Source organism: Chelonia mydas, chromosome 3, assembly GCF_015237465.2.
Source record: "Chelonia mydas isolate rCheMyd1 chromosome 3, rCheMyd1.pri.v2, whole genome shotgun sequence".
In the NCBI taxonomy this organism is placed as follows: domain Eukaryota; kingdom Metazoa; phylum Chordata; order Testudines; family Cheloniidae; genus Chelonia; species Chelonia mydas.
The window spans coordinates 141,286,554-141,430,732 of record NC_057851.1 but is presented as its reverse complement, the minus strand read 5'-3'; the positions used below and the strand labels follow the sequence as shown (position 1 = coordinate 141,430,732).

The 144,179-nt window shown below is 43.0% G+C and overlaps 1 protein-coding gene and 1 long non-coding RNA gene across 5 annotated transcripts; one reads left to right on the top strand and one right to left on the bottom strand.

Annotated features, from left to right (window-relative positions):
* Positions 1 to 30,934: 30,934 nt before the first annotated feature.
* LOC122465146 lies at positions 30,935 to 72,576 on the bottom strand. Of its 2 annotated transcripts, none has more exons than XR_006289750.1 (3): positions 72,456 to 72,576; positions 40,273 to 40,375; positions 30,935 to 33,118 (listed from the first exon to the last, which is right to left on the bottom strand). It is a non-coding gene; the product is annotated as an uncharacterized LOC122465146 (long non-coding RNA). The 2 variants fall into 2 exon arrangements; XR_006289751.1 differs by lacking the exon at positions 30,935 to 33,118 and adding an exon at positions 37,636 to 38,256.
* Positions 72,071 to 143,823, top strand: RMDN2 (regulator of microtubule dynamics 2). Of its 3 annotated transcripts, none has more exons than XM_037895440.2 (11): positions 72,071 to 72,575; positions 74,077 to 74,529; positions 81,033 to 81,228; positions 83,487 to 83,589; positions 85,823 to 85,883; positions 106,029 to 106,104; positions 108,829 to 108,906; positions 114,882 to 114,980; positions 123,522 to 123,575; positions 123,680 to 123,760; positions 142,093 to 143,823. In XM_037895440.2, exons 2-11 carry the CDS (start codon positions 74,087 to 74,089, stop codon positions 142,144 to 142,146), a joined length of 1,245 nt encoding a protein of 414 aa, XP_037751368.1. In that variant the 5' UTR covers positions 72,071 to 72,575; positions 74,077 to 74,086; the 3' UTR covers positions 142,147 to 143,823. The 3 variants fall into 3 exon arrangements, with proteins under 3 accessions (XP_037751368.1, XP_043399359.1, XP_037751369.1); XM_043543424.1 differs by lacking the exon at positions 72,071 to 72,575 and adding an exon at positions 72,648 to 72,882; XM_037895441.2 differs by lacking the exon at positions 72,071 to 72,575 and adding an exon at positions 72,699 to 73,275.
* Positions 143,824 to 144,179: the final 356 nt, after the last annotated feature.

The window sequence follows — 144,179 nt, the reverse complement described above, 5'->3', positions numbered from 1 at the left end:
ATTAGGGGGTAGCTGTGTTAGTCTGTATCCATAAAAACAACAAGGAGTCCGGTGGCACCTTAAAGACTAACAGATTTATTTGGGCATGAAGAAGTTGGTTTTTTACCCACGAAAGCTTATGCCCAAATAAATCTGTTAGTCTTTAAGGTGCCACCGGACTCCTTGTTGTTTTTATGTTTTTATTGTGGAACTAGAGTTTGCACCCACACTGCCAGTCAACCATTCTCCAATATGCAATGATGAACAATCCAGAGTGAAAAAAAATACACCATAGTTCCTAGATCTGGCCATGCATAGAAAACAATTGTACTGTATGCTTGCAGCAGCCAAAATAATCCTCACAAGAGTCTGCAATCACCTTCATTTTTTTGAGTTAGACATCACTGCATTCACACAGTGTTTTTTAATCAGAAACAAAAAGCATCATATAAAGTACTGCTATAATCCCATTCTTGAATGTTGTTAGCAAGCTGAATGTTGAGAAATGCTAATTACCCAGGGGGCAGGGAGGGAAGCAGTTTAATGGAGCTAGCTCATTCTGTAAACAAAGTTGTGTATCTTGGATTCCACAGCAACTGCATTGGAAGCATCCTTTGAACTATGGGAGATAATAAGTGATAAACCATCTCAGTGAGCAAGAAACAATGCTGCAGTTCAAAAATTGTTTATCAAACAAATATAACAACATAAATTGCCACAAGCCAGGATGTTTTTTTTAGCTTTGTCAGTATTTATTATTGGGGTCTCATTGCAGCACTCTGGATCCTGCTCAATTCCCAGTTGGATTATTCAGATTCCTGTTCCAGGGCTCAGTGCAGAAAGAACAATTTCAAGGAGGCCTGTTTGCTCACAGCTTAGCATTATTTGTCCAATTACAATCAGTGAGACTGTTTAATCACCAGTTTAAAGAAAGGACAGGCTAGAGATAACTCAAAAGAGAGGGAGCCCACAATAAACATGTCAAGGTTTTCCCCTGTCTCACAGAAACCTTCTTCTGTTTCCTGATTTAGATTGGAGCAGGGAGAGCAGGGTTTAGTTGGATTTTACTATTTTAATTTCCTCGTATAGTTTCTCTTTTGCCTCAGTTGCTCAGCTGGGAACTCTCTTCCACTTCTCCAGGACTCTCAACAAATTTATCAGGAAGCATCAGGTTTATGGACGTGCTATAAGCCAAATTAAGAACACTGTGCTGCATCAATTGCTTACCGCTCTAGTTTAAATTCCTTGTTCCCTTCTGACTGCAGGTTAACAGACATCATTCCAGACTTTAACTAATACCAGTTTTTTTAAACGCTGGCCTCAAATTGCCGAAAGGGCAGGTTCTATACATTGTATGCAGTCCTGCACCAGCAGTGATGCAGAGCTGCCGTACTCCATGGGAACGGTAATTCCTCTTCTTGTTGCAGGCATGCAAAGGGAATATGTACAAATACACACCCCAGGTTGGTTTCTATTTCACTCGGGATGACACAGTGTGATCTCTCTCTGTTGTCAGTCAGCTCTTATGCACTCCCACTTTGGGGTGGATTGTACAATTTTAAGTACTTATATGGCTCTCACTGCTGTCGTATCTTGACACCTCACAAACTTTAATGTGTTTATCCTTATTTTCCAGATAGGGAATTAAGGCAGAAAGAAACTAAATGACTTACCCAAGCTAACACAGAAAGTCTGTGGTAGAGGAGGGATTTGAATACACGTCTCCCAACACCTAGACTAGTGCCTTAACCACTGAACCATCCTTCCTCTTGTGTGCCCAGGGCTACTAAGAGGGGAGCAGTGCTTGTGTTGTGCTGAGATTGCTATTCTGCCTGATGCTTGTGGGGTGGATTCAAAGGCAAGAGGTTTCTTGTGTTCTCTCCCTACACTTCCATCCCACCCCCCACATACCCATGCAAGGCACAATCTTGCTCTCAGTTAACATGGCATTTCAGTGTGATCCAAGCTGTTCTACGCAGTGACGTGAAAGTCTGACTACTTCACCTCAAACAAGGCAAAACCTATAAGGAATCTAAATATGTTGATAACTGGCTCTACCCAGAATGTTGGCAAACGTCCACCTCCCCGCTCCCCTTAAACAGCTCTGGAAACAAAACATTTTTAGAATTCCCCAAAGAACCTTCTTATGCAAGGGCTAAATTTATTAACAATTTGTGTAGGAGAAATGTTGCCAATCACATGGGTCAGTGGTCAGAAAAGAAAAAGATAGCCGTGCTGTTTTGGCTCAATCTTAGGCACATTTTGTTGTTGGGATATATATTCTCACAGTGAAACTTTCAGGCCACAGGGCTGGCAGGCTTCTCCCCGGCACACGTAAATATATTAACTGTGTAGGCCTTCTCCACTGCCAAGAGTTTCCTTATCCTGCTCTGTAGATGAAAGGAGGAGGAAGCTACAGCTCTGCTTTGTATCTTTCTCTGCAGGCAAATGTCTCCTTTATCACCAAGAAGCACACAAAGATTCAGCTGCGATTTAAGGCTGGGAGTGGTTGTGCTGAAGCTCAAGTCACAGCCCAGCACTGCAGGCAGTCAACAGCTGGCTGCAAACCTCGTGACCGCTGGAGGCAGACAGGCAGTCGTTGAGTGCTGAACAATCCTGAGCAGCTGAGCCTGTGATACTGGCCTGTGAGCCTATATTCAGGTGTTGTCATTTACTTAGAAGTAAAAGAAAAAGCTACTTAAAGCTTACTTAAAAGAAAAAGCTAGCAAGTAGAGTCACAGCCTTTAGGCCTGATCTGGATTTCAAACCCCACAGTTAAAGGGGCCCAAATTTTCAAATGCCACTAGTGACTTTGGATGCCCAACTTGAGACACCCTGGAAGGAGCGTGACTTTCAGAAGGTCGGTGTTCAGCCCTTCCCAAAAATCAGGCAATCTGAGGTGTCTTAAATTTGGGCACCCAAAGTCACTGGCTACTTTTGAAAACATGAGTCAGCATATTTGGTTCAATCCATTATAAAATCAGTGGCATCTGGAACATTTGAATCCAGACACAGGTTTGAATTGCAAACACCCTTACACTTCAGGGAGTCTTAATTCACGTCCATCTTGCATAATAGCTGGGACATCTGGTGCAAATTCAGCTCTAATTCTTCAGCCTTTAGTTTGGTGAGTAGCCATTTGACTTCAGTGGGATACTTGCGTCTGCAAGTTCTATTCAGCATGAGTAAGGATAATAGAATCAGGCCCATTAATGGCAAAATAGTAATCAATAATGTTTTAATTCCTAAGAGTATGAATGTTCAGAAGCTAGTCAGGTGTACGCAGTACCAACAGTGTGCTTCGTCTTGTGCATTATAGAGGGAGACAGCCCAAGCCTGCCCCAAAGAGTTTAAATCTGAGATGACTTACAATGAAAGAAATGCTTTGGAAAAAAGCTTTGCAAGTTTCTCCTTCCTCTGCTGTAGGTTTAGCTTTAGTTAGAACTATTCATTCACATCAGCTTAGCAGAAAAACAGCTTCCCATTTCCACAGCACTAATTTAAAGAATAATATAGAAGAGGGAAAGGATGTACCTGGTTTCAAAACAACTAAATTCTGAAATGGAAATGAACATACAGCTACTATAGCTGCAGCATTAATAACAACTGTCTTTACCTCAACAAGGGGTTTGTTAAGATTTGAAAGCATTTAAAAGAAAGTATTGAAGTGCTGCATTCCCACTTAAGTAAACAAGTATCCTAAGGACTTCAGTGTGATCATTTGATTTTGGAATATTTCATGTCAGTCCATCTTCCCATCAACTGTATATCTCTGCTAGAATGACTAAAACTCCCTTACGTAAGGATGAGCCTCCACCCAAAACCGGTGCAAAAGGCTGTGTACATTCTGGTTTGAGTGTCTTATTTGATTTAGTTTAAAGCTGTTCCTAAGTGACATAAGCTAAACTGAAATCAGCCTGGTTTAAACCAAAATCAGTGTCCACACAGCCTTTTGCATGAGTTCAACTCAACAGGTTTAAAATAACACCTGTTGTTAAACTGGTGCAACTCTGGGTGTAGGCAAGCCTGACCTCTTTTGGCTGAGAGGTTTGTTCTTAAATATGGAATCTGTATTAAAAACAGTGGGTCTGATCCTGCGGTTATTGAAGCCAATGGATTTCAATAGCAGCAAGACTGGGCCCCATCCATACCAAGAAGAAAAGTGTTGGTAGTACTAACTCTTACACATGGCTTAAAAATAAACCTCCTGTAAGCAGCAAGGAAGAGTCTCCGAATAAGGTTTCCTTAATGACCAAGCATCATTTAGTTCCACATGCTCTTCAACACTTTTTCTATTTAATTCTAGTTCTGCACATAAGCTTCAATGGGCACAGGATCAAACCTTTAATGGTTAATCTCTCACTGACGAAGGATCAAGCCCTACCAGAGCTTTATTACTTGAATAGGAAAGAGAATATCCTGAAAGGTGCCCCAGGAAAAGGGAATGGGAAAGTAAGTGTAAATAAAGGACGAGGCTGGGCAGACCCACAAGAAATATTTAACATTCCTTGCTCTCCACAAAGGGCAGGTCAAGGAAAGGGAATGAGTGGTTGGGATGGAGCACATGCCTCAAATATTTTTCAAATACTGTTCAGCACAGTATATCTGGTCACATAAACATCCACAACAAATAGAATGAGTTTGTTCTAGAATGTGGCAAACCTTCTGGGTAATTGTATATATGCAGGATTGGGTGAAACTATGTAGAGAAGCCACAGAAGTTGAATTCACAGCTGTATGTTGAACAGACAGGCACAAACACTGAAAGCTCTATCCTGAGCCCCAGATGTTTTCAAAATTGAGCAGTTGCAGTACATCTTGCAAGAATCCCAGTCAAAACAATATCTATAGCCACGTAATAGGTGCACATATAAACCCCAAAGGGGTTTTCAAGAGTCAGAATTGAAAAATGTCAGAAAACCTTTAATGGCAAATGAAAATGACGGACATACTGAGGCAGATGCTGATCTCCATTACAACACTGTGAAATCCAGAGTATCTCCACAGACGTCAAAATTCTGACCCATTGTACAATTTATAATAAATCAAATCAACAGGCCTGATTTTGATATCACTTATGCTGGTGTAAATCAGAACTAATTCCCCTGAAATCAATGTGGGTTCAGCAGTATAAAACTGATGTGAGAGGAGAATAAAAATTATAATTCTGTTATTGTGAAAGTCAAGACACACAAACATTTTTTAATAGTAGTTTGGCTACGATGTGTTTCCAACAAGCTGAGAAACGCAATTCAGTAGGTGCAAACATGCTTTTGCCATTTAAATGCTTGTGTCACTGTTGCTATTCACCAGCAGGCCTCTCCCATGCATTGGGGAGCCTCTCACTGCTTGCATTGCAATACATGCATATTGGAAACAGCTGCACTTTACTAAGGAAACCACCTTTAAAAAAAAAAAGTAAATTGCACTGTGCAAACAGTGGCATGGGAAAGAGTAGCACAGCAGCATATATCTCAGTGGTTCTCAAACTTTTGCACTGGTGACCCCTTGCATACAGCAAGACTCTGAGTGCGACCCCCCCCCCCATAAATTAAAAAACACTTTTTTATATATTTAACACTATTATAAATGCTGGAGGCAAAGCGGGGTTTGGGGGTGGAGGCTGACAGTTCACGATCTCCATATAATAACCTCATGACTCCCTGAGGGGTCACGACCCCCAGTTTGAGAACTCCTGATATATCTGAAAAAGAAGAGTACTTAACAAGGACAAAGTTAAATCAGAAAAGCTCTGCTCAGGATGCCTTGTATAGATGCTATCAGATAGCATATTCAGGTAGCAATCACATGATTCAGGGTATTCCAACATAGCAGACTCAAAACTCCATGAATTTACATCAATAAATAACCATGTAGTTTTCTCATCTGTTTAGGAGGCAGTGTTTGCTCTTCTGTTCCCATAGAACAACCAGGAAGGTCATGTCAAATAACCCCTGAGTCTCTGGAGCCCTGGATAGGATGCTATGGTCATCCATATAGAGGCCTTGGGGCTGCATGCTGCTCTCCAGTCTACTCTGGCCCCCTTGGCACCATGGCTTCTGCAGACCTGTGCTTCCAGAGGCATCACCACCTAGCCACTTCCCTGGAATCCCCCTGTAGAGTATAAGGAATAGGATGGTATCTGTTCAAATAGTTTGTGAACCCTCTACTGGTGCTCACTGGGTTCTATATTTTAGAAGCCGCCAGAAACCAGAGAGAGCAGCAGTATGTAGCTAGGTAGGCAGGCCTTGCACATTCACGTAGAGTTAGTAAAACGGTTATTTTGGACCCAGCTGCACCCTGGTGGTTTCTTCATATTATTTTTATTGTGTAAAGATCAAAAAAGACACCACATTGCCTATAGAGGAACTCCACATCACAGGAAGTGGGGTGGGGGTGGGGCGGGCTACACTCTAATAGAATTCAGTGTAGCAGACGTGTTAGTCTGTATTCGCAAAAAGAAAAGGAGGACTTGTGGCACCTTAGAGACTAACCAATTTATTTGAGCATAACCTTTCGTGAGCTACAGCTCACTTCATCGGATGCATCCTTTTCTAGTACTCCTTTTCTAATAGAATTAAATCAGTAACTTCCTCCAAGTGTGCTGGGGAGATGATGCTGCAAAACCATCAGCAATTAGCACCTTCTTGTGAATGTTCATTTCTTCTGTTAAGGTGCAGTGCTGTGCTAGATCATCTCAGTGGGAGCACCCACCAGCATTCTCTCTGAAAGGGGCAGAATGCCTCCCAAAGGGCCCCAGCATGCAAAGGGAGCACACACTCTGTTACAAGGGTGTAGAATACCCTTCTTTCTGAGATGGCTCCTGCACTGGAGGGCAGAGCCATGGTTCTATCTCCTTTGGAGCCCCTTGAGCTCCTAGGAAAGTAGGGAAGGGAAGTCTAGCATTTGGACTAGAATTCTTCCCACCTCTTAAGAGAATCATGCAAAAATGAAGGAGGCTACTTAGCCTCCTTCCTTTGCACACCGATGTAGCTGAATCTGACCCTAGCACGGCATTAATGGCCTACTCCTGTTTACCACATTCATCAATGTGCTATCTGAGCACCCTGCAGAAAGGTGATCGCTCTAGTATAGTATGGGTTAGCTGTAGTATCTGTTTTTCCTTTGGTATTGGTGCATAGTTAGCTCCAGCAGATATCTCCTTTTGTGTGCAGTTTAAAGCAGCTTACTCGGTGGAATGGTTGGTGATTTAGGGATAGGTGAACTTCCTGGAGTTCCATGTTTTGTGAACCTTGTGAACTATTTTTGTGGAGATTGCAGGTTTCACAAATCTAGCTGGAGTTCATGAACTTGATCTTCCTGTAACTGAAACCCATGTTTTAGTCAAGGGTGATTCAATATTTAAAATAAATGTTTTCCTTGCTAATGGGAAAGCCTGTTCTATGTATAAGGGATAGAATAACACCCTCCCAAAATCCATGTGGCAAAAGTGTGTGGCCTGTACACTAAATGCACACACACACACACACACACACAAAATCAATTTTATAATTAGAATATTTTTCTTCATCCTTCTCTTTTTTTGTCTCACAGTCTGTCTCCTTTCTCCCTGCTTGATCTCTTATCCTGTTATACATGACTTTTCAATTTATTTTTTTAGTTTCTGTCACCTTTCTGTTCCCTTCCCCCTGCAGTTTCCTTTAAGCAGAAGGTGAACCCTGTAATGTTAGAGTTCAGATCAAATTTCAAATCTACAATCTTTATGGGATCATATGTCCAATCTTGAACGGTTGACGTAAACATGATAATAAATTTAGGCTTAAATCCATCCAGCTCGTAACCTGAATTAGCATCAGCACCTGGTGTACTGAGTACCGGGTATCTCCACAGAGAGGTCAGGGTAAGAGATCCTCTCCACCTCAGGCTGCAGAGTGACTGTGGAGGTGCTCTGCCACTGCAGTCCTAAGTAGCCCCAGTAATCCTAATGTCCTAAGGGTTGATAGGGGATCCGTCAGCAGAGACTGAGTTATACACTGTGCAGGGTGTGCTTAAACATTGAATAGCCTCTGTGCGTCCTGCAGCTCTCTTGCACAATGGAACTTCATTGGTTTCCATTGCCAAGGGCTCTTTCATCTCCCAAGGGTTTTCTACTCTCAAACTAACCTGGAATTCCCATCAACACATCAAGGGCAGTACAAACCTAACATGCACAGTTATCATCTGAAGACAGTTTTGTACCAATTTTGTTTGATAAAGTCACAGAATTATCCATCATCTAAAGGAGATAAATCATTAAAAACATGCTAGGACGTTAGGCAGGAAAATGTAAATTACCAGGTATGACAGAGTCTGCTCCAGATCAAGTTCTTTCCTTTGATCTTTGGAAAGATGGTTATTAACTAGCAGGGTCAATGCTAAGACTTTTGCTGGAAAATATGCACTTCTCAGCCACCCACATAACAAATAGTCACTAATCCATTCTACTTCCCAAGGCAACCTCATGGACAGATGTCTTCAGATGATCTGGGTAACGTAATCAGCATAGGAACAAATTGGCTATAAACAATGATATATATGGTAAGTACAATGGTAATTTTGCAGAACACCATTAGGACCAAATTTTTTAAAACTTGAATAAAATGGGCTAAATTCTGCTAAGTTACCTGGGTGCAAACCCACTGACTTCAACAGGAATTACACCTGCATAAGGTTCCATCCACACTATAGCAGCTACCACACTGGAGGAGGAGGTTACAACATGGCAGACTCCCAAGTTAAACCACTTTTTGATCTTGCAGTGTTGGTAGAACTGAACCATGCTCATTGGGCTCACAGTACAGCCCTGATAAAGTGCAAAGACTCTCTCACTGGAGTCAGCGTGAGTTCCACCCATATAATGGGGGGCAGACTAGGGCTCTAAGGCTGTTCTGAAGTTCAGAACAGGTTGGCCCATCTATATGGCATATGACCTATGTCTGAAACAGTGGAGGACTACCATATTACAACTGGGTCCCACAATACACTTGCTGCTTTAATGCAAACCAGACCAAAATGAGGGGAGAATTTGGGTCTGTCTCTTTTATATCCAGCAGCAAGTTAAATTGGTTAATCTTTCCCTCGACTGTGAGTGACATACATGCATGTCATAGAATTCATTGGTAGCATTTTACTCTCAACATGGGACAATAAGTTTGTTTGCATCATTTTGCCAATGAAAGCAAAAACAGCCTATTTAAAGGGAGACCTTCAAAGCATCAGACTATGAGAAGAAGCCACAGTTCTGCCTACTTTCTGCTCCCCTCCAGAGGTACTATGGGTATGTCCACACTGCAATTAAAAACTCGTGGCTGACGTATGCCAGCTAACTCAGGCTTGCAGAGCTTGGGCTGCTTCATTGCAATGTGGACATCCAGCCTCAGGCTGGAGACCATGCTCTAGGATCCTGTGAGGGTCCCAGAGCTCAGGCTGCAGCCCACACTGGAACATCTACACTGCAGTTAAACAGCCTCTTAGCCCGAGCCCTGCAAGCCCAAGTCAGCTGGCATGGGCCAGCCACGGGTGTCTAAATGCAGTGTAGACATACCGAGAGGGAACAGTCTAACATGCTGGGGGTGAAAGGCAGTGATTGTGCCTGGCCTATATATGAGAAGTACGCAAGGGAAATTTCATCCCTTGCATTTCTCATCTACACGCTCCTTCAAGGAGTGGGAAAAAATCTTGCCCAAAGTAGTCAGGCCTGACATTTAATTTATTCTGTAGTATGGTCTGACTGTTCAGAAAATCACCGTCAAGTCATCTTGCCTAACGAAAGTGATTTGGTTGCAAAGCCATCCAGAGCAAGAAAAAAAACAGTACATTCAAAAAATACATAACTGATATAATGGGAGTGAGACCTGCCTATCTGCTCATGCAAACATATGTCACATGTTAGGCTATCGTTTCCTGGGTGCCTGCTTTTATAGGCATTATCTAGAACTGGAAGCAAATAGCCAGCGGATCTAGATAAAAAATGTGCAATCAATTACACAATGGCTGTCAGTATTATGATAAGAATCAAAGCAACATGCACAGCAGCTGAAAGGCTAGACATCTGTGGCCTGGGATTACTTTGCTGGAACTATAAAGAATGAGGTTACTTACAATCTGCTTTAGGGGGTTCTGGTTTACTACTATAGTATCTCATGCCATTGTTGGAACGTTTGAAAGCAAACATTTTCATGTGTTCTGTCCTTCTGGAAAAGGCTGTAATGAAGACAGTAGGTAAAGCTGGCTCAGAAAGACAGACAACAATAAAACTCCAGTCAGATGTAGGTGAGTCTGCTTAGAATCTATTCTAGTAGGGGGGAATTATGTGATTTTTAGGCCTGATTCAGCAAGCTACTTTAGCATCTGTCTTAACAGTCAGTAGATGAACAGACTTATTGACTTCAGCTGGGCCAATCACATGCTTAAAGTTAGGCACATGCTGAAGTACCTTGCTGAATCAGGGCCTTAATGCTAATGTATCTGCAGCTGCTTACAGTCCTAGCTGAAGCTTGCTATCATTGTAAAGTATAGATTCAGATTTTTCATTCACTTTTATCTACTATCTTTTCCCTTTTGAAACCAAACACTCACTCACGTTCCTTCTGGGTATGACTCAATTCTTTACCTCCCACAGTGAGAAGTACCCATAAAGCTCAGGCGTACTATATTGCACAATATTTTAATGGAGTCTCCATGCTCACAGGGCTGCTTAATGTGGATAGTTTGGAAGGAGGGCTTTTCTCTATATATTTGTGTGTTTGCTGGAAACAGAAGAATAATAGTTTTTAAGTTGATTTTTTGCAGTACATGTCTACCATAAACTGGGCTTGAACTTTAGACAGCAGTTAGGCACACTGTCCCATATGTATTTTACTTTTGATTCCTGTGGTGAGTGTTCAAAGCTTGACACTGGTTAAGCTGTTGGGGGTAAGAGACCATTGCCTACCAGGCTGGCCAGTATTGTCTCACTGTTGCTTCTTATACTGTCCCTTCAATCTGTCTGTATCCATCTGGTGTCTTGTCTTACACTTAAATTGTAAGCTCCTTGGGGCAGGGGCTGTCTCTTTGATCTCTGTTTGTACAGCGCCTAACACAATGGAGTCCTGGTCCATGACTAAGGCTCCTAAGTGCTACAGTATTACAAATAAATTAATGAACACATTATAGTCCCCTCTAAAACTGCTGAGATTTCCCCCTTCCCCACACAGCTGGCACTGTTCACCCTTCCTCTCCCTCTCTAAATGCCTCCTGTGATAGACACCCTGATAAACAGTTTGGTAAAGTGTATGCTTATGCCATGCTGGTTCAGTTGTGCTAGCTAGTGCAGAGGGGGTTGTGCCAGGTTTCCTTTACGCATACGTGCACCATGAGAACACAAGGACTGCATTTATGACTAGTGACTAAAGGATGCAAGGTTGGTAGCGGAAGAGACAGTGTCTTCTAGCACCTTCTGTTGTACACACATGCAGGGTTAGATACTAGCCGGTCATTCAGTGAGACTCTTAACCGCCCCAGATGGCTATATTGCAGCTTAGAAGAAGGAAGGAAAACAGTATACAAATGTGGGGATAGACTCCGTGTGGTGACTGCAGTAGCTCTGCTGGTTGTAATTGCACATGCTACTGCCACTAGACCTTAGACCAAGTTGTAACAGGGACTTTGCTGTATCTTTTTCTGTCTGAACTCGGAGACCTAAAACCAGACACTAATTGTATGTTTTCCAATACAAAGAACAAGTCTAGGGAGGTGATTTAGGACGTATTCCCTCTTATGCAGAGAAAACTGATATTTAGATACACAGATATATCTGCGATGGACTGCGGCTTGTTGGGTTTGTGTGTGTGTGTGCGTATGTAAAAAAAAAAAAAAAAAAAAAAAAGTACAAGCACCACCCTGAACTATTTTAAGTCTTGGCAACCAAACTGATTATTATCTTCTGTCTAAGTTGTAAGCAAATGACTACCCATTCCAGGAATGGGACAAGCTGAAAACAGTAGCAAGTAAAGGAATGGGATAATGAGCAGAATGTTGTACATTTATTTTAAAAGCACAAAACTCACTAACTATTACATATAGTTAAATAAAGGCTTAAAAATAGAGCAAAGTCTTTGACAAAAATGTGAAAACTCAGATGTGTGCATTTTTACCTAAGGAAATCAGTGAAAATGAAAACCCTCTGGCAGAGTTACTGCCCTACCGTTAGGTCTTTGATTCTGTTTTCTAACAGTAAGGTCAAGAGATAGGGATCTATGACTCTGGGTTCTATTCACAGTTCTGCGACTGATTCACTGTAAGCACTGACAAGTCATATAGTCTAAAAACTTCAAGTCTAACGTTAGGCACCTACATTTCTGTTTAGGCATCTAAAGAATTAGCATGCTTTTCAGGGGTAGTCGCAAAAAGAAAAGGAGTACTTGTGGCCCCTTAGAGACTAACAAATTTATTTGAGCATAAGCTTTCATGAGCTACAGCTCACTTCATCAGATGCATTCAGGGGTAGCAAGCACTCCAACTGCAAATTTATTTTCCAACTCCAACTGAAGTTGTTTATGTAGGTGCTTAACTTTATGCACCCAAGTTTGAATATTTTGGCCATAACTTACCTGTGCCTTAGTTTACGCAGGGGTAAAACTTAATTACCTTCATAGAGGTGCTGTGACATGTCATAATTTAATGTCTTTTAAAGCACTTTGAGATCCTTTGAAATGTACTTTACAGGTTGGATGTAAAACGTTATTACCTTGTAATTATACAGTGGTGACAAATTTATTTACCATGTTAGGGATATAACTTGATGATGGTAGTGTGAATTCATTGCTATTGTTTCCACTGAAGTTACTACATAATGGTATTTAGCAACAAGTAGGTAAGTGTCCAATTCTAATTCAATCGTTCTTTTAAAATCTGTGTATGTTCACGGAACTATAACCCCAAATGTTAAAACATTTTTGATAGACTGAAATAATTGTAAAGAGGAGGATTTTTAGGATGCTATTTTACCTCAAAACCACTTAAGAGTAGGCATGGCCTCTTGTAAATCAGAGACTTGGCCCTGAAATGTTTAAAATTGTTGAATACCTAGTGAGCAAGCAAAGACACAAGTGTAACTAAGATAACATTTTAACTTCTGTTTGTATGCTGCTTAATAACTCTTTTGGTTAATTAACATGCAAAAAACAGGGAACTGGACCTCTGAATGGCCTTTGGACAAATGTCATAATCCTTAATGGGGAAACAGTCTTTGGGACTTTAGCAGCCACTTAAATCTGTTCACCAGACCACACTGGGCTGGGAAAGTTTGGCTAAAGGCCCCGTAGTTTGATACATCTTTGAGACAATGAAAACTGCATGAAACTGCCTGCTGGAGCTGGAGCAGGATAGCAATGACAAGTCCTTTTTTTGGTCTCCCCCAATATTCCTCTTTCCTGTCATATGTGATCTGGGCTGTTAGCCGTGGCACCTTCCGAGCTGCCTTAGCTCTTAGTGCCCTCTCTAACACAGCTGATTATGGAGGCCTGTGGTGGCTGGTGAGAGAGATGGATGCTTTCACAACTTCCTCCCACCAAATATACAAATGATGCCCCAGTGGCACTTGATTCCTTGAAGGGATGCTATCCCTTTAAAATGTAAACCCTATTACTAGAGGGTTTGATTTAGTGTCATGAACATGCTGGCTCATTACTTCCCAGTCCAACATCCAGCCTGTAAAGGGCTCCATAATCCCTCCTGTACCGAAATACAACCCTGAGGTCAAGAGGGAGCTAGAGGCTGTAAGGGAAGAGGAACAGCAGATTGGAGGCAGCAGCTTGGGAACTGTCTGTGGAAGGAAGGCTGGGCAGAGGCAGCCCAAGTACTGAGAAGGAAAGTAGCCTGTTAGCAGCAGGGGGCCAGGAGTAGTTGCAAACAAGCATATACCTAGAAGTGGCCTGCAAACTGGAGATCAGGGCGGCCAGGTTCCAATGAAACAGCAAGGGCTGGACAGACAGGCTGCATTCTGCCTGGGAAATCTGCAGGCCAATGTCTGATTGCCTCTGTGTGGAGTGTGGTCTGGAGGGAGGATCCCTGGAACTGTGCCTGAGAAGCCCAACTTGTAGACCCCTCTAATGCACTGCTCTTGGGGCCTGGGTTAGGAAGTGTTGTTTTGTGCATTTACAGTAATCAGTAACACACGTCATGCATTGGAGAATTGCCTGTTGTGTTTCTGGTAGCCCTAATAAAGGATCCTTGTGCTCAAATGGATGAGTGTTTTGGGGACCCCATTGTGGGCTACAGTTTGTAGAGCCTTCTGTTTGGAGCACCCTGCAACACTTGCCTCTGAGCTAGTGGGGGACCCTGCACACTACCAGACAGCAGAAGGGGCTGGTGCATGACACTCAAGGTGTTGCCAATTCTCATGATTTTATCATGATTTGTGCAATATTTGCTGTTTTTCTTAAAGCCTCAGATGCTGGAATCTGGATATTACCAGCTTTCATTTAAAAAAAAAAAAGTTTCTAGCCTTCATTTTTGGGGAGAAAAGCTGGCAATGTGAACCCGAATGCTCCCACACCAAGAGGCAAATAAAGAGAACACAACATTTATTTAAATAACTAACTAACTAACTAACTCATTTTTATGCTAATCCCATGATTGTGGGGGCCTGACTCTTTTTATTTATTTTTTTAAACACTTGGGGTTGGCAGTACTGCACGTGCAGTGACATCCTGCAATGGGGTCGGTTATGCTACATTGGATAGATTTCCCTGCTTCTGTCCCTTTTACTGTGGGGCAGCCTCTGGCTTCACCGTTACTGCTGGAACTGACTGCTTGCCTCCTCTAGGGTTTCATTTGCACTGGCTCCCCCACGGTTCTTGTGGACTGTCCTCTCTCATTTGCTAGCTCCCAGGTACTTAGCATCCATGGCCACTATCACCAGGACTGGCAAGAGGGTTTGAGCGAGGATTTTTTAGGGTAGAGGGGAAAGTAGTGTGCATGAAGACAAAGGGAATAGAGCTAAAAGAGAAAGATTTAGAATAATGGAAAGGGAGAAGCCAAGAGATCAGGGGGAGGGGCGATGATGGAACTTTCAAATGCTTGGTGTGGTTGAAACTACACAAACTTTTTACTGAGACAGTCTTCCCTCTAAGTTCTTGATGCATATTTACAACTTTTTTGTCTGGGAATTATAAACTCATAAACAGGAAATGTATTATAGTAAACAAAGAGCAGGAAAAAGGAAGAGTTAGTAATAAAACAGGAACAAGGTTTGTTAACACAGAGAGAACAAACAATACTTATACACGAGCCCATTAACTTTCAGGATTGGGACTGATACCTAAGGTTACCATGAGATAACATAGGACAGAAAAAGGCAGTTACAGTTTGAGAAAAATAATGTTAAAAATCAATATATTTGGGGTCAGCTGTTGCCTTGCTTTTGGTCCAGGGAAAGAGATTTCCCACCACCACTGCTTCAGTCCCTGTTGAAATGCGAGGCACACTGCAGAGGTCTTACACAGTTTAGTTTCATAAACTTATATATGGTACCAGACAAGGGGCCTACCCCAGCTGAGCAGCTGGTCTTTGGTTTTTCAAGGTGTGTTTTTTTTGTTTGTTTGTTTTTTTTAAATGGCATGGGTGCACACACAAACAGAACCCTGATACATTACCAACATAAAATACTGACAAAGCTAAACTGCACTTGCACTAATGTAGAACAATAATATACCAGCACTCATCTATAACATTTATGTACAAGAACATCCTATTTTCAAAGAACTTTAGCAGGCTAGGGAGGATCCTTTTACATATCCTTTGTTCTTTTTTAGTAGACATACTACGCATTTCAGCCACAAAACCCTCTTTAGAAGACAAACTATTTTCTGTACTGTACCCTCTAGTTAAAAATAAACCTTAGTCTTATTTTAATCGTTGTTCCATGAGCTCAACAGTATTGTAAAACCTTTTTTTTTTTTTTTTTTGGAAAGTCTGAGTCATAAGTGTTGTAGGATTAAGATCCACTTAATAATCAGGGTATTTATGTTATACTTACGGGGCAAATGTGTGCTAATGAAGAATTATTTGAATATGCTTTAAAATGACCGTCTTTCTGCAACTATCACATTCATAATTGAAATGTTAAAAACAAGTTTAGACCAGACTGTGGTTTGTTACAAAACAGCATGTTAAAACTTATGTTGTGTCTCTACTGATTTCTTTCTAAGCAGAATTATAAATGTACTTGATTTGTATCTTCACTCCCTTGGGACTTGGTCCTGCTACTACAGAAGTCTGATCTATCCAGGTGCTTTTATGGCCTCATCACCATGGTATCTGAGTGTTTGTCAATCATTAGCAGATTTCATCCTCACAACTCTTCTGGGAGGTATGAAGCTTTAGCTGCATTTTACACATGGGGAATTGAGGCACTGGGGAGACTTGTCTCAGGTCACAGAGGAAGGGTATGGCTGAGCTGGGACTTCAACCCAGCTGGCCTAGTTCTCCGTCCACTAGGCTATCCTACCAACCTGTTCTTTCCATTGATCCAGTTTTCCCCACTGACTTTAGAGACTGGATCCTATTCCTACTGATCAGTAATGGCCTGATTCTGCCACCCCTTCTTACAGTGAGTAGTATCTTACACCTCAAGCAGCCCCATTCATTCTATCAGGGCTACTTTTGAATAAAGTACTACTAAATGTAAGGATGACAGAACTGGGGACTGAGGCAAATCCATCCCATTCTCTATGGTGCCTCCTGTACTGTGGAAATGGTTCATGGGAGGAGACTGGATGTGGAAACCAGATGGGGATGGTACACAACCTGCATGAGCTTCTTACATGGTACCATGGGGGAGGAGGTGGGGCATTGCTGAGCTGGGGCCAGGGGAATCCACAGCCTGAAGGTGTTCCCCCAGTTCAGTTCATCTGTGTATCTCTCCAACATCCAACTTGACTACTTGGGGACTGGGTTTGGGCCTAAGGGTTATATCCTCCTATCAGCGAGATTTGCATGTACATTCCAAGTCAACTTCTCAGTGCACCAGTAGGAATTCCCAATACTCCACTGCTTTGTCAGGCAGGACTTGTAAGTGTAGCTGACTGGATTTTCTAGACTTGCACCTCCTCTGCAGATGCTCTGAGTTCAACCAAGAGTTATTTCCATAACTGAGGCATTATGGATATAGGAGTATGTGTGATTGATAAAAGTTGCCACATTTCAGCTGTCAAATACAGCTTCATACATTAGTTTCCTTCACCTTAGTACACATAGCTTGTCATCCTATCTGGCATCGCAACATAAACTAGTTAGTGGCATAACAACGTCTGTGATTAAATAACAGGTTCAAACAGGACAGCTCTTGCCATATGATGGATATCATAAAGCAACACCACCTGGAGCACCTTCCAGAAGAAGGCTGCAGTAAATTAGGCATGCCCACCTCAGTTTGCCTTCTTCAGAGTCTCCACTAATTCCATGTAAGGCTTTTTGACTCATTAATACACTCCTCTGGGCCAACTTATTACCAAAACATAGTGCAAAACAGTCCTTAACTAAAGTTCCAGACAGAGTCCCTTTCTCACACTCAGTGTATACAGCCCTTGAAATCTATATCCTCTAGTCCCTTGACATAGCCCATACCACACTCCAGCTTCTCCACAGGTGGGCTCTCCTTTGATCCGCTCCTGTCCTTGTGCTAGGAAAGCCACCAACCCCTTTCAGCTGGAGTGCAACAGCCTGTCTGCTGGGAGTTCATCTTCACCAGCGAAGCATCCATTGTTTCCTCTGTTCCATTAACTTCTTGGCAGGTAGGTCCTTCCACTGTTCTCCTGTCTCCAGCTCTCTAGCCTGGAGACATCAGCAGGTAACTCCTCTGCTGGTCTCCCACCTTCAGTCTTCCCCCAGGAACCACTAACACCTTTCTTCAGGGACCTCCTACAGTCTCCTAGTCTCTGGAAGCTTTCACCTGTCAATTTCTCACTCCCGGGCAGCCTTCATGTGTCTTTTTCCTGACTACTCTTCTGCCATCTCGGTCTCCCTCCCAGTGCCTTCTTTTAAGCCCAGTTGGGGTCAGCTGACCACTCTCATGTGAACTAACCTCTCCCTCTTAAAAGGCCAGTGTCACCCTCTGACAATGGGCCATCTCATTAAACAAAAAACCCAGCCTAATTAGACAATAGCATTCATGTAACAATAGTGCTTTAAGCACTCTAGATCAGTGTTTCTCAATGACCAGTCTGTGGACCAAGGCCAGTCCCTGATATCTTCCTGAGACAGTTTAAGGAAGGCAGCAAGCTGGTCTCTGGTATCAAAAAGGTTGAGAAACCTTCTGGATCACAGGCAACACTTTAAGGCCAGTATTAGAAAAGAGGGCCCACAACTGCATTGTGACATCTCTGTAAAAACAAGTGGAATCGCAACAACAGGACCACATATCACACCTTTCTTATACATAGTAATGCTGTGGTCGTGAGTAGCAATGTCAACCCTGGCACAAGCAGCATGTCTCTGATTCTAGGCATGTAAAATAATACATGCCAACGGACTACTCAGCAATGTACTGGTAAGTAGAACTGCTTGGGAATTTTTTATAATATTTATTTATTTATTTTTAAATCAGAAAATGTCATTTTGTCAAACCCAAAACTATTTGTGGGAAAGGGTCGGCTTAGACTAATCTAATTTGAAAAAAGCTATTACATCTTTTTTTAAATGATCACAATGGCATATTTTGACAATTTCCAAAAGTTTTATTTTTCTAATTTGGAACAACTTTTTGTTTTAAGACTTCATTTATATTGAAAAAGGTTAATTTAAAAAAAAATCAAAACAAAACATTTGGAAATTATTCAAGTGGAATGTTTCGATTGACCCAATCCACAAAAAATTTGGATTACTGGCTCATGAAAAATTTGAACTGTTTGTCCCAATTTGGGACAGGAAAAATATTCAAAAACTTTTGCAGTTTGGAAAAACTGTTTTTTGCCCTTTTCTTCTAGTAAACCACATGGTCCCAAATATGGCTGTTCTTTAAGGTATTGGATATTAGCTCAGGTTCTCAAACACATGGGACAGTTCTTCTGCAGGTGTAAACTGGTGTTGCTCCATCAAAGCCAAAGTTTGAACATTTTTTGCCTAAAGCTCTACAATTATTACATTTAGTAGAAAGTTCACTGAAGTACATTAAGGCTAGAAAAATGGATTTATGCTTTTGGTAACTTAGTATTCCAACTGGCCAAGGACATGTAAAACAGATTCCACCCTGAGGCCCAATTCCCTTCATCAGTATAAGTAAAATTATTTTAATAATCAATTAGTTTTGTAGTTCTCAGCTAAACTATCATTCTGAGGGATAATAGAAGAAAGAATCCCCTAGCAATTGTACCTTTACTAAAGAAGACATGTGCCACTAGATAGACACAGGTGTAGTACACCAACCCATTAAGGCAAATTACACATTCTTTGAAAATGTGAGACCTTTTATTCTTTAGTCCAAACTTTAAAACCAAATGTCAGAAGTACAAGCCAGAGAGTCAAGTAAACCAAAGTCTGCAGAAAAGTTGTTCTGGCAAAATTAGCAAAGAATAATGGGGTGGGGAGGGAGGCATAGCTCAGTGGTTTGAGCAGTTGCCTGCTAAACCCAGGGTTGTGAGTTCAATCCTTGAAGGGGCCATTTAGGGATCTGGGGCAAAAATTGGGGATTGGTCCTGCTTTGAGCAGGGGGTTGGACTAGATGACCTCCTGAGGTCCCTTCCAACCCTGATATTCTACGAATACAGAGCAAAATACAATAGAGATGGGGAGGGTATTCTAAGAAATATGAAGGCATTCACAGTAAAGTTTTACTTTTTTAAAATAGGATTTTTACTAAAAATCACTACATAAACTGAAAACTTATAGCCTGAAAGGGCTCAGTGGACAGGGCTTTTGTTTATTAGGTGGGTCTGTGATGTAAGTCCAGGTGGAGGCTATAATGAAAACAGTTACATGATTTCAATTCAGTTTCTTTGAAGGTTAACCAGCATCCCAGCGCTAGTTGGCAAGACTGGACTCAGTTCCATCTAAAAAGCCCTAGACTCTGGAGAGTATGTAAACTTAACTACAAATCACTTGTGGGAGAGCGGCTCAGTAAATGTAACTTAAAATCTTTTGATGATTATTATAATTTGTAAAATATTATGGCCCAAATTTTCAACAACATGCTTACATCTGTCTTCTATATGGAAAACACTGACTGCGTGTGAATGAGTTCAGGGCTTGCACATCTACATACCAAGTGCACACATAACCCTGATTTGTGGGCAAGCCCTGGGTGTTGTGTACACTCGAGTCAGGGACAATTCTAGACCATTTAAAAGGTAAAACAAATAAAATTGCTCTTCAGAAATCTATTATAGGGCCAGGGATAAGTCATCTGCAAGGATGACTGAGCCGCGTGCAGAGGGGAGTGAATTCCACTACAGACCGGGAAATCAACCCAAACATCCTTTGAGGTTGGTAGCAGAATTTTATCAAAGAGCTGATGAGAGGCTCCAAGACCCCCCGCTCCAGCATGTCAAAGAGGTTATGTCTACAGTACAGCTGGAGAAGTGAATGGCAGCCTGTGTAGATGTATTCACAGTAGCTGTACTCTAGCTAGCTCACTAACAATAGAAGCTGCACAAGTGGGTACGTATCCAGGGGTGCCAGGTGGACTTGTGTAGCTGGTGCTGAAGCCCATGCCACCACGTCCTCTCTTCTGTTTTTTTGGAGAGGTAGCTAGAGTACAGCTAACATGGGCACATCTACGCGAGCTGCAAATCACAACCCTTACTGCAGTGCAAATGCACCCTGAGTTAGCTTGTACCAGAACACAGGATCCAACTGCCCTGCAACCTGGGAAAGTTTAGCTTGGATCCAAACTTCTGGGTGTGAGGTTATTTCAAATAAAGATATAGGGGGAAGGAAGAATTCTTGGCTGTAGGCTGAAAAAGCAAGTAAGACGAATATATCCCTACTCCACAGAAAGGTAATAAAGTTCTGCCTGCAGCTACTCTGTGAAAACCACACAGGGCAGATCCTCAGCTACTGTCAATCACCATAGCTCCATTGGTCAGGCTGAGGGATGAACTTAATAGAAAGAGTGCAGGGCAGTCAGGGGGGGAGGCCCGGGTGAGAGGATGGGTGTGGAAGGCCTCTTCTGGGAGGAGAGGCTGGGTAAGGAAAGGTGAAAAGAGATATAGCTGCAGGAGCTACGGTTACACTGTAGTGGGCCCTGCAACGGGGCAGGACTTGAGGAGAGGAGCCTGTGAATCCGTGTCCTAAGGAAAGGATGGAGAGGCTGAAACCTCAAACCCAACAGGAGTGAGAGACAGCCAGTGGTATTTATGTTTTGGATGCTTCCATTGTTTCAGAGGCAGACTGAAAGCAAGTCCCAGAAAGGGCAGAAGACCTTTGGGAGTTTTCTGTTTGCTTTAGTGCTGGGGGAAGATGTTATTTGGAACCTGAAGAACATCATTAGCACTGGAAGAGGCAAGACTCCAGAGGAATCTGGCTGGAGGGCCAGGACCTTAACAGGAAACCATCAGAAAAAGCCATAATGGGTTGCTCAGGGATAGTAAGTCTGCTAAACTACACTATATTGCCCTCCTGTCATAGGGTAGCTGGTCCTCTGTGGACAGACTAGGCCCAGCTTCCCTGGACCAAAGTAAGTGAATCCAAGGTAGCCAGTTAAAGAGGACTGGGTTACACCTTGGCCTATAAAGGGTTGCTAGGAGGCAGGAACAGTGGGGATTGACTGAGACAACTGGGAGAGGGATAAAATGTGACAGTGGAGTGACAATAACTCCTGCGATGAGTCCCCTGGAGCAAAGGCGACCAGGTGCTCAGGGAGACGGTCCTGAGGTTGCTGTCCCGAAGCAGGAGCAGAGCTGCCCAGAACTGGGAACCTGCCAGAGGCCTCTGAGAGGGGTGGAGCTGACACCTGCAAATAAGGCCTGAGTTAAGACTGTTTTTCTGTTTACTTGCTTTTATTAAGGAAACAAACCTCCTTGGAAGAGACAGGGTGTTGCAGCGCATACTGTGGTGCTGGGGAGAAGCCCAGCCCAGTGACATTCCACATTTCCAATCTCATGCCATTTGAGGTGGCAAAGGCAGACATACCAAGCAGTACATTTCTGTGTTTGGACCTGATGTTTGGACGCTGGTGAATGTTTGTGGTTTTTATCAAACAGTTAAAACTTCTGACAACTGTTGTTTTAGAAAACAATCCAAATATTTCAACCAGTTCTCTAGTTTTGTAGTGATGGGGGCAGCTCGGTAATGGGAGTGCACCAAAGCAGTGTACCAGCTGCTGGTAGTGTGCTAAGTCTACCAGGGCTCCAAGGCAAGTGCTGGCGATGCTTCAGCAGCTAATCATTGTGGCTGCTGCTAACCCTTGCGGGTTCCAGTGACCATGCCGGGTGTGTCTACGCGGGAGCTGGAAGTGTGCTTCCTTGCTTGGTTGACAGACATGGGGTAATACCGCTTGGACTAGCGTGAAAGAACCAGCAGTGCAGCTGGTGCAGTACAGGCAGTGGCTCAGGCTAGCCAGGGGGGTGTGGCTGGGTTTGTCGTCAGGCCAGAAGCCTGTGCAGAGCTAGTACCTGCCTGTCCACCTGAACTGGGAAGCATGCTCACAGCTGCACTGTAGACCCTCAGACACATGGCTAAGGGAAAGGGTTTTTTTCCAGGGATGGCAGGAAAGGGAAAGGTTGCAAATACCTTAGGAACAGAGGTTTAAACAGTTATAGTTCAACGCAAGCAATGGTGGTAAATGTTTAGGCCCTTGGTGGCAGTCCCGTCAAGAGCTAGGGCTCATCAGGCCTAGTGCCTGGCGTTCCCTCTCCAGCCCAATCTCTATTCTATCAAACAAGAACTTGTGGGTTTTCCAAGCCAGACTCAGATAGTGTCTCTTAGTAGGACCCCTCTGCACTGGCTCCCTGCCTACCTGCGGTTGCTCCCGCATCGGTCCACACAGACCTGTACCCAGCTGTGATGTGTGGCAGTCACCCCTGTTCCATACACAGCTCTGCATGTAGTTAGTGGGAATTTTGATCTCTACCTGGCTTCTCTGCAGCTCCTGGCTAGCCATGCAGCCACTGCTTCCAGATGGATTCAGGCCACTTCCGGGAACAGGCCCTTTCCCTGCCCTGGCCAGGAGGAAGCAGATTGCAGCGGGGAGAGGGCTGATGGGAGTTGTAGTCCCCTGCTTAGCAGATCCATTAATTGTTCAAAAATCGGAAAATATAATGGAAGTGTCATTGACATTTCTTTATTTATTGAAATTTAGAATTCTTACAAACCCTTTTTTTTTCTTGGGGTGGGGAGAAGGGAACCCTCCACAACTTGTATCACGGGGTAGCCGTGTTAGTCTGTATCCACAAAAACAACGAGGAGTCTGGTGGCACCTTAAAGACTAACAGATTTATTTGGGCATAAGCTTTCGTGCATAAAAAACACACTTCTTCAGATACAACATTGGAAAATGTTGCCCAGCTGTAATTATATATAAGAATAATGCCCAAAGCCAGTGGACTCTCGCCCTTGTCATGTGACAGAGTTAAAACTTCTTGTAATCCTGTCTTTGGTCATGTGATTGGGCCTAGAAATAAAGAGGTTTTGTTTTACCAGCACTTCTGTGCCACCTTCATTACATTGTGGACCTACTTGAGCTGATGTGATTTTGGACTTTGTTCCTTTTTGACACTACAGAAACTGACCAGAAATCCACTGCTTGCCACAGCTTACTGTTTAATTCAAAAAACAAAACAACAACAACAAAAAACTGTAACTAGAAGAACATACTTCCCTTTATTCAGTCTATTGAAATATAATTTGATAGCCATTAAACAAGCTTCTTGTTTCATAACTGTCCATGTTAGGTAGATGCAGTGTTACTGTAGACATTTTGGCCTTAGGATATGAGAGAGACAAGGTGGGTGAGTTAATATCTTTTATTGGACCAACTTCTATTGGTGAGAGACACAAGCTGGTGTAAGCTCAAAAGCTTGTCTCTCTCACCAACAGAAATTGGTCCAATAAAAGATATTACCTCACCCACCTGGTCTCTAATGTTAGATATAATTGGTTCTGGAATAAATGTGATACATTGTTTTATAAAAATGTATAAGCCTTTCTGTTTTTCCTTGACCTCAGTCTATTTTTAAGGCTATTAGTGTTGAAATGGAAATTAGTCCCTGAATGTATACAAGCTACTATTATAAAGCTTCACTTCTCTTCTCATAGGGCCCTACTTTGGCTCACTACAGACAAACCTATTAAAAATGACCATATCGTCACCTATATTAAAATGAAATTGCTTGGCTGCCAGACCGTTTCTAGAGAGTTTATTGTGCACTTTTCACTCTGTATTAAAAATGTTCCAAATCAGACCATGACATCATCTTGATCTGAATGTTGCCTTACTGTTCAACTTACCCCACTTGCCCATGCTTGCACTAGTTTGAACTCTTCTAGCAGCTTGTTGGTTCAGAGGCATAATTTTTGACTCACTATTTCCTCCCAAGTCTAAAAGGTAGTGTGAGGGAAGGGGGTTATTTGCAAGATTTTGATTCCCCAGAGACCAATTTATTGGCCTGTTTGAAAAGCTGAGGATGTTTTTGTAGCATATAAGCCAAGCTGACCTTGATAAAAACCTTTTGGGGGTGCAACACCAGGTTGTTTTCTGCCTTTGGTTAAACCCGAATATTTGGGACTAACTTAAAATGTTGATTGTTTTATTAAAGTTTTGCAATTCTCTCTTCTCAAGAGGCTTGTGAACACTAGTTTCTTCCTAGGTATAGCCTGTGAGTAACCCACAGGGAATTAGCCACACTTACACTGTATATTTCACCATATGATCCTGTATATTTCTAGCATGAACCCAAACAAAGGAGAAACTGCTGCGGTAACACTGTCAGAAAACATAACTCTAAAAACCAGATGCAGATTCCAGAACCAATGAAATCAATGGTAGAGAGGGAGGAATACATGTGTTTACAACACGTCCCAAGGAAAATATTAACCCCTTGCCAACAACAGCTGTGGGAGCACCAGCAGCATGAGTGCAGAGAGACATAGTCACCTAGTCACAAGGGGCTAAGGCCAGTACCTCAAAGCAAACTAGACGTCTAACTCCCATCCCCAAGATGTTTAAGGACCTAACTCACAATTTCAATAGCAGTTAGGTGCCTAAATACTGTTGAGTATCTGGGCCTAAAAAGTATGAATGTAACAGACAACTTTTTAAATTATTCAAACTATATAAATGCGAACATCTTTGCACTGTATGTGCAAACAGATAACATTTGCTATTTCATTTAATATCATCATAAGAAACAACCTGCTCTGAGTAAAATTGCTTTTTTTCTCTCCAGTAAACAGCACTAGCACTTCGTGTCTGTAGGAAAAATTATGAGACACACTTAGGCCTGAAGGAGGGAAAAGACCATCTCTGAGAGCTATTGCTAACCTAGTGTTTCTTTGTTCTGAAGACTCCATATTCCATAGTGGAGTGTCCAGTGTTATAGCTACAGCCAGGGTCTGTCTCAGATGGTGTTAAGTACTGGCAGTGCAGTGTCATTAATTACTGTTGCATTATAGCCTGCCTAAGCTTTGTTTAAAACTAGCAAATGGGGAAATCACTCCGATCAGGTCCCAAGCAATGTATTAAATAATGATTTGCAGGTGATTACAAATGAGCACTGAGAATCAGAATCATGGTGCCCCATGTATGTAGTTAGGCCTTTGCCATGATATTAGAGCTGAAGCTTGTATTAAGGCATGCCAGCACACCACACACCAGTCACTCTGTAACCAGCACTCACCCTAGCTACTCTTGACCTTCTGGGTCTGGCTCCTTTCCTTCAGTGGACAAACATGCTTTGTGTCACCAGTGCTAAAGAAATCCTCACCATCAGCCCCATCACTCTTTCTAAATAGTGTTCTTCTATTCACTTGTAAGCTTCCCCAATAGGCTATTTACAATCACTGCCTTGGGTCCTCTCTTAACGCTGTCCTGGATTTCCACAACCTACTTTCCACCCGCTCCACAGAAACTACACCCACCAAGGTCACTAATCACTTCATTGTGGTTAAGCCTGTTGGCCAATACTCCTTTGTCATCCTCCTTGATCTTTCTGCAGCCTTAGATCGTTCCCTCCCCATTGCCATTTTCTCCTCCCTTGGCTTTCATGACCCTGTTTTCTTTCAGCATCCACTTTGGCAGTTCCTCCTCTTTTCTGCACCCCTCACTCCCAATCTCTGCAGGAATCCTTCAAATCCTTCAACACTTTCTCTTTTTCCTCTTACTTGACACCTTATTTCCATGTCTTCAGTCTCTTTGCTGATGACTTCCAAATCTGCCTCTTCTCATCTGTCACCTTCTCTCTCTCTCTCTCTCTCTGTGGCCAGGGTGTGATGTGCTCTGGCTATCCACAGCTGGCGGACAGTCCTTTTGGACTTCAGCAGAAATCATAGGGTGAGGGTCTATGTGCCCTTATATAGAAGATCAGACTAAATAATTATAATGGCCCATTCTGGCCTTAAAATTGATGTATCTGGTGTATGTTGGAACAGCCCACAAGGTGTTCTAACCCGTGCCAGGACTAAGCAGATAACCAAGAAGCTGTAACAGGCTCCCTGATTGTCCCCCACCCTTTCCTGCCTGCTGTACTGAAAGAGGTCTGGCACAGCTGAGAATTTTGGCCATTATTTCTAAACCAACACATTACATTTCTTATGCCTCCTACACTGTAATCTCTGAGGCAACGGCTGTCTTTATCTGTCGGCACTAAGATCATCAGTGCTTACAAGTAATAAAAAGTAAATGTTAGCTCAACTCTGGTTCTGCATATCCATGATTACAGATAAAACTTTTTTCGTTTATAAGGTCAGGTTACTATTTAGATTTCAGTTTTTTTCTTCCAGTCTCCAATCATGAATATCATGGAGAGATTAAAATCATACATCAGGCATAACCAAACTCTGCTGTTTCTCCTCCCAATATGTGGAAGAGGATTGCGCACGGATAGATTAATTATATAGAAATATGACAGTTGATCTAAGAAAGCAGAGGCACCGTAGCTCCTGAAGAGAAATTTGTATATAAGGAATAATGTCCCTATTCATTGCAGGAACACTGCTTTGATGACACTAAAAAGACCCTGCAACTTTGAACTATTTTGACTCTGTAATTCAAATTGATCTCATTTGCATCTAAGGGTATGTCTACACTACGAAATTCGGTCGATATTATAGAAGTCAATTTTTAGAAATCGATTTTATACAGTCGATTGCATATGTCCCCACTAAGTGCATTAAGTCGGTGGAATGCGTCCTCGCTACCATGGCTAGCATTGACTTACGGAGTGGTGCACTGTGGGTAGCTATCCCACAGTTCCCGCAGTCTCCACCGCCCATTGGAATTCTGGGTTAAGCTCCCAATGCCTGATGGGGCAAAAACATTGTCGCGTGTGGTTTTGGGTACATGTTGTCAGTGAAAGCAACGGCAGACAATCGTTTCGTGACTTTTTTCCGTGCAGACGCTATACCACGGCAAGCGTGCAGCCCGCTCAACTCAGCTCACCGACACTGCCATTGTTGTGTCCTGGGTGCTGCTGGCAGCAGACTGTGCAGTAGGTCTGCTAACCATCATCATCCACCGCTTCCGCTGCAACTCTTCTCTCCTGCAGCTCAGGGGATCCGTTCTAGTCCTCCTGGGTGCTGCTACCCGTCGTCAGACACCGCTCCGCTGCAACTCTGCTCTCCTGAATCCACCTCGCAGGTCCTCTCATTGTTCTGTATAAATATCTATTCTTGTGGCATCTGTCTTTAGTCACTGCTTCTGCTGCAACTCTGCTCTCCTGCAGACACCATACCATGGCAAGCATGGAGCCCGCTGAGATCATCACGGCAGTTATGAGCATTGTAAACACCTCGCGCATTATCCTGCAGTATGTGCAGAACCAGAACCTGCAAAAACAGGCGAGGAGGCGACAGCAGTGCGGTGATAGTGATGATGACATGGACACAGATGTCTCTCAAAGCACGGGTCCCAGCAATTTGGACATCCTGGTGGCAATGGGGCAGGCTCATGCAATGGATTGCTGATTATGGACCTGGGAAACAAGCACAGACTGGTGGGACTGCATAGTGTTGCGGGTCTGGAATAATTCCCAGTGGCTGCAAAACTTTAGCACATGTAAGGGCACTTTCATGGAACTTTGTGACTTGCTTTCCCCTGCCCTGAAGCGCATGTATACCAAGATGAGAGCAGCCCTCACAGTTGAGAAGCGAGTGGCGATAGCCCCCTGGAAGCTTGCAACGCCAGACAGCTACCGGTCAGTCGGGAATCAATTTGGAGTGGGCAAATCTACATGGGGGCTGCTGCGATTGAAGTAGCCAACACAATCACTGAGCTGCTGCTATCAAGAGTAGTGACTCTGAAAAATGTGCAGGTCATAGTGGATGAATTTGCTGCAATGGGATTCCCTAACTGTGGTGGGGCCATAGACAGAACGCATATCCCTATCTTGGGACCGGACCACCTTGGCAGCAAGGGGTACTTTTCAATGGTGCTGCAAGCACTGGTGGATCACAAGGGACATTTCACCAACATCAGATGGCTGGGAAAGGTACATGACACTTGCATCTTCAGGAACTCTGGTCTGTTTGAAAAGCTGCAGGAAGGGACTTACTTCCCAGACCAGAAAATAACCATTGGGGATACTGAAATGCCAATAGTTATCCTTGGGGACCCAGCCTACCCCTTAATGCCATGGCTCATGAAGCCATACACAGGCACCCTGGACAGTAGTAAGGAGCTGTTCAGCTATAGGCTGAGCAAATGCAGAATGGTGGTAGAATGTGCATTTGGACGTTTAAAAGCACACTGGCACAGTTTACTGACTCGGTTAGACCTCAGCGAAACCAATATTTCCATTGTTATGGCTGTTTGCTCCACAATATCTGTGAGAGTAAGGGGGAAGACATTTATGGCTGGATGGGAGGTTGAGGCAAATGGCCTGGCCGCTGATTATGTGCAGCCAGACACCAGCGTGATTAGAAGAGCACAGCAGGGCATGCTGTACATCAGAGAAGCTTTGAAAACCAGTTTCATGACTGGCCAGGCTATAATGTGACAGTTCTGTTTGTTTCTCCTTGATGAAAACCCACCCCCTTGGTTCACTCTACTTCCCTGTAAGCCAACCACCGCTTGTAGAGGCAATAAAGTCATGGTTTCAAAGTCATGCATTCTTTATTAAATTCATCACACAAATAGGGGGGATAACTGCCAAGGTTGCCCAGGAGGGGCGGGGGAGGAGGGAAGCACTGGGTGGCGTGGTGGATGAGGGGAGGAGGGAAGGACAAGGCCACACTGAACTTCAAAACTTATTGAATGCCAGCCTTCTGTTGCTTGGGCACCTGGGTGAGGAGGCTCTGGAACTTCAGTAGGAGTGCGGGCGGTACACAGGGGCTCCTGCTGCCTTTCCTGCAGCTCCACCAGCTGCCAGAGCATATCAGTTTGATCTCCCAGTAGCCTCAGCATTGCATCCGGCCTCCTCTCATTGTGCTCCCCCCATCTCATCTGTCCTCGCATTCATTTTCTGCTTTCCTGGACTGACATTATTTGCCTCCACGCATTCTGCTGAGCTCTTTCAGTGCGGGAGGACTGTATGAGCTCAGAATATTTCATCACGAGTGTGGTTTTTTTCGCCTTCTTATCTGTGCTAGCCTCTGGGATGGAGAGGCTAGTGGGAGCATTGAAACATTTGCAGCTGCGGGAGGAAAAAAAGGGAGAGTAGTATTTAAAAAGACATTTTAGAGAACAATGGGTAGACTCTTTCACGGTGAACCAAGCTGTTAACATTACATAGCAGATGTGCTTTCAGTACAAGGTTGCTTTTTGCCTCTTAAATTGAGGGTCTGCCGGTCTGGTGTGAGAGATCTCACACACAAAGGGCTGAGCAACAGAATTCAGCTTGCAGGCAGTCATGGTAAGCCACACTCTCTCTGCTTCTTCAACCTTCATAACATGTGGAAATGGTTTCAAACAGCAGTACCCTTCTTTCCCATACCAAGCACCCGTTGGGTTGGCCATTTAAAAAAAAGAGGGGCTGTACTGGCCGTAAATGCATCCCAAGTCTTCAGGGCAAAATCAATCATTTAACACACTTGCTTTTAAACCCTGTATTATATTTACAAATGTACACTCACCAGGGGTGCCTTCTTCAGCTTCATGGTCTGGGAGCCTGCCTTGGAAGGGTATTGGCTCCAGGGTGATAAACAGTTCCTGGCTGTCAGGGAGAATGGTTTCTCCTCTTGCCTGCTGTGTGCTATCCTCATCCTCAAAATCCTCATGCCTGTTGCAGGAGACTCCCCCCCCCCTTGCAGGAGTCCACATACAGGGGTGGGGCAGTGGTAGGGGGGACCCCCTAGAATTGCATGCAGCTCATCATAGAAGCAGCACGTCTGGGGCTTTGACCCAGAGTGGCTGTTTCCCTCTTTGGTAGGCTTGCCTGAGCTCCTTAATTTTCATGTGGCACAGCTGCAGGTCCCTGTTGTAGCCTCTGTCCATCATGCCCTTGGAGATTTTGGCAAATATATTGGCATTTTGTCTTTTGGAATGGAGTTCTGCCTGCACAGATTCTTCTCCCCATACAGTGAAGGATCTGGTACCTCCAGTTCGGTCCATGCTGGAGCTCTTTTGCTATTCTGGGACTGCATGGTCACCTGTGCTCATGAGCTTGCCATGCTGGCCAAACAGAAAATGAAATTCAAAAGTTCCTGGGGCTTTTCCTGTGTACCTGGCTAGTGCATCGGAGTTCAAAGTGCTGTCCAGAGCAGTCACAATGGAGCACTCTGGGATAGCGCCCGGAGGCCAGTACTGTTGAATTGCGTCCACACTACCCAAATTCAACCAGGTGATGTCGATTTCAGCGCTAATCCCCTCGTTGGGGAGGAGTACAGAAATCGATTTTAAGAGCCCTTTAAGTAGACAGAAATGGCTTTGTCATGTGGACGGGTGCAGGGTTAAATTGATCTAACGCTGCTAAATTCGACCTAAACTTGTTGTGTAGACCAGGGCTAAATCAGTTAAGTTGATAAACATGAGTTTAAACAACTAAAATATATAATAAAGCAAATATACCAAGAGAATTCACTTTCCTCTCCAGATAAAAAAAAAAAAAAGACAAGTCTAATGGAAAAAAAAAGGGTTTTTAATAAATGAAGTATAATGTTACTAACAGGCACCCTTTGTTTGTTAAAAACAATGATCAAGCTGCCTGTAGTATTTCAATAGCTACATGGCATTGAGTGAGCATATCTAATTTTGGATGGGCAACCTTACATTGTTAAAAGTATATTCAGGGCTGGATTAAGGCAAGCCAGGATGCAAGGCACACCATACAGCAAGGCCCCTCATGGCCCCCCCCCACCCCATGATCCTGCCCTACACTGGCTCTCTCTTTCCCACGTTAGGTATGGTAGTGATGAAGGCTTGAGCTGGTTGGAAGTTTTCCAGTGGAATGTTTTTCCCCATTAGAAAATGCAGATTCATCCAAAACTGTGGGAATGTGTTGATTTCAACAAAACTTTGGATAGAAACTTGCCTGGTTTCCTGCCACTTCCGCAGCCCACCTCAGCAGCCTTCAGGGCTCCCAAGCTCCTCAGAAGTTTGCCAGGCAGCGTACTAGAGAGCTGGGAGCCCAAGATGATGGGACCAGAAATTTTTGAAATTTCCATTTCAGCTCTCCTGTGAAAGGTTTTTACATAGCTGACCTTTTGTTCCAATTTGGAATGGATGTATTTTTTTAAATGTGAAATTTTCTGCAGGAGAAAAATTCCAGTTCCTGCACAGCGCTCTCACAGATGCATGCGCAAGGGCAGCAGCAAGGGGCATCCTTCTTCATTCCAGGAGCCGCAGGAAGTGTACCCTGCTCTTGGGTCCTCTCTCACCCTTGGAGACAGGCAGAAGTGGGGAGTGCACTACTTACTCCAGCAGCAAGGGATGTCTGCTTAGTTGGGGGACCAGGGCTGCTGTATTTTTAGCCTTCTGGCACACAGTGCTCTGCTGGGCTGGTGTTGATGGACCTCCCCTGACCCCACACTCTGAACAGTGGGTCTTGGAGTTAACAGTCCATTGAGTTACATGGGGCAGTTCACCACATTCAGAGCTGTTATTTCAGGCGGACTGCAGACTGGACACACATAGCTGCATCAGTTATGCTCAGATCATGTTTCAAACTTTTCTTCAGTCTTTAGTGCTAGATGCTTGCATTTTTTTTTTAAATGAAAGCTGAGATTCTGAATTAATCATGACACAAGGAGTTTAGGCCCTATTCCTATATAGTATCTATGCCTCAATCCATCTTTGAATGTATTTATTTTCTTCACAATAAAGACACTGGAATGAATTAGCATGCCAAAGCAGGACAAATGGCAGTTATCTTACAGTAAAGTTTAGTTTTGCCCAAACCCCTGAATCATATAAAATCAGATTCAGCCAAATCCTGAAGTCCTTATTTAGGCCCTGATTCAGCAAACCCCTTAAGCACATGTTTAACCCCCACTGACATAAGTGCTTTGCTGAATTGGGACATCACTTCATACTCAGGAGAAGCTTTTATTCAAGTCAATGGAAATTTTTCCTGGGTGAAAACTGGGTTTCAACTTTTCACCATTGTTTGAAGTTTCAGGAACATTGCACCTGCAAATAAAAAATCATCATCTCTTTTTATCCCATTTAGTTTTTTTCTTTAATCTACCCCTAATTTATTTTACCACTTATGAGTATTTGTACAAGCATAAACTGAGCAGTACAGCCTTGTAAGGCATCTGGTCAAGAGGCAGAATTAAACTTGTCATGATTAAGAGATTTGCCATAAAGGCAAGCAAAGAGCTCATTCCTCTTTCATTGATTCCATTTTAGGTTGTAAACCAAGAAGTGAATATTTTGTTAAAAAACCTGTGTTGTACACAATACCAGAAGGTTAAACATGATTTTTTTTTTTTTTTAAGCAAGTGCAAGCTTTTGGCTACAACCCAGCAGACATTTTTCTTTGTCCATTAAGATCTCCTACACAATGTTCCAGGGGAGGATGAAATTCCTTGGGTCATGTTGTTATAAACATTCGTCACCGCAAACACACTCCTAAAGAAAGAACAGGAGACAAAATGTAAGACAGTGCCATGCTGAATGTGCTCTACCTATGGAGAATCTAAAGTCAGGACCGAACCAATAAAGCCAAAGACCAAATAAGCCACCATGAGGCGATTAGAAAAGATAATTTGCAGATAGTCAAGCTCAGTAAAAGTTAGGAGGAGAGAAATTGAACTCTGTCACTGAAAACTTGGCTTAATGGTGAAATCCTAGCGGATCTTAAACATAAAAAAGAAGCTTACAAGAAGTGGAAGGTTGGACATATGACCAGGGAAGAGTATAAAAATATTGCTCGGGCATGTAGGAAAGATATCAGGAGGGCCAAATCGCACCTGGAGCTGCAGCTAGCAAGAGATGTCAAGAGTAACAAGAAGGGTTTCTTCAGGTATGTTGGCAACAAGAAGAAAGCCAAGGAAAGTGTGGGCCCCTTACTGAATGAGGGAGGCAACCTAGTGACAGAGGATGTGGAAAAAGCTAATGTACTCAATGCTTTTTTTGCCTCTGTTTTCACTAACAAGGTCAGCTCCCAGACTGCTGCGCTGGGCATCACAAAATGGGGAAGAGATGGCCAGCCCTCTGTAGAGATAGAGGTGGTTAGGGACTACTTAGAAAAGCTGGACGTGCACAAGTCCATGGGGCCGGACGAATTGCATCCGAGAGTGCTGAAGGAATTGGCGGCTGTGATTGCAGAGCCCTTGGCCATTATCTTTGAAAACTCGTGGCGAACGGGGGAAGTCCCGGATGACTGGAAAAAGGCTAATGTAGTGCCCATCTTTAAAAAAGGGAAGAAGGAGGATCCTGGGAACTACAGGCCAGTCAGCCTCACCTCAGTCCCTGGAAAAATCATGGAGCAGGTCCTCAAAGAATCAATCCTGAAGCACTTAGAGGAGAGGAAAGTGATCAGGAACAGTCAGCATGGATTCACCAAGGGAAGGTCATGCCTGACTAATCTAATCGCCTTTTATGATGAGATTACTGGTTCTGTGGATGAAGGGAAAGCAGTGGATGTATTGTTTCTTGACTTTAGCAAAGCTTTTGACACGGTCTCCCACAGCATTCTTGTCAGCAAGTTAAGGAAGTATGGGCTGGATGAATGCACTATAAGGTGGGTAGAAAGCTGGCTAGATTGTCGGGCTCAACGGGTAGTGATCAATGGCTCCATGTCTAGTTGGCAGCCGGTGTCAAGTGGAGTGCCCCAGGGGTCGGTCCTGGGGCCGGTTTTGTTCAATATCTTCATAAATGATCTGGAGGATGGTGTGGATTGCACTCTCAGCAAATTTGCGGATGATACTAAACTGGGAGGAGTGGTAGATACGCTGGAGGGGAGGGATAGGATACAGAAGGACCTAGACAAATTGGAGGATTGGGCCAAAAGAAATCTGATGAGGTTCAATAAGGATAAGTGCAGGGTCCTGCACTTAGGACGGAAGAACCCAATGCACCGCTACAGACTAGGGACCGAATGGCTAGGCAGCAGTTCTGCGGAAAAGGACCTAGGGGTGACAGTGGACGAGAAGCTGGATATGAGTCAGCAGTGTGCCCTTGTTGCCAAGAAGGCCAATGGCATTTTGGGATGTATAAGTAGGGGCATAGCGAGCAGATCGAGGGACGTGATCGTTCCCCTCTATTCGACACTGGTGAGGCCTCATCTGGAGTACTGTGTCCAGTTTTGGGCCCCACACTACAAGAAGGATGTGGATAAATTGGAGAGAGTCCAGCGAAGGGCAACAAAAATGATTAGGGGTCTAGAGCACATGACTTATGAGGAGAGGCTGAGGGAGCTGGGATTGTTTAGTCTGCAGAAGAGAAGAATGAGGGGGGATTTGATAGCTGCTTTCAACTACCTGAAAGGGGGTTCCAAAGAGGATGGCTCTAGACTGTTCTCAATGGTAGCAGATGACAGAACGAGGAGTAATGGTCTCAAGTTGCAATGGGGGAGGTTTAGATTGGATATTAGGAAAAACTTTTTCACTAAGAGGGTGGTGAAACACTGGAATGCGTTACCTAGGGAGGTGGTAGAATCTCCTTCCTTACAGGTTTTTAAGGTCAGGCTTGACAAAGCCCTGGCTGGGATGATTTAACGGGGACTTGGTCCTGCTTTGAGCAGGGGGTTGGACTAGATGACCTTCTGGGGTCCCTTCCAACCCTGATATTCTATGATTCTATGATTCTAAAACATAAGACACTGTAATTTTGAGATATCAAAGGGAAGAGTTAGGTGTGTTGACTTTATTTTAAATATCTAAACAAAACAGGCAAAGTACTGACATCTCCCTTGGGAATCTTTTGCTAAAGAGATCTTATCTAGAAGCACTTCCAAAACCAAAGAATTAGCTTAAATTTCCTCCACTTGGGCTGGAGGCTCCCCGCATCTTCATAAGAACTGTGTGGAATCTCCATGTTATCCCATCTCTTCCTATTCCCTCAGCTCCCATTACTTGGTTCTGCCACTGAACAGGCTAAGTCTGAATCACCTTTTATGCCCTGGTTTACACTGAAAAATAAGGTCAACCTAGCTATGTTGCTCAAGGGTATGAAAAAATTACACCTTGCGCACCATAGTTAGGCCAACCTATTGCCTGGTGTAGATGTAGCTATATTGATAGAAAAATTCTTATGTCAACCTAGCTACTGCCTCTCAGAGGGGTGGATTAACTATAGCAATGGAAAAAAACAACAACAAACTTTTGGTTACCATAGGAAGCATTATACCGTGATGCTACTGTAACACAATTACGGCACCATAGCTGTGCAGCTGTAGTGCAGGTAAATCCTCTGTCTTATTTCCCCACCCCACCATCCTCAGTTTTCCTAACTAGCTCAGGTAATTTGGCCTCTGCCCTAATATACAGGGCCTACCCTCAGGAGAACTGGTGCTGTAAACACATTTTTTGGCATTCAACCATTGGCATGTTCCGAGTCAAACTAGAGGAGAGAAATCCATGTACCCTGACACGACCACTGGTCTATAATTCGTGCACCCGAACTCTCCCACATTCCACAGGGATAGATTAAAGGGTTGGCTGATGCTACCTCCACAGACACTGCACCATCAGTTCCCAGCCAATCCTAAATGGGTTGTGTAAGGAGACGAGCCGGTGGTTGGGCAAATGTCCTTCTGCTGCTTTGTCTGCACCTATCTTAGTCCTCACTAAGTTCCTAGCCAGCCAGAGTGCCATACATCCTACAGCAGGGGTCGGCAACCTATGGCACCTGTGCCAAAGATGGCATGCGAGCCCATTTTTAATGGCACACTGCAGCCTGCCGGGGTCCCGGCAGGCAGCAGCGTGCCATTAAAAATCCGGCCCGGCCCCTCTCTTCTCTGCTCCCTGCCCCCTCCTGCGGGGGCAAGGGGCAGAAGCTTGGTCCTGCCGGCTCCCCTGCCTCTTCCCGCAGTGTGCTGGGTTCCTGCCTCTCCTCCTCTCTGTCCCTCCCTTCTTGCCTGCCGATCAGCTGATGGCCCTCGTGAGGGAGGGGGTGGGGGAGGAGCAGAGTCAGCATGCTCGCTGCTTCTGGCAGAGGCAGAGAAGAAGCGGGGGCAGGGCCTTGGGGAAGCGGGGCATATCCCCTCCAGCCCCCTGCCATGAGCACCCCACAACCCCAGCCCACACCCCCAGCCCTGGCCCTCCCCCCCCCCACCCCGAAGGCCACTGCCCTGAGCCCTGCAGCCCCCTCACACACACCCAGCCCTCTGCTTGACTCCTTCACCCCCCCCCAACCCCAGCCCTGACTCTGGCACCCCCACACATACCCATGCCCCCCACACCCTATACTCCTGACACCTACACCTCCCTCACATGCCCCAGGCCTCTGCCCTGACTCTTGCACCCCCCACACCCTGACTCCCACCCTGAACACCAAATGGGAGCTTCTGCACCTCCCCCCCCACAGTCCCACCTGCACCCCTCCCACCAAATGGGAGCTGCCCAGGTAAGTGCTCACACCCAAACCTCCTGCCTTAACCCTGAACCCCTTTCCTCATTCTAGCGCCTGACCAGACCCTACACCCCAACCCCCATCCTGCTCCTTCACCCCCAGCCCTGTGCTCAATGCACTCCCACCCTCAGCTCAGTGCAGAGAGAGAGGAAGAGAATGGCCAGAACCAGGGAGAAGGTAGGTACCCACTGTATGTGGGCAGGGCCAGGACCCCAGCCTGGCAGCGGGCCCGGCAACTGGGATCCCGGCTGGCAGGAGCCAGCAGATGGAACCCCTGAGCAGCAGCGGGCTGAGCCACTCAGCCCACTGCTGGTCTGGGGTTCTGGCTGCCAGCCCCTTGCCAGCTGGGGTCCTGGCCGGAGGCCCTGCTCAGCCCACTGCCAGCCTAGGTGAATGGAACCCCAGACCAGCAGCGGGCTCGCGGCATAAGATCAACATTTTAATTTAATTTTAAATGAAGCTTCTTAAACATTTTAAAAACCTTGTTTATTTTACAATACAACAATAGTTTAGTTATACAATATATAGACAGAGAGAGAAAGACACCTTCTAAAAAACATTAAAATGCATTACCGGCATGTGAAACCTTAAATTAAAGTGAATAAATGAAGACTCGGCACACCACTTCTGAAAGGTTGCCGACCCCTGACCTACAGCATGGTGTTCTGGCTGGTTGGCTTTTAGTCCTATGCCTTGGGCCACCACTACTGATTAATTGACCATTTTCCCCTTATGGGGGAGTCCTATGGAATGGACTAGAGATTAAACCAATAAGGTTCTATAGAAATGTAATAGGATTCTGTCAAACTACTCTGAAAACTTGTAGAATATAATAGAGAATGAAGGCTTTTTATGCAGGGTTTTACCTGTAAAACCAACCTACATAAATCTGTGGAAGGGTGTAAATTTCTATTAAATTCAATAGGATGTTGCAGAAAACATATAGAAAAGTTATCATGTTCTATTAAATCCTATAGGACTTTTTCATAAGGCCCAAAAGTGTGATTTAACTTTTCTACAAGCAGCACTTCCTGGCTGTGACTGGCAAGCAGCTCCTTCTCTGCAAGGATGGATTTTCTCCATCTTCCTTTGTTTTTAATGTTTCTTCAAATATTCAGTTTTGTCTCTTCTCCTGCTTCTCTGTTTCCATTCTTCCCCCATAATATTTTTCTTCAACATTTCCCCTGCGGCTCCTGTATTGTAGTAATTCAGAGAACATGGGTTTGTTCTGAAACTTTGTGTTTCTGGATAAACTCATGTTTAGCATTTGTGCTTTGTTTAGGGGTCTGCTAATAAACAAATCTCAAGATAAGTAAACTAGTTCAGCTCCAAACTCAAAAACAAGAAGAATAAAAAGAAAGGGAACTGTAGCAATGCAATGACTCACCAGAACGGCACCTCCTGCTGGTCATCTGGGAATTAGCTTTTTTTTCTCCTGCTTATGACATGCCCTCTGCAGGCCAGTGCCTCGCCTGCCACTGGCCCAGTGTCCCTCCCAGACCCTGATACCCTTTATCCTGGGGTTCTGCCCCAGCAGTACCCCCACACCCTGGGTCTCCCCTCCCAGGGGAAACCCCAACCCTCTAAACCCACCCTGCTTCAGTGGCTATTGCCAGTCATCAGCTAGCCCCTGCTCACTAGGGCAGACAGCAGTCTGTAATGGCCACTCATTGGCACAGGGGTAGGACCTGCTGCCTTTTCCTACCCTCAGGCTGCCCTTCTGCAGCCCCAGTACCTTTTGGCCTTAAACAAGGCCTGCAGCCTGGGGGTTTACCAGGCTGGAGCTCCCCAGCTCCCTTTGCTCTTCCCCAGCCCTGTTCTGCTTCAGGTACCTTCCTCTCAGGCAGCTAGCCCTTCCCACAGAGCTGGAGAGAGACTTCTCTAGCTCCTGGCCCCCAGCCCTCCTATCAGGGCCAGCTGGGCCCTAATTGAGCTGGCCACAGCTGTGGTCAGCTAGGCAGGTGCTTTCACCCAGCTGTTCTTAATCCCTTTCCCTGCTGCAGCTCTCTCCAGGGTTGCTTTTATCCCCTGTTCTGCAGGAGTGGGGCAGCTGCCCCACTACAGGAACTATTCTGCTCTCTGAAACTAGCAAACGCATCATAGTAACTGTTGCCTTGCTGGTGGAGAGATTTGGATGCACGCTGAAGTATTAATGCACGTCATTCCTTCCTGCACTTGAATCCTGCATCTCTTCTTCCTTCACAGCATCCCTCAGCTTAACTATCCCCTTTCAAGATATATCTACACAGTGAGCTGCAGCGAGTCTCAGAGTCTGGGTTGACAGACTGTGATGGGGTGGCCTAGACCCAGAGGCCTCCTGCTAGAAACCTCAGGGTCCTACCACACTCTGTCCCTGAAAGAAGCAGAAGAAAAGTCCTTCAAGCAGCCTATAGTGGTTGTGGGGAAGCTGCCAAGGAGAGAGGCTGCAGGGAGCAGCCAATCAGGGCCCAGCAGACTCACATAAAAGGAGCTGCAGGGGTAGAGTCAATCAGTGATTGTCTGAATCTGAAGGAATATGGATGGTGTTTCTGTCTGGTTGAAAAAGCAACAGGACAACAGACAGATCAGTTGTTGGCAGGGACTCAGGGAGCAAGAGAGAGCTCCTGGCTAGCTGCTAGAATTGAAGATAGAACAGCTAGGGCCAGAAAGGATGAAGAGTCTCCAGGGAGGAAGCCCTAGGAGCATAGCCCTCATACCAGGGTTGAGGGACTATTTGAACTGGATAAAGACTGCAGACTCACCTGACCAGAACGGGGTGCTCATGAGAGGTGGGTGCTATGCTGTTACACAGACTCAGTTGGGCTTGCAGTGTTGGGCTACTCCCTTCCCCCAGGCTTCAGAGCTGTAGCTCTAGTCTGAGCTTCAGTGTCTGAACAGCTGTTGTTAGCATGGTAGCCTGAGCCCTGTGAGCCTGACGGAGTCTGTCAACCCAGGTTTTGAGACTCACTGCCACAAGTTCTTTAGACGTACCCTCAGATGTCTATTCCATTATGTCTCTGTTCTTTCCTCCTGCCACCCTGTAGTGGAATGCTCAACTGTATTATACTGTTCAGCCACTAGGTTTCTCTGGGTGTAACAGCTTAAATAAGGTAAATTCAGCAGTTCCTGGGACAGCATTAAAGGATCTTACAATGAACACATCTGGTGTGTATCTTGCTCAGTAAGAAGCTCTGTGACCAGCTCATATCTGGTACAGGAACATGACCCACCCAGTTCCTCTCTTCTCCATCATTCTGTCTTTGTTCTCTTCTGTTCCAAACCTCTCTGTTTTCAAACATCTCTTCTCCTTTTTCAATCCTCTTCCTAGAAAAGCTAGTAATAGCCAAATCAAAAAAATAAAAACACTGTAAGTTGTTCAGTTCAGCAACCAAAACTTTATGCAAAATGTCTAAACCTGTTGGGACCAAGATTTTAAAAACTGGCTGTCTAAAGTTAGACTCCTACGTTCATATTAAAGCACCTAAATAAGTGGACTGATTTTCAAAAGTGCTCAGCACCTCACAGTTTCCAGTGAAGTCAATCAGACATTTCTATCAGTGTCTAACTATGGATTCTGAAGTCACATTTTAGGCCTCCCATTCAAACAAACGAAAAAACCCCCAAACCCATCTTAGCTCAGCTCTATAGGCTTTCACTGAGAATCCCACAGAGGCTCTTACGTGAGACTTCCTGTTTATTGACACAAGAACATGTAGTAAGACCTTGTAGCGTTTCAACATTTCCATGTGAAGTCCTAAGTGGTATCATAAAGTACAAAGCAACTGGTGAAAAATTGGGGTTGGGGAAGGGACTACATATTTTTTTAACTTTATAAAAGTTCCTTTCAAGAGATGGAGCAAAAGTTCAGGGCAATTCTTATTTTTATGTAAAATGTGCCTTTCCCTAGTTAATATAATTAATAAACTAGAAGAAAGAAATCCCGGAATGTCATATGCACTGAGAAGTGTTTGTGTTGACATGAATCCTAGGTTCCGACTTCCCCGCTAGCCAGGGGGTGCTCAACCCCCCGTCCCCCAGGTCCTGCCCCCACTCCATCCGAGACCACCCCTGCCCCACCTCTCCCCACCCCTGTTCTGCCCCTGTCCTACCTGTTTCCCTCCTCTTACTGCCCCCTCCCCTGCGGTCGCCCCGTCCCCGCTCCTCCCCCTCCGTCCTGGAGCCTCAGGCACACCGTGAAACAGCTGTTCTTCGTGGTGGGCGGGAGGCGCTGGGAGGGAGGGGCAGGAGTAGATCCATGGGGTTGCGGGTGGGCGAGAGGTGCTGGGGAGTTGGGAGGGGAGCTTGGCTGTTGGTGGGTGCTGAACACCCTCTAATTTTTCTCTGTGGGTGCTCCAGTCCCAGAGCACCCACGGAGTCAGAGCCTATGATACGAATAGTGTGCAAGAGAACAGGGCTGAGATGTGCTAGGATAAATGAGGACCTTACATATGCCTCTGTGATCCAGAAGATGCTGTGCAACTCTGGAAAGGTGCCAAAAAATATTGAAGTCAGTGGGAGTAAAAGGGACTCAGGCCCTCACAGGATCAGGCCTGGGGTCAGTCCAAATGTTGGGGACTGCTTTGTTTTAGCACTGATATTCATGAGGAAGAGGAGGGGTACCTTCAGACTCCAGCGAGAGATGGCTGAATTGGAATTAATTTGCAAACTGGATACAATTAACTTAGGCTTGAATAGAGACTGGGACTGGAGGTGTCATTACACAAAGTAAAACTATTTCCCCATGTTTATTTCCCCCACCCTCCACTGCTCCTCGGACGTTCCTGTTAACTGCTGGAAATGGCCCACCTTGATTATCACTACAAAAGGTTTTCTCCATTCCGCTCTCCTGCTGGTAATAGCTCATCTTAAGTGATCACTCTCCTTACAGTGTGTATGATAACACCCATTGTTTCATGTTCTGTGTGTATATAAATCTCCTCACTGTATTTTCCACTGAATGCATCCGATGAAGTGAGCTGTAGCTCACGAAAGCTTATGCTCAAATAAATTGGTTAGTCTCTAAGGTGCCACTAGTACTCCTTTTCTTTTTGCGAATACAGACTAACACGGCTGCTACTCTGAAACATCCCTTAAATAGTTATGCTTCATCAATTGCTTTACAGAGATCTGCCTGGCAGCAAGTTACATTCTAGCCCCCCCTAGTGGATGATCACAAATATGAGCCTGAGATGACATGAAGGTGATGTAACGAGACCTAACGGATAACCTAGATTTTTTCTAAAGTTAAAACAAACCCTGTTAATATTAGGAGGGCCCTGGGCCACAGGAACTGAGGGTGACCCTTCCTTCTCCTAGAGTCAGCCCAAGAGCAGCCAAATATCAGACATTTTCATATGTGTGGCTGAAGGTGGAAGATGTCATAGCTAGCATTTCCAAATGCTCACCTTTTAACCTGCAGGGGAGTAACATATGGTGCAGCTGCTTTCACAAAGTAATGAAGGCCACCTGCTTGCATTGCAATATCATGCTGGAGATTTTTTTTAAAGGCTTGCTGCTTTATGATGTGATTTTTGTGCCATAATTGTTTCAGTGCTGAATTAGGTACTTCCGATGTCAACTGTGCTTGTCCAGTGCTGTTGGATGTGCCTGTGATCAGCACCTTTTATTTGGACCAAAACCCAGCTACAGAGGTTCCATTCCCTTTCCATATCCCCATTGCCTCACCCAAGGATGTAAAAAAATACTCAGCTGCCTGAACATAAAGTAATGTGAACCACTAAGGTCTGTTGAAGGATGGGTCCAGGAAGGCCATTCACAGGCCAGGGCCAGCTCCGAAAGCAGACTCTTAGTGAGATGACATTCAGCACCTGGTTTTCTGCATCAGAGGAATCAGGAACCCTGGAGAGACCACCCAGAGCTCTTCCTCCTATCAGAAGCAGCTAGGTCATGTAGAGTCAGTGTTACCGGAAGATTTGAAAACAATTGCATTAAGCCAATGATATTGCCTACAAATGTTGCTCTTAATTTAAAACCTTTATTTTTAATTTATATTTAATTTATCTATTCTGGTAATTAAGGTTGTGGCCTGCCCTAAAGGAGGTTCCAGGGAAAGCCATGGCTGGCTAACTTTCTCTTGAAAGGACATGGATACAGCCCTCCGATCAAGAATAGACAGTCAAGCAGTAAATCTTTGAAAACAAAAGTAATATTTATTTAGAAGTGAGTGGTTATAGTAAAAGAGAACAGATAGATAAAATAAGGTTACAATTAAAAAGAGAATGAAGCGGCACAACAAATAAAAACACAACACTACAATAACAATTTCAATTTAACTCTGGCACACAGCTACTCCTTGCTTAATGTCATCATTACGTTTTTGAAATATGCGACTAAGCAAAATATTGTTAAGAGAATCCAATTTCCCCATAAGAATGAATGTAAACAGGGAGGGTTAGGTTCCAGAGAAATTTTTTTTGCCAGACAAAAGACATTATATACATATACAGTATAAGTTTTAAATAACTTTAAACAAACAATTTAATACTGTACTCACCAATGATGATTGTGAAGCTTGGTTGAGGTGGTGAAGTCATAGGGTAGAAGACGGTGGATCGTCTGGCTGCTCCTCTTGCTGAACTTTCCCAACTTGAAAAAACACATCTAGAGATTGTTGTTTTGCTTTCCTTTTTCTTCTTCTTTCTTTATAGCAATTTGTTACATCACCAACTCCCCTAATCGCTCTGGAGTTGTGTTTCCTGTTAGGATAGTCACCACTAAGGATTTGCAAGCCAGCTTCAATCATTTGGAAAGCTTCAGAAAGACGTTTGGTAGTCAAAATTCAATGGGTTGGTTCTTCTACTTCTTGGCCCTCTTCTTCCATTGCTCTCATCACCTCTAGTTGTAGGTCTTCTCCGTGTGATTGCAGAAGTTGTGTAACATCGGCTTCTTCCACCTCATCAAAACCCACTTTCTTGGCCAAGCCGAGGATATCTTTTTTCATATCAGGGACATCTTTAAATCCTTTTAAGTCATTGACACATTCAGGCCACAACTTCCCCCATGCACCATTCATGCCTGCCTGAGTAACTTCAGCCCAGGACTCACCAATGCTATCGATGCACTTGAGGATGTTGTAGTCACGCCAAAATTGCCGAAATGTAGGCTTGTCTTCCCCATTGGTGCCTATGATGACTGAGCTGGTCTAAAGTACTGCATAAGTAATATGCCTTAAATGCAGCGATGGCTCCTTGGTCCCTGGGTTGGATGAGTGATGTGGTGTTAGGTGGCAGAAAGACAACTTTGACATTTTCACACAGGTTGTCCAGGTTCATTGGATGAGCCGGTGCATTATCAATAAGTAATAAAATCTTGAAATCAAGATTTTCCTTGGCACAGTATTCCTTCCATGCAGGGACGGCAGAGAGAGTCAGCCATTCTGAAAAAATAGCTCCAGTTATCCATGCCATCTTATTCAATTTCCAAATGACCCAAAGGTGTTCCTTTGAAAATTCCTTGAGCGCTCATGGTGTTTCAGAGTGGTACACTGTCAGGGGTTTCATCTTCATGTCTCCAGCAGCATTACAACCTAGAAGCAAGGTTAGGTGGCCTTTAGCGGCTTTAAATCCGGAAGCTGTCTTCTCCTCTTGGGAAAATGAAACTCCATTCAGGCATTCTTTTCCAGGAGAGGCCTGTTTCATCAACATTGAAGACTTGCTTAGGTGAATAGACGCCTTCCTCGATTATTTTCTTGAGATAGTTGGGGAATGTTTTAGTTGCTGCAGTATCGGCACTATTGGCCTCACCGGACATCTTGATGTTATGCAGGTGGAAGCACCTCTTGAACCAATCAAACCATCCCTGACTTGCCATGAACATCCCTGTCTATGATCTTTCACCTTGGTCTCTCTTCAAATTGTCATACAAACTTTTTGCCTTATCTTGTATCACTAGCAAACTTAGAGGTATGTTCTGCTGGTTGTGGTCCTCTATCCACACTGCGAGAAGATGCTCCATGTTTTCCATCAAACTGCTTCTTGATCAACTTATTTTAGTAGCACTAAGTGGTGTTACACACTGAGCACTAGCCCTGATCTTGTTGGCATTACTCCGAATTGTTCTCACAGTGGTCAGAGTAAGACCTAGAGCGATGCCAATGTCTACTGCACACTCACCTGCATCAAAACACCTTAAAACATCTCATTTAATACCCAAACTAATGGTTTTCCTGGTTTTCTTACTGCTACTGCTAGGCACTCCACTATCACTTGCTGGGCGTTTTTGACTCATGATACTGGGTGATACAATCACAATGGGTTAGAAATGTTCAGGGAATACTGACACAACGTAAACAATGGCTGCCACACTGAAGCAGGAGTGTCGCTTGGCTTAAGTCACAAAGTAGTTACCTACTAGCAGGGGGTGGCCAAACTACATTATAACAGAACATTGTATGACTTTAAACGAGTATGCTCTCTAATAGATCAGCGACATAATAACGAAACAACGTTAACCAGGATGACGTTAAGTGAGGAGTTACTGTATAACAATATAATCATTAACTTAATATTCTATAACTTATAACAATATAATAATTGAACATGTAACCATATATTAAACATTCAATATTAAATACTTAAAACTAAGCATCTAGTAAGCACTGGCCTGGCAATTACTAAATGGGTAGGAGAAGAACTCAGACCACAGGCATTCAGCTTTATTTACAATTGAAACCCATATGCTCTAGGACAGTGGTGGGCACCTGTGGCCCGTGGGCTGCATGTGGCTCATCAGGGTAATCTGACTGTGGGTGGCGAGACATTTTGCTGACATTGACTGTCTGCAGGCACGGCCCCCCGCAGCTCCCAGTGGCCACAGTTCACTGTTTCCAGCCAATGGGAGCTGTGAGAGGCGGCGGCCAGCATGTCCCTGCAGCCCGCTGCTTCCCGCAGCTCCCATAGCCTGGGAACAGTGAACTGCAGCCATTGGGAGCTGCGGGGGGCTGTGCCGGCGGATGGTCAACGTCAGCAAAATGTCTCGCCGCCCACAGTCAGATTACCCTGATGAGCCACATGCGGGCCACAGGTTGCCCACCACTGCTCTAGGATGTTAAAATAGAAGAAAATTCAACTTACAAATTCAAAAGTCCCTCTGAACTGTCTTACAAGGTCCTTCTGCTCCGTCTCCATTAGGGATCGTTTGTAAATTTAGGGAGCGCAGGTTCTCTGGTGAGTTCACCGCAAGCTGCTGCGGAGGTAAATGCTGCTCCGTGGTGGCAGGGACTGAAGCCCGTTGGTAGCTGCTGCGGTGGCTGCTGCAGTGGCCTCCTGCTGTCTGGGTAGCAGAAGCGGCTGTTGCCAGGGGCAATCTTGGAACCCTGGGAGGGCTGCTGTTACCACAACTGCAAGAGCTGCTCGGGAACGAGGCGAGCGAGCGTGCGTTGCAGTGCTACTGTGCGGCGTGGCTGGGATGCCATTGCTGTGGCTTGTGGTGCTGCCGCAGTAGTAGCTGCTTTGTGAGCGATGGCCTCTAGTGAGCATTGTCGGAGGCTAGCGAGCATTGTCGATGCTTCTGATAGTGGGTAGCTAGCTTCTTTGCTGCTTGCTGTAAGGAAATCGTTAGCTTTCTTACCCAGCAGGGTTCCGCTGGTGTGGTTGCTGCAGCTCTGTGAGTGTCTTCTTTCTTCCGGGTGCCCTGCAGCGTTCCGCTCTCCTTCAGGTCCCTGTCCCCTAAAAGGGTTTAGCCTGCTGGCTGTCACCTTTATATATGATTTGCAGCTCATTAGCGATAATTTGGCTGAATTATGATAATAATCAGCTTTCAGGGATTTGCATATGCTAATTTATGTCGTGTACCAACATGACACTCAAGCTCAGCCAATCAGCTTCCAGTTAGTCACATGTACTTGTCGGTCCTCCTCCCATAGACTTCTATGGGCTCAATGTATTCCTACTCAGTTTTTCAGTTGACCTGTGGATGAACCCTAGCTACTTCCTGTTTGAAAGTCCCATGTATTCCTATGGGCTACAATGTATCTGTCTGGGATTTTGCTGAGTCATTCCCCACAGGAAGTGGAATTCACCGTTGCATCACAGAAAGTGAAGTTATTACATCATATGCAATGGACCCCTATGTGCCCTAGAAACTACAGTATTCTTAATTTTTATTTAATTAAAGACTTATTCCTAAAACAAATTACTATCCTAAGCATTCCAAAGGGTCCTGATACTATTGTCACTCATTTTATGTCCAATTAATCAGTTTATAATTTTTCCGAATTTAAACGCTTTCCGAGGTTTTTCTGCAAATTTCCAATTTAAAGGTTTTTTGCCCACACTACTCCTTTGGAAGGCTATTCCAGAACTCCATTCCTCTGATGGTTAGAAACCTTTGTCTAATTTCAAGCCTAAACTTGTTGAGGGCCAGTTTATGTGCATTTGTTCTTGTGACAGTGTTGCACCTTTACTTAAATAACTCCTCTCCCTCCCTGCTCTTTATTCCTCTGATGTATTTAGAGAGAACAATTGTATCTTCCCTCATCCTTTGTTCTGTTAGGCTAAACAAGCCAAGCTCCTTAAGTCTCCTCTTGTATGGCAGGTTCTCCATTTCTCTGATCATCCTCGTAGCCCCTCTCTGCACCTGTTCCAGTTTGAATTCATCTTTCTTAAACATAGGATGCTAGAATTGCACACCGTATTCCAGATGAGGTCTCACCAGTATCTTCTACAATGGTAATAACACTTCCCTACCTCTAGTGGAAATACTTTGCCTGATGCATCCTAGGATTACATTAGCCCTTTTCATGGTCACATCACATTGGTGGCTCATAATCATTCTGTGATTCACCAATACATCCAGGTCTTTCTTATCCTTTATCACTTCCAACTGATACAGCCCCAGCTTACAGCAAACATTTTTGTTGTTAGTCCCTAAATGCATGACTTTGCACTATTAAATTTCATCCCATTTCTATTACTCCAGTTTCCAAGGACATCCAAATCTTCTTGTATGATATTCCTGTCCTCCTCTTTAGTGGCCATACCTCCAAACTTTACCTCATCTGTGAATTTTATTAGCACACGCCCACTTTTTGTGGAAATGTTAAATAATACTGGTCCCAAGACCAATCCTTGAGGAACTCCACTAGTGACGTCCCTCCTGCCTGACAGCTCACCTTTCAGCATGACCTATTGTAGTCTCACCTTTAACCAGTTCCTTACTTTCCTTTCAATTCTCGTATTCATCCCCATCTTCTCTAATTTAACTTCTGTTGAAAAAAGAGACAAGCTTCTGAACTCCACAACGCTCTTCAGGCTTCCTGAAAGCTTGTCTCTCTCACCAACAGAAATTGGTCCAATAAAATACATTACCTCATTCACCTTGTCTCTTAAGTATATTTCAGATCACTTTGTACTGTCCATGACTACACTGACCTTCACACCTCCTGAGGCACTCTTCATGGACTTTTCATGGCTTTCATTTCTGTTTGGAAATTGTGTCTCTCACTGTGGGTACTACCACAAAATGAAATGTGTAATAAAATTTAGGTAGCAGGAATGCAAACTTCTCCATGCCCTAGGTCTTGTTTTCCCCTCTATTCCCTTCTCCTGTTTCTGCCTCCCCAGAATTTGGATGCTCTCTCCAAAGTGCATATCAACTACTGATTCAGCTGACAGTTATGAGAACTATTTCAGACTCTCTTAAACAAAATAATATTTGGTAGTATTTCTTGGCAATTTACTTGAAGTAGAGTTAAATCGTAAAATGAAAAAAAGGTGTAAAAATATTCTAGCCTGGTCAAACTCAATGGAAAATGTTACGTACAAAGTATTGAAACATCTTCTTGGACCTAAATTTCTGTGTCGTCTTGACCTTTTCTCCCACTCTTGTCAGGAAACACTGTGCCAGCCTCCAAAAGGAAAATTTCTCTCAGAGCCAAATTTAGCCTGGGAGTTAGTAGTTGCAATTCATACTGAAGTCCATGAGAGTTGTGCCTTCTTACTGAAGCAAAGAAAGCCTACCAGATGCTTCACCAGGTATGTGTTTGTCTGCCTCCATTGTGACTGAAGAACCTCTAGATGCCCCATAACCTCAGAACCTGCTCCAGTGAGGTGGTGAGTATCCTCAGCTCACTGTAATGTCAATGGAAGTTGATATATACAGTGTTGTAGTACACATGTTGATCCCAGGATATTAGGGAGACCAACCGAATTTGGTCCAATACACGATATTACTTCCCCCACCTTGTCTTTCTGATGGAAGTTGACATTTACCACCTCTCAAGAGGAGCTCATCACTTTGCAGAATTGGGCCCCAATTGTTAGCATTTGGCAGTGCCACATCTCCAGTCAATGAATGACCATCACTACCCTTTTGTTTTACAAACCTGTTTTCTTTTCATTTATCAGCAGACTCAGTTATAAGACTTCCTGGGCATGAGCAGAGATAATCTGTTCTTTTCCCGTTAATCTCTGTAATGCTTAGAGCTAATTGAAATTTTTTAAATGTAAAAAGTCCATTGAAAAATGGCCTTTTTTCAAAAAAGAAAAATTGTTGCAAAAAAACTGTTGACAGGAGTTCCCCTGCATAAGGACCCCAAAGTACAAGAATCCACCCCTTAATTAAGGAGCTAGTAGTCAAGCTCAGGAAACAACCAATGCTTTGTGGGCATGGAGTTGAGCTCCATTTAGTCTTAAATCAGTGGTAACTAAACTTTTCCTGTCATGCCCCCCATTATCAGTAATGGAATCTGTCCAACCTCACCCCCCCAACCATTACTGCATAGTTGGCTCAGCTCAGCAGAGGAGCTTGGGCTGAAGGTGGATCTGGGGGCAGCATTGGGGATGGGGGAGGAGCTGGGGCTAGAAGCAAAGCTGGGCTGGGGGCGAAGAGGGAATGAGGGCAGAGCAGGGATGGAGTGGACCTGCAGCTGATGCCAGAGCCAGGGTGGGGGTGGAGCAGGTGGCAGAGCAGTGCTGTGACTGGGGGGCAGAACAGGGCTGGGTGGCATTCCCTCCCTGCCTCTTGTGGGGCAGGGAGGGGCCCTGCTGCGTGCACCCCCAAACATTCTTCCTATCCTTCCTAGGGGGACACACCCCACAACTTGGGGACAACTGCCTTAAGTGTTTTGATCAGACTAGTGCACATTGTACCAAGAAGCCACTTGGAGCTAAATGTCCTGTACAGAAAAACTACATGAAAAGAATGGTAAGGTTGCAAAATGAAGTGTTCAGGTGTCAGGAAAAGAAAAGAGATAAGGCTGGTCAGGCCACCTGAATCCTGCCCTCTTCCCCATATGTGTTTTGATGCAGTCTTTCATTACACAGAATCTGATTATCCACTATACCCAAGAGGGGCAGCTGCAGGGAGCTAGTTATGGCTCCATGGTTCAGAGCTGGCATTCTCTGGTGCCAGTTATGGCTGACCGGGGCAGATATAAATTATGCCATCAGAGGCTTGAGCATCGCAGAGCTCTCCCACACTACCTCCTCCCTGTCCCACCCATGTCCTGAATCCAGAATGCCCGCAATAGGCCTAGGGTTGCCAATTTGGATTGGATGTTTTCCTGGAGGTTTCATCACATGACATAGTCTTTAATTAAAGATTCACCTTTAATTCCTGGAGACTCCAGGAGACTCCTTGAGGTTTGGTAACCCTAAACAGGCCTCTTTTCCACCTTACATCCAGAGTGGAGGTGGTAGGTAGATTTAGGATAGTTTGCCAGATTATTATCAACAGAGAGTTCCCCTGTACAAGGGCCATTGTCAGCTTCTTTAAAGTCACTTTGCGCTGTGTATGATATATTGAATAGATTCCCCCACCACATCTAGCCACCCCTTCAAACGCAGTTACACCTAAATATACACAGACTGTCAGACAGCCAGGCGACTGGTCGTGGCTTTAGGAGGAACAGGAGAAGGCACAGTCTGTTAGAACTACCAGGCAGATGGGACTATCCCCAGCAAGGCAGCAATCAGGGTTGTCCTTACCCATATGCAAAGTATGCAGCTGCACAGGGCACCAGGAAATTTGGGGCACCAAATTTCCTGGTGCCCTGTGTAGCTGCGTGCTGCTCCAGCCCCTGCTCCGGCTCTTCCCCAAGGCCCCTGCCCTGCTCCACCCCCGCCCCTTTCCCGCCCCAGCCCTGCCTTTTCCCTCCCTTGCTCCGCCCCTGCCCCGCCCCCACTCCTAGGAGCTCTGCAGCAGGGCCGGGCCTGCACTCACCGGCGGCGGCAAGTGCAGCGACCGGGCTCGAGCCGCACCACCGGTGAGTGCTGGGGGGTGGTTCCTCCCTGCCCCCCAAGCCAGCCACCCCCCCCCACAGAGGCCTGCCCCCCCACAGGGGGGCTGCAAAGGCCCCAGAATTGCTAGGGATGGCCCTGGTAGCAATGTTGACCAAGCTGAGGTGACTGCTTTCATTAGGAGCCTATATACCTGCCTCAGAGTGACCTGGTTGGACGCTTGCTTATGGATTGGCTGGACTGTTAGGACTCGCAGGGAATTACTTCAGATGACTCATCAGGCTCAGAGCACATCAGGCTCACACTCATCACACAGACTATTGTATAATTTAGTAGGAGGGATGCAAATTATAAACCTAAAATTATCTCAGATCCCATTTAAATATAGCAGCAGTTCTGTCTGCCTCATTGGGAACTACTTGTTTTACTGGTTTTTGTTGTTTCCCTCATGTTGGTTGATTCCAATTCCACAGGTCAAAATGCTGATTTTAAGCTTTGGCAAGTACATTGGGCCACAAACAGGAGATACTCTGGTTTTAATTTAGAGTCCGCTCTGCAGAACCTATGGAACCAAAGAGGACTCAGTTTATTTAAAAAAACAACAGAAAAAATGTATGGGAAAAAATACCTTCATAGTAAACCCTTATATCCCTTCTAGCTGTCCTTACACAACACTTAGAATTATGTAATGTGGTTGTCTAGAGCCGAGTACTTTCTCAGATAGAGAAAGCAGTAACACTCTTCTAATAGCCGGAGGTGACAGAAGCTTTGGGAAGATACTGATATACATTCATTATATTGCTTTTACAGGCTTTAAAATTTCTTCAGGGCATTTCCTGCTCTCAAAGGTGAATTCAATTGAATAATACTGAATCCCTGCTTAAAAAAACACCCCAGACACTCCTTTCCTGTAGAACAATTGGAAATTAAAAGGCCCAGGATTATACAGAAAGGGCACTGGCAGTTATGAATGTAATGCTTTAGGAGATGAGATGGGTTCTCCTGTACAAAACTGAAGGAGAAGTTGCAGCTGGTTGAAAGCCAGCTGGTACCGTAAAGTAAACAGTAGAGGGGACAGAAATCTATACACACACCGCCCCTTCCTCTGTTCAAAGTACAAACTGATTGAAAGGGGTCCTGTAGTAGCAGTGGGAGAATGAAATCCTTACCCATGAGCTTTGTTAAAGAGACATACTCTAAGTGTATCAGGGGAAAATAAATTACTGGACATTTATTAATATACAGTGTTTGCCATAGAATGCATATAAATTAAATTAATTTAAAAATTATAGGGTGGCTTTAGATTCACAGTGGCAACTTTAAAATATGCAATAATTTTATAACTTTTTGTCCTGTATCAAATATACTGTACATATATTCTGTTTTCTTTTCCCCTTTGTAATCAGGCAAAATTCAGAAACTGTAAATTTCCCCACTAACTCAGAACATGCCAGAGGAAAGAAATGTCTATATATGTGCTAGCTGGTTAACATCGACTATTGAGCCACTACTCATTAACTCTTACTCAGGATTTGTGTAACATTCTGGTAATGACGGTATTCTAGGACAGCATTTGTGTAAATTGCTGGATATTATGTAGTGACATTCCCCTGGTGTTATCCAGACCGGTGGTCTGCTGCATCACTCCAATCCTTGACTCTGGGAGCCACAGCCTCTGGCATGTAAGCTGCTCCTTGGATTGTGCAACCAAGTGACACTAGCCAATATCTCCGGTCCCAGACACAACCCTAGGAACCTCCGTCTTGCAGTGTCCAGGTATGCCCACTGGATACTGCAAGCTTATATGAGTTCGTCAGTTTAACAAAGAAATTGATATGCACCAGGCTTGTTATCCCAAGGGGAGTCTCTGACATGCTTCAAACCAAATGCACTGCTTCAGGTAGAATAAACAAACAAATTTATTAACTACAAAGATAGATAGGCAAAAAGTCAGAGTGGTTACCAAAATAAAATAAAATATAAGCACGCAGTCTAAACTCTCAACCCTATTAGACTGGGCAGCATCTATATTAAGCAGTTTTTGTCACCCTACTGGACATTAAAGTCCTTAATATACAGGTTTGTTTCTTAAACCTGGGCCAATCTCCTCTGTTGGAGTCTTGTCTTCTTCTCAGTGTTTTAGGGCTTGTCTACACTGGCAATTTACAGCGCTGCAACTTTCTCACTCAGGGGTGTGAAACTCCACCCCCCCTCCCCCCGAGCGCTGCAAGTTTCAGTGCTGTAAAGTGCCAGTGTAGACAGTGCACCAGCATGGGGAGCCATGCTCCCAGCTTGAGTAGCTAGACCACTCATGGAGGTGGTTTCTTTAGAGGGTGGCTTTAGATTCTGCTCTGCTGCGACCACAGAAGCCACATTAAAGCGCTGCTGCAGCAGTGCTTTAGCGTTGCCAGTGTAGACTAGCCCTTTGTTGCTTGCAGCAAAGGTGGGGGCAGGAGAAGGGCCCAGTATGTGTCCACTCTGTCTGTTTTATACCCTCAGTCCATGTGCTTGGGGAACACAAGTCCAGGCATGTCTGGAGGGCATTGCTGAGTCTCTCCAAGCAAGGTTGAGCAATTCCTCTGGTGTGGCCACATGCAGGTGAGTCATTGCATTGTAGCTCCCTTGCTGGACAATGGTTGCTGATGAGTTTCAGAGTAGCAGCTGTGTTAGTCTGTATCTGCAAAAAGTAAAGGAGTACTTGTGGCACCTTAGAGACTAACCAATTTATTTGAGCATAAGCTTTCGTGGGCTACAGCCCACTTCATTAGATGCATAGAATGGAACATATAGTAAGAAGATATATATATATATACATACAGAGAACATGAAAAGGTGGAAGTTGCCATACCAACTCTAATAGGCTAATTAATTAAGATGAGCTATTATCAGCAGGAGAGAAAAAAACAACAACAAAAAAAACTTTTGTAGTGATCATCAAGATGGCCCATTTCAGACAGTTGACAAGAAGGTGTGAGGATACTTAACATGGGGAAATAGAGTCAATTTGTGTAATGATCCAGCCACTCCTACATGCCTCCAGCTTCCATCCAGGACACACCACACAATCCATTGTCTACAACCAAGCTCTAAAATACAACTGCATGTGCTCCAATCCCTCAGACAAACACCTACAAGATCTCTATCAAGCATCCTTAAAACTACAATATCCACCTGCTGAAGTGAAAAAACAGATTGACAGAGCCAGAAAAGTACCCAGAAGTCACCTACTACAGGACAGGCCCAACAAAGAAAATAACAGAACGCCACTAGCCATCACCTTCAGCCCCCAACTAAAACCTCTCCAGTGCATCATCAAAGATCTACAACTTATCCTGAAAGATGATCCCTCACTCTCCAGATCTTGGGAGACAGACCAGTTCTCATTTACAGACAGCCCCCCAACCTGAAGCAAATACTCACCAGCAACCACACACCACACAACAAAAACACTAACCCAGGAACCTATCCTTGCAACAAAGCCCAATGCCAACTCTGTCCACATATGTATTCAAGCGACACCATCATAGGACCTAATCACATCAGCCATGCCATCAGGGGCTCGTTCATCTGCACATCTACCAATGTGATATATGCCATCATGTGCCAGCAATGCCCCTCTGCCATGTAAATTGGCCAAACCGGACAGTCTCTACGCAAAAGAATAAATGAACACAAATCTGACATCAGGAATCATAACATTCAAAAACCAGTCGGAGAACACTTCAACCTCTCTGGTCACTCAGTAACAGACTTAAAGGTGGCAATTTTGCAACAGAAAAGCTTCAAAAACAGACTCCAGCAAGAAACTGCTGAACTGGAATTAATTTGCAAACTAGATACCATTAACTTGGGCTTGAATAGAGGCTGGGAGTGGCTGGGTCATTACACAAATTGAATCTATTTCCCCTTGTTAAGTATCCTCACACCTTCCTGTCAACTGTCTGAAATGGGCCATCTTGATTATCACGACAAAAGTTTTTTTTTCTCCTGCTGATAATAGCTCATCTTAATTAGCCTCTTAGAGTTGGTATGGCAACTTCCACCTTTTCATGTTCTCTGTATGTGTACATATATCTTCTTACTATATGTTCCATTCTATGGATCTGATGAAGTGGGTTGTAGCCCACGAAAGCTTATGCTCAAATAAATTTGTTAGTCTCTAAGGTGCCACAAGTACTCCTGTTCTTTTTATTGATGGGTTGTTTGACACCCCGCCCAGGCATTGGTTACTTTCCTTGCTGTTGCCTCTGGGGAGCTAATATCTGGCTGATTCCCCAATTTACAGCCTGTTTTAGTGACCACCGTACAACACAATTCTCATAACTTCATATGCATTAATGATACACATGTATGGATAGAGAAATGACTTTCAGCAGATCATAACCTTTCCCCTGATACCTTACAAGGCATGCTTTATATGTAAGATCACGATTATATGAAAATGAGGAATATGGCTGTTACAGTACGCTCCCCCAAGGTATGGAATGGCATTTATGTAAATTGCTGGATACTATGTATAAAAGATTTTAAATGTAAACGTACATTGTGTATATTTTCCCCCTTTTTCAGTGGCAGGGAATTAGCTATCCTTTGAAAAACTGGCTTATGACTCCTATTTCTCAATCCTAGAAATAAAATATACTTGAGTCCATCCACTTCGTAGAGTGGTAATTTCAAGAACTTTTGGCATCTCTAAAAATAAGATTTAAATGTCTAGATAAATCAGGTGACACGTGAGAACATTGTGCTTCAAAAGATTACCATACTGTCATGCCAAAGTGTGTAAGATGTTCCTGGCTTGCTGTATGGCACACAAAGTAGCTATTAAACATGCATTATCTTTGAAAAGGCAGAAAGTATTGAGTCAAATGAAAATGATGGATGAAGTGATCTTGATGGGGTACAATTGTAAAAAGTTATGTAGCATTAATACTGTGTAGAACCCAGGAATATCCAGCTCCAATAAAAGAGCACAGTTTCTAAGGTACGTACTTTATATTTGATTCACCCAGTATTGGAGGGCTATATTTGTTATGTTAACCTACTTAGAGGTTGGAATAGATACTTATTTGTAAATACATTGAAATAAAGAAATCAAATCACATGTATCTGTGATCCAGCTATGTAAACATTTCTTTTTTTACTTTTGTTACACAGGGTGATGTTGTCTTGTTGGGAGCTATATTTCTGCAATTTGTCCACCTCAACATAGCAGGTACTAAAATGCTGCTACAAACCTCTACTGCAGACATATTACATTGGGAATTTACTGCACTGTATTACTGGTTTAAGCCCCATTTTAAACTAGTATGGTGTGCCTATATTAGGGTTTTGCACTGGTATAAGTACACTGAGGTATTTACACAATTGCAGATTTCACTAATCTAGATGAGACCGCCCTGAGCCTAATCTTTCTCTTCCAATGTTTTCAAATTCCTGCCTGCATTCAACAGTGCCTCTATTGTGCATGGCAGAGAAGTGCTAGTTGATTGCATCTTCACAGCTGATACTTAATGCTGTGTGATTATACAATTTATATTAAGCATTACTTGTTACCGATGGAAACAAATTGCAATTTAGGCCCCAATTCAGGCCTCAAATTGAAATTAAGCACATGCTGAAGCACCCTTCCTGCATAGGGACATTTTCCTGAATCAGGGCCTAAGACAGTGGAATTGTTGACAGAGCTGTGCCATTTGCTGCACAAAACCAGTTGGTGTGTGATATGTTCAGGGACACAGTTGTGAATTCTGTGCACCCCCCAAAGTCCTGTTGATTTCAGTAGGAATTTTGGATGGATAAGGAATAGAGAATGGGAACCCAGGGATTGCTTTACAACTTAAAAATTCTTCTAAATATTAAAAATACAACTTTTTGCAGCCACAGGATCTACTGCATTTAAATGTTTTAATAAAATGTTTTGCATCCTTGAAACAATTGTAAAAAAACAAAACAAAATTAAAAGTGAGATTTTATTATAGGTAGAAAACAGTTTATATTTTATTAATCCTGAAGCAACTCTAAAACCGAATTCAAAGCCTTCTTCAAAATCTTGAAACAACATTTAAAACACCAGTAGATAAACAATTGCTCTAAAACTCACTACATATTGTGGGAGCAAACATTGTCCCACTGAAATTAATATAATTTTGTCAAATTGCATTGAACAAATTATTATTTTGCAGGCTGGAGGTCTAATCCTGTCATCCTTATCCATGCAGAACTCCAAGTGAAGTCAGTGAGAGTCTGTCTGTGTAATCTTCAGAAATAATCTCTATGATCCTAATTCAGCAATCTATCCCTATTCAGCAAAACACTAAGCATGTTTACTGAATAGAGATGGAAATAAGCATGTGCTTAAACGCTTTCCCAAATTGGGGAGTATGAATACTTTATAATATGTAATCACTATTTAATGTGCCTATTAAAGTGCAAAATAATATATTTGGGTATTTGAAAATTTGACAATATAAATTTGTTACTGATATTCCATTTATTATTGTCAGTAAATTTTCTTTTTGAGGTTGGCATCACTAGTCAATCTTCAGATGTGACAAAACTGTTGCTTCACTGAGTTGCTGTATAAGGGCACAAGCTAATGAAAACGAAGAAAACATATGGAGAAAAGCTATATAGCTTGTGTTCCTCCCACTTAATTCTAATACTGACCTCTGCACAAGAAAAGTGACAGCTAATATCACAATTGCTATAACATTTATTCCCACAAGGTGGCATTGATAGCACTATTGGGTAAGAAGCGTTACTAAGACTGAGCATCCCACTGAAGGTCAAGAAACTATCTCTACTTTTTTCATCTTCTGGTAAAGAATGGATCAGTTTAATTTGTAGCTGATAGTCACCCATGAAAAATGACACAAGACGGTAAAACTGGGTGCAAACTGCAGAGGAAAAATAAAAACCTGAATTTACACAGTGTGACCCTAAGCACCACTGTGTTCACACACTAGTACAATGATGTTTGTACAAAAGATGCTTTGTAAGGTAACTTTGAAAACTAACAGCACACTGGTAATTAATATCATTGTAAAATGCATGTGCTAACCTTATATGTGAAGTTATGAATTCCCTCTTTATAATGTTGCTAGGCCAGTTTTAAGAGGACAGCCTAGCTTAGGTAAAGGTAATAAACAGGTCTGTCCTACCTCAGTTTACATATGAGCCATAAACAAAGCTATTAAGCAAACCAGTGTGGGGGTGGAGAGGCTGTCTTGAGCATGAACTCGAGGGACAGAGATTTAACATGGCACCTGCACCGCAGAGAGACACAAGAGGCTGAATCCCCAGGACACCTTCCTATGTCTAAGAACAAAGAGAGTTCTTTGGGAATATAAGGGACAGAGGGAGATTCCATCTTTTTCTTTCACACCTAAGACAACAAGGGAAACCAACATCTCGTACTTCTGTGGAAGGTCCTAATGGAGAGACAGTCAGCCATGCTGGACCAACAGTAATTGGTGAATAAAACCATCTTAAACAGAAATTGTGCCTTGCTGGATTAAGTTTTAGACTTTTAGATGCGTGTTTTCACTTTTATTTGTTTGTAACCATCTCTAGCTTTATTTCTTTTACCTGGCATCACTTAACCTATGTCCTGCTGTTAATAAATAATCTAAGCCATCCCAGGGCTATTTCTGAATTGAAGTAATTGTTAACTCCATTTAATATGGCTAACTGATGGGTACTGTCTCTTTAAAAGAGCAAACTAATGCTATTATTTCTCTGAGTGGCCTAGAAGAGGGTCAGACACTTCCGGGAAGATGGTTGTGGGGAAATTTGGGATTGGAAGTATTTTTGGGCCATCTTGCCAGGTGTAGCCAAAGTTCGTGGAAACCCGGGGCTTCTGTTGTGTTGTGGCAGGCTGCTGGGGTCAGAAGGACTGAACCAGGGCCGCACATCACATAGACACTTAGGATACTCCACGCTTGTCTGCTGGCTGTGGGCATCCGAGCTGTGAGCCGCAGCTGCAGAGCATTTAAGGCACCGGGGTGACAGGGCAGGTGGTGACACAGCACCTTACTGGTCTGGATTGCACCCCAAAACGTGACACACTGTACAGTAGCACACCGGTCAACTGCTGAAAAATAAAACCCGGGGGGACTTGCAACATCCAAAGGTGTCAGGTGCCGCCTCCTACAAAGCGGAGAGGTTTTACAGAATTCTTTTTGCTAGAAGCAACCTAAATCACAGATAAAAATTATGGTTGTATATAGCAAATATCCTATAACATATTGTGAATGACTTCCTTCCCCTCAATTCTTCTCATTTCACCACTTTTCCTTCTGTATATTGATACATTAAAAAGCTATCACTCACAAACAGTGATCTTTTTCAGTGTCTTGTTATTTCCCCCGCACATTAAAAGCCTCCTGGAGGGGAGGAAGGACTCTGAAGCTCCTGCCCCCTCGTGTCCCACTCACCCCAAGTTTCAGAGCTCCACGCGGAACCACAACTTCAAAGCACTGTCTACACAGCTATTTTTAGAGCACTAGTGCAAGTCCTGCTAGCCCAACTCTGTCAGCCTGGGCTTGGAGACTCGATCCCGCAGGCTCCAAAATGCTGTGTAGACATAGCCCTAGTCTCCAAATACTGGACTGTGGCTGCCTTAGAGCAGGGCTACAAGAGGGAAGGAAGGAAATTGTTAGCTCAGACTCTCCTCTGCACCAGCACAGGTGACAACCAGAATTCTGGTGCTTGCACTCCCCGAGTGTTACACAGCTGAGTAAGTGGAGCCAGCAGTACTCCACACCCTAAATTGGTAGCATGGTCTGCCCCCATTGCTAGTGCTTAAAGGCTATTGCTGGGAGGACTGCATGCTGCTGATGAGACAGTTCATGAGCGCACACCCCAGGACCAGTGGAGGCATTCGGCCTGCCTCAGCACTCCTCACCCAACATCTTTGACAACTGCCGCTTGTGCGGTAGAGCTCAGCACCAGCCCTACGAGCTCAGTGAGAATTTAATTCCCTGGATACAGCATTAACTATAGCCCAGGTACATATTAGTCGCTGGAAATTTCAGGAAGAAGTTTTGCAAGCACAGTGGTAAAACGTTCCTAACACATGCAGCGGACTAGATGGAAGAGTTGTTCAGGACAGGACTACCTAGTGCCCCAAACAAAGTTTGTTGGTGACATCCCTGTGCTTGGGACAATGAAAATATGTGAGCATACGGTGGTACTCCATCTGAAGAACCTAGAGCCCTTGACTGCCAGTCTCATCATCTCACCAATAGACAATGCTGGAGAACTTGAAATACCTAGATGTATATATTAGAATTATTAATGAAATAGTTAATAGTATTGTCAGTGTTAGACTTCATTTTGATGAATGGGGCAATTCATCCCCCTTGGCAAGTGTTTTAGTTTGTCCAGAGAATTGATAAGACTGCTTTGGTTTATATTCAGTTCAAATTCTGAAAATCCTCCCTGCAACTGGCTAGAACCATTTGTATTTAAATAAAAGCATACATCCTTCAGGGATTGACAACTACCGCCACTGTCTAGTTGGAGACAGGCTGAAAACTTGGCCCTTAGTGCTTTAGGTGTCATGCCGAAATTTTCATAATTTATTACCTGTAAATCCCAACATTCATTCCTCTAACTTGTTATTAACAACAGATCCAAGCCCTGCCAGCCCTCTAAGAGATATTTGCATTAGAAAGTCACACTTCCTAAGGCAGGGGTGGGCAAACTAAGGCCATGGGCTGAATCTGGCCCTCGAGCTCCTGTTGGGGAGCAGGGTCCAGGGCTTGTCCCGCTCTAGCGCTGATGAGGGAAGGGAGGTTGGAGCAGGGTTGGAGGCTGCTCTGCGCGGCTCCCAGAAGCAGCGGCATGTCCACACTCCGACTCCTATGCATAGGGGTAGCCAGGAGGCTCTGCTCTGCACGCTGCCCCCTGCAGCTCCCATTGGCCAGCAACCGCGGCCAATGGGAGCTGCAGGGGCAGTGCCTGCAGACAGGGCAGTGCACAGCAGAGCTGCCTGGCTACGCCTTCACTTAGGAGTCAGAGGGTGGACATACCGCTACTTCTGGGAGCCGCTTGAGGTAAGCACACCCCAGAGCCTGCACCTCTGAGCCACACCCCCGCCACGCCCCAACCCCATGCCCCAGCCCTGGTCCCCCTCCTGCCCTCCAAACCCCTTGATCCCAGCCCAGAGCATCCTCCTGCACCCCAAACCCCTCATTCCCAGCCCCACCCCAGAGCCCGCACCCACAGCCCAAGCCCTCACATCCCCCCCGTCCCAGCCCAGAGCCCCCTCCCACATCCTGAACTCATCATTTCTGACCCCATACTGGAGCCGCACCCCTTCCTGCACCCCAACCCCAATTTCGTTAGCATTCATGGCCCGCCACACAATTTCTATAGCCGGATATGGCCCTCGGGCCAAAAAGTTTGCCCACCCCTGTCTTAAGGGGTAGAAGCCAGCCCAGCCCAAATGAGAGGACAAGAGGAAAAGAGGTAGACTAGATCAGACTTGCTTAAGAGAGAGTGGGGTTAATTAAATCAGATGGGTAAGAATGAGTTTGTGGGAGGAGGCAGGCAGGGAAGTGAGACTGTGTCAGCAGGAAACTGTAGTTTGCTACCCAATACCAACGTGAGCAACTGTCCTGTAGAGTCCAAGAAGGCTCACTCGCTTGTGGCTCCTGCAGATGGAAATTGTCACAGCCCTTTTAAATATTCTAAAGTTGCACATCAGGGATAAAGGAAAGATGGACATCCCTTGTCTAAGGGCTTGTTTATACTTGAAACGCTATGGTGGTGCTGCGGTAGCGCTTCAATGTAAACACTACGGGAGGAGTTCTCCTGTTAATTCACCTCCCTGAGAGGCGGTAGCTGGGTCAATGGAGGAATTCTTCCGTCAACCTAGTGCTATCGACACCGGGGGTTAGGTCGACAATGACATCGCTCAGGGGTGTGGATTTTTTACACCTGTGAGCAACATAGCTGGGTCAACCTAACTTTTTAGTGTAGACCAGGCATAAGGGAAAAAGGATTAAATAATGTGAAACTTTAATGTTATTTCAAAGTCTGAAACCTTGGAAGATTTCCTGTAACATATGTTCATTATAGCATAAAAAGCTTTCTTGGGCTTCTGAAGGACTATATAATTCTTATATTTTTAAGCCATTTCTTAAATTTGTCTTCTGAATAAATCTGCTAATTCAGTCATTTGGAATGCATCCAAGTATTTGCAGCATGGTTTCTGGGTAAGGGTTATTTCTGTGTAGGAGGAAATTAGGCCAGTAGTATAGAATTACCCCTTACATTTTCTGTGCCCTGGCCGGCCTGTTAACTTTTTCTTTTCATTTTGAACACACGCTGTAGAAAGTCTTCTATCTTCTGGACAGACAGCTCTTATCTCCTAGGTCAATGAAAGTGAACCATGCACCTTGGCCCAAAAAGTGAACGTGCACTGGGATAATACATTTTGACAAAGATGTCCTTGAGTATCCTGACAAGCAGAAGAAATGTATGCAGACAGAAGAACATATTTCAAAATAAATACTGCCAGGGCATCAATGACCCTTTACAGATAGTTTCCAGTACTCCAATTTGAACTGTCAGTGGAAAAAAAATAAATGTGTTAATCTGAAGATCAATGAGCAATCACCCAGCCCCTTTTAACTTGGAGGCTTTTTTTAAATTAAGAAGTGTGCTTGGTACATATTTAGGGACACTTGCAGCTTAGATGGGTGATGAATGGGGAATGCTCCTTGCTTCCCTTTGAGATATAAAATAAATATTTGGTAATTTGTTAAAGAGGCTTACCTATACGCTTAAAGACAGTTGCCAAAACATTAATAGTTGATCAGTTGGCAAGAGCAAGCAGGACAAATGTGCACTTTTGTCAAAAAGTGGGGTCCAGAGGAACATGCGGGAGGGAGGGGAGAGCGGTGACACAATCCCTGTGCTGGGGGGAGGCAGGACTTGAGCGAGAAGCAACAGCAGCCCCAGTCTCACGCTGCAGGCAGGCAGGGCTCAGGCAATCAGTGAGGGAGGAGGGGCTTGGCCTAGCCCCACATGGTGTCCCGTTTTCCCTTTGGGAAATATAGTCACCCTAGTAAACCATCTCCTGTTTGTCACAAAGTGTTAAATTGTCTTGTCGCACACAAAAAGGAGACACTCTGGTCAAGAAAATTAGATAAGATACTTCAGTCTGTGCTAAGTAGTTGCTGCTCTTAACATTTACAAAATAATAAAATTCAAATAAAATAGAATATTTCAGATATATTATGTCACAATCTGATATGACTCAATGTGATAGGACACCTCATATTATGCACTGCTACTAGTGACACTCTCAAATGGATCCTCACAGCTCCTACCACAGTGAGGTAGGCAGGAGAGGCTTGTTATCCTTACTTGACAGAAGGAGAAACTAAGGCTGAGAAAGGTGAAGTGACTTGTCTTAGGTCATGAACTGCTCAGGGACAATTACTGGAGAGAAGCAGCAAGATTAATCAGACACATGATTGCTTATGATTTATTTGCTTGGTCTTAAGTTAAAAGAGAACAAAATGACCTGAGTCTCCTCCGCGTTAACAGCCCCCTGCTCGGCCAATCAGCATTCAGACTCTCGGAGCTGGGAGGCTGAGCAGTCTCACGAGATGCCCCGAAGGATGGGATCACTCTCAGAGCACTATTCCAGCCCCCCCCCCTTTGTGAGGGTAACCTCTTCACCCCACAAAACACAAACATCCTTGGGGGAGGGAGGGAAGAAGGAAAGAGGCAAAATAGAAGCAAGAGACGATGAGAAAGGAGGGAGGGAAAGAGTAAAAGGACAAACCCCAATTTCCCCAGTGATTCTACAGGACAAAGTCCTAGATAGGAAATCAAATTCTACCACTTTAACCTAGTGTTTTCTGTACCTAGAATTCAGCCGGCACCAGGTGGATCAGACTGAACAGGTTCCAAACCTCTCTGAGGCTCTTACCTTCTAGACAGGGACGTTGGTTTTCTAGCAAAATGAGCAGTAGGAAAGGAGAAAGCTCTAAAAAGGTTCCTCCTCGTGTTCAAGTACATGAATCCTAATTCTCAGTCCTCAAGGAGAAACCCTGAGAAGGAGACTTGCTGCAGCAAAGACACGGGGGGTCTCTGAGGTTGCCCCTGCTTTGTAACTCTTTCCTGCCTGGCTGATGTCAGGGTCTCTCTGTGAGGTCACCGCCTCCCTACCACCTTTGCCCAATAGGCTGAGGTCCTGCAACAGGCCTTTGTGATGTCACTGCCACACCCACCCCTTCCCTGCAAGGCTGATGTCCTGCTCCTGGCCAGCCTCTCTGGATGTTTGAGGTACTTCCTGTGGATCACCCCACTCAATGACAGTTGAGTCTGGGGATCAAGCCGGCTACACAGTAAAGCTTCAGAGGCTGCTCCCTATGCAACACTCAGTTTAAATTAGTGATTTTAAGGCCAGACAGGACCATTAGAGCAACTAATCTGACCCTCTGCATATCCCAGCCCTCCTGTATAACACAATAGCTAGGTTTTGATCAACGCACATACCAGAAAGGCATCTAGTCTTCATTAGAAGACATCAAGAGATGGAGAATCCACCACTTCCTTTGGTAGTTTGTTGTTCCAATGGTGAATCATGCTCACTGTTAAATATTTGTGCCTTATGTCTAATATGAATTTGTCTGTTTTCATTTTCCCACCACTCTGTCTTGTTATGCCTTTCTCTGCAAGATTAAAGAGCCCTTTAATACTTGATATTTGGTCTCCATGAAGGCACTTAGACACTTCAATGAAGTCACCTCTTGACCTTCTTTTTTATATGCTAAACAGATCGAGCTCTTTCAATAGCTCACAAGAAGGCATTTTTCTCCAGCCCTCAAAACATTTTATTTGCTGCACGATCTCTTCAATTTTTCAACATCTTTTAAAAATATGGACACCAAAACTGGCTGCAATATTCCAATCTGTCTCACTAATGCTGTGTCACCTCCCTACCCTACTCGCTACTCAGCTCCTATGTCTAATGATGGCTTCAGCGCTGTTCACCACCGCATCACACTGGGAGTTCATGTTGAGCAGCTTGCCCAGTATGACCACTAGAACCTTGTCAGAGTCACTGCTTTCCTGGATACCCCTATTCCGTAGGTGTCGCCTGCATGCTTTGTTGCTAGGTATATTACCTTGCAATTGGCTCTATTCAAACTTGTTTTGTTTGAATGGGTCCAGCTTACCAAGTGATCCAGATCGCTCTATATGTCTGCCCTGTCCTCATCATTATTTACAACTCTGCCAGTAGTTTGTCACCCACACATTTTATCGGCAGTGATTTTATATTTTCTTCCAGTTCATTGATAAAAATTATTTTTAAAAAATTAGTTCTTGAGAGCCTCTTCAGACCCCCCTCGTACCAAATGCCTGCTCCCTACAGCCATAGGCACCGACTTCGTGGGTGCTCCGGGGCTGGAGCACCCATGGGGAAAAATTGGTGGGTGCTCTGCACCCACCGGCAGCCAAGCTCCTCGCCCCACCCCTGCCTCCCAGCTCACCTCCGCCTCCTCCCCCAGCATGCCGTCCCCACTTCTCTTCCCAGCTCTTGCTGCCAAACAGCTGTTTCACGGTGTAACTAGCTGTGGGAGGGAGCGGGGAGGAGTGGGAACGTGGCTCAGGGTAGGAGGTGAAGCCAGGGCAGGGATTTGGGGAAGCACTCCAATAGGGGCTGGGAGGGGGCTGAGTTGGGGCGGCGACTTTGGGGAAGGGGTTGGAATGGGGGAGGGGCAGGGGCAGGAGGGGGCATGGCTGGAAGCGGGGGGTGCGAGCACTCACCCGTGCCAGGAGAAGTTGGTACCTATGCCTACAGCACAGCAGGAAAAGGCCATCCAGCCCTGGTGTTACATAGGGGCTAAGCACAGAACAAACACATGCTTAGGAGCTGTGTTATCCAGAGGCACTGAGCAACATGTGGGGGTTAGCAACTTACAAATGCACTATAATCGTATAGTGTAAACAGGCCCCAACTGTGTCTCAGTCTCCCACCCCATAAAATGGGGATAATAAATGAAACCTTGATTATCTCTATTTTCTAGTTGGGGAAACTGAGGCACACAGAGGTGAAGAGACTTGCTCATGGTCACAAAGCCAGCAACAGAAAACAGCAGGTCGTCTGCTTGCCAGTCCTGGGCCCTAGCTCTGATTATCCTGGCCTCTCTGCTCTAACTTTAGTCTCAACCCAACTCGAGGGTTTCTTCTTCTCTGTGTCCCTTAACTCCACATCACTACAGAAGAAAGATTTTCTCTTAGCCACCTGGCTCTCATGCATGTGGATGCATTTCCAAAAGCCGTGCTTTGGCTCAGTCACATGTTATGGGTTTGATGGAGGAACCACTTGGTGACATTGTATGGCCTGTTATACAGGAGGTCAGATTAGAAGGACAGAATGGTCCTTTCTGACCTTAAAATCTGTGAATCTATACATTTCCCTGCTGCTGCTAGTAAGATAACTCTGGTCATATTTTCTATCATTCACTTTCAGTTGGAATAATAAAGCAATACTTACAAGCACACACTACTCTGGGCAATTTATTTATCCAGTATTGGCTCCTAATCCATAACACCAAATTAGCTTTCTTCCTTCTCTTAGCATGTGCTTTATCTTGCCTCCTTTCCCACCTCCACTCCCACTCTCTCTTCGAAAAGGAACTACCAGCAGTCTGCAGTAATACAGGGTAGAAACAGGCAGAGTTATATGAAGAGAGCATGAGAGAGACCAGTTGAGTTAGCAGCAGATACACACTGATTATAGCATCATCTGCTTACTTTTCATTAATGAACAACTTCAGAGAGTGGTGCATATATTTAGCACTGGAAAAGCAATTACATGCCGTCTGCATCCATAGAGTAGTGTGCTGTTGTAAGATTTCACAAGATAAGCAGGGTTGGTTGGTGCTTGGATAAGTGACCTCTAAAGAAAACAAAATGTGCTATTGGGAGTACTGTGGATGTTTTAGTAGGAGGCACGGTCTGTTTGAGGCAGTTTGGAATCAATGTCCCAGCAGGGTGCTGCTGGACATGCAGCTTTTTGGCAAAGATGGAAAACGATGCTACTGACCACCACTCTCGTGCTCAAAAATCCTAGTCCCAGACAGTCTCCTGGCCAGATGCCAATATAAGAAGCTACAATCTGCCTACCCAACTCCCCTTTGAATATAGTATGCTTTCTGAAATACTTGTCCTCAACGGTTTTCCCAGAGCTTGCACAATTATAACCTTCCTCCCCAGAGGTAGCTGCATTTCAATAGAGGATAAAATGGTTCCTCTTTCCTGAATCTGATTCAAAACCCAGTGAAGTCAACGAAGTTGACAGAAAGACTCATAATGAATGTTGGCGCAGGTCCTACTGGCATTAAGGATAACCTTATTAGATTATAACCTGATCAGACCTTTCCAACAGTTACTTTGTATAAGAAGAATCTACTATAAAGGTTAATCCTATGGTAAGGAATTCATCAGCCTTCTGAAGATCCCTTAATTATGTCTGGAATGGATTTCAGGGCAGCCAGAGAAGCGAATGATTCTGGAGTTTAGACACCTCTACGATGGGCTTCATTATAAAACAGGAAAGTGAATGTAAAGAATTTTTAAATTTGTTTTATTATAAATTAACTTACATTTCAAAACAAAGTTGTATCACCTCCAAAAAATTAGAACTTCTTTGTTTAGAAAATGTTGAAAGTGATGGGGAGGTCTTTCGATAATTTTGAAAATATTTTTTCAATTTTTTGTTAAGCAGGAAATTTGTCACAACCATTCTTTTTCCATGAACCAGGGTGGATAAAAATCAATGATTTAAAAAAAAATCTGATTTTTAAAATTTAAATAGGATTTTTTTGATAACATGCTTTTTGAGGAAAAAAACCTATCTAAAGATAGTTTTAATTAAGACACATTATAGCTCAAAGATACCTCATCGTGGAATAGGGATTATAAATTCTAATTCTATAGTATGAGACAATATATTCATGTAACATTTAAGAAAAAGTTTTGTAAATGAGTTCCAATCATTCATGGATTAGGGACCCAATCTAATGGGGTTCCAGGGGCTTCTGTATAGATTATTTAGGTTAATCTTTCTATCTACCCAATGGGACTCAGTGCTCAGTCTAGAAGATACCATCAGAGATGCTTAGTTTTGCAGTTCTTAGACTGTGGATTTGTGTCTCCAGAGGTAACATGCTTGTTAACAGTAAAAATGTTTTAAATAAATAAATAATATATAGAAGTGAGAAATAACAGACCTCAACACTATTATCTCTCTGTAAATTTGTGTACATAGAGTCAATCCCTTACCTCTCTATAAAAGTGCAAAGTTTCAAAAAGTTCAGTGAATAGAAGATTGTTGGGTGCGGAATAGATCTGGACAAGGACAAGAAGTCTCAAGATAAATGTCAGAAGCGAGGAACATATGCTTGTTTTGTTAAAATATTATATGTTTGCTGTTGAAGAAAAAAATCCAGAATACTTAACGTTGTTTTAGTTAAATAAAACAATTTAAATGTCTGTCTGCTGATGTTCTCCTCCTAATACAGCATGGCAAGAAAATCCTCCAAATATTAATGATTAACCTGTTGAATTGGAGATAGTTCACCTCCCAATGACTTAATAAATATCTGCTTCAATTACCTTTGGTAAATGAAATAACCAAACAATCATTCATTTTCTGATATAGCTGTAAAACTAATCTAAAAAGTTTTCAAAATAAATCACTGTTTAAAAATGTATAGTGTGTACCTTCTAAAAATGAAACCTACATCTATTTCTGAGTTGTGAAGAATATGTATTAAGTTTATAACAACCAACAAGAATGCACTTTTATGTAGAAAACCATGATTAAATCGAGTATTCCTGACTAGTGATTTAAATAATGATTTAAATCAAATCCACCCTGCCACGAACAGTTTTGGTTTGAACAAATCAGCATTTTCCAATGAAAGCACCTTTCATGAAGAAATTCCCATCCTGCTCTAGGTCTGCGGGTTAGCCCCATTGTTGCTGTGAAGCTCCAAGTAGCCATGACACGAAAACTATGAGCTCATCTATGAGCTCCAAGGTGACCTCTGGCCACTTGCTTAATTCAATCCAACTAAAATGCTAGAATGCTGGACTCAGACACTGCCAGTCTCTCCTGTTGGAGCTGTTCCACTTGGTATAAATATTCATTGAGCCAGAAACAAAGACTGACTCTATAACCGGGTGAGTAGGAGCCTGAGGACCAAGTCCCTGCACTGGCTGATTCAGTTCAGGGACTTAAGCTGGGGACTCCCACATCCAAGAAAACTGTCCCAACTACTGGTATTCTGGGGTCTCTGTCTCCCTTCGTTTTTTTGACAACAGATTTCAAGAGGCCTCATTTTCCTTCTGCATTGGAATGAAAATGAACTTCAAAACCTTGCAAATTTTTGCAAAACAGAATTGTTTTCCAGTAGGTTCCAGGTACTGTCCCAATGCACTTTGTGGGTCATGGAGAAAAATAAATACATATTCTATGGCAGCCACTTCTAATGCCTGACTGCCCCACGGTGGGTAGCTCATCATGGGATAACGGGTAGAGGGTTGGGCAGGGGCATCACGCAGCCTCATAGTTCAATTCTTTATGAGCAAAATCGTAAAATACCTTTTCTTCTTCAACAGGAAGAACAGCTCCCACTGAAGTTAACAGAAGCACTGGACAATCACCCCCATTAAAATTCTTGGAAGTACTTTTGAAAATCAGACCACTTATCTAGATGCCTCATTTTAGGCACCTACTTTTGAAAATCTTAGCTCACTGAAACAAAAAATTAACTGGTTGCTGCATCTGTAATCTTTTATTTCAACATTATGTTGCATCTGTCATGTGCTAGTAAATTCACTTTTGGTAATCCTTTCTAGCTTTATTTAGCTTGCATGAATATATTTGGCATAGTACTTAAAAATTAAAATTTAACTAAAGGTTTGCAAGCAAGGTTTTTGCTACACTTGTTCCTGAATATCAACACCTAAAACACAATTAGCTAGAAGACTGGCACCATCCTATTGTCTAAAAATAGAAGCTGTATTACGTAACTTAAAATTATAACTCTCACTATACTAAAATCCAATCCTTTGGAAATAATATACCTAATATTTTCATGAAGTTTCCAAGTTACGTAAGATTTTTTAAACTGATTTTCTAAACTGCTGAGCACCCACAATTCCTACTACTATCGGTGCAAGTTGCGGGTGCTCAGACCTCTGAGACCATGTTAAGACTTGACTGAGTACGGACAGCTCCCATCAACTGGAATTGTCAGTGTTCAGAAATTTTGAAAATCAGATACTTAATCTCTATTGAGATTATCTCAGTTCCCACTTGTAAAATGAGAATAATAATAATAATTCTTTGTATCAGAGGTGTAGTGAGGATAAGAACGTAAGAATGGCCATAGTGGGTCAGACCAAAGATCCATCCAGCCCAATATCCTGTCTCCCGACAGTGGCCAATCCAGCCCCAGAGGGAGTGAACCTAACAGGTAATGATCTAGCGATCTCTCTCCTGCCATCCATCTCCACCCTCTGACACACACAGGCTTAGGACACCATTCCTTACCCATCCTGGCAAATAGCCATTAATGAACTTAACCTCCCTGAATTTATCCAGTTCTCTTTTAAACCCTGTTATAGTTCTAGCCTTCACAACCTCCTCAGGCAAGAAGTTCCACAAGTTGACTGTGCACTGTGTGAAGAAGAACTTCCTTTTATTTGTTTTAAACCTGCTGCCCATAATTTCATTTGGTGGCTCCTAGTTCTTATATTATGGGAACAAGTAAATAACTTTTCCTTATTCACTTTCTCCACACCACTCATGATTTTATATACCTCTATCATCTCCCCCTTAGTCCCCTTTTAAAATAAAATAAATTTATTAATGTATTAGAAGTGCTCAGATAAGGGTGTGATGGGAGCCATAAAAGTACCCTGATAAAGCCATTCCTTGTAATAAGTGTGTCAAATGTATCAATCTCAGACCAAACTGTAAAGGACTTGGCTTCACTCTTACAACGTGCTCCATTAGGGTCTGCACCCATGTGAAACCTCAGTGGGCCGCTGTGTGGGCACAGAGATCAAGGCATTGAAGTCTAAGACCCTGATCCTGCAAACGCTTTCTCACATGCTTAACTTTACCTCTGTGAATCATCCTGTTGAAATCAAAGTGTGTGTGTTTTACATGATTTGGGCCTTACAGAGCTCTTATATGAGGGTGCAATGTAAAAGCCTGTGTGAGATATGGCACCCCTTTCTCTGTTGCACCATAAGCTACCTGTCTTCACTTTCAAGGCCCTTCATGACCTATCCCTCCCCAGCTATCATCTGTCATTTGCCACCACTGCCTTCATTGCCCACATGTTAAACTTTCAAGCACCTTGTGCTTTCTCTCATGCCACTTCTCATGCTTGGGAGGTGCTGCCTGTAAACATCTGCAAAACTATCTCATTACCTTTCTTCAAAACCCTCCTTTATTGTGATGCCTACAAAAACTTTTCAGTGACTAAGCTTCTGGCACAACTAGACCACTGCCTGTCATTCTGACCAATACTGTTTCATTGTCTTTTGTCCTCCTCAGCAATCTGTCCAAATCTGTCTGTCTCTTGTCTTATACTCAGATTGTAAGCTCTCTGGGGCAGGGACCTGCTTTATGTTCTGCTCACACAGCCCCTAGAACAATGTGATCTTGCTCCACACCTGCGGCTCCCCTAGGCACTACGGGAACACGAATAATCAAAAATATATCCAAGGTGATGGGAGGGCCTTGCTGCAGAAATCCCTGCCCCCCTTTCGCTTCTTTTCTCTGAAGCCACCTGTAAAGCAGCGCTGCTCCGAAGGGCGTTACCCGCCGGGCACTGCGCCGCCAGGGGGCTGTCCAGGGCAGCGTTAGCGTCCCCGCCCTGGGTCGCTGACCCAGCCCGCCTGCCCCAGGAGCCCCGCTGGGATGGGCGCACCCGGGGGAAGCCCACTGAAGTCACGGGGGGTTGCAGGAGGCTTCCGCGGGGCCGGGATTTCACCCCGGACCCTTGTCCCCGGGGCCGCCGGGGAAGCTGGCTCCGCACTGCCGGCCTGCAGCCGCCAGGCTCCCGCCGCCAAGGAGGAGCCGCCCCACGGCGGACGGGCTCCGAGCGGGCCGCAGTCCTCGGGGTCTCCAGCCCCGGAGCGGCCCCGCTCGCCCGGCCCACCTGTATCCGGGTCTCGGCAGCTCCTGGGCGGCCCCCTGCGCTGCGCCCGCCTGCTCCGTCCTCCCAGGCGGAGCCGCGTCTCCTCTCCAAGCCGGAGCCCCGCTGACCCCGCGCTCCCCGGTACGTAACCGGGGCTGAATCGGCCCCCGGGGTCCCGTTACCGCCCTCCGGCTGCAGCCTGCCCGCCAGCACCCCGCCTCCCGCCGGGCAGGAGGCGGCGCCTCGGGCTCCGCACGCCGCAGAGGGGTGCAGCCCGGCCGCCCGGGGTATGGGCTGTGGAGCTGCCCTCCCCGCCGCGCCCCGAGCTCAGAAACCCGGCCGGGCGAGTCGCCCCGCGCCGCCTGCTGAGACGGCGCCAGCTCGGCAAAGGCACCTGACCCCGCAGGCAGGGTCCAGCTCCTGCCCCCGGGGAGAAGGGGCCTGAGGGGTCAGTCACGCGCCTCGGGTCCCTGACGCCGCCGACCCGGATGGCCTTGGACTGTGCTCTCTGCTCCCTAGTTAACATGTCCCGGCTGGGGTGCGAGAGAGAGCCGCAGTGAACGCTCCAGTGCCGGGCAGGTGTATCTTCCTCTGCTCCTCTGACCCGTCCCTCTTTTCACTCCCTTGTGCTTTTATAAAATATCCCCCCTTTGGGCTGAACGTGCCCTGCTTGGGGGTCAGCTGGCAGGGGAAGACTTTTGCGAAGTCTGAAGACCATCTGTCCCTTTTGGCTGTTTTTTGATCAAGGGGGTGAGGGGAAGATAGTGCTTCTACCTCTTAAAAAAATTGTTACGACTACTTTTGTGCATGGAAATCTCTAAGCCAACTTTCAAACGCCAAGGTAATCCTTGAGTGTCTTTGAAAATAATTTAAAAATTATGAAGATACAAGCCATTTTTTAAAAGGCTCCATGCACACACAATAGACATTTTATTAAACTATGTCAGTGCCTGCTGTAAAACAGGCTCTGCCACTCCATAGAGCCTAGCTAGGTATTTTGCGTATGTGCAAACTAAGGCAGCCCCCTTTGACTTTCACGGTTTCTTTGGGGGCATTGCAGGAGGGCAGATCCACATGCAGAATCTGACCCTGATCTTGCAAACCCTTATGCATGTACATAATTTTTAAGTGCATGCAGGCAGGACCATGTCTGAAGTTACACAAAAAAAGTCTGTAAAATCAGGGCTTAAATTTGTAAAGTGCTGTGAAAATATAAATCCCGAAGTAAATGTTAAGTGTTGTTAGAAAATATTGTAGTTTAAAAACCACAGAATTTTATAAAACCAAACTACACAGGTTTCTTCTCTTAAAACAGAAAGGCCCAAGAACATTAACTACAATATTAAAGTTATAAATGAAGGCCCCAGTCCTGCACACACGTAAGTGTGTTTGCAGAACGGAGGCCCCTGAACACAAAAAAACTGGGAAGTACATAAGTTAAGGTCGTCATTGCAACATTGTCGCCCTCATTGCATGTATGTAGTATTTTATTTTATTACTACTGAGGCTAATAAATGTATGATACATAAATATATACCGTATCTGCTGGCTGGTATAGATTTATATTTATGGTTTAAAGGTAAGAGTATTCTGACAGAGTGAAAAAGTAGATTTCATTCTCTCCCCCCTCCTTCATTTTCAGATAAACAGAAATGTCTCACTCTGAAAACAAAGGGCTGATTTTGGGCATAATGGCAGGGGCTGCAGGAATAAGCTTGGTACTGGTTTGGTATCACAAGATCCGAAAACCTGGGGCAACTGCTTTCCTAGATTTACGCAACAGATTTCATTATGTAGATTTGCAAAATGAAATGCATAACGAGCAAGGAACAGTGATGGCTTTACAAAGAAGACAGCTTCAGATACTGGAAAAATTGAATGGCTTACTATTGAATATGGAAGAACTGAAGAGAGAGGTGAAATTTCTTAAAGAAGCTGTTCCAAAGCTGGAAGAGCTTGTTCGAGATGAGCTGCAAGGGAAGGCTGATGTTCGTCGGATTAGCCCTTCACACAGAGCCACCAGAAAAAGAAGAGCTGAGACAGCTTATGGAGCAACTGAAACTACCAGTTCTGAGGAGGCAGATAGTGAAGGCGGGTGAGTCTAAAATATTTCATGCACAGAACACTTTAAAATTGGCATGCAAACATTCCATATATGTGGAATTATGTTCTGTAAACAGCAGTCCAATTTATTTATGTTTCACGTGTACTTATTATTCTATATCTCAGCATCTGATAAAGCTTTCCAAATCAGTAGGGCCAGATCCTGTACGCTGCTGTGGCTGATTTGCACAGGTCTTCTAGGAATGTCTCAATTTTGATGAAAAAACAAATAAAAATAAAGCATTTTGGAACAAATGGGATGGGATGGTTCAATATTTTGTTTCAACGTGACTTTTAATATTGAAATTTAGATTTTCTATTATATAAAATTTTAGAGGTCAACATCAGAACAAACTGTTTCAATTTTATCAAAATGAAACAGTTTGATTTGAAATCATTTTTTCTAAAATATTTATTTTGCCTGAAATTTTAAGTTTTTTGGGTTTGCTCCTATTCAGAATGAAAACAGATTTTGAAATCTTGAAATTTCCTGCATAACATAATTTCTGGCTCCTGCATAGCTCTGCTCCTGACCTTCTCATGGAGGCATCCCATATCGCCACAACTTCAGATGGGATGTTTAAAAAGAAACTCCTGGATCATTTTTTAAGGGTCCCGGTTGTGTCTAACAGTTATTTAGTGCTTTCCCTTCAAAGTGCATTATACTCATTACTAATTGTGTTCAATGCTCCCTATTGCCTGAGAAGTGAGTATACTGTTTTCTTAGTGCTGTCATCATTTGCTGGCCTGGAGACACAGAATCTAAGCTTCAGTTTCGGGTCTCACTTTCTGTAAATTTAAACAGGTACAACATGGGCAGTGGCAATGCAGATTTCACAATATTGCCCTGATAATGCATCTAAATCCTGACCTGGAGGGCCCACTTTTCGGGTCAAGAGGTCTCCGTACCATTCAGTCCTTGGCCTTTTTTCTAGGGCTGCAAATAAATGCCAGTTGTCATGGTGGATTATGTGGAATTTTATTAATGGGTTACTTTTATAATTAATTTTTCCCTTTTAAGGGAAGGAAAGAAATATGAGCAGTTTGCCCCAACTGTGTGTTCTCAACTCTTCAGTGCATATATTGACAAATCTGCTACACCACTTAGAGACTGTTCTGAAGAGAGCTCTCTTTATGTCCATGCAAATATCCTCATGGAATGACTGCACTCAACTCTAAACATACTGTAGAATTGTAAAGGCCTGCATTTAGTAACAGTCTAAGATAGGGGTAGGCAACCTATGGCACGCGTGCCAAAGACGGCACGTGAGCTGATTTTCAGTGGCACTCACACTGCCCAGGTTCTGGCCACCAGTCTGGGGGCTCTGCATTTTAATTTAATTTTAAATGAAGCTTCTTAAACATTTTAAAAATCTTATTTACTTTATAGTTTAGTTATATATTATAGACTTAAAGAAAGAGACCTTCTAAAAATGTTAAAATGTATTACTGGCACCCAAAACCTTAAATTAGAGTGAATAAATGAAGACTCGGCACACCACTTCTGAAAGGTTGCCAGCCCCTGGTCTAAGTCATTATAGATAGCCAGCTTCTATGATCGGTCTTTAATGTGATGAAGGCAAAAGTTCTGGGATCATGCTTTTGGTTTAATTGTGTTTTAGTAGGTAAATTCCACATAGAGAGCCTCTGTCTCTCTCCTAAAGGTGTGATACCATCAGAGAAATGCAGAACGGCTCTTTTTCGGTATTTATGCCTTTTCTTTTATTTCTGACTTCTAGTGGCTTTAAAGGTAGTTACTGAATGGTTCTATAAACAGGTGTTGCATATTATGGTAACCTGTTGTGTCTGAATGTTACATATGTGTAGAGTAGACTGCATCTAACATGAATACTGAATGCATCCGATGAAGTGAGCTGTAGCTCACGAAAGCTTATGCTCTAATAAATGTGTTAGTCTTGAAGGTGCCACAGGTACTCCTTTTCTTTTTACGAATACAGACTAACACGGCTGCTACTCTGAAAACTGAAAATTAGTAAATTTAACTAATCAAATATATTTGACCAACAATAATCATTTTGTATAAGTTGTTGTTAGACTTCAGAACTAAGATATTCCCCAGATGTATTTGAAGTTATATGTAGGGTGTCTTTTAAATCAGATCAGATTAATGTAATAATAAACTATGATATCCTTGGATTATTAGTTTGATTGTCACAGGAAAATGTTTTAATAACATACAGACTTACCTGAGGCTGAAATAATCAGTAGCAATTTTTTTCGTACTAAGGTAACCTGCAAAGGTGAAACTGTAGAACAACACTTTTCTACTGAAATATATTTTGAGCCTGAGTGGATACTCTACACCTCACCATCATAGTTCTTTGCAGTAGTCTTTCCTTTACAAATGCTTAATAACTTTACTTAAATTTCAAAGCATATACACAATATAACAAAACACCTAAGTGCAAAGCTGCCCCTCTTGTCACTGAAATTGTTCCTTAAGATTCACTTTTTCTTTGTTACCGATAAGAATCACAATTATAATAAAAAAAAACAAACAAACCCTAAACACTACCTTTTACTTGAATTGTGAAGCTGTACACATGCCTAATCTGAGTCTGAAACATATTGCTCTGAAATCTAAGCTTGCTCATAATAGTGCTCTCCACCTTTTGTTACTCTCACTCACTGGATCATTTCTAAGTTTAGGTTCTGATCCTGCAAACACTTACGTATGAGCCTAACATTATGTACATGAGAAGTTAGATTACACACATGGGTCAGTGCTTGCAAGGTTGGCCTTAGATTGCAAGTTCTTTAGGGCTCGAATTCATTAAGGTACTTAAGCACATACATACGTAATCCCATTGACTTCAGTGGAAGTACTGATGTGATTAAAATTAGTCCTGATTAAAATGTGCCGGGTGTTTTCCAATCTTTACGCATAACTTTTAGAACCAGGGTGAAATAAAAGGCTGCTAGCTTGTTCCGGTGAAACCAGTCATTGGGCTCCCTTTAGCATTTTTCACATCAGTAATTTTTAATATTGTCTTACTTTGTCATTTAACAATTGGAAGAATTCTCTACTTTGAGGTAAAACAGCCTCTGATTCAAACTGATAAACTGCATATAATCCTTGCTTTAATGAGAAGATACCTTTGTTGATTAGTTGTCTTAATATCTGTGTTCCCTTCTTAGTATGCAATGCTTTCATACTCAAAATATTTAAAATATCTTATAAAGGTGTAGGGGAGAGAATAGTGAGTAAATTCATAGGTCAAAGACACTCAAAATGTATTTGTTCCCTGATCCTGCAAACAGTTAAGCAGATGATTAAATTATGTACTTGAGTATTCTCATTGCTCTGTGTCAGTAGGGCTACTAATGTGTGAAGTTATGCATGTGTTACTATTTGCAGGATCAGAGCCATAGATTGTACTCTCTTTGGATGTTTTGCTGTGGGGACAAGTAGTTTTCAGCTTATCTGAAAAACTGTGAAAAGGTCAAGCTAGGAGAAGATTTTAAAAATTGCTGTACTACATCTGGGCTATCAGCATCCATCATTGCTAGTTTTTTTTTTTGTGCCCAGTTCCCTGGTGGACTAATTGAGTGTCTTGTGACTCTTTTCAGGAAGAATGGAGTTGTAGTATAATACATTATAGCTCTCAGAAACCAGTGGTTTTGCCTTAATAATGTAAAATTGTTTCAGCATGTTTCATTTAATAATATACCGAGCATTTTTCCTTTGTCAGAAATGATTTGAGATACTTAAAAAAAAAAAAAAGAAAAGAAAAAAAAAAAAAGAAACAATATCAAAATGAACAATGTCATTTATCTTTATCAAGGGAACAGATTGTCTCCTCCACATGTTTCTGTGAGGATTCACAGGCATTGGGGTGAGGAAGTGCTACATATGAATATTAATACAGACTAGGAGAGGTTTTTTTTTTTTTAAATGCATTTCCATGGGATCAGAGGGGGATGATGTGCAACCACCTGCCCATTTGTGTTCCAACTCACCTTATCTCCTCCCTCCTCCCCTGCACAGGCTGTGGACTGGAAAAGGAGTTCTTCTCCCTTGTTCTGGGAAGTGAGGAAAGGCACATTATGTGGATTGATGGGGATATGATCTGGCCATAGAACATTATTACTTCCCTGATATTTTTATGTTTTGTTATTGATGAAGCTTATTCACTTGTTATAATTTCCAAAACAAAATATTGCTCAGCTGTGACCTGCTTACAGATTTTCCAAGTGAAGTTGCTGAAAAATAGTATTTTATGATCTGTCTGTCCGGAGCTGATGCTTGGTATTGTCAGGTTGACACGAGACCCTCTGAAGTTTTCTGATGAGCTTGCTTTTGAGTGCTTCTCAGCATAAACTTGACCTTGGCATTTTTTGCTTATATGGGAACATCTTGCAGTAATCATATTAGTCTGTTTTTCAGCCTTGGACAGACAATGTTTTTACAGGGGGAAAAAGAAACAAATGGCGGAGGAGATGTTATTTCTGCTAGTTTATCGTTAATGATCATTGATAACATTGAGACCTTGATTCCCATGAGTAAAATCAAACACTTTAAACCTTAAAGGGTGTTTGATGTGGTTCGGAAAAGCTTTTAACTCTACACTTTTACAGTTAGTGTCGTACCGGAACATGTAGTTCCATTTACAATGACTATTTAATCATTGCTACTTTACACTATCTAACCAAGCATTTTCAATTCGTAGTTAAACAAAAAGCCCTTTTTTACCTGAGTAAGATTTCCAACTGATTTGAGAGAAGGAGTTCAGCACTGAAGCACGCATTACAGCCAAAGAAGCATCTAAAAATGTACTGCTTTTTTGATGGTTTATATAGTCATTATATACACCACTTACATATGCAATAGCTTTACAACCAGTTCAAAATAATAATAGCAACATATTGCACTCTTAAATATGTTTTAGCAGACTACAGTAAATATTTAACAACTTTCAAATCCTGACTCTAATGAAGTCAAGGGAACTTTTGCCATTGGACTTCAGTGGTGTGAGGATTCAGCTCTAAATAAATAAACTAAATATATAAAAATCTGTTCTGAATATTTCACTTCTTTAGTCCATCATACTTCGCTTTTCAATTTTTCACTAAGAAGCTTGTGTTCCTCTTCTTTCCCTTACCAGTGGGGTAATTTAGGTTTAGAATCTACTGTGCCAAATCTGGCAATTCTGTTATTCAGTAAGCAGCTGCATACATACTTTAACTTATCCAAGCAAGATGTAAATGCACAGTGTCATTTTAATTCTGGTAGTTTTCTTAGAATGATTTATTGAAGACAGGATTATTTAAATAATCCTATCAAAAATCATTTAGCTCTATATTTCCAACACACTATAGTGATCATATTTCTATAAAATCATTTGTGTGTTTTGGTTGTTCTGAGCAAATTTGAGGGAATTATTTGTTGCTTAAGGTGTGGAATAAATATTAAAAATATGCAATTTGTATTTTATTCTGGTCATGATAACTTTGAGTGCTTTGTGCTTGGTAGAAAATAATTTCTAAAGATTACTGCAAAGAGATTGTTCCATAAGAACGTGATTTTCAAAAAATGGATGTCAACAGTTACTTACTTTTTTTTTTTTTTTCTTTTGGGTATGTGCACCTAAATAGATTGCCAGAACTCAAATGTCTTTTGGAGTTAGTGGAAATTGTTGGCTGGTCAGCTCTTTGGAAAATAAGGCCACTTATTTATCTCTGCGTGGCAATTTATAAAATAGGATTCTTTCCTTAGTTGTATTTTCCCATAACTCAGTCAGTGAAGTTAGTGAACTACTTTAGTTTTGCCAGTGTGGGATATTAATCTTCTGAATGTACAAAATATATTGATGTAATTGATCATGCTTAACATGTAAATAGCATTTGACATCATTAAAGCATTTTTAAAATGCTGTGTCATTGATTTTTGCAACATTCTTATGCAGTTGGCTCGTATTTACGCCTGCATTTCACAGATGGGGAAAATGAGGCACAGAGGTCAAGTGAGTTTTTCAAGGCTACTGTAATGGAATGTTAAACTGTATTGTACGGTTCAGGCACTAGATGTCTCTGTGCATAAAATACCATACTTAAGCTAACCTCAGCGACACCTGGCAGTGCCTTAAAGGATCTTATGATGAACACACCTGCTATGTATCTTGCTCAGAAGCAAGCTCTGTAGCCAGCCCATATCTGGTAACGGGATCATGTGACAACTACAGAGACAGTGTCAGAAACAGAATAAGAACTCTCCGTATTCCTGTACTCTAACCACTAGGCAATGCCTCTGACAATCACGTTTTGCAGACTTTGGCAGAATGCATCAAGATTATTTGCCTAATATGCTAGTGATAATGAATCTATTCACCAGTTCAGAGTAGGGATACTGTAAAATGAATGTGAAACTATCAGGAACTGAGCTAACTTTTTTAAAGTTGGGGAACTGGCACAAATTGTTATAGAATGTTTTGTCAATATTTTTAGAATATATAATTATTGTTTCTATAATTTTAGCTATATTACAGCTCACACTGATACTGAAGGAGAATCCGAAGAAGAAAGGCGATGGATTAGTTTATCTGCAGAATCTGCGAGACCAGAAAAGGAAACAGAATTATTTAATCTTCTGCAGCAGATGGACAGTTTGCGTTGTGGTTCAGATGATGATAAAAAGGAGAGCTTCAGACTGTTACTTGAGAAAGAGGAAAAGGTACTAAGGGATAAATGTACAATTATTTTCATGGTCCTGGCTCTAGGTTCACTACTGTATATGTCATCCTTTTTAACTCTTTGAAATATTAGAACTATAGTACAGAAGAATAGAAGGTTTTGTACAACAATTGACATTAAAAACAAAAATTCTTTCAAAGTATCATCACATCAGTATTTTTATTAGGATAGCTGTAAAGGTTTAATTGTTTTGTTTTGCACTAAAGTTAAAATATATTAAGTTCCAGTTTGTTACAGCTTCTTAAGGAACAGACATGGCATGGACTTTTTTAGACCATAGTTTTTTCCAGCTCTTAAATTTGTCTATATGGAAAAGTCCTATGGAATTAAATAGTGAAGAAACCAATAGGGGTCTAAAGAAATTTAACAAGTGTTTATCGAAATTACACTAAAAACCAATAGGGGAGAGATCCACTGAAGCCAATGGAGCTATGACAGTTTACATCACCTGAGGATCTGCCCCATAAAATCGAATAGAGTGATCATTAGTGTGTAGTTTTTTTTAAGTGTCCTATAGGAGGGTATGATGGCACACTCACCTCGAGTGCCTTCTAGTGGCTGGATGTGGTATTGTGGGCCTTTCTTGCACCTGTCTGTAGGTTGTCAACCTCTCTTGGTGGGTCTTCAGAGGCTCAGCTCTCCAGCCACGTCTCACAGTCCATATGAATGAATGAACCCCTTTTGGGGTAACAAGGTTCCAACAAGGACTACCAGTTTGTCCTTATTAGTGTCTTCAGCAATGTCTCTGGACCCTTAAGTCTAGCCTCTTTATTGGGCTTTTAGTAAAGAGCTCCACGAGGATTGTTGGTCTACCCTCATCTGGGCCCTGTTTCTTGGCCCTTTAAATCTAGTCCCTTTTCTTGGACTTTTAAACTAGCTGTGTCCCTTTCCAGGGCTTAGGCCAGTCCAGCGCTTGCTGGTGGGGGACCCAGGTCCATTTACTACTCCAGGTACCAACACACAGCAGCCACTTACTGCTCCCTCCAGTTTGCTGCTGCTATTCCTTGGGCCTTTTCTCATACTTCAGAGGTGAAGTTCTCAGAGCCTCTTCCTCCTCTCTGAATGCAAATACCACAGAACCCTTCTGCTTCCCTCTGGAGCTCCTGTGACCCGAGAGGAGCACCCTTCCCTGCTTCTCTGGTCACAACCAGCAACTGACCTGCTCAGGTCTTGCAGCTTCTTTTATCTGAGTCTACTGGGCTCTGCTTGGCTCCTTCCATATAGCCTGTCTAGGCAGGCCTATAGGACCCACCTTTGCTCCTCTTTTCCAATGGCAGGGTGTAGTAGGACCACAGGACCTCCAGCAGGGGGCCACAAAGGCCCAGTACACCCCATTACAGAGGGATATAATTCTCTATTAAATTCTAAAGAATGATTTGAAAAACGAGTAGAAAGTTACAATTGTCTGATATATTCTCAGGGATAGTCAATTATTATTTGCCAAAGTCCAAATTTCTTGGTCAAGGTATAGTCAAGGTCCAGACTCCAGAGCAAATAATAATAATAAACCCAATAATGATAAGTAAAGAAAAAGATTTCAGGGTCCGTTAAAAAGTGTCTGTTAATCCGAATTTGGCCCGCAGTCTGCCTATTTACTATCCCTGCTCCAGGACTTTTCCTTTAAGGTGAGCTTGACCTTTCAGCACTTACGCTGTCATTGAAATCACAGGGAGTTTTAGGTGCAGGAATCAATACAGTGCTCACTCTTCATACATTTCTTCTGGTTAGGCATATATTAGTACTTCTGGTAGTGTTCCTCATTTAATAAGTGTAGAAAATAGCTGTCAGACTGGTAGATATGATACCTACTGTGAGTGTATGATGAGACTTTTATTTCATGCACAAAGAAAACATTGTAATTGCTTACTGCATGATATTTGTATAATGGATTACCTTTTTAATTGTAGTAATGAACAGTTATAGAAAGTCCTTTTGTAAAGAAAAGAGGAAAAAAAAAACCTAAACAGACCTAATACATGGGTTCCAGCTAAGTGTCCCAATATTTATCTTCTCTTCCTAGAGGAAAAATTCATCTATCTTGCTCTCCAAACATAATAAACATAGTGTGGCAGGAATAAAAATAGCCCAAGATTCACCATCTTTCAATGAGGGGAACGAGGGGAGAGAATAAATGTGTTAAATTATTTTAACTATTATTCAAGGAAACTGTATAAAATTAAATTTACATTTTGGTCAATTTAATGGTCTAATATATCTGCTTCTTCCTTCTCCTTTCAGTATGGAAACCATGAAGGGTTTCTTTGGAGACTTGCACGAGCTTATGGAGATATGTTTGAGATGACTACAGAGGTTGAAGAAAAGAAGAAATATGTTGCTAATGGTAGGGGGAGCAAAAAACTGGCTAGATAAAATGATACCTGATTATTGTAGAAAGACTCATACTGTGAACTTTTAGTGGTACTTTTCCCTGAAATGTCATAGTCCAAGCAATTTGTAATCTGGTTTTATAAGGATAGCGTTTAGACTTTGATGAAAATGTTTCACGTGATAAAACTGCCATGCGTTTTGGCATCAAGCACTTAGTTTCACTCTACTCAAAAGAGGTCCAGGACTGGATTAGAGGGGGTTTTGCCAGTCAGAATTGGCTCCAGTCAGTGCTTTTAATCCTTAAATGTGAGCCAGACTGACACAGAACTAAAATAAAAAGAATCAAGAGCCTGATGACAGCTAAATAAATGCCAAGGCTAAGGCAATTTCCTAGGGCAAAGGTGGGGGTCCAGGGTTTCCTCTCTGCTCACCCTCCCCCGGCCCCACAGTTTAGTAACCCCATCTCAGCTGAGGAGGGCTGAATATGGCTCTTTCGGGAGCCTGGGAATACTGTGGACTAGAAGCAGTGCTAAAGAATGAAAAGCAGAACATGCTGCATCCACTGCACCTAGCCTGTGTATCCAACATCTCTTCCTAGATGTCCTGTTGTCAGCTTAATCTCAAACTGGTCCCAACTAAATTCCTGATTTTTTTTCCCCTCTCACTACCTCCATTTTTCCTCTGCAACTTTCCAAAGCACCACCAACCTGGCCATCACTCTGGTTCATAACTGGGAGGTCGTCATTTGCTTTCTCTCCCTGGTCCTGCACACTTAAGCTGTATCTAAATCCTGCTACCTCTTCCTTTTCAGTACCTCTAGCATCTTCCTTTCTCAATGAGAAATTCTCACCCAGGCTGTCTTGACCTCGACTACTGCAAAATTCTTCTCTCTTGCCTCTCTGACATCCCCATTGCCCCCCTCCCTGTCCATACAACGCACTGCCACCAAAATAATCCTCTTTGCCCATCTCTTTGATTACATCACTCCCTCTGTACCTCATCCACTGGCTCCCCCTGCATCAAATTTAACTTCTCCCTGTTGCCTTCAGAACCCTACATAATCCTGCCTCTCCGTACTTATCTCTTTGTCTTGTTCTGAGTTTTCATTAACCCACTCTGTTGCTCCAGGAATGCCAGCCTGGACCACTCATTTGACAGCTTCTCTCTCACACACACACCTCTCCATGCCTTCTTTCTTGCTATCCTTACACATGTAGTGTCCTTCCTGAGCTGCTCTGCAGGGTACCTACTCTGTCTGCCATCACATCTCTTGTGAAGACTCATCTCTGTCTTGATTCCTATAAGAAACTTGCTAACTGACATTGTCTTGCTTCACGACTAACTTGGATATAACTTTCAAGCTCGGTATGTGTTTAATATTAACACAAGTATATCTTTGTTACTCCCTTCCCCTTACTCACTGTCCATTTGTTTACATGTCTGTCTGTACGGTGAGCTCCTTCGGGCAGGGATGTTCCCTTCTTTGTTTGGAAAGTGCTCAGCACACTGGAGCTACCAAAAATAAATAATAAAATAATAATAAAATTATACTTTGATCTCACATAATTTGCAGCTGCTTGTGATTAATTTTAGCACCTGTTGATGGGAGAGATGAGAAGCAATGGTGGTATGTGAAAGGGGTCAGAGGTATTCATGTGATCAGCAGTGCGGCATCACAGCCTGTTCAGATATTTATCCTGCAATGGCTGGGTGTTCCGAGTTCTGAAGTCTCTTGGAGCATTTTTTAATTATTTTTAGTTTGGGAAGAGGCTCAGAGAGAACTGTTTCTAAAGCGTACTTGGCACAGTAACTTATTTTTAATTCCACCAGGACAGAGGATTGTTTGCTTTACCTCTTGCTTTTATAGTTTATTTTTAATAATAATAATAAAAAGTGTGGCTTAATTGGTTACAGCTAAGGCTTTAGAAACAGCAAGCTCATCATCTGGACTCCTACTCAAAATGTGAATTTGGCCAAGTCGCTTAATTTCTTCATTCCTGAGTCAAAAGCAGAACATCACTGAAAACCAGTTGGTTGCATCTGAATTGAACTATCCTAAGTAAACAAAAGGATAAAAAATACATTTGTGTATGTATTGTGAATCCATAATGTTACAATATCCCTCTCAGTGTTTAAATGGAAAATCAGATTGGTTTCTTTTATATCTAAAATATATTATCTCATAATGTAGTTCCTGGCTTAATCTAAGATGGAGAGATGCTATAGTATATCTTTTTCTTTTACAGGAAAAATTGTAGCTGAAAAAGCTATTCAGCTGGATACCATGAGCGCTGACAGCCACCAATGGTAAGTTTGAATAATGGAGAAATATTGTTTGTATTTTGGTTTTCTGCAAAGTCAGAAAGCTGAAATTGTCTATAAACAATTTCCACAACAAGTCCTATAAGAGTTACAGGCTTCATACTTTATCATTGTAGATTATTGGTTGGATATCAGTTTTGCAAGTTAGCTGTTTATAACTTTATATGGTTTTATTTACCCAGCATAATGCAGTTACATCTAGTAATTACATTAAAGTATTTTGAGAAAAGCTTGCTATAGTACATGAAATCTCATTTTTTTTGGTGACACACTAAACAATTTTCCAGTAAGTATGATGAAATGCAGGAATGAGTATTTTGATTATACAAGTATCTCATAACATTCATACAAACTACTAGTTTCCATTTTCTTTCTTTTCCTAAACTATTCAAGACAGTTGTTTAACACGATTTTCTTTTTGATGTTGTTTTTCTTATGTCATTCAAATGCACCCATCCAAAGCTCTAGATGAACTTACAGTCTGTAGCAATGAAAGTTAAACAATAGGGCCACATTCTGGTATGTATAGAGTAGTATCTTTCTATGTAAGTATTCCCTCTGGAATCCAGAGTTTTAGACAGATGCATTGTAATAATAAATTAAATATACACTATATTCATAGGAATACTTTAGGAATAGCTAATTATGAAAAAAGACAAAACGAAAAGTAAACAATGTAATGGAAGAGAGAGACAAATGGAAGATTATGGCTTGTGTGAACATTTGGAGATATGGGTATATCTGGATACTAATTTCTGCATTTTATCATGTTGCTTACTGAAATGGTGGTTTGGGACCTCAAGATATTGGCCCATTGCCCATCCAAAATTGAAAATTCTCCCACATCCCCAGAATTGAGACTTTTCCATCACTCTTCCCAAATTAATTCCTCCTCCACACAACAAGAAGGAAACTGTGAGCGTAGTTAATGACTTGCAGCATTAATTGGAGACCAACAAATTTTGGTTCTGGTGGACCAATAGGGAAAGGAAGCTCCAAAATCATATCTTCAGCCCCCTGTTATAAACAAGGGAGTTATTTGCTGCAGCCTTCAGCTAATCTCCTAATATATTGTGAGGAGTAGGTGATTTATGAGATGTTTAGGCCTTTCCTGGTTAACTCCAATAACATAAATTACACCTAGAAATGAGTTGGTGGCCAGTGCAGATCATAAAGATCAAATGTGATGTGCTCCCTGTGAGGAACAATACATAGGAAATAAACCACTGCTTTCTACACTAGCAGAACTATTTTTACTGTCTTACATTTGAAAATTAATATATATATTTTTTTTCCTGTAGATTGATGTAAAAATTAGGATCATGAACAAAATGACATATGAAAAGTTGGTAATAGAGTTGGGCAAAATTTAGAATTTCTTTTGCATGAGAAATTCCAACACTTCAAAATTGTCTTTAGTCCCAAATTGGAACAGAAAAGTCAAAATTTCCTGAAAAAAGAAGTGTGACAGGGTCAGGCCAGATGGCTATAGGAGAGTAATAAGAAGGCAGATATATTAGCCCCAGGCTAAGTAGGTCCCTTTTCCCTAGGTAAGGTAACAGAGAAGGTTCCAGAACAATCAGAAACCTTCTTGAGACAATTAAGACAGGCTGATTAGAACACCTGAAGCCAATCAAGAAGCTGCTAGAATCAATTAAGGCAGGCTAGTCAGGGCACCTTGGTTTTAAAAAGGAGCTCACTTCATTTTGTGGTGTGCCTGTGAGGAGCTGAGAGTGAGAATGTGGACTGTTGGAGGACTGAGGTGTACAAGCATTATCGGACACCAGGAGGAAGGTCCTATGGTGAGGATAAAGAAAGTGTTGGGAGGAGGCCATGGGGAAGTAGCCCAGGGAGTTGTAGCTGTCGCAGAGCTGTTCCAGGAGGCACTCTAGACAACTGCATTCCACAGGGCTCTGGGCTGGAACCCGGAGTAGAGGGCTGGCCAGTGTTCCCCCCAAATCCTCCCAACTCCTGGTCAGACACAGGAGGAGTCGACCTGGACTGTGAATTCAGAAAAACGGCCAAGCTGAGGGCTGCCTTGAAGCACCAAGGCGAGCAAATCCGCCAATAAGCGCAAGACCCACCAAGGTAGAGCAGGAACTTTGTCGCAAAAGTTTTTAAAAATTTAGTTTTGGCGATATCAAAATGACCTCATTGAGGCACTTTGCTTTAGTTGAAACAAATTGTTTTTCCCTTATTAAAATAAAGCACTTATCAAAGTCTGTATGTTCCCATGAAATGTTTCAAGTTTGGCAAATCAGCATTTCTGACAAACATATTCCATCAAAAAAATTTCTGCTAGCTTTAGCTGGGGTCTCCTCAGTGCTGCTATTTTATTTATTGTTTACTTTTCTCCTTTCTGATGAAAGTTTTGTTTCTGTTTCTTTCATTCCAGTGTTAGTTTATTAATTATTTGCTAATTATTGCATCAGTTTAGTCTGTCTGCTGCTATGCTGAGATCCGCACTTTGTGTTGTCCCTGCACAGGGGTTCCTGAGAGAGTTGCTATGCTTTTAAAATGGTCTGTTTCCCCTTTCTTTGATGTTAATCTCACCTCTCCTTGATCCAGCTCTGCTTTCTGGCTCTGGGCCATTAAAGAGGTATACTATGGAAGGGGAGTTTAGTCTGTGCTAGAGGACATTACCCCTTGAGACTTTTAATTTATCCCCTCCTTCTTGCCGACTGTGTCATAGTTGAGAAGTAAAATACTGTAATGACAGGCCTCGCTAGCAGGGAAAAATAAGTACAAAAGTAAGGAAAAAAAAGGTGTCCCAAAATTAGATAGATCAAAAAATTTGTTCTAGAGGTTGAAGTGTGGAAGGAAATCCCATGGTGTCTTGTTGCAGAAAAATATTATGTACGTTCTACAATTTCATCCTTGTATTTCTGTCCTTAGTAAGTGTGAACTTTTCTTTTACTATGCAACCAGAGGTACGGTGGCTTTCCAAAAGTATAATGGCATTGTAGGTTTCGTTAGTTTGGAATGATCAAGTGCTCAGCATTGGTGGCGATTTTAAGGATTAATATGGTATAGACTCTAAAATAGTTTATAATCCCACTTTGTTTATGAAGAATATTGTAGTATTTGATATTATTCCCCTGATTAGTACTAGATAAGGGTTATCTCTGATTCACTTTGCAAATGTGATATAGATGGGCTGCAATAATAAAAGCAATAATAATATAGTATAATTCCTAGCAGGCAGCTAAGTCTACTTATCTGCTTTTATTAAGGCCATGTCTACACTTGCACTTACGTCGGCAAAATTTTTGTTGCCTGAGCGATAGAAATTTTGCCAGCATAAGCGCTCGTGTGCACAGCGTTATGTTGGTGGAAGATGCTCTGCCACTGACATAGCTACCGGTGCTCATTGAGCTGGTTTTATTATGTTGATGGGAGAGGTCTCTCATGGCTACACAAGTGCTGCTGTAAGTGGAGACATGGCCTTAGTTTGTACAGTTCTTTCTCTTCCTTGATTACACAGACACTTGTAATCTAATAATTTGGGGAGAAATGAACTTTAATTAGACAACTCTGAAATTGTACATCAAATTGTTATTCCTTCCTTTTGTGGGAGAAAATTTGTTTTATAAATTGGCACTAATGTTTCCCTGGATTTTATTCTGTTTGTCTATTGGGAACATAAAATATATGTCTCAGAGGATTAGGATAATAGGCTTCTTTGAAAGCTTTTCTTAGGAGCTTATCTCTAATAATTAGGAGCTCTAATTAGAACATAAATTTCTATATGTACAAGCGAAGGAAGTTCAGCAACTGTGAAGTATAATTGATTGAGGGGAAATTGCTAATTCTGCCCTTCTTTTCCCACCCATACAGATTTTTTTAGATTTATTTGACCTGGTAACCATATTCTATGTTATATGTCAACTTGGTGACTTCATTTAGTCTGTTCAGAGAAGTCCTATGATCTGAGAACAAGTGATGGGCTTTCTGGGCAAAGACAAATATGCCCTTCAACAAAAAAAATACCTTCATGTCTATCTATCTCTATACTTAAAAGTTTTTTAGCATAGGAGTATGAAAAAAATCACACGTACTCCTACTAGCATAGCTGTGCTGGCAAAAGCCCTATTGTATACACAGTAATATCAGCAAAAAAGACCTATTGTCAGTATATCTTTTTTAGTTTGCGGAACTGGTATAAGTTATTTATTTGGGCAGAAGCACTCTTTTGCTGGTATAAGTAATGTCTTCATTAGGAGGGTTTGCTGATATAGCTAAGGTCGTTTTTTAACTACTTTCCACATCTGCCTCCACAAAAATGCCTGGAATTGGGCCCACTGCCTGTCTGTGTTTAGTTGTGTGATCTGTCAGTGCAGAAGATAATCTTTTTGCCAAAAAGATATCAGTACCAGAGCTAATCAGTGTTTTTACCAGCAGCTTGCCAGGTACTCAATATTCATCTTCAAATTAAATTTAATCAGTGGGATAAATATAGAAAGTACTGACCAAAACATCTTTTATCAATCAGTCAGCCTTGGCAATCGATCTTTTTTTCAGCCGCTAATAATCTCAAAATTAATAGTTGCATCCAGACTTCAGCTGCTGAGTGGTCATACTTTATTTTATGGTTCCTGGATATATCATGCAGCCTTTAGATTGTTTGTTTGATTAGAGATATTTTAAACTGTTACTTTCAAGAAAACTGTTGACAATGAAAATCAGCTGTAATTTTCATGTCTAATCAGTCCAGTAGCCTGTGAAGAGGGATTAGAATGATAGTAAGATTTTAGCAAAGGATATAAATGTGCACTCAAATGTTTGAACACCTTGCAGTATTTTAACTTGTGGAACTTGTTGCAAGTTCTATGGGAGCAGAATGCAAAAATTGGCATTTGTCAGTTAACCAGCTTTAAAAAAAAACAAAAAAAACAAACCCAGCAACCTCAAACAGAATCTTGTTTGTGATTGTTTTATGAGCAAATTCATGATCCATTTTGGTCAATTTCATGGCCGGGGGTATAAAATTAGTCAGCTTCATGTTCTCAGATGTTTAGATCTGAAATTTCACTGTGTTGTAACCGTGGGGGTCCTGACCCAAAAGGCGGTCAGGGTTGGGGGCGGGGATTGCAAGGCTATTGTAACAGGGTCATGGAATTGCCACTCTTACTTCTGCCTTGCTGCTGGCAGGGGTGCTGCCTTCAGGGCTGGGCAGCTAGAGACGAAGGCTGCTGGCCAGACGTCCTGCTTTAAAGCCAGCACCACTACCAGCAGCAGCTCAGAAGTCATGGTTAGAGGTATGTGGGGTTGATTACCATATGGTTTTCCAGGCAGTCCCCCGCCCAAGTGTGGGGCTGACAGCTGGAGCAGCAGCATCCCTGTGCAGGGGTGTGTGGGTGTGTCTGTGTGTGACAGCTGGAGCGCAGCTTCCCTGCGGAGATGGGTGGGGGTGACAGCTAGAGCCGCTGAGTTTCCTGCAGCCGGGGGAGGTTCCCAGAGGTAGGTCTGCCCCGTTTTGGGAGTGGCACCTGCGGGGGAAGAACAAGTCCCGTCCCTCCCCGTACCTGGCTGGGAGTAGAAACTGGAGCCCTGCACAGGGTAGGGGCTCCCAGCTGGGCACCAGATTTCACAGGGGAGAACAGATTTCATGGCCTGTGATGCGTTTTTCATGACCATGAATTTGGTAGGGCCCTATTTATGTCAGAGGTTTTCAACCTTTTTTCATTTGCGTACTCCTAAAAAATTTTGAATGGAGATGAGGACTACTTTGGAAATCTTAGACATAGTTTGGGGACCCTAGTTTGAAAACCACTGTTCTATTACCTTAATAAATACTAGGAGCTCTTAGAATATAACAGGTACATTTTTTATTTCAGCTACAGCATTATTTACGAAAACATCCCATTCTGCTGTTTTTTCTAAGCCACTTTTCTAGAACAATTGGTAAAACTAAATAAATGTTTTTCTGTGAGTAGCAAAATCTTCCACACTTTTTTCTCTTTACACTTTTCATATGCCACTGCTCAATCCACCGTACCCACTTTTTGGATGAGGAAGGTTGGTTACAAGCTCTGCAAAGAGCAGAAAGATTTCTAAATACTATCTCTTTTGACTGACATTTGTTTACACAGAATGTTTTCTATACTTAACAGGGCCGATGTATACGTTAGCCACAAAACTAACTGCGGCAGTAAGTTAATTATTTCTATGCGTTTGTAGGATGTCGCTGATTACAGAACGTCTGAGAGCGCGCACACACACACTATCTAATACAAATGACTTTTCAAAGTGAAATCTGCACACAGTACAACCGCACCCACCACTCCTCTTCCCCATGCACATGTATGTTAAGCAAAAGCTCAGGGTCTGTCAGATCAGCAGGGGAAGTGAATTCTATAGTTGACAATGCTGAGCCAGCTGGGGCCGGATATTCTGGTATGATGGTGACTATTGACTGTCGTTGGCAGCTCCCTGCATAGTGTGCTGGTTTTTGTGGATTGCATTCTCAGGCATCTGTCTCTCCCCATGTATTGTATAGGGAGCTCAGGCTTTGTGGGTCCCATTGTTGTTCCAGGGATTTTCTAGGCACGTAAAAGTTAGGTGTTGCAACACGCAGTTACACCTCGGTCCTTTGGTGGATCTGGGCCTCTGAGGCTAACACTGCCAACTAGGAAGTCATTTGTATGCTCTACTACAGAGGTGGGCAAACTCTGGCCTGTGGGTCATATCCGGCCTGTGGGTCATATCCAGCCTGCGGGACTGTCCTGCCCGGCCCCTGAGCTCCCAGCCGGGGAGGCTTCCCCTCCCCTGCAGTGATGCCGCCGTGCGGGCAGTGCTCTGGCCTGCCGCTCCTACCGGGCAGTGCAGGGAGTGCAGCTGGCTTCAGCCAGGCGGCTCGCTCCTGCTGCTCTGAGCAGCATGGTAAGGGGACGGGAGGTCCCGGGGGGGGGCAGTCAGGGAGCAGAGGGCAGTTGGATGGGGTGGAGGTTCTAGGGGGACAGTCAGGGGACGGGGAACAGGGAGGGTTGGGAGTGGGAGTCCCAGGGGGCCTGTCAGGAGGTGGGGGTATGGATAGGGTTTGGGGCAGTCAGGGGACAGGGAGCAGAGGGGGTTGGATAGGGGGTGTGAGTCCTGGGGGGCCTGTCAGAGTGGGGGTGTGGATAGGAGTCAGGGGGGCAGTCAGGGAACAGGGAGCGGAGGGGTTGGATAAGGGGGTGAGATCCCGGGGGGCAGTTAGGGTTGGGGGGGTCCCAGAAGAGGGCAGTCAGGGGATGAGGAGCAGAGGGCGGTTGGTTACGGGGTGGGAGTCCCAGGGGGGCTGTCAGGGGGTGGGGGTGTGGATGGGGTGGGGGCAGTTAGGGGACAGGGAGCAGGGGGTGTTGGAGAGGGGGTGGGATTCCAGGGGGCGGTTAGGGGCAGATTTCTGGGGAGGGGGCGGTCAGGGGACAAGGAGCAGTGGGGGTTGGATGGGTCGGGGGTTCTGAGGGGGGCAGTCAGGGAGCGGGAAGTGGGAGAGGGCGGATAGGGGGCGGGGGCCAGGCTGTTTGAGGAGGCACAGCCTTCCCTACCCGGCCCTCGGTACAGTTTTGCAACCCCGATGTGGCACTCGGGCCAAAAAGTTTGCCCACCCCTGCTCTACTAGCTTAAACTTCAGTGTGACATTAAGGGTAGTTGTTCTGTGTTATGTTTGTTTTGTAAAGAGCAAAAGTCCAATGTAGAGCACATTGTAATTTCCAGACTGGCTTATTGCAAAGTGATGGAGATGTCTGGCTATGTAAATGTGTAAATGCCCAGCCAGAAGGTGCTTTCGGCTTCCTGTCACCCCTGAGAATCCAAAAATAGTCAGGGATCTGAATGCACTCTCAAACTGTGAATTTCCTGAACTAAAGGGGAACAGCTCCCTCAGGAGTAGGGACATGCATTATAACCATTTCCATTATAATTTGGGACTCTTACTCATCATTTTGACTTTACCAGGATGAAGCTTCACCCAACTCACAGCTGGTGTTACGCTCCCAGTCCTAGCAGAAGTTACTACTGCATGTGCATGAAACCAAGTCTGTAAATGCCTTAACTTGGTTATTATACACCTGTGCACATGTGTGACTAACAAAAGCATCTAGTCCTCAGGGCTAGGCAACTTGGACATTTCAAATTTTAAAGTATTTGAGTTGTGTGAGGACAGGAGAGGGCTAGGGAAGGGAGCTATTTTTATGGGGGAAAAATCTTTGTATTAACCCTCATCTAATACAGGGCAGAAAGGATTTTACAGAAAGTTCCCAGCAAAATAGAGGATGCTGACAGGCCCCCACAATAGCAGAAATGTTCTAGATAATGTCAGGGTTCGAAGGGGGAATGGCTGTAAAATATTTCCCTAGGGAAACAAAGTTCATCAAGTGTGACAGACCCAGACCAGTGGGGTACAGGAGTCTGATAGATGGCAAATATACTGGCCACTGGATCAATACTTTTCTGTTCCCTGAGTGACCAGAGCAGGGGCTGCCCTAGAGCAATCAGGAACCTGCTAGAACCAATTGACAGGGAAGCTAATTAAGAACATACAAGAATCAATTATGGAAGGCAGACGAATCAGGACACCTGGTTTAAAAAGGACCTCCCATCAGTTAGTGGGGGGTGTGCAAGGAGCAGGGAGTGAGAAGGTGTGCTGCTGGAGGACTGAGGAGTACAAGCGTGATCAGGCTTCAGGAGGAAGATACTGCAGTGAGGATAAAGAAGGTGCTGGGGGGAGGCCATGGGGAAGTAGCCCAGGGAGCTTTAGCTGTCTCACAGCTGATACAGGAGACGTAGAGAGCTGCTATCCACAGGGCCCTGGGCTGGAACCCGGTGTAGTGGGTGGGCTCAGGTTCCCCTCATCCCCGCAACTCCTGATTGGACACAGGAAGAGCTGGTCTGTGAGCAACACCAGAAGGGAAGGTCTAATTTGAAAAGGGTTCTGGCCTGTCCCTGACCCACTAGGTGGGATAACAGAGACTGCGGAGATTGTTCTCTGTTTCCCCCATTCTGCCAGTGATGAGGTTAGCTGAGTGAACTGCAGGTTTGAGCCTCTAGCAGAAGCGGCCAAACTGAGGGCTGCTGTGAACCTCTGAGATGAGCAAATCCGCCAAAAAGTGCAGGACCCACCAAGGCAGAGGAGGAACTTTGTCACACAAGACAGAAATATGTGTGAGGGTAATAATTTACAGCTAGGGAAACTTTCAAACTTGGAAGTAATATTTTTACACACTTTTATAGCTAAGGTTCATAACACTTTTCTCCTTGAATTACACAGATATTTTTATATTATAGCTGAGCCAGATAGCACCACTGTGCCTAAGGTGAGCAGCTGTTTCCATTATAAATTCTTCATTTTTTAAAGGATTGACACTTCGGTCAGAAAACTTGCCCTCAGCTGCAACTTGGCATAACGATGTCTCAGGTTGGGGAAAGATTTTTCCCATGTTTGATTTATGAGGAGACACAAATAACGTGTGTGTGTATGGATCTATGCTTTTTTATGTTTTTTAATTATGCTTAGTGTCAACACATTGTATACACTAATCACTTATTATTTTGACAGAAGTAATGTAAAACTTCAAATATATAGGTCCAGATGCAGAAAAGATGTTTCAGGGGCTGCAAATTGCTGGTTGGTAAGTGGGCCTAAGGGAGAACTTATATAATTTACTCTATATTTCTAGCCTCTAAGCCGGTAAATTATGCACATTTAGACAACTGGTAGAGAGCTACAGCAGTAAGATTACTTAATTGCTGAAGCTAGTGATTAGAGTTTGTAATTTTTTTCCTGCAGAAAATTTTAAGGCTATTTATTTATTTATTTGCAGAAAACAGAAATATTTTTATTCGAAAATGCTAGTGTAGAGTCTCCTGGGAGTTGTAATTCAGGTGGCTCATGCTCCCAGACTCCTTTATAATATGGGCTCCCTGGTCAGATTACATCTTCCATGATTAAGGCTGTGAGTCTGTCATGGAAGTCACGAATTCTGTGACTTCTGCAGCAGCTGGTGCTGGCTCAGGGGCTGCCCAAGGCATGCAGCCCCTGGGTCAGCAGTTTGGGTGTGTGGGAGGGGGCTAGGGGCAGGGGGTGCTGGTGGGTTCTTAACTCAGGGTGGGGGACTCCCTGGCTCCCACTGGCGTAGCCCTGCAGCTCCTATGCGGCAGCGGGGAGGGGGCTCTACGCTGCATGCTGCCCGCCCCTGCAGGCCCCGCCTCCACAGCTCCCGTTGGCTGTGGTTCCCAGCCAATGGGAGCTGTGGCAGCCAGCACTTGTGGTGGGAGGAGCGGAGCCCCTGCCCTGGTCCCTCCGCCGCCTAGGATTGCAGGAACGCGGAGGCGGGTAGGAAGCCCCCGCCCCCCCCCAAACAACCCCTAGTCATGGGGGTATTTTTGGTAAAAGTCATGGGCAGGTCACGGGCCCATGAATTTTTGTTTACGGCCCATGACCTGTCCATGACTTTTACTAAAAATACCCGTGACTAAAACATAGCCTTGATAAACCGTGGTCTCCTTCCTGGTGAAGGGGAACGGTGAATCATGGGAGATAGAACCCAGCTTATAGAGGGGTATGAGGCACCTTCTGCAGCAAGGTCCTTTGATTAGTGACACTCTGGTGGAAATTCTGCAGCAATTCACATAGGTGAATGGGACATAGTTTGGGATTGTGGCATAAACACACCAGTTGGATGTTTCTGTTAAAATAGTCAGTAAAGGAAATAACGACAATTAAATTATGATAGATTTCAGAATGAACACTCAGTTGAGATTTACAGAGCTATTCACACCTCTGAGAGCTATTGTTTCACACAGTGCAGATTCATGAAGATATGACTGTTGATTTATGCTCTGTTTATATTTTCAGAGTTATATCTGCAGCCATACGAGATAAGAACAAATATTTTAAAAATTAAAGTTTAGTTTCTAGGGGACAGTTCTGCTACAAATTCCATGGCCACAGAAATGCAGAAGGCCCATAATATTCTGTTAATGTTGTTTTGGGTACAACAAATTAATCTGCATTGAATACTAGTCTAAAATGTGTGCCTTTGGTTTCCTCTTTGTGTATTGCTGTGTCCTTTACAATGTTTTACTATATGGAAAATTCTCAAATTTAGTTTGCATTCGTATGGGTATCTTTTTAAAACTGTTGGTTTTTTTCCAGTGTGTTTGCTTGTGTTAGCTGCGCGTGTCGTCTGCACCTGACATTTCCATGGATCTCAGCTTTATTACTTTTATGAGATCTTACAACAAAAACTACTGTCCCTGCCAGCCTGGATTAACCAATGTGTACTCTTGGAACTTGCACAGGGCCCCTATCTCACGGGGGGCCATCCGATGACCAGGGGTAGGATGGGGGAACCCTGAGCAGCACTGCATTTCAATTCCACTTGCTCAAATTTGGCCTGGCTGCCCGCCACTGATGCAGAACAAGCAGAACTGGGCAACCAGGACCAGGAGAAGCTGCCCTAGCCCAGGATGGCACTGATGAATGGCCAGCAAGGTTGCGGGGATGATGGGTGAGTTGATGGTGGGCTATGGGTTTAGTGAAGTGAGCAGTTGGGGATGTTGACGGTGGCAGGGTTGAAGGCTCGGATGTTGGGAGCTGTGCCCAGTGGGGCTGAGGGCTGTGTGAACAGGATGTATGTCTGGGTTGCTGGAATGTGTGTGAGGGCTGTCAGGTTAAGTGGAGGTTTGTTGGAGAATATGTGGAGTAGGAGGGGCATTCGGAGGTCTGTGGGGAGAGTGGGGAATTGGTAGTATTTGTGGGGGGTGGGGCATGTAGGAGGTGGGGGTGCTTTGCTGTCTATTTTGTGAAAGGTTCAGAGCAGGCAATTTCCACAGTGCACAAAGTCCCAAAATTCTTTCTTCCAGGCCTGGTTCCTGCCAGAGTCTACAGTGTAGGCTCTGTTGCATTGCAAGTAAGGAAAAACTCAGGACTTCGCTTTGCATCTTGGCAGGCTTGCAGATTCCTAACCCCACACTTTCACCAACATAAGTAAATGAGCATCCCACTGATGCTTTCTGTGTGCCCTGAGACTAATCAGATGCATTTTTATAACTAAAACACTCTATAAATAGTGGTAAGAAAGGCTATAACTTTAGGTACAAATCCATGATATCTGTAAAGTAACAGTAATCATAAACAGCACTGTAAATCACAGAACTGAGAGGAACTCTATAAGGCTTTAACATCTCATTCAAAGCCAGACTTAGAAAGGAAGCCTAGGAGGCTAGTTGCACTGCCACAGAAGCAATCCGTGTGTGTCTGAGGCTGTGAATACTGTGTAAGCAGCACATACAGCCACGGGAGGGGGGAGAGTGTGCTGCTCTTCTGGCTGACACAGGGAACTCTGCGGACGGACTCGGGGGTGGGGGTGGGGGAAGGGTCCAGTGGTGGGATGATAATTGTGAGACAGGACCTCTAAGAGAGGAGCAGTGAAAGGGAAAAGGGAGGGGTGAATAAGGCTCCCATGGCCGGGGGTGGGGGTGGAGAGAATCAGGATCAGCATTGATAACTGTGTGAAAATGAACCCTTCTTTTCCTGGGCTTTGCATGTATTTGAACATTACCCTTTAAATAAAAAGTTTCACTAAGAGAACAAGAGTGAGTGTGTGTGTGTGTAATGTCCATGATTGGAAAAATGCCTGGCATTCACAAATAGCGCTAATCCTTTCCCTGTTTTCCAAATTATAGAGCTTTGATTACAGTATATCTAGCGAGCCCAGGCCTATTGAAATGAGAATGTTTAAAACCTTCCTAGGAGACCTCAAAGCTCTTCTCCTGTGGGGGAAGAGTGGGTGGGTGTCCAGTCTAGGGTCCATCTGGGAGGAAAGGGAAGGAGAGCAGGAACTGGGGTGGACTGAGGGAGGTGTGGGTAGGTCAGGAGCAAGTCTAGAGGGTTGCATATCATTTCCCTGGCTCTGGGCTCATGGAACTTATCTGGAAAAAGTAACAGCCTTTGCTGTGGATCCACCTCCTGGGGATCCATGCAGGTGGCTATGTTGCCAGAGACCACCCCTGGCTGCTAGCACCCACCCATTTAGAGATGCCAATACAGAAGGTGAAAGTCATGAATTTAGGAGTGTCTCAATCTGATGCATGCATTACATGTCCTAGGCATGAGGCACTCTTTCGGAATGGACCTTTTAAAGTCGGGCGCACTGCAATATGAACAAGGAGACCACCGGGGTCCAGGGTAATAACGGGATATGAGGCTTCTGTAGTGATGACTCTGCCTTTCCATCAGCCCTCAGGGATCTTTAGGCAAACCCCAGCCTCCTCTCTCTCCTCCCCTTTCCATCAATGGCATGGGGTGGAGTAATCGCTGTGAAAGTATCCTCACAGAGATTTCTACTGAAAATATGCCCTCCCTCTGCTTTTCATGCTTGTGCAGAGATGATCTGTATCATTAATGTTTAGCAGATCATTAGAGTTTGCCTCTGTAGGAAAAATTAACGATAATGATTCTAGAAATTCTTGGATTTTATCTTCTGAATGGAATGCCAAACTCACAAAACCCTTTTGGCTTTGTTTACGAGATCACATCATAAATCTCATGGGTGTGCAGCAAGCAGTCACATATCAGATGTTACTTCCCCTGAGTGAATGGGGCAGAGGGATGGTGGTATTAGCTATATGTACCGATGAAGCAGCAATATGCTTCAAGCATTCCTAGCAAGGCTAGCAGCAGAATTACTACTAATTATTGTTGAATTGCATTTTCAAAATTAATCATACCATGCAAAATAACTCGTAAGAGTCATTTAATCAACATGACTATATTTAGAGATACTTCACACATTTATTAGAACTGTTACAGGACATTTTCTGAACAGTACGCCTCAACTTGTTTATAAAAGTGTGATGACGCAAGATCCATTTATTACCGAAAAGGATGGGTTTATAGAAGTTAGAAGAGGGTCCCAGGACTGACTACGGGCTAAGATCTTGGTTTCCCTGTAGAGTTTTTCATATTTGACACACTGTTGTAATACACATGAAGACAAAACTCAGATTTGTTTTGTAGGTTTTAATATTTTGTATTACTAAAGCAGACTAGTTGGAGCTATTTCATTGACAACTTCAGAAACAGCCTATACATTCTTCTTCAGCTGTGCTGATTTGGAAGGCCTCCTAAGTCACTTAGATGCTTTGGCAAATATTTTAAACTACATCTTGTTTTATTACTGCAGGAGAATAACTTAGACCCCTAGCATATCTGCTGAGAATCAAGTTTCTTCTGTCAAGATTTAGGGGATAGACTATGTAGAACAAATGTTAATCCATAAATTTCCTTGTTTTTAAGACAGATATAAATCCTAGAACCATCTACATTTTCTGTGTTAACATTTGGGCTGTTTATGAACATGCAAGGTAAAATGGGCTGAATGAACTTGCTGTACTTCTGACTGTAACAGGTATGCCCTAATATGTCTTAGTTTTGACTGAATGCCAATAGACCACCTGGAGCACCATCAGAGGAAAGGTTAATTCATTGTATGCTGATCTTAAGGAGCTCCATGTAGGCAGACCCTGCATAGAGCTTCATTTCAACAGGTCTCCATGTGGGCACTGGGATCCATCCAGCCAAAGCTCATTCCAAGATCAGATCCTTGGTGATTGCTGAAAGCTAGCTGATTTTTATTGTGTGTGTTTGTGCAAAAACAAACAAAAAACAAAAACATTAACTGCAGGAGAATAATTCTTGTTTTTCAGTAAGTTTTTTCTTCCAGATATCTAGACATTTTACCTTCATTTCCATTTTTCTTGGTTTGTCTGTTTGTGTTTATGCTTTTTTTCAGTGTCTCTTATACAGTGATTGTACTAAAGCATGTTTCCAAGTTCATAATTTGATTTAACTTTAACACAATGTTTGCTCATACAAAAGTAATTATAACTGTATCCATTATGTTTAATGAGCATGTTTGAATGTATGGGTATTTGATATTAGTTAAGTACCAACATTAACTCAAAAAGAAAAGGAGTACTTGTGGCACCTTAGAGACTAACAAATTTATTTGAGCATAAGCTTTCGTGAGTTACAGCTCACTTCATGGGATGCATCAGATGACTGAATGCATCCGATGAAGTGAGCTGTATCTCATGAAAGCTTATGGTCAGATAAATTGGTTAGTCTCTAAGGTGCACAGGTACTCCTTTTCTTTTTGCGAATACAGACTAACACGGCTGCTACTGTGAAACCTAACATTAACTCAGTCGTGGTGTCACTGTTGTAGGTCCCTAGTCTTTAAAGATTTGTTCTTTATTTTTCCAGACCTAGGTGTTATAAAGTTTTATTCTTTTTATACAGTATTTGAACATTTTGTTTCTCACAAATTTTATAATACTGTAGTGGAATTACATTGTCATACCAAGAATTACTAAATACTCCCCGCTTTAAAGGTGTCTGCTGGTTCCTAATTGAACCACTAGATGGGGCAAGTGACTGTGGAGTGGTGTACTCTTAAGAGGGAAGTTCCCTAGCAGTGCGCAGCTCTGAACCCTGAACATGCAGATAAATGATGAATTTGGATAAAAGGAAGTTGTTAATATTTCAATATGTGTAATAAAAGCAATGTTCCAGTTTTATTTCTTTTGCTAGCTTTGCTAATAAATATGCCAGAAGTCCATACAGGGATCTTTATGCAGCGAAGACTCTTTCATCTCGCTGTTGATTGTTTAATTCCCCTTGATTTATTTTCTCTAGTGAAACATTTTACCAGGTGTGAAAGTATTATTTGTCTTAAAGTAACATCCAAAATGTTGGGCAGGACAATGATTAGCACATGTTTTGTTAGTCCCATGCTCTGGTTTAGTGTTTTAAGGTGCTCCTGTAACTAGCCACAGGTGTCCAGATTGGTTAATCCATTTAATAGATTATCAATTTACAAATAAGGATAAAATTTCACCTTCCCCACCCTCTTTTATTTGTACTCAAATGCATCCACACCTGGAAATCTGAAAAGTTATGAATTCTGTCTTTAACCAACCACTATCCACAAATGATTGTCCAACGTGTTTTGCAATTTTAACACTACATAATTAAGTAATTTGTACACACAAGTTGCCAGCATTACTGTTTGTTCAGATTTAGAAAAGTGTAAAGTAGAACAATGCAGCAAGTATATGAGAGATTTCCTTATTTTTAGAAAAGGGAATGTATTTAAAATTGATATTTTAGCTTGTTTGTTTTTCATTTTGTGTGTATTTTGTTGGGATCTCTTCATATTAGAGATAATCGCTATAAATAAAAGTACTGCTCTGAACTGGTTTAAGCTAGGGCCCTCTTTCCCTTGTCACGCACAGACAGGAAAATACTGCAAGATGCGGGATTAACTTGTTCGCTTTTCATTGTTTTCTTTTCCAGCAGCAATCCGTTTAGCTATGGTATGCTGAGTTTATCTGATTAGCACCTAATGAGTAAAGGGGGTAGGAGACATGTTGCCTAGATTTGAGTAATTTATGCCAAATAACATTTTTGGTACCTTTCCCCTCTCTCTAAATACCTGAACTTTCTTGACCTTCCTAGTTTCGTTCCCCCTCACCAGCTTTTTCCCATATGAAATCACGCTGTTTAAGTTGACTCCGTACCAGCGTGATTAGCCAGATTCTGCTCAGTGTACATCTTGCTCAACAATGTTTGACAATCTGTCTGAGAGTCACATGAATTCAACAACTGTTGTTATGCCCACTTTAATGCCCTACCAGGAAAGATTGGCAGTATCAGAAATCAGCAGTTCATAACATGATTACTTTTATCGTTGATTTTTATAGTAAAAGCATTGGATTTATTTATAAGCAGTAAAATGATATTTTAGTACTTGTATCAACAATTACAGTATGTACATTTAACAAGGATTCACTAGTAGTTCGAACTGTTAAATGTTGTAAAAAATCCAATAAAGCTGAGATTTAATAATGCTTAAAATAAATGAATACTAACATAGACTGTTCTTCTTTTACTGTCATTTACTTGCTAAGTTTTTTGCATAATTCTCACTTTAACTCGATACTTCAACTTTTTTCTTCTCTTTTAGATTACTCTTTATTTTGATTTAATAATGCATTGTGAAATCTTAAATGTCTTAGCCGAACTCTACAAGATTTAAGAAACCATATTTATGACTTTATGCTGCTTTAATACTTCTATACAGTGGTGTAAAGTCACCTTAGGGCAAATTAAAATCAGGCCTAAAGGGGTCTGTTTTCCTCGCTATATGCAGGCATGATTCCATTATAATTGAAGTAATATGTGCACATCAGTAAGCATGCATAAGCTCCTGGAGTTTCAAGAAGATGAGAATATTGTTCAGATAATACAAACCTAGAGAGGGAGTCCATTTAAAATTATTTCTAAAACAGCATATTTTCCCCAATTATAACTTTTTTTTGAGGGGCCCTAAATTTCCTTTTGAAATGCTAATGTCTCCATACCTAGTAATTTATCATAATTTGAAAAGTCTTATAATTATAGACAGTTTGGAATGAAGGCCTTGATCCTCCAAGCAGTTAATGTACATGCTTAACTTTATGCCCGTGAGTCATCCCATAGAAATCGATGTACATAAAAGATAAACATTCCAGAATTGGGGCCTAAACAAATAGCTCAACTGGGACCTCATGGCTGCCCTGTTAAAATGCTGCTTACCTCCAACAATTGATCATGGGCTCATATTGAAACAGGGAGGAGAAAAAAACCAAGATATGATAGGGTGGTTTTTTTTTTAAATAGGTGTGAATTTTCTTTGTGAAATTATTATTATTTTTAAATAATTAAGGTAACAGGTCCTAAGATGCACTGAGAGGGGAGGAATGTGATAGTCAGTAGGTGACTAGGCTTGGAATCATGGAAAGAGCAGCATTGTGTGGTTTGCTGTAACGGAACACACATTTTAGGAAATTTAAAAATTAACTAGACAAAGAATATTAGAAACGCCAGAACAACTCCCGAACATGGAGGAATGGGTAAAAGGGAGATGAGACATTCTAAAAAGTGACTAAGATATTTGAAAAACTTCTAAAAAGCTAGGCAGCAGCAAAGAGTGAAAACATTGCTTAACTCAGTTACAGCAGAAAAAGCCATAAATAAAATACATAAGATTTGAAGTGTCTGTTTATATTCTGAATGTTCACTCGTGAGTGTAAGCACATCACAAAGAGCCCCACCTTTAGCTGAGAATACTCTGGTTATACCCAGTGCTACATCATCGAGTACAGTGTAATCTATTTATATACATTTCCATAACAGAATCTACCTCAAGAGAAAGTTAAGGTAGCATTCACAAGTCAAGAAATGGGAGTTAAGATTGTGCGCACACTCTTAACACTCTTCTCCCTTGTACATAAGAACGGCCATACTGGGTCAGACCAATGGTCCATATAGCCCAGTATCGTGTCTTCTGACAGTGGCCCATGCCAGGTGCTTCAGAGGGAGTGAACAGAACAGGCAATCATTGAGTGATCCATCTCTTGTCATCCACTCCCAGCTTCTGGCACACAGAGGCTAGGGACACTCAGAGCATGGTGTGGCATCCCTGACTGTCCTGGCTAATAGCCATTGACGGACCTATCCTTCATGAATATGCAGTCTGGTACAGTCTTTAATTACATGATCACATACAGTTTCTCAAATACAATGTCATAGACTAGTCTGTGTGTAGCTGCATCTTCTACTTCTGTGTGCTTTCCTGCATATACCAGACAAACAGAATCTCTGAAAGTCGTTTATACAGAAGATGTACATATGAGCTCTTCATGCCATGAACTATCAGTTTTATCCTTTGCTTTCGCTCATGTTTCTAACATCCCTATCAAACCTCTCCTGCACCATGTAACTGATGTGACAATCATTGCATTCTTGTAATAATTAATAAACTATTTCTGTGAACCTTGCTAGCCTGTGAATACATGAATGATTTGAGAGCCAATCTAGTATTCTTTCAATCATAGCTGCCAATTGCTGCAGTTACATTCCTATCAAATGTGTGTGGTCCTGCTGGCCTTATTCGCCTCTCAGGTATATTATCAGTAGCAGCTTGATGTGAGGATACGTGTTTGCAGATGGGGATGGTGTTAATATCTCATGGTCAATTCGTGCAGTTAAAATAATTGCAACTCATGCTGGCTGCCCACCTTGCCCTAAGTCTATGCCCCTGAGCACACCTTGGTATGATCACAAGCTCAGTATTTCCATGCTATCTATTAGGTGAGTATTTGTCTTTGCTTGTGGACATCCTGGGTTTCCTTCCTGGGTGCTGTCCGGGGCCTGTCTTGTCACCCCCACTGGCATTCTTGGGATATCACTGACACAACATAGGGTTCAGCTAATCTACTTGGTGCTGCTTAGTTGTGGTACTGTGTGTACTGATTACTCCGCCATTGAGGTGAAATGATTTGCTCCAGCAGGCTCCAAGTTCTGAAAGACAGGATATGATAATGCTGTTTTCTATGTATAGCGAGCTGGGCTGCTTTTTCAAGCTCGACAGCCTCATCTGTGGCAACTTTCACCCTTCTCTGTATGCCAGGATATATGTGTGCTGCTTATGTAATCCATATTAAGAGAGTGTGGATCTTTCTCCACCTCTCATGGCTGGTCCACATAAGATTAATTAGTTTGGGTTCTAGCTGTCAGCTATAATAAAGGGTAAAAATGTTCAGAAGTGCCTAATTCCAATTGGGAGGGTGGGGGGGAAGTGACCTAGACACTCAGGAGAAAGTCAATGGATTTAGGCTCCTAAGTGCCTAGGTCACTTTTGTAATTGGCACTTTGGTGCCTGAGTCACTTGGTACTTTTAAAAATGTTATCCTTAGTCCTTTGACTTAAGTAGTGGAAACTCATACTTTCAGCTCTGAAGGAGGGTCCCTGGTTCAAACCCCATTGATGGACTAAATCAGTTATACTTTCTCAGTGTCTGGCAACTTTTTTGCTGCCAGTTTATCATGTTTTTCTATTTTCCAAATATGCACAACTCACATTAAATTTTGGGCCAGCCAGTAAATCTTCAGGAATAGTCTAGCAATGTATGAGGTAATTATGGAAATATTTTATAATTTGGTTTAAAGGGGTTTGACTAAAATGATCATAAATGTGTGAACTTTATTTTTGCTGCTTTGTTTCCCCCTTTCTCTCCCCCCCCCCCCCCCCCCCCCCCCCAGGTTTGCAATTATGTGTGGCTATATGTCTGAGTTTGACAGTATACAAAACAAAATCAAGAATGGCTGTCTCTTTAAGGTATGTTTTTTGGTAGTTTCATTAGCAACTCTTCTTAATTTACTTTCCCCGATAGTATAAAAGGGAGGTTTTTTCAGCAAACTAACTTAGCCTCAGGGTATGTTTCAATGCCAGTGTTATGGTTAAGAAATTATTTGTATGTGCTCCTACCACATATTGTCCATTAGCTTTCAAACTACAAAGATTTAAATATGACTTCCTATATCAATGCCAAGATTTTTTTGCTTTATTCCTTGACCTAAGTAAAGTGGGGAAAAGTGATTCTGCTGTTGTAATTAAAGAAAAAAAATAGAAAATTGAAACAAGTTTAACACTAAATGCAGCAGTTTCCTACAGTGATTGGTGTTGCTTCATGTCACCCTGGGGAAGAGATAATTTTGTTTAATGTTTTCCATTTGCAGATACATGTATATTTCACATTCAGAAATTTGGGCCATGTCACTTAGCACTGTAACATGGGGGAAGATCTTGCCGGGGGCTTTGTCCTTATCCTCCTTTTCTAGCTTTACATCTTTCCCAGGGATTCTCATACACACACATGGCTTCAATTATCATCTTTACATGGGTGACTCATAAATCTGCCTTTTTCTCCTGACTCATCTCTGCTCCCCCAAGCCTGTATTTCAACGTCTTTCCAGCATCTCCTCTACAGCAGCAGATTACACCCCCCCCCAGAGACCCTCAGCCTGCTTCTTGAAATCCTGGCCCCTAGGATACTGGCAAAAGAATGCCGTGGCTAGCATCCCTGCTTCTATTAGCTACACCAATCAGTGCCCAGTATCTTTGTGTTATTTCCTTTGTAGCTCCAGTTTTTAAGGTTTCTTTTGATGTTTAATTTTTATCTATTACATGGCACCATGGATGTACATCACACTTTATAAAACAAAAAGAAGGAACTAAGTCTCTGCCACAGAAAGCTTACAATTTTAGTTATAACTTAAAGGTGTCTAAGGAGAAGTTTTGCCGTCTGCTATTATATTGTACATGTTATTTATTGAGGCCCACACACACCTATATGATCCATGTTGCATACCACCTTGCTGCACAAGTAGTCCCAATGAATGAATGAGACCCAGAAATAGAAGGTTGATAAACTTGTGCTGCTATTCAACAAGAGCAAGGGTAGCAGAATTGTCTCTTATATAGCACTATTCAGCAGTATCAGGGCATTTTACATTACACAGTAAATAACAAAAAGAACAGGAAAAAAAAGCACAACTAATAAACATCTATGCCAAATAAGGCAGTTTATATCAATGAAAATGCTTCCATAATTAAGTAAAATTGTTAGCAATTATCTAAATTGAAAGGTGTAATTTAAGATGGGATGTAAAAAAGCATATTGTATACTATCAATATAGTACACATCTCATTTTAGAGAGCATTCCACCCTAACAGTATCAAGTGAGTAAAGCCTAGAATATCTGGACACACAGCAAAGGGCGAGAATTGAGGAAAATGGATCGATCATGAGCCATATATAATTACAAGAGGTCATATAATTAAGAAGCAATTTTTGCAGTTATAAAAGGAGTGAGTTTAAGAAGAGTCTCAAATGTTAACAGTACAATTTTCAGCAAGATTCTCCTCTTCAGAGGTAACTTCTGAAATCACATGAATAATATAGAAACATGGGAATTACAGGGAAAAATAGATTGAAAGAGTAGTATATATGTGAATAGTTGGCCAAAAAAATTGAAATAGGGAGCTCTGAGATCTGCAAGAATACAATCATTTGAGTGGTTCAGATGAGAGGTTATAATACCACTATTTTAGTGATTGGCTTAGTTTAAAAAAAAAAATAGAGATGTAGGAAAAGTGAAACCTAAAGTATCTGACAATTGAGTTATGTTGAGAGGCAAATGATAAATCAGGGTTGGAAAAAACTCCTTATTCCTTATTCTTGAAATACTGATTATGCAGAAATAATTTGCCTCAAAAATGAGACCTGAAAATGGAGGGAGGAGGGGAAAGGTGGGTTTGGAAGAAAACATCTCATTTGATTTTTATTATCCTTTGTATTGTTTAATTCAGACCCATTTTATCTCCAGAACTGCGGGGTGCGGGCACAGGAGCTGTACTTCGAGTCACATTTCAATTGAAAAGTTAGGTCTGTGGTTCAATTCCTGTCCTATGTCCAGTTAATTCTAGGTTTCTGACTACCTGCTGTGGATGTATTTTCACATTATCCACCTCTCAGAAAACCAGGTCCTGTTTCTAAATACAAAAGGTTATGTGGTGCCATGTTCCACACCAGAGAAGGTTACACTTCAGTGGTTGATCATTAGTTCAAGCATACAGTATCTAGGAAGCAAAATAGGAGTGTTCGCATGGGGTTGATGCACTATACTTTTCTAATACCCGATAGGGATAAAACCAAAGTTTAGTAAGTTTGGAGTACATCAGTCTCTTGTTTGTTTGTTTGTTTTAAAGCTCTTTCAGCTGTTTGTTTGAACTTCAGAGTTGTTAGGTCATATTCTAAATGCAATGTTATGGTACATTATGTGCAGAGTTGTTAAATAATTGTGTTTGTGGTTTTCTTCTGTAAGCAAGGGTATTGCCAGGTAAAATATTTACAGATCATTTGAACTGTAGCAAAAGCAGTCACAAAAGAGAATTTAAATAAATTTGCACTGATTTTGCAATGCAGTTTTAAAGTTTGAAGGCAACTCCCAACCAGAAATGAATATCCCATTTTCTTTCTTTTGAACTTATTTCTGACAGGAGCATCTAGACAAAGCAATTGAACTTAAGCCTCAAGATCCCTTTTTATATTACCTAAATGGAAGATGGTGCTATTCAGTAAGTTGTTTTCTATGCCTAACAGTTGACTTGAATGTGCTGAAAAATGATAATGTGTTTACAATGGAATAGTGTAACTGAAATCTGAGAGAAATGACACGTTTATTGAAGTGGAAACTTTGAAACTGTAAACAAAGCATTGCTATGTACTTGTCATGAAATCATTTCTATGTGCCTGGTTATTAATACAGACTGTCCTTGTTACCCATCGTTCTCCCACGTGTTAACTATACCACATACTGCTATTCAAAGCCCCTTGTTTTGCATTTTGTTTTATTATTTACACATATCAATGGTAACTAAGATTTGGAGAGGAAGCATGGGTGGTTAGGTGTTAGGTACAAGCTCCTTTCTGCAAGCCCCTCTATTGTTTGTTTTGTTTTTTTTCCCCCCGTTTAGTCTGGTGGTACTTCTATAGCACAGCTTTCCTAGCCTGGCCCCTGTTTTAGGGCTTACCTCCCTTTTCAAAGTCCTCACCCAGTCCTGCCCTTCTCTTTGGCCTACAGTCCAGGAGTGTTCCCTTCTCCTGCTCCCAACTTGTCTTCCCAGCCTTCTCCTAGTCTGGCTAGGATCCCAGGGCTTCCTCCTCCCAACCTCTCTATTTTCAGAGACTGATTATAGATTCTCCCTGCAGCCCCCTTTCTGCTTTTAACTTCCTGACTTTTAGTAACCACACAGCTCCTTCCCAGCTGGCACTCATGTTTCATTAAATCTGGCTCTTCCTCCCGGTGCATCCAAGAACATAACTGGCCTTCCCAGCCCACATTAGCTCTTTCAGGCCCCAGGTGGGGCAGACATCCCATCTTAGTACTGTAGCTTTGTTAGATTTTCTTGAAAGTTATACAAACAAATACATGGCTTTTTTTATAATAAAGTTTTTCATTGCTCTAGTTAATGTAAAGGAGCTGTAAACCTGACCTAAGTATCTGGCTGAGATGGAGTTATGGCTGCTTTGTATCACAGGAGTGATACAGAACAGCCGAAACATACCAGTGAAACTGTACCAAGGCCTCTAATAAAGGCCACTTAAATGTTAAAAGTCGACTCTCTTGAGTTTTCTTTTTGCGAATTACTCACAATTGCCAGACTCACCGTTGGTGTAACTCAAGTGATTTCAGTGATGTTACACAAGGAATCAATTTGACCCAATTACTTATACCATATTCTTTGTAATTCTCTTCCTCTCATTCACTGGTAAGTGAAAAGCCTAAGGAGTTTGTGCTGGATAAATGGGTAGGTACATATGCAGACTATTATGGCATTTCTCAACTCTTACACGGCAAACATGAAAGTATTTGCGTTGGAAGCTGATAGTTTACAACAAGGCTGCTGTCCAGTTACTTAATTTCTGCCAAAAGTCCTGAGACATTATACAATTACTTAATTCAATTCCATCTTAATATACTTAAAAACAAAAAGAACCTCTCATGATATTTAAGTAAGTGACAGTAATATTTTTGCTAAAATTGGATGGATTGGAAGGTTTTATTGAGAACAATTGTTTTGTGTGTTTTAGTTAGCTATTACCAAGGAAGCACTGAGGGAGGGAATTCTTTAGGGATGCAAGTCTCTTCCAGGCTGAATTTTCAGATTGAATGGGTTTGTGTCCTTGGTAGCAGATTCCTGGTATTTGAAAAAGACTTTGAATGGACACAATTTGCATTTTGTTAATTAGCTGATAGCAATAAGTTCTGGTACTGCTGGATCCTGGGAGAAAGGGAGGCTGCTAAGAACTTCTCATGTAGCCTTAAAATCTCCAGTAGAGAATTGAAGTCTGCTCCCCATCCTCCAATAGCAGGATTTTGTATGAGATTTTTGGCAGCCACTGCCTCTGGCAGCAGCCTATGGGTAGCTTTCTTTCCTCCCTGGCAGCAACAGAGAGACTCAGCTGCCAGTCCCCTTCCCCCTCCATGGTTTCTGGAGGTGTCATCTGATTGTTCCCCTCTTTTGGCAGTAGGTGGGATATCTTGGTGACCTCTCCCCCTTCAACATTAGTAGGGTTAATCTGGGAGTTGATGACTCCTTGGGCTCTCTCCTCTAAGTACCTTTTTCAAGCAGGGCAAACAAAAAGAAGCACGGGAAAGGGAAAAGACCAAACCCCCCTCATCCTCAGATGGTAGAGAACGGTCGTCTTCTTCAGACTCCCAGGAGTATGACAGACTCCAGTGGGGAAAGCAGGCTTTTTTAAGACAGACACCCTCCAAAAGCTAATTGTTCATCCTTCAAAATTGATCCTGATGGTGGTATGGATTCTATTCCTCCAAGGGACATCAGGAAACAATAAAATCCTGGGATGATGCCTTGTTTTCAATATCTGATTTCCAGAAAGTATAATGGACTCTGAATGGAAAGACCCCACAAAAAGAGGAGCATCACCAGAACGTGTATAAAGTTCAAAGAGGGAGAGCATCAAAATTCTCCAGAGATCTCAAAGGGGATTCCCCCATTTGTAAGATGCTAATAAACCCACTGTCCCAGTAGAAGGGACAGGCACCCTCAAGGATCCCGGTGATAAGAACCTAATGTTTCTTCTGAAATGAGACCATAATGCTTCCACCCTTGCCCTTTGCAATGCCGTCAGGGTAGCTTCAAGCTATTAAGTTAGAGCCATGGGCTAGCTTCAAAAATACTAACCTAAGGAAGGTTCAAAAGTTAATCAAAGGCCTGCAGATGGCTTGTTCTTCCTTTACTGTGTTCCTGTGATATCAGCCACGTCCTGCTCTGCTCTCCACTCCCAGGAGGAACCTGTGGTTCTGAGCCCAGGAAGCAGACAGTGGGTGAAATCCTGGCCCAACTGAAGTCAAGGGAATTTTGCCACGGACATTGAGAGGGTCCGCATTTCACCTAGTCTTTCTGAAACCCCTCTTGTACAGGCCTCCCCAGCTATCTCACACTCTTTGGGATAACCCTGAAAATCGTAATTAAAGGGTTTTTTTTAAACTGGAATAAATTTGAGTTCAACAGCTCCAATACAATTCTTTCTTGGCATCATTATAGCCCTGAAACACCTTTTAAAAAATAATACACATTCTGGGCCAACATTGTCCCTTTTATTTTTGCACCACTTCCATGACACAAAGGGGATGGAGAGCAGCTCCAATAGGATGGGTGGGGATTCTCTTTGCATAGGGGAAGCGGTTAGAGTATAAATCTGAATGCTTAAAGCTCTGTAGAAGCCAGTAGGATGCTTATGTATTATCCATAATAATAGTACCAAACCATGTGCACATTAAATATTATTAAAAACTGAAATATTGCCCATGCATACTTTTAAAATGAAGATAACTGTGTTGCTTTAAATTGGTGTTTTTTAATATAAAAAATGCAGAGCAAAGCTATTTATTTTAGTCTGAGCAGTGCAAACGCACACCCAAGTCAGCCAAAATACAAAACCAGACCCCAGTAAAGTAATTCTGATTTAAATCTAGTAAGAAAACAAGACAACTGCCAGACAAAACTTGTATTTAAATTTCAGGTTGCAGAATTAAAGCAGCTAATTATAAATTCCACCGTGGAAAAACTTGGAAGTCCCTTCACTATTGAATCCTATTAGGGGAGTGTGTGTGTAGTGATTGTATCTATGTAGTGTGTCTGTGTGTATAACTCTAGAATTTTGGGTGGTCCAGAGAGCTTCAATATGAGCAGTTTCTCTCCCTTCCTTTTTCTCTCCTACCCTACTAATGGGTTCACTGCACCTGGATCAGATGGACCTAAAGATATCGGTAATAACTTCCTCCCATTCCAAGAGAGCGAAGATCATTGCGGCAATGGATTGGCTTGAAGAAAGCAATATATTCTTTTAAACTCTGCTGCAACTTCCCTGTCCCACGCAATGAGTTTTAGAAAATAAAGAGCAGGTGAAAAGTGCAGCATGAGGAGGAGGAGGAGGAATCATTTTATCTACACACTAGCTTACATTTGTATGTTTTAACTCACAGGCTGCACTTAGTAGCACAATATTGGCACTATGCATTGTAGGGGTGAAACAAGTTTTAATGAACAGGAAATAGTGAGCTTGTCAAAGAATATGTCTCTCGAAACCAGGTCTTTGAAAGAGGCATTGGGAGGGAGAAAGATAATGAACATAGCTAAAGTTACTACTTAATATTGTTTATCTTCAGAATATTATTTTTAGTGGTTTCAAGTGAAAGACTCACTGATGAAATCATTCCTCAGGAACTGGCTTTTGCCAGAAGACCAGCAAGACTTGGCCAGATTGCTTTGTCTCCATGCAATGCTACTCAAACTTGGCCAAAATGATTGAGGTCAGACAACAAAATAGTCTGTATACACTTTACTGTTGTATGCTGGCTAAATTAATACTTTGCAATGGCATATTTTATAGAACAGTTTATAATAAGAAATATTAAAAAATTCACATCCCATGAAAATTAAAAAATTGTAGTGGATGGCAGTGGCTAGGCATATGTTATGATAGTTAGTTCTGGATAGATTCTTTTTTTTAATGGAAAGCTATCAGCTTTCAAAATCTGGTGGATAATAGCTGACCGCAGCAGCAAAGAGCAGAGGAGCAACTAAGTAACGGTTTGAGGGTTCTGAAGCTCTCCATCCCCTTCTCATTCACCACCAGTCATCAGTACTGTGGCAGAAGAGATATGAATTTTAAAGGCCCAAGTCTTTGGTTACAATGTGACGCTCTGTCTAAGCTGAGACTGGGTTGGCTCACCACATTTTCCAGCTCCTGGTTCTCACATGAATTCCTCACATCTCTTCATTCTTTGGCTGCATCCCCTCTTCTCTGGCCCATCTGTGTAGGTCATGCCAGCAGTTGCCAAGGAATCATAGTGCCTAACTTCTTGGGCATATGCCTTGTGAGTCCTAGTCAATTTCAGTAAGCATCAGGTGTACGGTTAAAGTACAGATGTGCAGGAGAATCATCCTGCTTTTCCTCTCCAGAAGCACTAGTTTTCCTCCAGACATTAGTTGGGGGAAAACAGGTAGTTCCTCCACTCAGTGAAGTGGCATCCCATTTGAGAAAACCAGGGGAAAACTCGGGGAGTCACAAGGTTATTACATGGCGAGTCGTGAGCTGTCAGCCTCCACCCCAAACCCCGCTTTGCCTCCAGCATTTATAATGGTGTTAAATATATTTTAAAGTGTTTAATTGATAAGGGGGGGTTGCACTCAGAGACTTGCTATGTGAAAGGGGTCACCAGTACAAAAGTTCAAGAACCACTGTTGTATTGTCATCTCTTTGCTGTTCCTGCTTTGATTAGGGATTTAGAGTCTCTGGTTCATTGGGTTAGGTGGTGGAACTAAAAATATTATGGCAGTAACCCACTCACTCTCAAGAATCCTTTCATGTGACTGCTGGAGTATGCCTAGATATATATGGGAAGGAAATGGCATACAGTATATACTGTAGTGTGACAATGGCAACACAGAATGAAGAAAACTCCAGAAGGTCCCTTTACACCAGCCTGTAATCCTGGGAAGTTAGAGGCTCCTTGGCATGTGCTATTGGTCAGAATTCAAGCGGACAGCTGGGCACCTACTTAGTGATATCTGTGTCACACCACTACACAAAAAATGAACTTGTCTTAGAAGAGCATTAGCTACCCACATAACGACCATATCAACAACTGCCTCTAATGGTCAGAAACGTTCAGTAGATGGGCTATCAAGCTATACCATCTGTTTCTCTATACCTTCTAACTCAGACATTATAAAACTGATGTGGGTAGTGATAATCTCATGTCGGTTTAACCAGTATTTTGCACTGAATTTCTCATGATGCGTGTAGTGTATTTATTAAAAAACCCTTTAAATTATGTCAAATATTCAGTGTGTGTATACTCTTTGGGGTAGTGAAGCAAAAATATTTTATTAAAGACTCCTTTGGGTGTTCCTTTGCACACCAAATTGTATAACTATACAGTAATACAAGGCAATATTTTGCTCCACAACTGAAAAATAAGCCTTAAGTATATTTTCCTTCTCTGATTTTATTATAGGTAGCACAGTTGTCTTGGATTGAGAAGAAAGTAGCTGCTACTCTTTTTGGGACTCCACCAACTTCAACAGTACAGGAAGCTTTGCAGAATTTCCTTAAGGTAGATCCTATCCAACAGTTTTTCTGAGTAGCTATTTATCAAATACTCTGTGTGACTGTTTTCAAGAGATCAGCGTAGCAGCTATAAATTCAAGGTTCTATCACATTTCTGCAATACTTTTTTTTTAAAAAGTTAGTATGGGGTAGAGTGAGTAGCACCACTTATTTATTCTCTTTTTAAAAATTTCAGTAACCTCGCAGGTTAATTGCTGTCAGATTTCATGTCAAAGCTACGGATGCCTTCAAGACAAAAGTAATCCTAGTGAATAACTTTTATGTTAAGCCCATTTTTTAAGGGACTTGCATAAGTGAGGATGATTTTTATGCAATTTCAATGGAAAACTCTGACACTGTGGCAGTTTCCTCTTTCTAATCTAAACTTTGCATTCTGTAGCTTTCAGTGGGACATTCTTCCTTGTGTGGGAGATGAGTAAATACTGAGTGCATGTAATATGAAGCAAAATGGATGGCTCCATCACATAGAAGCATGTTCCTGTGCATTTGTCTTTGAATTCACAATTTTAAGAAAACTGTGTGTGCACGCGTTAAAGCTGCCATTGGGCAACTTTTATCAGTTACTGCTATTTCTGCAGCTGATAAGTATAAACCAGTTAACAAATTCAAAAGGGTAAATTTTCATAAATGTGATTCCTTAGAATCATAGATTAGGTTGGAAGAGACCTCAGGAGGTCATCTAGTCCAACCCCCTCCTCAAAGCAGGACCAACCCCAATTCAATCATCTCAGCCAGGGCTTTGTCAAGCCAGGACTTAAAAACCTCTAAGGATGGAGATTCCACCACCTCCCTAGGTAACCCTTCCCGTGCTTTGCCACCCTCCTACTGAAATAATGTTTCCTAATATCCAACCGAGACCTTCCTCACTGCAACTTGAGACCGTTGCTCCTTGTTCTGTCATCTGCCACCACTGAGGACAGCCTAGCTCCATCCTCTTTGGAACCCTCTTTCAGGTAGTTGAAGGCTGCTATCAAATTCCCCCCTCATTCTTCTCTTCTGCAGACTAAATAACCCCAGTTCCCTCAGCCTCTCCATGTAAGTCATGTGCCCCAGCCCCCTAATCATTTTTGTTGCCCTCCGCTGGACTCTCTCCAATTTGTCTGCATCCTTTCTGTAGTGGGGGACCAAAAACTGGACGCAGTACTCCAGATGTGGCCTCAACAATGCTGAATACAGGGGAATAATCACTTCCCTCGATCTGCTGGCAATGCTCCTACTAATGCAGCCCAATATGCCATTAGCCTGCTTGGAAACAAGGGCACACTGACTCATATACAGCTTCTCGTCCACTGTAATTCCCAGGCCTGGTCTACAGTATGCCGTTATTTCAGAATTAGCCGAGTTACTTCGAAATAAAACTGATTCCGTTCACATGAGCAAACCAATTTTTTTCAATTTAAAGGGCTCTTTAATCCGATTTCTGTACTCCACCTCGGCAAGTGGAGTAGCGCTAAAATCGAGATCGCAGTTCCGGGTTACAGGTACTGTGGACGCAATTCGACGTTATTGGCCCCCGGGAGCTATCCCAGAATGCTCCCTTGTGACTACTCTGGACAACACTCTCAACTCCAATGCACTAGCCAGGTAGGCCGTAAAAGCCCCAGGAACTTTTGAATTTCCTGTTTGGTCACCACCAGCACAGGCGACCGTGCAGAGTCCACCAGCACAGGCGACCACTCAGTCCCAGATTCGCAAATGAGCTCCAGCATGGTCCGAACGGGAGGTACTGGATCTCATCGCATGTTGGAGAGACAAATCTGTAATGGCAGAACTATGTTCCAAAAAAAGGAATGCAAATACGTACGCTAAAGTCTCCAGAGCCATGATGGAAAGAGGCTACTCCAGGGACACAGAGCAGTGTCGTACAAAAATCAAGGAGCTCAGGCAAGCGTACCAAAAAACCAGGGAGGTGAACAGGCGCTCTGGGTCACAGCCCCATACATGCTGCTTCTACCGTGAGCTGCATGCAGTTATGGGGGGTGATGCCACCACTACCCCACCACTGTTCGTGGACACCTGCAAGGGGTGAGTAGCATGGAGCCAGGAGGATGAGTTTTTGGAGGAGGAGGACAGTGCACAGGTGGCAAGTGGGAAATCAGTTTTCCCCCCTCCAGGAACTATTCTTAACGCTGGAGACAATAGCCTCCCCTCACTCCCAAGGACCATGACCCTGGAGAAGACACTTCTGGTGAGTGAGAGCTTGATCGGAGCCATGGGGTGGGGGGAAACCCAGCTGCGCTGGGGTGTTCGTGTTTAGTTTAAAGGGCTCGCTCATCCCTGCTCAGAGCCTCATCGGAGCCACATGGCGGGGGGAAGAGTGTTGTGTGAAGCGATCATCCCAGAGAGCCTGGCAGTTTGAAAGCATTGAAATGAATGTGGAAGAAGCAGAACCCCTTGTTCCCCTAGGGCTTACCATGGCTGCCTGCAAGCTGAATTCTGTTGCCCGGTCGCATGTGATGGCTTACTCACACCAAAGTGGCAGTCACTTCAGTATAAGAGTGTGCAGAAAGAACATGTGCTGTGTACTATGAATTGCCTGTTTCACTGAGAAAGAGTGTCCTCTTTGTTCTCTAAAATGTATCTTTTAAAATACTATCCTCCCTTTTTCTCCTCTTGCAGGTGCAAATGTTTCAACGTGGCCCCTATCTATTCCGTCCCAGAGGCTGGTCCAGATTAGAAGGCAGAAAAAACGAACTTGGGACGACATGTTTGCCGAGCTCATGCAGTCCCCCCCACACTGATAGGGCCCAGCTGAATGTGTGGAGGCAAACAATTAATACAAAGAGAGGAGGGACGCACGCCATGAGAGCAGGCAGGATGCTATGGTCAAGCTCATGGGGGAGCAAACTGACATGCTCTGCTGTATGGTGGATCTAATGCAGTAAAGGCAGCAAGACCACAGACTGCCGCTGCAGCCCCTGTATAACTGCCCTCCCTCCTCTCCAAGTTCCATAGCCTCCTCACCCAGACGCCCAAGAACATGGGGGCGGGGGAAGGCTACAGGGATCCACACAGTCAACCCCAGAGGATTGCACAAGCAGCAGAAAGCTGGCATATCTGAAATTTTGATTTGCTTTCTGGACTTGTCCTTCCCTCCTCCTCCACCCCCCTAACCTAATACTCCCCCCCACTCCCCAGTCTAGCTTGGGGGCGGGTAACTTTGAGAAACAAACACAACTGTCACACCATAGCCTGGCCAGTCATGAAACTGGTTTTCAAAGCTTCTCTGATGTGCAGCATGCCCTGCTGCGCTCTTCTAATAGCCCTGTTGACTGGCTGTGCAAAACTGGCCAGCAGGCAAGTTGCCTCAACCTCCCACCCCGCCAGAAACGTCTCCCCCTTACTCTCACAGATATTGTGGAGCACACAACAAGCAGCAATTACAATGGGAATAATGGTTGTGCTGAGATCTAACCGAGTCAGTAAACTGCGCCAGCGCGCTTTCAAACGTCCAAACGCACATTCTGCACTTGCTCAGCCTATAGTTGAACTGCTCCTTACTACTGTCCAGGCTGCCTGTGTACGGCTTCATGAGCCATGGCATTAAGGGGTAGGCTGGGTCCCCGAGGATAACTATAGGCATTTCAACATCCCCAGCAGTAATTTTCTGGTCTGGGAAGTAAGTCCCTTCCTGCAGCTGTTCAAACAGACCAGAGTTCCTGAAGATGTGAGCGTCATGCACCTTTCCTGGCCATCCCACGTTGATGTTGGTGAAATGTCCCTTGTGATCCATCAGTGCTTGCAGCACCATTGAGAAGTACCCCTTGCGGTTTACGTACTGGCTGCCAAGTTGGTCCGGTCCCAAGATAGGGATATACGTTCTGTCTATCTCCTCACCACAGTTAGGGAACCCCATTGCAACAAAGCCATCCACTATGACCTGCACATTTCCCAGAGTCACTACCCTTGATAGCAGCTGGTCCATGATTGTGTTGACTACTTGGATCACAGCAGCCCGCACAGTAGATTTCCCCACTCCAAACTGATTCCCAACTGATGGGTAGCTGTCGGTTGTTGCAAGCTTCTGCAGGGCTATGGCCACTCGCTCCTCAACTGTGAGGGCTGCTCTCATTTTGGTGTCTTTGCGCTTCAGGGCAGGGGACAGCAAGTCACAAAGTTCCATGAAAGTGGCCCTACGCATAGGAAAATTTCACAGCCACTGGGAATCATCCCATACCAGTCTGTGCTTGTTTCCTGGGCCCAGAATCGGCGTTCCATGGCATGAACCTGGCCCAACACCACCATGATCTCCCAATTGCCACATGCCGTGCTTCTAGGAACATCTGTGTCCATGTCCTCATCAGTATAGTAATCGCGCTGTCATCGCTTCCTTGCCTGATTTTGCAGGCACTGCACATATTGCTGGATAGTGCGCGAGGTATTTACAATGGTCAAAACTGCAGCAGAGATCTGAGCGGGCTCCATGGCTATGTCGCCTGCATGGGTAATCTTGGAAAAAGGGTGCGAAATGTAGGAGAGCAGAGTGGCAGCGGAAGAGGTGCTGTTCGGTTCACAATAGCCATAAAAAGGCGGGAAAAGGTTGTCTTCTGTAGCTTTCACGGACGTGGGAGCCCAGGACAGACAACAAGGAGAAGCTTGGTAGCGTGGCAAGAGCAGGAGAGCAGAGTTGGCGGCGGAAGCTGTGCTGCTCGGTTCATGATGGCCAAGCAGAGTTGGCAGCGGAAGTGTTCGATGAGGAAGAGAACGAGTAGATACAAGAGATTATGAGAGGAAATGTGAGGTGGATTCATAGTAGCAGGAGAGCAGCGGTGACTGAAAGCAGTATGGCATCTGCACGCCAAAAAGGTGCAAAACGATTGTCTGCTGTAGCTTTCACGAAGGGAGGAGCGACGGATGACACACACCCAGAAACACCTGAGAGAATGTTTTTGCCCCATCATGCACTGGGAGCTTAACCCAGAATTCCAGTGGGCGGCGGGGACGGCGGGAACTGTGGGATAGCTACCCACAGTGCACGACTCCGACATTCGATGCTAGCCTCAATACTGTGGACGCACTCCGCCCAATTCACGGGCTTTAGTGGGGACACAGAAGACTGAATGTATAAAATCGCTTCCGAAAATTCGAATAGAATAAATTCGAAATAATTTCGTACTGTAGACGTACGCCAGGCTGTAGAAGTGCATGGGATTCTTCCGTCCTAAGTGCAGGACTCTGCACTTGTCTTGTTGAACCTCATCAGATTTCTTTTGGCCCAATCCTCCAATTTGTCTAGGTCACTCTGATCCCTATCCCTGCCCTCCAGGAGGTTCTACCTCTCCCCCAGCTTAGTGTCATCCACGAACTTGCTGAAGGTGCAATCCATCTCATCATCCAGATCATTAATGAAGATATGGAACAGAATTGACCCCAGGGCAGTCTGCTTGATACCGGCTGCCAGTTAGACATCAAGCCATTGATCACTACCCATTGAGCCTGACGATCTAGCCAGCTTTCTGTCCACCTTATAGTCCATTCATCCAATCCATACTTCTTTAACTTGCTGGCAAGAATACTGTGGGACACCGTATCAAAAGCTTTGCTAAAGTCAAGGAATCAACTTTCCCCATATCCACAGAGCCAGCTATCTCATCATAGAAGGCAATCAGGTTGGTCAGGCATGACTTGCCCTTTGGTGAATCCATGTTGACTGTAGCTGATCACTTTCCTCTCCTCCAAGTGCTTCAAAATGGATTCCTTGAGGACCTGCACTATGATATTTCCAGGAACTGAGGTGAGGCTGACCAGTCTGTAGTTCCCTGGATTCTCCTTCTTCCCTTTTTTAAAGATGGGCACTATATTTGCCCTTTTCCAATCGTCTGGGACCTCCCCTGATTGCCATGAGTTTTCAAAGATAATGGCCAATAGCTATGCAATCACATCAGCCAACTCCCTCTGCACCCTTGGATGCATTGCTTCAGGCCCCATGGACTTGTGCCTGTCCAGCTTTTCTAAATAGTCCTTAACCTGTTCTTTCACCACCGAGGGCTGCTCACCTCCTCCCCATACTGTGTTGCCCAGTGCAGCAGTCTGGGAGCTGACCTTGTCTGTGAAGACAGAGGCAAAAAAAGCCTGGAGTACTTCAGCTTTTTCCACATCATCTGTCACTAGGTTGCTCCCCCATTCAGTAAGGGTCCCACACTTTCCCTGACCACCTTCTTGTTGCTAACATACCTGTAGAAACTCTTCTTGTTACCCTTCACATCCCTTGCTAGCTGCAACTCCAATTGTGCTTTGGCCTTCCTGATTACACCCCTGCATGTTCAAGCAATATTTTTATACTCCTCCTAGTCATCTGTCCAAGTTTCCACTTCTTGTAAGCTTCCTTTGTGTGTTTAAGCTCACCAAAGAGTTCTCTGTTAAGCCAAGCTGGCCACCTGCCATATTTGCTATTCTTTCTGCACATTGGGGTGGTTTGTTCCTTTGCCCTCAATAAGGCTTCTTTAAAATACAGCCAGCTCTCCTGGGTTCCTTTCCCCCTCATGTTAGCCTCCCAGGGGATCCTGCCCATTAGTTCCCTGAGGGAGTCAGTCTGCTTTTCTGAAGTCCAGGGTCCATTTTCTGCTGCTCTCCTTTCTTCCTTTTGTCAGGATCCTGAACTCGACTATCTCATGGTCACTGCTGCCCAGGTTGCCACCTTCTTCTACTTCCCCTACTAATTCTTCCCTGTTTGTGAGCAGCAGGTCAAGAGGAGCATGGTCCCTAGTTGGTTCCTCCAGTACTTGCACCAGGAAGGTGTCCCCAACACTCTCCAAAAACTTCCTGGATTGTCTGTGCACTGCTGTATTGCTCTCCCAGCAGATGTCCAGGTGATTGAAGTCCCCCATGAGAACCAGGGCCTGTGATCTGGAAACTTCTGTTAGGTAGTTGTCCAAAGAAAGCCTCGTCTACCTCATCCTCTTGCTCTAGTGGTCTATAGCAGATGCCCACCACAACATCACCCTTGTTGCACTCACCTCTAAACTTAACCCAAAGAGACTCAACGGGCTTTTCTCCAGTTTCATACTGGAGCTCTGAGCAATCAGACTGCTCTCTTACATACAGTGCAACTCCTCCACCTTTTCTCCCCCGCCTGTCCTTCCTGAACAGTTTATACCCATCCATGACAGTGCTCCAGTCATGTGAGTTACCCCACCAAGTCTCTGTTGTTCCAGTCCCATCCTAGTTCCTTGACTCTGCCAGGACTTCCATTTCTTCCTGCTGGTTTCCCAGGCTTCTTGTGTTTGTGTACAGGCACCTAAGGTAACTAGCTGATTGCCCTGCTTTTTCAGTATGAATCAGGAGACCTCCCCTGTTGCATCCTCCTCCTTGTGTTTCCTCCCTGTATCCCACTTACCTCAGGACTTAGGTCTCCATCCCCTTCTTGAGCTATTTTTCAGATTTATTGGACAAACACATTTTTCCTCAATATCAAGCTTGCTTTTTTCATGTCCCTACTTTGTTTAAAAATAAACACAAATTCCTGTATTGTTGGACAATACGTATCTACATCTACACTACCACCCTGCCTATATAACCAATGTTTATTCTATTTAAGGGTCACTTTCCACTAAGTCAGTGGAAAAACTCCCATTGACATCAGTGGACTTTGGCTCAGGCTCCAGTGCTGTAAAGTAACTGTAGTTTTAAGTGATCTTCTGCACCTGTCTAAAGCCTGATGATAAATGTTTGTGCATTTTTTTTCCGCAGCACCACCAATAACAGCAAATGTTTTGGCCTAAGAAATAGCAGCAGTAGTAAATTCCGCTGAGATACTTCATAACTACTGTCCTCACGGTTACCAATTATTTTGTAAAGTGTTCAATCATCATTAAGATTTGCACATCTCTTGTATATTCAAAAAGGGGTAATATCTGTGGCTCGTGCTGAAATAAGTTTTTTTGAATACATGTATCCAACTCTGCAGGGCATCAGAGGAGTCTATCCAGAGCTCTTACAACAAAGTTAGCATTAGGGGAGTCAGCTGCTCCCAAATATATTTTAAAGATATCTTGAACCTTCCCGGAGAGAGGGTGAAGAAGAGGGTGGAGACACAGATAAAAGAGGGAAGGAGAAGAGGGGAAGGGTGAAAAAAATCGTTAAAACAACTGTGCATAGTTCTTGCTTACTTGCCTAGAGTGAGCAATGGTTTCTTGGTTATTTGACAGCAGAGTAAAATACCACTTTTTAAAAAAAATTATCTTCCACCTGGTATGAATGGGTGAACGCTGTTGATTTTGTACCTGGGGTGATGCATTTTCTTGATCCTTTTACAAGCGTTTAAGAGACAGAAGCCCCAGGACTTGAGCAAAGTCTCAAAAAACTACTTTTCCAGCTTTTGCGTGTTAACCATAAGAATGTTACATGTATATTTTTTTAAACAGTGCTAAAGGGATTATGGAGCATTGGTATGAGATGATTCAGACAGAAGGGACCCAGCCTAAATCTTTGAGGAAGCTTTGTGCTTTATTGGAAATTGAATCTTGATCACATTAGTCTCATCACGCTATATTTGTATTTCTGTTGTTTCCTGTATTTTATTATCCAGGCTGAAGAAATGCATCCTGGATATTCCAAATACAATTATGTGTTTTTGGCAAAGGTAACTAAAACAGTTTACTTTAAAAATATATATATATATATAATTCATAGAGTCTGGTATTATAGAGGGCCTGGTTAGTTTTTACACAGTTTTTTTTCTTTCAGTGCTACAAAGATCTTGGCCATAGAAGTAATGCACTGAAATACTGTGATTTTGCATCATCAGTGTTACCAGTTACCAATGAGGTGAGTACCGAAAGTGACAACCAAGTTTCTGTTGTGATTGTTGTCCTCTCTTTGGCACTCATCACTGTGTCCAAATGCACTATGGTAATAAAGCTACACCACTTTACCTCTTGAAGGTGAAACTCTCCTCCTTTCTTTTTAAGCCGGTTTATTGCAATAGTTGATTGCATCTGTGTGAAATATCTTACAAAATGGTTGTTTGGGAAGCTTCCTAAAGCTTGCTCTAAAGAGTCTGGTTTATGCCAAAGAGTTGACCCATTTGTAATTCATCTATTTGTATTAAACTAACTTAAGCTCAAACTGTTCCGTGTGTCCACACTAGCCATTCTTGTTACCCACACAGTCCAGGGCACCCCAACTTTACCCTTCTGTGGGCTCAAGGCGCAACCCAGTTAATTTAGGCACCCTCACCCTTTCCCAATTCCTAGGCACCTATCCTTACCCAGTTCCTAGAGCTCAGGGCCACCCATAGAGCTCAGGGCATAACCTGGTTAATTTAAGTACCCACCCTAAGGCTTAGAGTGGGTTTGCAGAGCCTTATACTGGTGAAAGAGCCTTAGAGTAATATCCTTAACCTCTATTTATTAACAGTTACCAAACAGAATACACACACTAAGCATACAATGCTCATCACTCCCAATAAGGCAGATGAACTTTTCTTAGTGGCCAGTCAGGGATCAGGTCATCCGGGGCCCCTCCATCTTCTGCACGATATAGCTGACAGGCTGTTGAAGTCTGGCAGCTCTGATCTTGGACTATGTCCTGGAGTTAATTTCCAAAGAACTTCCTTTTGGACCCCCGTTTATATAGTTAAACTTGAGTCCTGCTTAGCTGTACCGTAATCAAAGTGCTACAAAACAGTATTTTCCACCAATCCTAGCCCATTACGAAACAGTTCTTTAACCAATCAGACCCCACCACCTTAACTGATATAAATCTTGCAAAATTAGTTATGTAACAGACAGAAACCATACAGCTAAACAATAGAGAAGTGGGGACCATAAAGGCAAAACAATAAAGAAATATAGATTTCACAGTCACATCTGTTGATGAGTGATTCCTTGCCAGACAGAATGCTATCAAACAAAGTTTTCTTTAACCATCTTAAGATCTGTTTCTTTATCTGGTGATGGTCGACACTTACAATAGGAGCGCCTTCTTAACAGCCCGATGTTACATTGTTTTGATGCGATTTACATGGAATGTGGGGATGTGACTTTCTGCTTCTTAGCTCATGGCTGCTGCTGTCCTAATGTGGCTGGAGAAAAAGGCCTCAGACCTTACATGCTGCAAAGTTTTGCCCCACGTCTCCACATTTGCGCTGCCCTAAATAATGTTGGTCTCAGTGACTCTGGATTCTGGATTTCTGGTTCTGCTTCTAAAAGCAGTGTACTCTGGAACCTGGGGATTCTGCAAGACCACCAGTGCATTGTGGGTCAGTAGCAGAAGGAGGATAAGTTTCAACTTGTCTTCAGCCACAGTACTATTAAACTAGTACAGTCTGAACCTGTTACACCTGCTGAAGAAAGTCTGTTCTAACTGACTATTAGATCCTTTGTTGACCATTTGGAGTGCGTTGGTATGTGGACACAACGCGTTCTATAACTACTCTAGAGACTTCAACTGGTTTAATTTCTCCGGTGTAGACCAGGTTGTGGCAATAAAACCCATACATATTCTCTGATCTCCTGTAGAAGCAAGTTCCACAGTTACAGACCTTCCACTGAAAATGCCTTAATGTCCTAGAGCGTCACAAGTTCAAACCTGAGCTTTGTCAGCCTAAGACCCCACTGTGAGCGTAGCAGATGTGGTGGGACAGGAGAGAGATATAGAGGTGGTTCCTGAGAGGAAATGGCCGTATCCCATTCAGTTCTTGAAGTTAAGGAAATAAGACCTTTAAGTGGCCCCATAGTTTGATTGATAACTGTGTCAAATGTTCCTGCTCAGAAGACAGACCACTGCCTGCTGCACCAAGAGCAGCTTCTGGGTGGGCCTTAGTATCAGCCAAAGTTAGGGTATATTGTAATATAATATATTAAATATAATAAATCAACCATGACATTTTCTGGTAATATATATTGGTACAAATATTAATATTAATCTCCTTAGTGTTTCATTCTTTACTTAATGCTAAGATATGCCTTGAGTTTATCTTTTTTTTTTTTATACTAAAGTTAAGAGGATCTGTCATCAGTTAGCAGAACACGGTAGTACACAGTAGATCTGTCATCAATTAGCATTACACAGTAGATTGTAGAAAAATCAAGACCACAGGCTTTGGGGAACAGTTTGTAATTGAACTGGTTTAAGCAGAGACAGTTTAGCATGTCCACATTAGTCATAGAATCATAAGACTGGAAGGGACCTTGAGAGGTCATCTAGTCCAGTCCCCTGCACTCATGGCAGGACTAAGTATGCTGAATGGTTTTTCCCCCATATTCACCCTCGTGCTATCCACATGATGTTGCAATGAGCTCTGGGTGAAAAAGTAGAGGAAATCATTTCAGATATTACACAGTAAAAATGCATCAAAATAGAACAGACAGATCCCAGAAGGTTATGGTGGGCACATGATCCCTCAAATACAGCAAGCCAAAAGGATCAGTTCTCTTCAAGATATATGTGAAAACTGGTTGAAGAAAGCTTGAGGCAAACAGCACTGTGTTAAAATGCACTAGAGAACATTTGGACACCAGCAACGTCTACATGGACCAACTAATGCTCAGCATGTTATTGTGCTTTAGAAATCACACCCTGTAGAGCGCAGCACCCCACTGTGTAGACAGGCCTAAGAGTGGGGACCAATTGAGCACCTCTTAGCAACAAAATACTTGTTCAACTAAAACACTTAAATGATTCACCCTTTTCTGTTTTGCATGATTTTAAAGATATCACAACATTCTGGCCCTGGATTGTTATTTGCGTGACTTGGCTTTGTTTACATGTGAAATGTTTTGGATTAGATTTAGAAGAAAGTCCAGGAAAAAGAGACATTGGGGTCACAGTGAGTAATGCAGTAAAAGCAGTGTGTGTGATCAAACAACAAGCAAAGTCTGTGAAACAAGTAAATATAATGTAGAGATTTAAAAGATGAATTGTGCCAAATGTCAGCCCTAATTACATCTGAATTAGAATATTGTGGATTGTTCTGTTTATTGAATAAGGGAAGACTATTATTGAAATTGGAAAAAATGTGATGGAAAAGCTCCTGAAATGATTCAGGGTTTGGAGATTAAGGCGGGAAGAATATCTAGTCAGATTACTTTGGGGAGGAAAGACGTACTGAGAATGCAGAGGCTCATGGAAAGAAAATAGTAAATGGATACCAGTAAAGTTTCTAAAGTGGAAACAGATCTGAAAATAAGGAGGTCATAGTTTGAAGATGGAGAGGAGGAGAAGCAATTCAGGCAGAATGTATTCAATGTGAAGGTTACTTCAGTATAATTGTGCAGTCTCAAGGTTCATCATATGACACATGGCTTCAGATGCTGTCACAGTCATGCTAGAAATCTGTCATTTCCGTCTGTAACCATCTTCTCAAGTGGTTTAAAATGTCAATTCAGCAGGGGAATTCTTTGATTATACTTTTTTTAAAGATTGGTGGTTCTTGAGAAATATGTACATTTATATAAAAAGCAGAAGCATAATATAATAATACTGTGGACAACACTATCATTTTACCTGTCACTCAGGCCTGTAACCTGGGTATCATCTTTGCTTTGAACGTCTTTCTAAGTCCTCATTTCCAGGCTGTGTCTAAGTCTTGAAGATTCTTTCTGTGTAACATCTCTAAAATATGACCTTTCGATTGATTGATCCATCCAGCTAAAACCTTTGTCCAGGCTCTCATCTCGTGTCCTGATTACTGTGACATCCTTTTCTCTGGCTGTCACAAATACAATCTTATCCATTCAGAATGCTACTGCAAAGATCATTTTCCTAGCCCATCACTTTGACCATGGCACCCCTTTCCTTGCATCCCTTCAGTGGCTCTCTCTTCTCTGTCATATCAAACATAAGTTACTTGTCATTACTTTCAAGGCCATTCACGACCTATCTCCACCCAATCTATTATCTCTCATTCACTAATGAAAAGTCGACTACCTCCTCTGAGCCACCCATGATGCCAGTCTCCATCGCCCACTTGTTAAATTTTCAAGCAAGCACTGTTGTGCTTTCTCCCATCCTGCCTCTCATGCTTGTGAGAAGCTCCCCATGAATATTCACTAAACTAACTCATTATCCTCTTTCAAACCTCTCCTTAAAACTTTACTTTGCTCTAGGGCAGTGGTTCCCAAACTTGTTCCGCTGCTTGTGCAGGGAAACACCCTGGTGGGCCGGGCCGGTTTGTTTACCTGCCGCATCTGCAGGTTCAGCCAGTCGCGGCTCCCAGTGGCCGTGGTTTGCTGCTGCAGGCCAATGGGAGCTGCTGGAAGCGGCAGCCAGTACGTCCCTCGGCCCGCGCCGCTTCCAGCAGCTCCCATTGGCCTGGAGCAGCGAACCGCAGCCACTGGGAGCCGCGATTGGCCGAACCTGTGGACGCAGCAGGTAGACAAACTGTCCCGGCCCACCAGGGTGTTTTCCTGCACAAGCAGTGGAGCAAGTTTGGGAACCAGTGCTCTAGGGCCTACAAAAAGCTTGACTGCGGTTAGACAGCTGGTGTGCTGTTATGCTGATAAATATTATTGTCTCATTGTTTCCTTGTGCTTCCCCCCCGCCTGTTGATATCCACCTGTTTGTCTCTTGTCTTGTAATTAGATTGTGAGCTCTTTGGGGAAGGGATTGTCTCTTTGTTCTGTGTTTGTACAGCGCCTAGCACAATGGAGGCCTTGGTCCATGACTGAGATTCCTAGGTTCTATAATAATACAAATAATAAATAATAGACTAAGGGCTAGATCCACAAAGGGGACTTAGTCTCAGCATTGCAATGTCTAACATTTAAGTCTCTTGCCACCTAATGGAATTCATTCTCAAGTTAGGCAGCTAGGCTCCCTATACAAAGCATGGGGAGAGTTAGAAGCCTAAGAATGGGAGTCACAAAGGCCACTGTGTGGACAAGGAGCTGTTTAAACTAGCCTGTAGGAAATACTGAGGGGAGAGATGTGTCCTAAGCCCCAGCCCTCAAAGGGACTTAGGCGCTTAATACTGGGCCAGAAGGAGGTGCCTCATGTACTCGGGATTCACAGCCATGAACCCTCTCCTGGAGTTAGGAGCCTAAGCCAAGTCATCCTCTTTCTCACAAAAAATGGAGGAGGTGGTAATAGTGGCCTTCTATTCAATATCCCAGTGGCTAGAGCGCTCACCCAGGATACGGGAGACCCCGATTCAAATCCCCACTCTGTCTAATTTGTATCAGGGATTTGAACCCAGGTCTCCACCCTCTCAGATGAGTTCCTAACTACTGGTTTCTGAGGTGGGAATCTATCCTGTTGAAACTGTTCCACTTTGTATGAAATAGTTAGATATTCACTGGACCAGGGACTGGAACCATCAGGTGAGTGCCCTAACCATTGGGCGAGAGAGCTGTTCTCTCTCTGTTTAAGTATTTCCTACAAATTGGAACAGCTTCAAAAGCAAGAAAGAGTGACCCACCCCAGAACACCCTAAAGCCCAGTGGTTAGGCGCACACCTAGGAAGGGAAAGAGATCTTGCTCCACATCAGGCGGAGTAGGAACTTGAACCCTGGTCTCCTAGATCTTGGGTGAATTCTCTAACTTCTGACTATGAGGGTGCCGCTGTTGCCATCACCACCTCTTTTTCCTGGGCTGCGTTTTTGGTGGATGGGTGGGGGCAATCTGATAGGCGGCTTCTGAGGATGCCTACCGGATTGGGCCTTGCAGGTGAGATAGGTAGAGGAACACCTACTTTGTGGATCCTGGTGGAGTATAGTCACCAAGCTGTTTGGCGTCATCAGGAGACGTTACCAGAGGAAACTTAGGTGCCTACTGGGTTAAGCAGCAATTTAGTGGGTGTTTTGAGGATCTAAATTTTGGGCTTAGGTACCTAAAGTGGGAGTTAGGTGCCTAGATCCCTTTGTGGATCCAGCCCTAAATGACAAATTTCTGGAGCGGTGCAGCAATGGGTTTTAAGTAACAAGCACTTAAAGCAGTTTATGGTGCAATTTATGCTGCTGCATAAACACTAGAAATAATAGTCAGTGATGGCCTGATTTCTCAGAGCTGCTGAGCACTCACAGCTTGCACTGAGTTCTGTGGGGGCTACAGGTACTAAGCATCTCTGAAAATCAGGCTATTCTCATATTCATGTTCGTCCCTAATGAATTTTGATCCTAGAAAACATAGGCCCAGATCTTCAGCTGGTTTAAATGAACATAGACCCAGGACAATAGTCACATCCAAATATCCTCTTTTTCTCTGCTCTCCCTGCTACCAAATATGCACTTATTCCCAGGGGGCCACTTCCAGCTGGGAGCATCTCTAAATAGACAGGTTTCAGAGTAGCACGCATGTTAGTCTGTATTCGCAAAAAGAAAAGGCGTACTTGGGGCACCTTAGAGACTAACCAATTTATCTGAGCATAAGCTTTCGTGAGCTACCATCGGATGCATCCGATGAAGTGAGCTGTAGCTCACGAAAGCTTATGCTCAGATAAATTTGTTAGTCTCAAAGGTGCCCCAAGTACACCTTTTCTTTTTTCTAAGTAGACAATATCCCTCATGAAGGGGAAAAAAAAATCAGTGGGCCAGTTTCAAACTGGGAGTAATTCTTCAAAGGGGGCACAAAAGAAGTCTTCAAGTAAAATGACAAGCTACTTCTCAAAGAGAATTTATTATCCTTCAGGGTCATTGTTCCTATAAGTCCCTGTATCTTGAGGTTTTGGTAATGGGCAACTTGGCATCTCTGAACAGGGGGCCACAGTCATGTACACAGTTTTTTTAAAAGCAAGGGAATACACGAGTAATGTCACAAACTAGATTTGGGGGTTAAATTGGTGGTACAGCCCTATATTAGATTTCTTTGCCTTTATCCCCTGTACTAAACAGAAGGCTTTGATGAATCATATGGTCTTCCACTGACCATAAATCTCATATTGTAAAGTTAGAAGTGCATAAGACGTTACGTTGTCCTGCTTGTCTCTGGTAGCTCTCCAGGTGGATAACCTCAGGGTCCTGGGAAACATTTGCCCTCTCAATAAAACAGGTCCTAATGTGCAAGACTGTTTGTGAACTATAGTTGAATGCATAATGGCTGCTCTGTTTAGCCAGTGGTCATTACGCTACCATTACTTTGAAATGCGCTTTGAGGAACTGAGTGTGTGAAAGGCATTCTATAAATTCTGTCCAAAGCAGATGTGGTGAACTACCTAAATGAAAACAATACTTTTTGAAATCTTGGGAGAAAAATGCGATAATTTAATTTGAAAATATGAACAGTCATTTGAAATTTAAAAAGGAGGTGTGAGTGCGTGTATGCATATAGTATTAAAAATACAGTTCTCAGCAGGCAAAGGAGGCCTAGTGTTGCAGAACTGAAAACACTGATTCCTTCTTTTTAACAAAGAATCTTGTATATTGGCAGTGGTGAAACTTGTAGCGGCAAGAACCTAAAAATATAGTTTTAATATGTCCAAGTATAAAAAGCAAAACAAGAAAAATAACTTGCTTTTATATCCTCCGTGTGGGCCACAGTGAAGGTACCATGCTTGTCTATTGGGAACAATGAATTAATTGCTAAGCAGTATAATAAAAGATTTAGTAGCATGTTACCCGAAAAAATTGGAAGGTTCCAATCATCCATGGCCTCATATAAAAATAAACATGAGGAACTGTGGTTATAAACGTCTGCCTCCCCTATCCCCCAAAAAAGAGTTGTCGTTTCAGAAGAGCTGAAAACAGCAAAGCAGGAAGAGCTATCCATTTACACTGGGAGATGTATCCAATCCAGACAAAAATTATATTAAACTGGAGTTAAGATGGAGACTATATATAAGTATATCAATGGTTGTACAATGTATCGGCATACTGTAGTTATCAAAAAACTACTACTAAAAACACAAGAAATTCAGAGTTAAGGCTAAACATCAAAGAAACAAGGTGGGTGAGGTAATATCTTTTATTGGACCAACTTCTGTTGGTGAGAGAGACAAGCTTTCGAGCTACACCTGAAGAAGAGCTCTTGTGTCGCTTGGAAGCTTGTCTCTCTCACCAAGAGAAGCTGGTCCAATAAAAGATATTACCTCATTCATAATCTCTCTTAATTCTTGGGACCATCATGGCTACAATAACCCTGCAGACATAAAAGAAACACACATTTGAATGTTATAGAAATGCATATGAAGACATTGTTAGGAGACCGGGTCAGAGGCGGTCAAGCCTAGCGGTCAGAGTCCAAATGCCAGAGCCCTGGCTCAAGACAAGGCCAGAACCAGGGTCGAAGGTCAGAACTGGAGTCAGAAGCCAAATGACAGAGCCAATGCTAAAGACCGAGTCAGAATTAGGAATCAGAGCTGAGGATCAAAACTGGATTACCAGGTGTCAGGGAAGAACATAAGAATGGCCATACTGGGTCAGACCAAAGGTCCATCCAGCTCAGTATCCTGTCTACTGACAGTGGCCAATGCCAGGTTTCCCAGAGGGAGTGAACCTAACAGGTAATGATCAAGTGATCTCTCTCCTTCCATCCATCTCCACCCTCTGACAAACAGAGACTAGGGACACCATTCCTTACCCATCCTGGCTAATAGCCATTAATGGACTTAACCTCCATGAATTTATCCAGTTCTCTTTTAAACCCTGTTATAGTTCTAGCCTTCACAACCTCCTCAGGCAAGAAATTCCACAGGTTGACTGTGCGCTATGTGAAGAAGAACTTCCTTGTATTTGTTTTAAACCTGCTGCCCATTAATTTCATGTGGTGGCCCCTAGTTCTTATATTATGGGAACAAGTAAATAACTTTTCCTTATTCACTTTCTCCACACCACTCATGATTTTATATACCTCTGTCATATCCCCCCTTAGTCTCCTCTTTTCCAAGCTGAAAAGTCCTAGCCTCTTTAATCTCTCCTCATATGGGACCCGTTCCAAACCCCTAATCATCTTAGTTGCCCTTCTCTGAACGTTTTCTAATGCCAATATATATTTTATGAGATGAGACGCAGACATCTGTACGCAGTATTCAAGAGGTGGGCATACCATGGATTTATATAAGGGCAATAAGATATTCTCCGTCTTATTCTCTATCCCTTTTTTAATGATTCCTAACATCCCGTTTGCTTTTTTGACTGTTGCTGCACACTGCGTGAACGTCTTCAGAGAACTATCCATGGTGACTCCAAGATCTCTTTCCTGATTAGTTGTAGCTAAATTAGCCCCCATCATATTGTATGTATAGTTAGGGTTATTTTTTTCAATGTGCATTACTTTACATTTATCCACATTAAATTTCATTTGCCATTTTGTTGCCCAATCACTTAGTTTTGTGAGATCTTTTTGAAGTTCTTCACAGTCTGCTTTGGTCTTAACTATCTTGAGCAGTGTAGTATCATCTGCAAACTTTGCCACCTCACTGTTTACCCCTTTCTCCAGATTTATGAATAAGTTGAATAGGATTGGTCCTAGGACTGACCCTTGGGGAACACCACTAGTTACCCCTCTCCATTCTGAAAATTTACCATTTATTCCTACCCTTTGTTCCCTGTCTTTTAACCAGTTCTCAATCCATGAAAGGATCTTCCCTCTTATCCCATGACAACTTAATTTACATAAGAGCCTGTGGTGAGGGACCTTGTCAAAGGCTTTCTGGAAATCTAAGTACACTATGTCTACTGGATCCCCGTTGTCCACATGTTTGTTGACCCCTTCAAAGAACTCTAATAGATTAGTAAGACATGATTTCCCTTTACAGAAACCATGTTGATTTTTGCCCAACAATTTATGATGTTCTATGTGTCTGACAATTTTATTCTTTACTATTGTTTCAACTAATTTGCCCGGTACTGACGTTAGACTTACCGGCCTGTAATTGCTGGGATCACCTCTAGAGCCCTTCTTAAATATTGGCGTTACATTAGCTATCTTCCAGTCATTGGGTACAGAAGTGGATTTAAAGGACAGGTTACAAACCATAGTTAATAGTTCTGCAATTTCACGTTTGAGTTCTTTCAGAACTCTTGCGTGCATGCCATCTGGTCCCAGTGACTTGTTACTGTTAAATTTCTCAATTAATTCCAAAACCACCTCTAGTGACACTTCAATCTGTGACAATTCCTCAGATTTGTCATCTACGAAAGACAGCTCAGGTTTGGGACTCTCCCTAACATCCTCAGCTGTGAAGGAATTCATTTAGCAAAGAATTCATTTAGTTTCGCTGGAGTGACTTTATCATCTTTAAGTGCTCCTTTTGTATCTCGATCATCCAGGGGCCCCGCTGGTTGTTTAGTAGTCTTCCTGCTTCTGATGTACTTAAAAAACATTTTATTATCTTTTGAGTTTTTGGCTAGCTGTTCTTCAAACTCCTTTTTGGCTTTTCTTATTACATTTAATTTGGCAGTGTTTATGCTCCTTTCTATTTACCTCACTAGGATTTGACTTCCACTTTTTAAGAGATGCCTTTTTATCTCTCACTGCTTCTTTTAACACTTTAACACATAAATAGTGTGGCACTGATCCTGAACATGCTATGTTCAAATACAGCTGTCTGACCAGTTACCAAAACATCAAATATGACTACAGCTATGACATCCAAGAGTGCTATATGACCCATTTTGCCATCAGATGGATTAAATGATGTGTTGCTACAATAAAAATGTTATTAAAGTAAGTTTTAGTTAAGAGAATACTTTACCATTTCATTTTACAGTTTGTTACAAAATTAGATTTTGCTTTAAGATAACGTTCTCTGAATATTAGGATATATGTCACAATAGTGAAAGACTAAGAGCTAAATATATACAGCTTGACTGCGTGATCATTAATACCCTGATCCTCCATATAGGCAGCCCACTGGGCTGACATAGAGCCCCACTGATGTCGATGAGGTCTGCCTATGAACAGCCCCATTAAAGGATCAGAGTGTAAGGTGGTTCATGATAACCATTCAAGAGTATTTGAAAGTACAAATAATTTCTCCCTTCTCAGTGTTAAGTCTAAGGTAGTATAACAAGTAGTAATGGAGTAAAACTAAGACAAGAGCATTAAGACTATTGGCAGGAACAGGTCTGGTTCTGAGGTAAGAGCAGGGCTGGGACAGGATGGGAAGAAGACTAGATGCAGGGCACAATCTGGGCTGGAGCTGTAGAGGAGCAGGGTTTGGTGAGAGGTAAGCACAGGAAAGCAGGGAGGGCGTGGGTGTATTTAAGAACTGGCCTGTTAGCTTCCTGAGCTAATCAGGCAGGGCAGTCCATCAGGCAGCCTAGGTGACTCATTAGGGTGTCAGGAATACTGCAGCTGCAGGGCCTTACTCCTGACAGGCATCCACTGCCTGATGACCGTAGTAGGTTAGCAGGAGCCAGGGACTTACTAAGGATTACAGCAGCTCTTGCAAATATTAAAAAGTCCATGAGGAGGAGGCAGATGGGACTGAAACAAGGATTAAAATCTGGAACTTGTGGGATCAAGAGTAGAGGGCAGATGAGTCAAGGTACTTAGCTGGGAAATGTGAAAATCTGAAGAATCCCTTGATATTGGACAAGAATGCAGCAACAGGCGAAGAACTCAGGCTGTGAGGGTTTTTTTGTATATATAAATCACCATGACAGACCTCCCTAGTGATAGATTCACATTTTCAACAGTTTGCATAGGAAAGGGCTAAAGACACTCACATGTATATTTTTACACTGTATATATATGCGCATGTATATATAGAGAGAAAGTATGTGTACACACACACACAAAATAAATGAGTGTGTATATGAGAGAAAGAAAGAGAGTTGCAGTCTGCATCAGTCATTTGACCCCTTTGAAAGTTTGCTGTACCTGCGCAGGGGTGGCAGGTTTGTAGAAATTTTGGTGGTGCCCACAACCCACCCACCCAAACTCCGCCCCTCCACCTGCCTAAGGCTCTGGAAGGGAGTTTGGGTGGGGGAGGAGGTCTGGGGTGCAGGCTCTGGGATGGAGTTTGGGTGCTGGGTGTAGGCTCCGGGCTGGGGCAGGGGGTGGGGGTGCAGGAGGGGATGAGGGGTGCAGGCTCTGGGAGGGAGTTTGGGGGTGCAGGGGTAAGGGCTGTGGGGCGGAGGATGAGAGGTTTGTGGTGTGGGAGGGGGCTCAGGGCTGGGGCAGAGGATTAGGGTGCAGGGGATGAGGGCTGGGGATGAGGGGCTTGGGGTGTGGGAGGGGCTCAGGGCTAGGGCAGAAGGGCAGGATAAGAATAGGGGGCACTAGGACCCTGCGGCAGCAGTTGATGCGGGGAGCCAGCAGAGCAGAGTCAGCGTGAGCTGCAGGCTCCGGGGTGGGGGAGGTGAGCAGGGGCAGCAAGTGGGGGCCGGGGGACATTCAGGGGAGGGGCGGCAGGCGGGGCCGGGGGAGAGACCTGGCCCAAACATTGGTGGAGCCGGGCCCTGAATATTGCTGGAGCCCAGGCACCACAAGTGTATATAACTCGCCGCCCCACAGGCCATTTTGATGTTTGAAACACTCCTGTATCATCTTAAATGTGCTTTTCCCAATCTCACAAACTGTTCACCCTTACTAGGTCTTGCCAAGATACTTCAAATAAACCTAATTTGAAATTTCTGTGACAAGTTGGTTTGTAGATATGGCATGGGAGTACAAAAGTACCAAATTTTAAGGGGAAATTACCTTTATTGAGTATTTGGGATTGGGGAGGAATCAAGATTTTTCGGCAAAAATAAGTTTCAAACTCAACCATAGAGAGGCTGTCTCTTTTCCATTATCCTGCCATGGGAAGAGAGCTAGAAATCTTGGTAAACCACCATGGTTGTATGATTGGAGCAGAGAAGGAGGGCATGGGTTATATTCTGTTTGTGGAGAAATTGATACCAAAGGCATTAGATATTGATTTGGTTGGGGATTCCCTTTGCACTGAATGTGACTGTTTGAATTTCAGTAAAGGGCCCAGCCAGAATAGCTAATCCTTGGGGCACCATAATTTACTCTCACAGACTAACAACTGAAACATGCTGCTTAAAAACAGACTATATGTTAAGGATCTAAATTTATAAAACAACAGAAGATTAACACCTTCTATATTCTCCTTTTCTTTTTTTTACCTCTCTCTCATACATTATAATCTACATGGTTTTTAAGTTATTGCCAAAAGGCTTGACTTTTTCTATTGCTTACATTCTTCACAGTCCAAAAAAGTATATGGGGAGATGACCTGGATATTTGCATTTTTTTGATTGGGGGCATACTTGTGTGGTAATTTTTATACATATTAATAAACTATCCTACCTCTATGTATTGAGTTTAACATGTTATGATGAAACTGATGATTAGTTTATTACTAAGCAGTCATGGCAGCATCCTCTCAAATGTAATAGGGTGACCAGACATTCCGACGTTATCGGGACCGTTCCTATATTAGGGGCTTTGTCTTATATATGCAATATACCTAATGCCCTGGGGAGAAAAAAAAATGGTCATCCCGATTTTTCATACTTGCTATCCGGTCACCCTAAATGTTTGAACATAGTTGTCAGTGCAATAAAAATGTGATTGATTGCAGCAATCTTCAAAGTGTGGGCCATGTTGGTGCACCAAGGACTAGTTACGGACGTGTAGGAGAAATATAAATTGAGATGGTAGCACATGCCAGGATTGAAGGGAGGTGCAATTAGTTTCATTTTCCTGAAGGGAGGCTCGGCTTTCAAAAATTTGGGATATGCTGCTGCTAACTGTGCTAAAATGAAACCAAATTAAGTGGTGAAATTTGGTTTTCAAGGTTGGACAAAGAGCCAGTCAGGATATAAAACTTTACATAACTGATGATCAATATAAATTGAACCTCAAGTCCTTTGTCGAAGACATACCTCTGCAACACAAATCCTAGAAATAGCTGAAATATGAGTTTTCAGTCATTTTGATAATTTTTTAAATAAAGTGTCATTAGAACATGCAGCATTATGAACGGTCAACTGCATGTTTTTCGTTTTGGTGGCATTGATAATTAGAAGCCTTGAAAAATCATGGCTCATTTCCAGAGGAAGACATTAGAAATATGTGAGACTGTAAAACGCCCTGTCTTGTGACATACAGTAACAATCCAGAAAATTGCAAGTGGGTGACTGCAGTGATTTATTGAAATATCTAAGGAGGAAAGGAATATTATGAAATTATATTTAAACTGATGACTACTGCAGTCATGCTTATTATGTACGAAGTGCCAGCGGTAGTTATTAAATTGGGAACAGGCAGCAGGTTAGTTTATATAACTAAATATATTGTCCACAAGAGATTTTACTCTAATTGGCCACCATTGTGTGTGATTGGGTCTCTCTCGTAGTGTACTTGAGGGTGTCTCATGGACCTGTACAGGAATTATATAGCTATAACCAGAAGTTATGAGAGTGGTTCTCAAAACATGGTAACATCAATGCTGTCCATTTAATGAATATTAGAGTATAGTTTTGGACCCTGATGGCCAAACTCTGAACTGATGAAACAAGCCTTGTAGCCCCATTGACTTCAGTGAAGTCATACCTGACGGATAGCAGTCTAGAATTTGGCCCCAATAGCACAAAGTTATATTCTGGTTTGCTGGTGCACCAATTTTGCAATGTTGCCATGGTGTGTCAACTCCCAGTGATGCACAGTTGGGGCTTTATCACCAAACACACGTTAAGTATCCATTGTGCTGAGTGTTTCATGCATAAGGAAATAGCTGAGAGATGGGAGGTAAAAATAAAGATTTTTATCTTTCTCCCATATTTTTATTTGCAGTTAAAGAAAAACATTCAGAAATTAGCTGCAAAACACCCGCAGATTAAGGCTAGCAAACCTCTCTGCCCAACAACCTCTTCTCCCTTTCCTGTTCTCAACAACCTCCCTTTCCTCTTTGTCCCCTTTCTCAGCTGCCTCTCTTTACTTTTTCTATATCTAATCCCTCAGATCTTTCTCTCCGTTGCTAAATTCCCTGAAGCTGATGGACAAAAGAGACATCTAAACAGGAAGAGAAGGGAGCGAGGGGGTGGAGGGGGGGAGAAAGCGGTGGATGAGCCCATGACCTTAAATGTCCTTTAGGGAGCAGTTTATGGCCCACAGAACATATGGAACTCACATTTGATTGTAAAAATATATTAGAAGCATTTAACCAATGTGTGTTTTTCAGTAGAAAGTCAAAGTTGAAAATGGCAATTGGTCCTACCTACTCAGCTAGAGCCAATCTTCAACCTAGGAGTGAACAACTGGGTCTCTTGCCAACAAACTGCTTTCCTGGTCTCCAGAAGGAGATCAAGGCCTTCCCATCCTCACAGCTACAAATGAATCAATATGATTGTTCATCCTTGGAAGATCAGAGATCCAGTGAATTTCTAAAATGCCTTAATGGAGAAAGCTGTGCAGGACCAGTGATCCTCTACTCCCACAATAGTCAGTGATCTCCTTTACCTCCACATTGCGCCTATGCATGCCAGGTTGACAGCCCTGGAATCTGAGCTCTTCCTCCATAAAGCAGGGTCACAGTCAACAGCAGTGCAAGCTTTTCTTCCCTGCCAATGTGCTACAACCCTCACCTGGAGGGACCTGTTTCTATTCAGTGTTTGGTTTCTTTGTTGGTATTGCCAGCAAAAATTCCAGTAGTTGTGCTTTTTGCAGTGTGGTCTCTTTTCTCTGGATAGAACAACTCAATTCACATAGGCCATTAAACAGGCTCCAAGCTATTACCAATCTCTTCTTTCAAGTAGTTTTTAGAGCAGCCACATTTTGGTTTCTTTCTCTAATTTCTTTTCTTAGCAGCAGAGGCAGATGCAGGAAAGATTGCCCAACCTTTAGCTCTGGGTGTGTTGCAACTGTCTGAAAAGATTGCCCAATGTATTAGTCTTGTTTTTCTCTAAGGAAAGAGAGAAATATGCACGGCTATTTTGGAGATGATTTTTAAAAGGGATAATTTGTGGTGTGAATAAGGAACTCAATCTGTCTTTGAAATACTGAATAAAATTCCCTAGGATATGACAGAACCTGAGAGAAGTATTTATACCTTTTGGCTGAGAGAAATGTGAAAAGACTAGAACTATTTTTTTTCCTAACTGTAGCGAGAGTGCCTGTGCAGTTACTTCTGCGTTTAGCCCTGAAAATCATTTCTGAATGCCATTGAATGAACAGTCATAAATTTGTAAACCTGTTATACTTCTGAACCAAGATTGTGGCAGTCTCTTGATGCGAGGATTGTGTGTTTTCCAATTCTGTATTAAGAGCCAATGGCTATGGCTACACTGGCACTTTACAGCGCTGCAACTTTCTCACTCAGGGGTGTGAACCCCCCCCGCCCCCCCCCCCCGAGCGCAGCAAGTTACAGCGCTGCAAAGCGCCAGTGTAAACAGTGCCCCAGCGCTCTAAGCTAATCCCCTCTTGGAGGTGGAGTACCAGGAGCGCTGGGAGAGCTCTCCCCGAGCGCTGGAGTGCGACCACACTCTCACTTCAAAGCGCTGCCGTGGGAGCGCTTTGAAGTTTCGAGTGTAGCCATACTCTTAGACCAGACATTCTGGGGGGGTGCAGTGGCATGAAATTTAAGAGGTGTGGGATATAATGTGATATTTCTTCCTGTTACCAAGAGTATTCTGGCAAGAGTGTACAGGCTGTCCAATACGTGCCTTTCAAGACTCTGATAAATGATTAGGTGGATAGTTTAGCCTATTGTTGCCAGTGAGAGCACATATTCAAGGGACTTATACAGCTAACGTATTTATGCCTTAATCCGGCCTGATAGTATAATATCATTTGACATTTCTTGCATATGTTTTCTATCAGTTTCAAATATTTCTCTTTATTCCACCATGTCATTATAGACAACTAACCAAAATAAAGAGGAGCAGGAGTTTATTCACCCATAAACTATATTTTAAAATGTTCTGTATTTTGTTCCAGTTCTTTGATTGAATAACACAGTGATCCTGAAATTAAGTGATTGCTTCACTGTCTTAGTCTGCAGAATTTTCTTTTAGAAAATTTCCTTTGCAGCGTTACCTTGGCGGTTGAAGAAACCACGGCTTTTAATTTTGCAAATACTAGTACAAAACACCTGATGTGTGCATGCCTATGCTTTGGTGCATGTGAACCCCAAACTTGTGTGTGTGAATCAGGTGTTTTCACCCCTACTTCTTTGTGTGCATCATGTACAGACTTTTAAAAATGTAGCTTTATCTGAATTGATACTGGCTTTGTGAGATGGAAATGTGTACATGGGCAGGGAGAAGTAACACACAGGTGGCAATTTTCAGGAGAAATGCTTCAATGACTAGATCATCATATTTTAGAGCTGATATTTTGTATAAATACAAAAATACCTTTGGATAATGGATTATATTTAATGGCCAAAACCTAATCATTTATGACCTTCAAAAGAATTTGGTTGGCCAGGTTTTGCCTTTAGGCATGGCCTTGTGTAAGCTGTTCACCTGTATACTGCCCTAGGAGGAGCCCAAAGTTCTTTCCCTGCTCCCCACTTATTTCCAAGTGAGAGTAACCTGCCGTACTATAGTAGTAGCAGATTACTACCTTTGCCCCCATGATGCCTCAACTCTACTGGCTGTAGTGTGTGTGGGGGGGGGGCTGGGGGTGGACCCAAGACTGTATCACCCCTCCACTCCTCACCCACATGTACAGGGGAGGGGGAACTACCAGGCATGCAGCCCCTTCTCTTCCACTCCATGCCTGGAACTGGGAGGAGGGGAGGGAAGGGTATATCGACATATAGGGTTAGGGCAGGATCTGGCCCTAAAGCATTAGGTATGTTTCTCATATTTTCTTGATAATTGGATAATTGAGTTCCAAAGAAGAGTCAGAGACGCATCCTCTTAGACACAGTATATTCACAGCATACAAACTTCCACACAGAATAGAAGCCAAATCTCTGTTGACCCACACTGTACCCATAAAAGTGTGGGCCTCGCACCAATGCTTCCACACTAAGGATATTACTGGTAAGGTGGAAGTGCTTTGTCAGAGCTGTATGAAGAAGGCTGCCATGGGCTCTACTTCCCCCTCCCCCTCCCCGTTTTACTTGTGCGATCACTGAAAAAGAAAAAGTAACTAGTTCAACGATTTGTAGTTGTGGACATTCTGTGGCTATTAATTTTACGTAATATCTTTTGTTAATAGAGAAACATGCGTGAGCACATATTAGCATGATAAAAACAAACTGCAACACACGGGGCATCCCACATCTCATCGCATGCTTGTTTGTTTTCTTGTCTTAGGATAAAGAAGCCCAGAAAGATTTAGAAGCTTTACTTCTAATGTTGCAGCTGTGACGAAAAGCACTTTTAGCTCTTCATGCCGTGATGATATTGTAGAAGAACCATAGAAACTAGTCACTGGGGGTCTTATCCAAAGCTCGTGGAAGCTAGTGGAAAGACTACTTTTGACTTCAGTCATTTTTGGATCAGGCCCTGTAAGTGGATGGCAATTCGGATATGAAATTGATGCATTCTATCTTTTTGATTCATAGCTTTATTTTTAATTTTTGGATCTACAGTTTGTTTTAAATTATTCTTGCTGGAAGTATAATCTCTCATTATAAAGTCCACTGCTGGCAATGGACACCACATAGGCAAGAACACCAAATGCATTAACTGTGTTCTTGGAATGATTAATCAACTAAACTGCAATGCTAGCACAGAATTATATGGAGCAATTTCTTTGTTTCTACATTAAATTATGTTTCTACGAATTTATCTATATAAATGTATGTGAAGGTACATCATAAACCTATGTATGTGTGTTCCTCTGCTTTTACTCACAAGAAATGTGTAAGACTGATGGAAGTTAAGGAAAAAGGGATAGTCTTAAAAAAACTATTTTGACTTTAGCCTATTTTTAATTTTAGATGGAAATGTGAACACTTTATAAATCATGTTTTAAAGTCATATTTTATGTTACTTGAAGGGAAAATATTAAAAATTGGACCAATGAAATGTAATAGTGTGGTTAAATCTGTTAGAATTGTGATACTTGAGCCCCACCAGGTAAATGAATCCTGGTCATTTAATAGCCTGTTGCGTTATTGTCAGTCTGGCTTTGAGAGCCCCTTCCCCCATGTGTAACATTTGTTGATCTTTCATGTCATTTGTGTAATGTGGCTTATGTATACATATGTAATAACTGAGACCTGTTTCTTCTGCTTAATCAAACCAAGAGTTTATGGAACAGTAGGAGTTTAAATGTTAGAGGAAAGGCAGAGAAATCATTTTGTTTGCTCAGGGCCTGATCCAAAACCCACTGAAGTCAGTGAAAAAACTCCAACTGCCCTTAATGAATTATGGGTCATGATCTTAATCTGGATTAAAGTATGTGGCCAGAACAAGAAAATGTTCCCATAAATGAAACCTAAAAACAGGTGAATATATAAGCAAGAGCCAGTGAATATATGAGCAAGAGCAAGCATCATTTCAGACAAAGGGCCATATATTTTCCTTTATGTTTAAAACATCCAGGAGAGGAGCACTCACCTCCCTCGTTTCATGCAATGTTGTTATAGCCATGTTCGTCCGAGGATATCAGGGAGACAAGGTGGGTGAGGTAACATCTTTTATTGGACCAACTTCTGTGGGTGAAAGACCTGAAGGAGAGCTCTGTGTATCTCAAAAGCTTGTCTCTTTCACCAGCAGAAGTTCGACCAGTGAAAGATATTACCTCACCCACCTTGGTTCCCTAGTTTCATCACCTTTAGGGAGCTACTGATTGACTTCATTAACTTCTTGGAACCTTTAGGCAGCGTGGAAGAGACCGAGCCACTACCAATATATAGCTGTGACCTCTGCTTATCATGCTGACTAGTATTATTGTTTTCTCATGCTCTCCCAAGCTGCTTGGATCTCTGTCTCTTTTGTTATGCTTAGATTGTAAGCTCTCTGGGGCAATGATTTTTTTTGTACCGTGTTGTATAGGGCTGAGTGCAGTGCTTTACTGCAATAAAAGTAATACTCTCAGATATTGCTTGCTGATCTTCATCCTAGTCATGGATCAGGATTACATTGTAGCAGGCACGTACATTCACATAGTAAGAGACAGTCCCTGCCTCAAAGAGCTTACTGTCTCAATCATGTTTTGTAATATTAATTTAGTAGGTCGTATATCAACAGTAAGTATGTCATAATGAAAATTTTACATTTAGAAAGCTACCATCTTTCATTCTGCAGAATCCCAAAGTTCTTTACCAAGCTTCACTAAATTCACTAAACCACCACTTCTCAAAGCAATATAGAAGCTGTTCAAAAGCACTAGGTGACAAAATAGTTTAGTAAACGAAGTGAAAACTCCTATATCCAATTATTTTTTTAAACTC

What these genes read in the sequence shown, in the direction of transcription:
- RMDN2 (XM_037895440.2), top strand. Translation starts at nt 74,087, where the DNA reads ATGTCTCACTCTGAAAACAAAGGGCTGATTTTGGGCATAATGGCAGGG. An exon ending in ATTATGTGTTTTTGGCAAAG is followed by an intron (nt 123,576 to 123,679) that starts GTAACTAAAACA and finishes TTTTTCTTTCAG; the next exon opens with TGCTACAAAGATCTTGGCCA. An exon ending in TGTTACCAGTTACCAATGAG is followed by an intron (nt 123,761 to 142,092) that starts GTGAGTACCGAA and finishes TTCTTGTCTTAG; the next exon opens with GATAAAGAAGCCCAGAAAGA.